The sequence below is a fragment of the Amia ocellicauda genome, chromosome 17, assembly GCF_036373705.1.
Source record: "Amia ocellicauda isolate fAmiCal2 chromosome 17, fAmiCal2.hap1, whole genome shotgun sequence".
Lineage (NCBI taxonomy): Eukaryota > Metazoa > Chordata > Actinopteri > Amiiformes > Amiidae > Amia > Amia ocellicauda.
The window spans coordinates 23,058,721-23,195,778 of NC_089866.1; the positions used below are offsets into that span (position 1 = coordinate 23,058,721).

The following is a 137,058-nucleotide window of genomic DNA, read 5'->3' on the forward strand; positions in this document are numbered from 1 at the left end:
ATTAAATGGGACACGTTTTTGGATTACTTTCGAGAACCACTGTGACCATGTTATAGTGTCATAGGTAAGGAAAAGCAAAAGCTCTATTTAACTCACTTCATAACCATATATAAAGCAGTATTCAGATTATTATTTTTTCATTCTTTGTACGTAAGTAAAACTGTGTGTGTGTGTGTATATATATATATATATATATATATATATATATATATATATATATATATATATATATATAATTTATATACATTTCGAATTTGACTATACATACATTACATATATATATATATTTTTTAATTAAGCAGCCCAACAACTAGCCGTACCAAAATGATGTCGCTGCTGCCATCATGCGGGTACAACTGGGAACACTGTCCCAATTCCCTTCTCAGTCCAATACCTCGATTGGTCACAGTATTTTATGAAACTCCCCCCCACCTACATTTCTAAAAAAAAAAAACGAAAATGTTCTGCCTGACATTGATTGGAAGAACAAGATTGCTACGACATAAATACTTACCAATAAGGTCAGGGAAGTGTCCTTTCATTGTGGAGAGTCGCGCACAATGGACTTCACTTACTGCTCCCGGGTGCGTTGTTTCCAACACGCAAACGCTGCAATTGCGTGGGGCCTCTGATGCCTGGTAGCAGTGTGACATTACAAGCTGTATTCTCACAGGAAAAAAATATTGATTTTCAATGTTGTATTTTTATGTATTTAATGGAGCGGTTCAGAAGCCTCCCAATTTAGTGCATTGGTGGCTCCCTGCACTCCTGTGTGCGAGATCTGGGTCCTGATAGCCTTCTACACAGTGCAGTGCAGTGTGGTCGAGACAGCGGTAGGTGAGGGTCAATTGTCTTGAACTGTATGTGTGCCGGTATAGGGAGCCAGTGGAGGGAGCGGAGCGGAGCAGTGGAAGAAGAGGAAGATGGAGAAAGTGTCGTAGATTGCAAGGAGATTAAGATGGAGAGGTCAGCAGAGGGTGAAGAAGAAGAGGAGGTCAGATTTGAAGAGGTTGAGCTTGAGGTGGTGTGAGTGCATCCAGGCAGAAATAGCAGACAAGCAGGAAGAGATGCGAGAGGGGATGAGGGTGTCGGATGATATGTCCAACAGTGGTGAAGACTCTCTAAATGTAGATGTAATGTTATAATACAATTGTACTAAAGCCCCTTCCTGTTGTCAGAGCTGAGATTGGAGCCGATGCTCTTGTAGTCTGTAGACTGAAGAGCCGCCAGACCCGCAGCGCCACCGCAGTGTCAGACCCGGAGCTCAGAGCCGGGCTGTTCAAGGGGCCATGTGGAATAAAGGCATGAAACAGTCTCCAAAAATGATTATTTTAACACAAGAATATGAAGTACATAATAATGCGAGCTCTCCATATGTTAAAATAAAAAGCTATTAATATTCACCCCACAGAATGTTTCTACTTATAGAATAACCTGAGGCAATATGGATTTTCGGTGGAGTCCCTCTTTAAAGACACTGAATTTAATTCCAATGAAGATCGCTCACCTCCAATCTATCCATTTTCTAAACAGTTCATTGTAATAAACTACACAGGGGTGTTCTGGTAAATTCTAGAATACAGATAATTCACTTCCAGACCCTCAAGGATCCAAGTTCCCTGAAGTGACCTACATAATTCATCCACATCCTTTGAAAATCGGCAACCAGGGTGACCCATTAAAATAAATGGATAGGGACTCTGGAGCACTACTGTTAAGAGACCATTGCACTGAAGAACAGAGGTTCCCAATCCTGGCACCTGCAGACCCCATGTTTCTGCCATTATTATTTTTTTAGCTACTTACCAGAATGAGCTACCAGACACCACTGGGATAAGAACTTCCATTAAGAGAATAAGCAAGATCTCAGTTGGAATGACAAACCGCAGATACAAGGTGTCCTCCCGGGGGTTTGGGAACCACTGCTATACACTACATGAGCAAAAACAAGCCTAACCTTACTAGAAACTGAATGTACCACATGTCAAGTGCTATAGTAAGAATTATTAAACCCCATGGTCACCAACAAGTGGTGAAATACTGCAAGGACCATTACACCAGTCATACAAAAAAATTGCCATATGAGAGAGTCTTAAATTGAAAGCCATTAACTTATGTAGAATGAATTGGAATAGCAAAACTGGAAAAGCACAGATGGCATTGGTTTTTGTTTCAAAAGGAAGTGGCACAATATTTTTCCAACCATGCATCATAATGAATGCAGAAGTTAAGGTCAAAATGTAAAGTATTTCATACATCAAAACAATGCTCACTATGTTGGTCCCAATACATACATTTTGAGTAATTGGCAAGGAGTTGGGGGGGAGGTTAAGTTTTTGATGCTTTGGTTTCATGTCCTTTGTTTAAGACATTTCTGCTGCAAAGAGTGTCAAAGGAATACTCATGGAGGAAAGAATCTATATAAATAAAGGGAGTTAGGCAAATGTTGGGTAATCACCCCCATTTTATTTTGACCGCTTTAAAAGACAGGGACAAACCATGTTAGAAAACAATTATCAAAAATTACATGTCCAGCCTCATCCTCCTATATGAGGACATACACCCTGACATGAAGATCCCCAAGAGCAAAATAAAAACTGTACAATAAGAAAAATCACAAAATGAGTGTTGAAAATCATCGTCTCTTCTGGAAAATATTTCCTCTTCCCATCCCACCACGGCCTCGACCTCGCGCAGCCACTGAAGAAAAGAAATATAAAGTCAGATGAAAGCAGAAAGTACCTTTTAGAGAACTTACTGACTCGGGAAATAGTTTGACAATCTAATTACGAATCAAAAAATATTCAAAACTCTTCAAACGGGATTATCGCTGGACAGCAATGCTCCACTGCTCTGAACAGCTGTACGCTGAAATGGAGCCAGACTTGCGACCTACCTTGGGCTTTGAGAATGGCGGCTTTCCCTCTCCCAGCTCCAGAGCCCTGGTTTTTGTTTTTCATGCTCTTCAACATGGGCGCATTCTTCAACATGTCCGGCAATATAAGGAACCTGATCTTGCTCCCACGGATGTAGACCTGTTCCAGCTGAGCCACACGGCCATCTCTGTAGGTCACCGTGATATTAGACATCTGGAAGAGAAGGGATCCCACAAGTGATGAGTGGTGTAAAAACACAATGGGCATTTCCGTGCTAAAACCGTCTTAAAATACTGCATACATGATCAACTAAGGGTCTCGGAAAAGAAAAGTTTACCTGGCAATTCATGTTGTCCTCTGCCTCTATGAGTTTTCCTCGGTACACTTCTCCGGTGTTGGTTTCACAGGTAACAATGTGACCCTCCGCCTCATGGAGGACTTTAATAGGCACGCCGATGGACATCTTCACTGCAGTTTCTGCAAAATCATCAAGAACATTAGCAACTTGTGTAGAACTGCGACACTTGCACGGCATTATCCATTGACCCAAAAACGAGAAGATGCATCTAAACAAGTCACTGGCTTTTTCACGTTTGCAAAGAAAATGTAACAGTTCAGGTATACACACACAGTAAAGGAAGGCGTACAAACCTTTCGTTGGATAACATGATCGAAATAAACCCAAGCAGACCAGTGCAATACAGTACACACATGCCCGCCCCCAACCTGACCGGATTTAGCGTACAGAGCGTCATAACGCAAATGAACAGGTTTGCGTTGACACGGCCTTTACATCTCGCCCTGTTAAACACCATCGCATAATTAAACACGAAGATTAAGGATTGAACAAGCCCACACGGTTCAATATAACGGATGCTTATTCAAAGAAGTGGAGGGAAAAACGGCAAGTTAGCTGGTTAAATTAATGGCTGAAAACGAGCACACAACCCCATTCATCGCCTACATGCTTTAATCGAATACTTTTATTATCCGAGATTGCGTACTAGTGCTCAAATGGGCACCTGAAACAGTAGTATTTTAATCATTTTAAACACGTACCTTTCCCAACGTAGATATGAATTCTGTGTAATTTATCTCCGGTCCTAGTCCTCCCGGCTTAAACTGAACAACAGCGTGCAGGAAAAGTCCGCCTCGGCAACCGACTTTGTACGTTTCCGACGCCCCACAATGCAACGCGCTACAGGAAGTCACGCAATGGTTCCGGGTTGCACAGCGCGTCGTCATATTGTGATGCATTATGGGAGTTGTTGGTTATTAAACCAAATAAGATCAAGGAGAATCAAAAGACTTTTACACGAACCCGATTAGCCTTCGTTCCACTTGTCGTATCCATACATAGTAAAGCACAACGCAAATCGTTAGTCTGAAAGGATATGGATTGGAAATGCAGGCTACAATATAAGTGACGACAAGATCATATTATTGCCTGTTACTTGCTTTACGTGTGATTTAAAACCATAATCAAAGAACCTGGGTAGGGGGCAGTGTAGGCGAAACGAGTGTTTTTTTTTTTTTAACAAAAATCGAAAGAGGAAGTTGCGCATCTCACCGGGAGCCCGACGGCAGTCGAGAGCAGCCCTAGCAGGCGACCGAAATAAGGTCGTGACTATGGATCTAAACATTGTCGCACAACAGACAGGACGGAGCCCGTAGTAAAACCAGTGTTTCCCCTTAAAGCACGAAGTTTGTAGGAACCTTACAGGATTGATCAGAATTGGAAAAATACAGCACAGAATGACAGGTAAGCTAAAGTATACCGGCTCCACATCTCTCCTGAACTCTGTTGTTAGTGACGTACTTGTCAGCGTTCCTCACTGTGCTGCTGAATGCCACTAGAAATCATCATGTGTAAAGGTTAATAAACAGCAATTATATAACTGGCAATGGCTGCATATTACTAATTTAATTATTTACTACACGCAGTTGTTTCAAATAAAGCAACATTGATTAGTTTGATTCATGTGCACAAGTTGGGCTGTGCTGTGAGACGGAATCGAATAACCTTGTTCGATTCGAATGCTACACCCTAATTGCATCTCGGGAAGGTTCCCTTTAAATGACCGTATTTACCTGTTCTGGGCTCTACAGTGAAACAGGTGACCGAGAACGAATGCTTGTCGGTGGATGGCAAGTTTGTGTGTGTGCACCAGTGTGTGCATCTGCTACTGAAGTTTGAAAAAGAAAAACAAGAAAATCCCTCATGATCAGACAGAAGTTCAGAGGTTCTTGCAAAAATGATATTGACAATGCCACAATTCTGCATTACATTACACACGATTGTAGTCAAATACCACATATTTTTTTCCGTTCTCTCTGTTTTTTTAAATCGTAGATGATGCTGTTCAACTAAAAGTACCTGTCATTCGGCAGCTGTATCACTGGGACTGTGGACTGGCCTGCTCTAGGATGGTTCTCAAGTAAGTGAAACAGTAGCCGTTCACCTGAGGTATACATGTGTGTCCATAGCTTCAACCTATGTGTACTGCACTATACTTAGTGTTAATGTACTGTTTTGTAGTGAGTTGTTCATAAAGAGTAGATTAAAATTTAAAATGAAACTCAGATTCCGTTTTCTACCTGAGCATTTGGCCTCAAGGATGATTTGCATTACTAACAAATTCCTGAGCAAATATCTTGTATCTGCATTGCATGTATGTGAAAACTACACAGCTGCAAAGTCTGTCAATCAAATCAGAGCTTCCAACATTCCCCCTGCTAAACTTTTGATCAGTTTATTTTATTGAAACTGTGCTAGTTAGGATCATGCATGCATGAATTGTAGACCATTTTGTTTATTTAATTATCAAACACGTTTCCAGAAGGACGGTACCCGAAGCAGAAGTTAATAACCGTTCATGTTTCACTTTACAGTAACCTTCACAATATGGGAAAGCTTTCTTGAGTGAAAGTGATGTCCTGTAGTTGATCTGTAAATTAATTCATCACATAGGACAGCAAATAAGGTTACTTTGTTTAGATGGCCCTGATGTCTGTTGGGTAGGTATCTCCATCCAGTGAGTGAAGAGGAGTTTCAGAATGCCTGCTGGGAGCTGAAGCTGACGGAGAGTGTGTGGACTATTGACCTGGCCTACCTCATGAGCCACCTGGGAGTGAGGCACCGATTCTGCACCCAGACCCTTGGAGTGGACAAGGGCTATAGAAACCAGGTAGGCTGACACCCCCTCTGAGCTGATAGTGTGCAGAGCTTGTGTGAGCCTCTGTCAATCCAAGGAGAGCAGGCAAATGGGCTATTTTAGGCATTTCCTCCAAACAAAGTTTAGCCATTTCCCTCATTTTATCAAGGAAGCAGAACAGAGAGTTCTAAACTCGGATTGAAACATATGTTAGAAATCTTAATTCTCCAATTTGTGAACAATATGTCAACTTTAATCTGTGACTGTTTATATATATATATATATATATACATTTTACTGATTTAAGTAGTTTCCTGTTCTTTACCAGCAGCTCTCTGAAGGCATAGATTAACACTTTTGTTTTGTCCATACGAATTAAGGAACTGACATCTTATTTTTTCTCTGCATTCTTAGTCATTTTACAAAAAGCATTTTGATACCGAAGAGGACCGAGTGAACGAGCTTTTTAACAAGGCGGAGAGCAACGGAGTAGTGGTGAATAAATGGTATGACATTCTGAATTATTATTTTTTTCTCCCCATTATATTCTCTTTGGTGGCTTTCAGCAAAACAAACTCAAATTCTCATTAACCTCTTGGCATGCCAATACCCTGTTTCCACTACCACTTTCAAGCAGCACGAGTTCCAACTTAAGTAGCACAATTTAGACAGCATTTATTTTTTTCCCCCTTGAAGTACATAGATTGGCAGCCCAATGCAATCCAGTCTGCTTTTTATGTCAGCCCAGAAATCTATGATGTGGAAATAAGGTACTCCCAATTAGATGAGAGAAAGGTGGGTACTGTTTTGTGTCTGCATGCAGAGTTGAGGAGCACCAAAGAGGACAAATCTCAGGCACATTTTGGAAAGATGATAAAGATTAGGAACAATTAAACAGAAGAATGGGATGGTATCAAAGTCTACAGTCTATAGAAGTGGACAAAATCATATTCTGTCTAGACCAATGAAGCCAATAGTGCATATAATTAAGACATTAAATCAGATGATACCAGCTAAACATCATAATAAGCAAATTCTTTCATCTTGGTAATTCAGTGTCTAACAGAAGTGTGCTTTGATCTTTCTGCAGCTCCGTGACAATGCAGGAGATCCAGAATCATCTGGCTGAAGGCCATGTGGCGATCGTGCTGGTGAACGCAGTGCTCCTGGTCTGTGAACACTGCTCCACCCCGGTTAAGTACTGCTGTTTCCTGCCTGTGGGCCAAAAGTGCTTCTGCAGGAAGCCGGACTACCAGGGCCATTTTGTGGTAGTGTGTGGATTCAGCAACACCACCGACTCCATCTTCTACAACAACCCTGCCTACTCTGACCGTGAGTGTCCTCAGGTTCAACACATTTGAGTAACAAAATTACATTATTGGGAGTTACGTACCAGGGCCAGATTAATCAAGGCGTTATTTGTACTGTACTTTTTCAGAAAGTGCCTGTTTGATTTGACCAATGACAAGCAGAGTTCAATTTGAAAAATCCAGATAGTGTCGGTGTTTGCAGCTTAAAACTAAGGTATGCAATCCTGAGAGGCCAGCAGTTAGCAGCTTGTTTTGAAAGCATAGAGCCCGCCCTCGCTTCAGAGACATCTCCAAAGCCACGCCCCCTCCATCACACATGCGCACACACACAGAGCAGAGTCTCAGCGCCAGGAGGAGAGACGTGTGGGTGGAATCTTTCGTAACAGTTTCAGATTACCGCATGTCTCATTCACAGGTTAGACATTACAATAATAACTAACATAAACATCTTATTTACAGTTATTATGTTTTAAAAAAATAGTAGCTGCGGCTCGCCTTCCATTCTCGCACTCGCTCTGCACAGTCAAGGTTCCCGCGCTGATGACACGTGATTGTCTGCGCGAACAAGTTGCATGGCGGTATGCAAATATAGATTGACAGACAGGAAGGACATCCTATCATTACATTCGGACCGAATGCAATGATTGGTCGATCCTTTTTTAGTCCTGTCCCTTCCACAGAATATATATATATACAGTGAGGGAAAAAAGTATTTGATCCCCTGCTGATTTTGTACGTTTGCCCACAGACAAGGAAATGATCAGTCTATAATTTTAATGGTAGGTGTATTTTAACAGTGAGAGACAGAATAACAACAAAAAAATCCAGAAAAACGCATTTCAAAAAAGTTATAAATTGATTTGCATGTTAATGAGGGAAATAAGTATTTGACCCCTTCGACTTAGTACTTGGTGGCAAAACCTTTGTTGGCAATCACAGAGGTCAGACGTTTCTTGTAGTTGGCCACCAGGTTTGCACACATCTCAGGAGGGATTTTGTCCCACTCCTCTTTGCAGATCCTCTACAAGTCATTAAGGTTTCGAGGCTGACGTTTGGCAACTCGAACCTTCAGCTCCCTCCACAGATTTTCTATGGGATTAAGGTCTGGAGACTGGCTAGGCCACTCCAGGACCTTAATGTGCTTCTTCTTGAGCCACTCCTTTGTTGCCTTGGCTGTGTGTTTTGGGTCATTGTCATGCTGGAATACCCATCCACGACCCATTTTCAATGCCCTGGCTGAGGGAAGGAGGTTCTCACCCAAGACTTGACAGTACATGGCCCCGTCCATCATCCCTTTGATGCGATGCAGTTGTCCTGTCCCCTTAGCAGAAAAACACCCCCAAAGCATAATGTTTCCACCTCCATGTTTGACGGTGGGGATGGTGTTCTTGGGGCGAGTTGAGTTGATGCCAAAGAGCTCGATTTTGGTCTCATCTGACCACAACACTTTCACCCAGTTCTCCTCTGAATCATTCAGATGTTCATTGGCAAACTTCAGACGGGCCTGTACATGTGCTTTCTTGAGCAGGGGGACCTTGCGGGCGCTGCAGGATTTCAGTCCTTCACGGCGTAGTGTGTTACCAATTGTTTTCTTGGTGACTATGGTCCCAGCTGCCTTGAGATCATTAACAAGATCCTCCCGTGTAGTTTTGGGCTGATTCCTCACCGTTCTCATGATCATTGAAACTCCACGAGGTGAGATCTTGCATAGAGCCCCAGACTGAGGGAGACTGACAGTTATTTTGTGTTTCTTCTATTTGCGAATAATCGCACCAACTGTTGTCACCTTCTCACCAAGATGCTTGGCGATGGTCTTGTAGCCCATTCCAGCCTTGTGTAGGTCTACAATCTTGTCCCTGACATCCTTAGACAGCTCTTTGGTCTTGGCCATGGTGGAGAGTTTGGAATCTGATTGATTGATTGCTTCTGTGGACAGGTGTCTTTATACAGGTAACGAGCTGAGATTAGGAGCACTCCCTTTAAGAGAGTGCTCCTAATCTCAGCTCGTTACCTGTATAAAAGACACCTGGGAGCCAGAAATCTTGCTGATTGATAGGGGATCAAATACTTATTTCCCTCTTTAAAATGTGTTTGAAATGTGTTTTTCTGGATTATTTTGTTGTTATTCTGTCTCTCACTGTTAAAATACACCTACCATTAAAATTATAGACTGATAATTTCTTTGTCAATGGGCAAACGTACAAAATCAGCAGGGGATCAAATACTTTTTTCCCTCACTGTATATACATTTAGACCACTTAAATTATTGATTGCTATCAGGATGTGAAGAGACTTTCAACCAGTATAACAAAAAATGTTTCTGGAAAAGATTGCATACCCTACCTTTAATGTTCAATTCCCAATATTTCCTAAGCTTTCCAAACATTGTTTAGATGCATTTATAGATGCATCCCATTTTGAAACTATAGCAGAAGCACCACACTATAATCGCTTATATTGAATGTGTATTTTTTGGAAAACGTGCCTAAGAGGCTTCCTACAATGTGAGGAGAAATGTGATCAGCAAGATACTTTTGGTTGTGAGAGCGAGCGCCATTGAATATCTGCAAAGTTCTGGAATGTGAAAACTGTAACATGATTGTTTTCAGGAATGAAAATGTCTTTCTGTACCCCATAGGAGTGTGTTGCACCAGCATTAGTAATTTCGAGGAGGCGCGGATGAGCTATGGGACAGATGAAGACATTCTTTTTGTCTACAAGGAGAGCTGATAGCGGCAAGTGACCGACACACAAGAGCACTACACACTCACTGTGGCCGCTTTAGTGTTCGTCTGCAGTCCTGGACATCAAGAGATACGTAGCATCCATCTTTACGTTGGTGTAGCATGGTGTCTTCAGACTGTGTTCTCTCCCCCTGTGGACAGATGACTGGTGGCCAGAGAACTCATCACTGTGCGTTTTGTTTCTTCCCCTTTTCTTTTCACACAGCAGAATGTTTCAAAAGCCATGTACTTCAATCCATGTACTGCAGGACAAAATAAGGGATTTTTGTTTGTTTTTGTAAACGGGGGAAAAAAACCCACTAGAATTAGCTTGCCGTCAAATGAGACAGAAGTAGAAAAGGTGGAAGATTTGACGCAAGTTGACGATTTAGTTAGCATCTGTGCAGAATAGAGTAGGACACAGCTGAGTTTAGGAAAATCCCCAAATCTGTGTACAATGCAAGATGTACATACCCTTGCTTTCCATCAGTTTTGGTTAAACCCAAAGGGGTGTGACAAAGCCAGTGTTTAAAGCTAATGTTAGTGATTAAAAGCAGTGTTAACTACAGGCTGCTTCTCTCTCTCTCTCTCTCTAAAAAAAATAAATGTATGTAACTTATATTTTATTCTAGAAATACAAAATTAAACATCCCCTGTGCTATAGTACCAGGCAGTTGTATGAAAATCAGATCAGTGGTCCATGAGAATGGTCTGGAACAGTATTGCTACCAGGACCCGTTTTAAACATTTGTGCACACAGATTATATTCCAAACCCATCAGTTTTTCTAGGCTGAACAGAGTAGTGTTGCTGGGCAGCACAAACAACGTGGTTCTCTTTGTTTTTCTAGAAATTTCCCTCCAAAACATAAAGCAATGTCAGTATTCATAAGCTGGCATTTTCTAATGACAGGCTTCTCCTCACCTCACAGGCCTGTCTACATAATTCAGCTTACAGTTTCCCCCAGTCTTTGGTCTAGTGGAGGAATTTTGGAATCACATGTATATTTGTTATAATTTATAGGAGGTACATCTGCATAGTCTGTCATCGTTGTTATCATTATTAATGAAGTCTTAACTATACCTAGTTATTCAAAAAGGGCTTATTCCTACAGTGATGAATGCTTGATATTATTTATGGGCAAAAGGGTTAGGCCTAGACTAAATCAAAACTTTAAACACATCTGCCAGTTGCAAGTTTCCAGTGCATTGGTAGGTGTCCACTGGGTAGAATAGCATGAGTATTGGGTTTTTACTTTGCAACTGAAGGGTATGTTAAAGGTATGATTTTATCTGGGCCTTATATTATGTTTGTATGCTGCTTTTTTGTTATTGTATTTGTAAAACTCTTCCAAATGTGTGTCTATTATGTATATATGTGTCTTTTACAGGAAGCCCACAGTAGATTGTAGCTTTATGTTGCATTATTGTTCAACTCGGAATTGCTATACCTGTGGAAAAGTAGAGCGTTTCTTTGTGTAATGGCTCGGGTACTGCCCATTTGCTTTTTTATTTAGTCGTTTCTCTAGTTTCTGCTTTGTAACATCATCAAAAAGGGAAAAACTGGTAGCAAAACATATTTCTCCAGATATGTTTACAGTATTTTCACACACACATACACACACACACAATATATATATAGTAAACCACTGCACCATTGAGTAAGAGGCTGACATTCCCATAAATATTCTAAACAGCCTACTAGGATTTACACCACTTCAGCATGGTCAGTATGATGTGCATTAGATTGAATCCTGAATCCAGTTGCTGAATCTTCTAAATGCTTTGGTATTCCAATATTATGTCCATGTCCTTCCTTGTAAACCCTGCTTTCTTTAACCCTCCTCTGTTAATGGTTAGTCTGTATTGCCAAACTGCATTCTCACAATGTTCTAGAACTCCATATGTTTCTCAACATTCAAGTAGATGCAGCTTGGTCTTAGTCCCATACATGAACACATGGATAGTGCACCTCTAATTCACAGCATCACCAGCTGCTATGTAGAGCCTATATATAGCCTGAGCTTCAGCCATTGTTTCCTACAAAATACCTTGCTTTTGTGGTGAATGCAGACAGTACCTCAAACACTATTCTTGCCAGGATGTAGCCTGACCTTGGTCGTATATGTTATATTACATGACTCCTGCAGGGCTTCAGTAGCAGTAAAAGCCTTTGACTGAAATATATACTTTAGTAATAATGGGGGTTTAAAACCAGGTAGGGACAACACTAGGCAAGGCAGGGCAGTAACAAGAAAGACACTTCCAGAAGGTTGAATTTGCGGTTGACAAAACAAACAGACTTGCTTCTGGGTATCTTTGACATTATAAAGTCTCATCAGAGTGGTTTCCTCTTTTGTATAGTCAACTTGAGACTATTTATCTTTAAACAACTGGAAGCCATTATTATTATTATATTACAGAAATGTGGTATTTTTCACATTTTGTGTGGGCTAGATATCTGGGTAAAATACACACTGTAGCCTTACAGGGTGTTAAGAGAGCATTCTATAGGAGGAAAATGTGAATAAATGTTAACTCGCTATTATCATATAGTTAATACCTTGTTTCGTATTTAAAATAGATTTTCGTTAACATAGTAGTTAATTATTCTTTGTACATTATCTGTAAGCTGGTCTTGTTTTATTTATTATGTATTGTGTCTTTGGTAAAGGTATTGCACTATGGTTTTATGACAGCTATAACTCTGTTCACATTTATCAGCGAGATAAATGTATACATTTTATTTTGTGCCGTCGTAATAAAATGACCTTAAAGTTTTTCACAACTCCAGCTTATGTATTTTTGTTATGCACATGGGGGATTTTTTTAATGCTGAGCTTTATTTTTGATGAAATATGATGAAATTACATTTATGTAACAAATAAAGGATTGTACTGTATTAACACTGTTCTCCCTGAGTATTTTTGTACGTAAGGATCCACAACAAGTGTAAATAATACTACAGATGCATATCTAAATTCATACATTTCCCCATTTAATGTCAAAACATTTTCTTCTTTTGAATAATTTTGAATGAAGTTTATCATTAAATAATTTAATGAAATTATTATTTTCCTAAATGGTCCAATGTCATTTCTTGCTTAGTCATAGATACCCAACACACACGAGGTTCTAGCCCAACTGCTTTAGATATCTGATGTTTGCAACTGTGCTATTTAATGTGATCAAAGAGAGAGGGGGGTTAAAAGGGGAAAAACCTCCACTGCAGCCGTCATGTATAACAACAGCAGGATTAAGAGCATCTCTGTCAGCCTTTTCATCTGGCCAGTCAGCAGGCGGTGGGCATCAGCAGGCGCCTGGCCCTCATCACTCTTTGACGATGCTGGGTTTGAAGTCGTGCTGGACAGCCTTGTCGAGCGCCTCTGCGTACATCTCGTATCTGCCTGTCATCTGAAAAACACACAAATGCCATGGTTACACACAGGAACACAACAGCGGAGAGATCAAACGCGGCTGCACAAGGAAAGCTATCCTGGAACGAGGTCCAGCTGGCTCAGAAATCCTCAGCAGCCATTCACACAGGTGATAAGGACAAGATCTATGAAACTACATGTAAGAATTGCACAAATGAGAACACAAACCAAAGCACAACCAAAATCGCAGCAGAACACGTTTATTTATCCCAGATTTATACAGATAAAAAAAACCTGAAACACTTGTGGTGTTTATCTGGTATCCACATGAAAGAAAATGGTCCTTTCACTATTACAATTTTTCTTATCATTAAATTATATTGGAAGGTGTCTGAGGGAAGGGGAGTTTTGAAATATCTTTACCTTGAAACTCCACTGATCGCTGACCTGCCTATTCAAGTTCAGATCCAGCTCGGTCACCAGCAGCCCGTCTCGAGTGCGGGACAGACCCGGCGTCCGACTGCCATTGGGGGCAGCTACATAGCTCGAGCCATAGAAATAGCCAAAATCACAGTGTGCTGAAAAGGACAGATCTGAATAAAAGGACTGACAAGCACAAATAAAACATGACAACACTAATACTGGAGAGCCCAACCTTTAACTGTTATATTGTAATGATTATTACATTCACTTTAGATCAAGGATTATTATTAGGGATAAAAAGGTGGAGTTATTTACCTTTCTTTCCATCACCAGAAGTAAACTCATTCTTAAAATGCTCCTTTACAGAAAAATAAAAAGATGTAATAGTTAATGGCTTCCCTGATATTTCTCTCAAACACAGAAATAAAACCAACAAAGGCCTAGACCAAATCAAATCCTATACTTGTCCACCAATCCCAAATCGGGAGCAATCACAGTTGATATTATTGTAACATACTATTGGTATGTCAATATATATTGCCTACAAGTTTATAATTTGCAGTTAGTAGGGAAGGTCAGAGTTCTGATCTGGGCTGGGCCTAAGAGTGTAACTTGTGTATTCATGTTAAAAAGGGGTTTACTGTAGATGGCAGCACTGGACCATAATATCCAGAAGATATAAAACAGCTTTATTCCTTATGATGCATCAGATCGCATTAAACTCTCAGGCAACATCCTACATAATCACTACTGACATGTCACACCATTCATTTTCATAATCTGATGTCCTTTGCAGGTGCTGTAGTTTTGAATGACTGTGGAGCATTACTCAATATACAGTACCTATACCTACCTACACCCCCTTGAACTGTTTTCACGTTTGGTTGTAGACTTTCTATAGGCACTATATCAATCTATGCTTTGCTTTTTCAGAGCCACTGGCTTTACGTATGATTGGGAGGACTGCAATCTGGGCCTGTTCTTAGCCTTCACAGAAAAAAGTTCACACACATCAAATCTGTGTTTCAGAATATGAATATTAGCCTCAGGATCATCCGAATATAAACCAGAATAAAATATAAAAAGGAATTATCATATTACCACTGGGGATTCATATACCTACCGTTCCTACTCTGTTGATGGCACAGGTAAAGCAATGGTTGGCAATGGCTGCGTTTCGGGCTTCAATGGACCACATGGGCTCACTGTGAACAAGACAGACAAAGCAATGGGGTGCCATCTCCTGTACTGATCATCTTGATTGTAATCAGCAGTGTTTTACCTCAAAGCAGCTCTGAGGTATGTAGCCTTACTTTACTACTAATGTTACAGCACAGTTACAGCTTCATCAATCAGTACCTGAGCTCGCCAACAGTGGCAGAGGGGTTGAAGATGATCTCTGCACCGTTCATGCTGTACATGAACCAGTTGAGAGGATGATGTCGCCCATAGCAGATATTCACTGCAATCCGTCCAAATTGGGTCTGAAACACTTGGTGTCCTGTGTTTCCTTCCATGTAATAAGTAGACTGAAGACGAGAATGAAAAGAAAAAGGACATTAAAAGGTGGACAGGTTCAGTAAATTAATTTTGAGCAAGTTTAGGATGTATGGCACAATCAAGGAATACTCCAGTGGAAGATATGTTTCTGGTCTTCAAAGCCCACACCGGTTTCTTAAACAACCCCAGCAAATGAGCAGGTTCCATGTGTGGCCAAGAATTGCTGGGGGAGTTTGCGCACATATTTGTTTCCGTTTCAGTGCTGTGGTACCAACCAAGATCTTTCTCTCGCAGGAGGCTTGCTATGAATGTGACATGGCATGGTGTCGTTTGCCAACCAAAAGACTTCCTGCTACTAACCTCATTGAAATCCCCAACCCTGGGAATGTGGTTCTTGCGGGTCTTCCCAAGCACAGCCCCCGAGTTGGACACGACGACAGCAGTGTTCCACAGCGTTCCACCGTGGACCTCATCTCGCTCCAGAATCGGGGACACCACCACCATGTTGTACTTCTTGGCCAGCTGGCAATGACACAAAACAGATAACTAAGAGAACCAATGTGTATTGTTAGTTAGACATATCTGTAATGCAGGAATGGAAGCTGGATGATTCAAGCTTTTGTGGAAGTTAAACTGATAGCAGCATGTTTATAATTCCACTTCTTTCATCCAATTCATGCCAGTTGGCTGTATGAATGATTTAATCCAGATATCTAGTGGTGTGGCTGGGCAAGGAGAACAAAGCTCCCCACCACCCAAACACTTCAAGAGCAGAGGATTATAGCGGATTATGTTCCCTCACCTCCTGGCAGAAGCGGGTGGTATAGCCCTCCTCAGCAGACTCGGCGAATTCCGTCCACGGCACCTTCTCCCGGGTACAGAAGGCGAAGGGCATCGCTGCACACAAGAGCACAAACAACATGCAGACCAATCCTGCCCATGTATCTCTCTGACCTTGTGTTTTATAAGCATGCTTCCAATTTATATTGATATAACTTACTCCAGGCTTCCTGAAAGCACATGATATTGACGCCACACATGGACGCCACCTCGACAATCTCTCCTATCCGCTTGTGGAGGGCAGTGATCTGTGCAGAGGAAACACTGGCTGCATTAGATGATACACGATTATTATGGACTCAGCAAACATTGTTGCCTCACATGTTGCTTGCCTGCTTTCTTCAATGCATTCTCTTGAATAATAATACTTAAAAGGTATGATTATATTTGAGCTTTAAACAAAAACATGATCATCGCTCAAAAAGAGGGAAAATGATTATCTGAACTTGTTTAGATTGAAAACAGACTGAGAATAAACAACAAAAGGCATGTCTTCACAATATAATGAATAGGCTGGAGGGATACCGTCACTCTCATGTAGGAGGGTCACACTTGCTCACCTGGTCTATAACTGGGGCATCGGTGGGCAGGACGATGCGGTTTTGAATGAGGCCCACACTGACATTGTGAGGCTGCCTTAACTGCTCCGGCACAGCTTCAAACACATAGCCCTGAAGCTCAAAGTCCCTTTCTGCTGCGGCTGCAATGGCGCTCTGTGGAAAGTCAATTTTCCTGCAACAGAACGAGAGGAGATACAGCAAGAACTCACACCAGAACCAAAAGAACAATATGAAGGAGTGTGCATGATGGTTTTATAAGAGTTTGAGTGTTATTTAAAATATAAAAGCATTAATTTACAGTCCTATGAGGAGGGAGGGAGAAGGGGGGCACTGAGCTCTCTGCTGTCACAGTAGCAGCGATGAGAGGAATTCAACTTTACAAAAGTCCTTTTCCACTTTATAGGAAGACAATTATTTCCTAAACAAACTAATCAAAAAGAAAAAAGTGATTTGCATACATACATAGCCATTGATATTTCAGTAAGAAAGACAACCAGTCTTTTATTAATGCCTAACAATAAATATGGTAATTGGTAGTAGCAGAGGGAGTCTTTATAATGAAAATGCAAAAGATTTGTTCAGAAGAACAGACCATCAAATAATTTAATTGCCCTTTCCCAATGAGTAAAAAAGGCACTATAGAAAAGGGTTTCCAATGAATTGCAAACCACTGCGGTACAGTAATGAGTGACGTCACATGAGAGGACACTAGGTCAAGGTCCACGTCAATGATTGACATGCATCTATAATTATGACCTGATAAGAAAATCCAAACATTTTCTGTCATTTGCCAAGTTTAAAGCCAGCGCTGTATCAATGTGGGGGCGTTTAAAAATAATAACGTGCTGATATTTTTAGACCATTTACAAAATCACTATAAACAGATATGATTGTACACTTCTAATCACTCAATTAACTCTTGTGTCTTACTAAAGTTGTGTCAGTGTCATATAATCAGGTTTGAAGGCAACACACCCGATTTCTATAAACATGTCCCTGAAATCTACCCTTTGCAGAGAGAGTGTTAGAGCACATTTGGTGTTTGGATCACTGCAAACTACTCGTAGCTGCGTAAACGGAGTAACCCGACACATGCGCATGTTAAAGTCACCGTTTTCTTCCTCTTACTTGAGGTCTTTGCCGAAGAGGATCCGCTTGACTTCCTTCAGCTCCTCGGGGGGGATGTGCTGGTCCAGGCTCTTCTCCAGCGATTCAAAATGGGACGCAGACATGTTGAGCGCAATATTTATGAAAGTGCTAAATAAGTGTCTCTCCCGACGCTGGCCGCTCTCCACACTGCGCCTGCAGGCAGCGACCCTTTACCTCCCCTCTTGCCATTGGCTGAACACAAGACTGGATTTGACCCTTCATTCGGTGGGTTTTTGGTGCGTTAAAAGACATATTTGTAAGGGGTAAAGTCACAATTTAGTTGTTTTCGTATTGCATATACGTTATATTTATTATCTTCTTGCTGCTGACGTGTTGCCCTTTCTCCCCTTTATTTCAGAGGCTTAACCTAGAAAGGTGTGTATAGTTGTGAGTACTACACATTCCTTCCTGAATTGTTATAGTTAACACTTTTGAAACATGTTAGGGAAAGGGGTGATTTCTTCCTTTCACTCTTACTGCATAAAACATAGTGTGTTGATTCTGTACAGCTGCTTATTATCAGTATTATATAACTTATTTTATTTTGCATACCAAGTCATGGTTTGTTTTGTGTTTTAAATAATGTACAGCTTACAAAGACAGCTGTAGATTTGGGCATTTAATAACTCTGTACATTGATAATATATATATATATATATATATATATATATATATATATATATATATATATATATATATATATATACAGCTCTGGAAAAAATGAGACCACTCCAAGTTCAGAAATCAATGTTAAGTGGTCTCTTATAATATACAATTTGTTCCTAATACTGTTTACAAAACATATAATTATTGCCACTAAGTGAAATTTATGGATACATCTTCTCTTGTGCATGTTGCAATGTGTATAAGACCACCATCGACTAATACACTGAACAGAATAGGTCACCAGCAGTTTATCTGACAAAGTTAACAGACTGAGATCTGATTGTGTGATTGTTTTAAAAATGATTAAAACAAATCATAATAATGTTAGAAACAGACATGTACAATAATACGATTTTTAAAAAAGATCAGCCTTTATCAAACATTCAGCACCAATGACTTGTCCACAAGATTAGATTCATGCTTTACTGTACAATTTTACATTATTATTATGTATTCAAATGTGCACAAAAATGCATACCATACAGGAACAAGACCAAGCACCACAGCAGTTTCAAAACAACTATATCAAGTTTGAGAACAGCAGCTATTTCATTGTTAAACCATTAAAATGGATGCACATAGGCAGAAATTGGAGAACAGGGCATTGCATATTGTTCAAGGGGGTCTCAAATGACAAAAGATCAAAAGCTCTCGATCTTCAGTTATTTCACTGAGATCTGAGAGAACTGAGGTTCTCCATTGGGGCTAGTCTCTTAATAAAGGATGTCAAGCCAGTCATTATTTCGGCCTCTTCGAGTCGATAATCCTCAGGCAGCGGTTGTATAGTTTCACGGGAATGGCTTTGCTCTTGGCCTGTCTGGCGTTCTGACGCTTTACTTTAAAGGTCCCTCCTGCTTGGTCACCCCTCCCCCGCAGTGCTCGTTCCAGGTGTGTTGCCCGCGAAAGCACAGCCAGACACCTGCAAGTCAGACAAGTTCACATTGTATAGCATCCCACACCTGTGCTGTTAACCCTCCCATCACTTTTGAAGCTGTGCACTTAATTACACACAGTATACAACTCTTTACATTAATAAAGAACCCCAGTTGGGCTTCCCTGTTTTTTATATTAAGGTTTAGAAGACACAATTAACATAATGCATCCATATAATTAAATATGAAAAGCTATTCCTGTGAAAAAATGATTTACAAAAACAGGGAATGATTTATGAGAACACTTTAGCTGAACAGGATAATTTTTCCCAAACTGTGGGATCAACTCACCCTTTGTTTTCATTGCATTTTTCCATCTCTGGTACTTGAAAACAGGACATGGAAATATAGTTAAACAGCAGAGACTGCACGTCGTTCCACTGCCTCAACCTGCGTAATTGTTTGGCCATCCTGAAACAACACCACATTTTTTTAAATAAAAAATGCTTTAAGCAAAACAGGCATTCTGGGTAATTCATAATTAATAAATATTAAAAAATAAATTAAACATGCATCCCCATTTAAGCTGACCTGTGACGATTTCAAAATGTTGCATGTAGGTAACATGAATGCATTTTTGTAGCATGGTGACCAAAACCAATGTAGTCTTGCCTTGACATTACATCGTGTTTTGGCAATATCCCTTGAAGTGAGTATGGCCCTTTTTGGAATTTGTTCAAGCATGCTTTTGGCATTCCTGATTGCTTCCCCGCAGTGTCTAGATGAGGATATCCATTACTCAACATCAGCACATTTATCCTCAGGCATTTTAGGTCAGTTCAAATTCAGGATCTCTTGTGTTGTTATTTCAAATGTATGCAGCACGCTTGCATAATACTTCATATTTGTTTACACTGATATTGGCCCAGTCCTCACACATGCACCAGTCACTCTACATTGAGGACAGGAGTGATTTAATGGCATTACCTGCGAGTGCAGTCACAGTGATACAGTGTCTTGGTCTCGGGATTCTGCAGTCCGAATCTCACCTCCTGGGGGGCAATTTTGAGCGGGCATTGATCGAGATGCTTGTAGCAGCTGCAGCTCTGCCATTTATCTGCAGAGCAATAAAAAAATAAAAAATGATTAGATTATGAGGCACTTCTGGGGAAACAAGGAAATACACTTCCCCCGTGAAGCTCTGGATGCCCAATAACAGGAAATGTTCAATCAACAAGTTACTAGAAACCATCTGAGCAAGATAAACCACATGGCGTCTTTTACGTAGGACCCTTTAATACACATATATACCAAGAGATCAAAAAAGATCCAGAAGATGACGTCATAAAAGATGGGAAGATTAAATAAACTTTGCAGGTGTGACATGGAAAAGAGAAGCTGGGGAGGCCTTCATCCAGCAGTGGATTGATATGGACTGATGGAGATGGTGATGAATTTGCAACTTGAGGATATGCATGGAAAGTGATCAATTTGTATATATTATTGTATTATTGTCAGATACTTTATATGTAAGACTATACAATTAAGCAGTACAGAAAAGTAACTCCTGCATGCTGTCTTACGTTTCTGAGCAGCTGCAGCTGCAGAAATGAATGGTTCATTGGTGAAAGACTTTCTTTTTCTGTGGCCTGTAGGAAAATTCTTCTCTTTGACAGATGAAATAGTTTATTAACGTAGCCTGATCTGACCTGAGGCAAAATTTCAAGTTCTTGCCCAGAAAGTCAAGTGTGTAACTATGGAAATTCAAACAAATAACACAAACCTGCTTGTCCAAATAAAACAAAAAACTGCTTTTTTGTTTCCAATCATTTTACTTTTTGAATATGGTAAAATGTCTATTTGAAACTAATGTCATAGGGTTCTTAAGAGTCTGAATTGTAGTAAGTCTGCAGGTCTGTAAAGAACCTAGTAAACTGAACTGTAACAATTTATCTATTATCTTCTATTGCTCTGTGGAAGCAGTGTAACATTCCTGAAGACTAGAAATCCAAGCAGATCTGGACAGGATTCAAAAGTGAGCAGACACATAGCAGGACATAACCCTGGACATAGAGTTGGAAGATGTACAGCAGATGGAAATGTAGTTCTCATAATCCGTGATGTATTTGTGCCTGAGAATAGGTTGTTCTTGAGCATTTCATTCAGCATAATAGTGTCGTAACCGGTTAGAACGTTTAACTCCAACAACAGAAGACACAATCGGATGTGATGATGGATTGAATGCATAGATCAGCTGATGCAGGTGTGTAAGGGGAGGTATTGAGGTTTTAAAACCTTGTGCCTGAGCAGACACAGTTTTCATCAATGACAGGCAGAGAACAGTTTCTCCTCACCCTGCCCTCCCATCTACTTACGTCTCTCTTTGGAATCTTGCATAGGCGCAGGCCGGTTGAGGGCACTTCCTCCGTTGGTTGGAGGAGTCCAGGGGTTGATCATAGGCAGTGCGTTCTCAAAGCCATGACTCAACAGATCGCTCGTGTTTGAAGGTGCGTCTCCTCTGCCTGTGACTCCAGGGAACACTGGGCCCGGTGAAGTTCTGGTGGCACCCCCTTCTCTCCTACAAACGGAGGAAGGCTGTCCCAGGCAATTGTTTTTTCTCCCCTTGTCTCCCCTTCCTTTGCTAGGAGACGAACTGGAATCTCCCCTCCCTCTGTTTTTCTGTCTGTCCCCTTGCCTGTGTTTGCCTGGCTGGCGTCTCCTGCTTGGTTTACCAGATGTGACGTCCTGCACAGCTGGTGCTGGAGTGCTTGTGTTCGTTGCGAAGACCCTGTTTTTGGTGGTTGCCTGGATATCAGTGTCATTGTCCTCTGGGTTCCAGCCCATGTCAGTCTTCTCTTCTGATGGGTGAGTGGAGTTGTAAGGTGTGGGCGTCTGAAAAAGGGCATGAGGGGCCACCTTCGATATCTTACACCTACAAAGAGAAAAAAAGAGTAATTGGTATTCAGAGGATGAGAATGGACTGCACTCGGTAAATGGAAAATAGACTATAGTGAGCTACAGGTCTCTACAGGGCTCCCAACCATTGCCCTACAGTATGATAAGGGGGTGATAAATGTGATGCTTTGGACAAACAGGAGATATAGAAAGCAGAGGGTAGATCTGTCCACGAACACCATCATTCTATTCTTCAGCGCTGTCTTACTCAGATGAAATGATTACATCAGAAAGAAGAACAACAGGTTTTTTGTCTTTGTGGGTGCTTACCAATAACTTAAAACAGTTCATTTTCTATTTAATAATTGATATGTTGATATGCTGACACTACACTTTATTATACCTCCGCCCATGGGTAAAGTGTTGTGCCAGAAAACGGGGCATTTGTGCTAATTAAAATGTATAAAAAGACAATAACAGCGAGTTCACACCAGTAGAACAGCTGCTGAAAGGTTAATATGCATTTTTTATTTATTTAAACTTTGTACCTCCCTGCTCAGACAGATTGGCCTAAAACGCCTCTCCTCGTTTAGAAGTTAGTCATTTTCAGTGTGACGTTATTACGGTGAGGCTTGAGTCCGCCCAAAGAAGCCAACACACACCTACTATATAAAATGAATCATCCTATTCAGAGAAGAGGGATGGTCTTGAAAGGGTATTTGTGCCTGTCGTCAATGGCAAACATTATAGGGACGGGTGCAGGCTGCCAAAGTCAAATTTCAGACGAGTCAAAGCACGTTGCTGAAACTTGAGATATTCTATATATATTTATGTCATGTTCAGAGCAATTTTTAGGTAAATGCCAGAGGGAGAGGTGAATTGTGACTGTTACAAAATCAAGTGATTTGTTAAAAAAAGAGAAGAGAGAGGGCATTACATTTTTTTTTTTTCCAAAACATACAATTTTCTTTTTCTTTTTTTGTCTTTTTCTAAGGTAAAATACATTTCAGAGAAATACATTTTAAATAAAGATTAGCAATAGGCATTATACTGTGGGATTCCATGTATAAAACAATAGGGCCTCTATTTTTCCTAAAACCCTTTCCACCAACCCCAGATTCAACTGTCAGTTGCAATTGAAAAGCAAATGGAGCAAACTGGATCTATCAGATAACTGTTCAGATCAAGGGAGGCAGGATCAGCATATTTCAGAGTACTGAGAATGTCAGTTTTGTAGGATTTAGTCAAGCTTAGACAACATAGCCCCTTTGAACTCAATTCAGCCTACAGTCTTATCCTACAGAATTAAATACATTCCTCTCTCTGCTCTGTTGAACCAACCAAAAAGTCACCTCTCTCTGACCACTGGGCTTATACAACTTGAAGCTCCAAAATAGTGTATCAATGCTAATTAAAAGTGTTCAAACATACCATTAAATATAAATAACTATAACTGAGCAAACACAAACACTAACAGGCAATGTTTGCAGATACAGAACATTGCAAGGTTAACAAAATCACTATACAAAAATCCACACAGCAGATACAGTCTCTGTATTTTGGGTTAATTGGAAAATGATTATGGTATTAAGAAGTTGCTTAAATGTAACACTATTAATTTAAGGGACTATATAATTTATTTGACTCACTCACATTCACAATATGATTTTATTACAAAGTTACAGGGAATGGCAATACTAATGGGAGCGGTCAGACGAACGCTTTAAACTTAAACCTAATGCAACAACATATTTAGATAAGCACAATCACAGTGCAGCTAGTGGAGTGGAGGATTACCATGATGAACAATGTGCCTGTTAATCTGATCTGTGTGCCAGTGACGACAGTGCTGATGATAACACTTGATAGGGGGCAAGGCAGAGAGGTAGATACCAACACATCAAGTACATCAAATGACAGTCGAATTACAGAACACTGTAACCTGTATCTGTATCAAAACTGTCCGTTCCTTCTACTGTGCTCATTTCAACCGCTGTGATGTTAGATTTTAAATACCTTTGAAAATCACACACTTAAGAATTAGATACAAACATATCTTTACTTTATTTTACTTTCATAAAATATAACAATCAACCCCCCTATTCTTCCTGTCAAAACATGTTTTGGTCCTGGATTTGCTGTCACTGACCCATAGTAGCTGATTTCTGTCGTATTTTCATGTAAATGTAACAAAGCTATTTATTAAAACAAATGCACATCCTGTGAAACTTGCACTACTAGCATTTAAGTATCATGAAACATCATTGCTAACAGAAAAGGTTTTAAATACTGATAATTATCTGCATAATTAATAATTCTATGACATTTACATCAGATAAGACATATAGGAATGTTTGGAAATGCTGCTCTGATTGGCTGGTTTCTTATATGTGATTTTTAATAACAAAAAGAGTTCAAACTCACCTGCCCCACCAGTATAGCTGGACACACTGTTGAGTTGGAGTGAACACAAAGCAAGGAACCTTCAGGATATTGAAGAAGCCGTAGCCAACCAGGTTTGAGACGGTGTCATTAACTCCTAAAAGGCACTGTCTGAAACTGCAAGAGGAGAAGAAATACTGAGTTGGCCTATTGAGTAGAACATATATCAGCTCAGTGGATCAAGAGAAAATTTCTCAAAAAGCAACCCAAAGTATCTCCTTCCTCTGAGAGACAAACGTTTTAAAAAGCCAAGGTGTCAAGTGGCAGCAAAATCATTTTAAACAGAAGCAGGACCATACTTTGAACATCTTTTACTCACAAATTAATGTATTTTTCTTTAACAACAAAAGTGCCAAGCAAACCTTCTGCAACTGCATAGCCATCATCAAGAGTAAGGATCACTATTGGGAATGACTGCCTATTACACCTATATAAGTAGCTCAGGAGAGTTTAAATGAGAAATGATTGTTTCTTTTGTATTTCAAACTGAAGTCTTCCTTTTCTTGTTTGTATCTGTACTGGCAGACATTTTAAAGCAGGGCTGTTTTGCCTGACTGGTTAGCGGAGTAGAAAAACTTGTAACTACCGTCCAAGGTGTAGCTAAGCTCTGCTGGAAATGCCCTCTAGCTATGCTTCAGTCACACGACCAGCTTAGCTACACCTGGAAGAAGGCAGAGGAAGAAGGCTATTACAAGGCTATACATGCACAATCTTCTAGTTATCTGCCCTCCTTAGCCCTTAAGAAACCTAAAAATGAAAAAGAAAACAAGATCCTCTGAAGTCATGAGCTTCACCTTCATTCATTCATTCGTTAGAAGCAACAAGATTCAGCTTAGAAATGACGGGGTAGGAATTTGAAAGATTAGCCACTTACGTAAAGTTCGTATTTGTTTACTTTGTCGTAAAGGCATGAGATAACGGTGTTTTTTTTGTTTTGTTTTGTTAATTAGCTGTTTTGCCACACAACGTTGTGAACCTATCTTTATTCTGAATGTTGATACAATGCTGTCCCAAACGGAAAGACTTGACACTATACACCACTGTATTACACCAATTTGATACATACCACATAATTAACTTTAACGAAAACCAGAAACACCAACCCAAGCCAACACCTGAAGCTAAACACAATCCACAACTATACCTTTACCCTTGCCTAAACAAAATTGTAATCCTTAAACTTAATTCTTGTGCAAAGCACGGTTAAACTGATCAACATATTATAGTATTTTTTTTTGTTTATTAACAGGACATATAGGTTCATACAGATATCTTGCAATAAAGTGAGTTAGAGAATGACACTATATCTCATCACAACAGGATTTGCAGAAAAATGCAAAGGGAGCCATAATGATGTCCCTCGGGGGGAATAATACATATGCCAACTAGATGACAATCTGAATCTTTACCCCACTCCCGCTCTGCCTGTTATCACTTTTTTAAGCCCAGAATAAACCACAAATCATGCCCAGAAAGGTTTAATTGAAAATGATTGAAAGCATTGGCTTTCCTGTTACACAGTACAAAACGCATGCATGGGGGATGCCCAGATAATGTCAAAATTCATTTAAAAAGGAGGAAGTGTGAGAACTGGATTAGGCTTATTCAAACACGTATACTTGCTTACACAGAGACAAAATGAAGGCTTGCAGACAGGGATTGGAGTGTCATTTTTTAACTGTGAGAATTGCCAAAACTGCTGTCAACTATCACAAGATAAGACAGCATCAGCATACCTCCAGAAGTGTTTCTCTTATGGGTGGATTACTTTTGTATTTGATCATTTGAGCTGCCACTGAATTAATTGTGGTCACTCATATTTGCCATTATTATAATAATTATTAGTAGTATAAAGAGACACTACATGATTTCTTACAATTGTGACAGTTTTTTACATACAATTACCAATTTATACAGCTGAGATCTTACTGTAGCAATCTAGGTAAAGTACTTTGCTCAAGGGTACAACAAGTGTCCTCCACCAGGGATTTAACCCATGACCCTCTGCTCCAGCGTCCAGAGCCCTAACCAAAAGATTGCAGCGCTCTTATTTTATGCTGGATTGATGCTCAATTAGGCAATAAACAAAGCCAAGCAATGCCACCTGCAAATCATTGTTATTGCTGTTAAATGTAATATCAGTGTTGTTGTCTGACTACAAATTGAGCAAAATCAAAACCAAATCAGGCAGAAATAGGGACAAACAAACAAAAGCCCACAACCAATAAGAACTAGGATGTGAACTGGAACATTCATTCTGGAAAGGATACGTGCGGCCAGCAAAAAGCAGGTTAGCAAAATCACATTGCGCTGCAGCTGCTGATTCAGTAATGTCATAAAACAAACTCATCCTGTATACATGATTAAATGCCAGTTTGGTTGGTCATCAGTTTCCAATCTTAAGGAACCTATGTTAAATTGATTCCATATTCCTAATTCCTTATTTTTCTAAATAAGTAATGGTTACTTATTTTTTATTTAATGCTTATTTATTTCTTAAGTAATGATTACTTATTTTTTAGAGCCTGGAAACACAAATAAGTAACTTTTTCTTATTTGTGGAGAACCGGGACACAGAAATATGTAACCATTGCTTATTTTTTGGAGAACAAAATGATGTTATATACATAAATTGTTACTTATTTCTGTGTCCCGGTTAAAAATTTAGGAATATTTACTTAAAAAAATAATAATTATAAAATAAGAAATAAGTAACCATTACTTATTTTTTGAAAAATAAGGAATAAGGAACCACTGCTTATTTTAAAAAAGGAATAAGGAATCAGGAATCAGGTTCAGGAATAAGGAATCAGGGATCAATTTCACTGATGGTCTTAAGGATTCTCCTACCTTTGGTCACACTCGCAGTGGGAGACGGTGAAGAGGTTGTGGTTGAAGGCCCCATACTTGAACTGGAATGCTGTCATAGTCGCCTTACAGTGGTCGTGCTCTCGACAACAATTGTCTGTCTGCTCAAAGACCCCTAGAGGTTCATAAAAGACCATATAAAAAAAACTAGAAACAAAAGAAAACTACACTTAAAAAAGCATGCCCATTTTCATATTTCTGGAAATATTTAAATAAACCTTTGGATTACATTAATATAAACACAAAATCCACAAACATTTTGTTTTTGAGATGAACACATTGCATGTTCACCTTGTTTTTCCAAGGCCATTACAAGTTGTGGCTGAAAACTTCAGGGATGTTTTTACAGTTGCCTCATGACCAGGATATTTTATGTATTCAATTTACAGAAAACATTTTATGACTGATTGCCTGTCTCCTTAAACTGGTGATTTGGAATAGTGAATACCAGTGAATAGTCCCGGGTGCACAAAAACCTTATGTTATAATGATAGTGATACATATTTCTCGCAGAGGCCATAAAACGTCTGGAGATTTAGTAAATCAAGTTTAGTCTTGGAACTGCCAAATCATCAATCACTCATTTAAGTGCATTCTTTTAACTTGAATCTACAATGAAGTATGAATTACAGTGTTCAAAATCTTCTCAATCATGCCTATTATAAAAAGTGACACTTTCTCTATGAAGTAGAAGACCACAACATTACACATACAGATACTGTATAAATGAAGGCTGGAATGACAAAAACTAGATGACATACTTTCTCGTTGATATCTCTAGTATAGTAGTTGCAGTCGACTATCAGCATGGAAATAAACTTTGCAAAATGTCCAAATAAACTATACAACTATTCTTTGCAAAAGTTTTGACTATATCTTTCTAAACCTCTACTGGTTTGGAGATCTTGCAACATGCTTTATAAACCATAGTACTGCAGCAATAAAAACGCTCTTATACTGTTAATTGTTTCCTAATCTGGCGGCAACTTCAAACACCAGGTATGATTCAAACTGGAGTAAGACATTTTAAAGGATTTAATGATTTACCCAGATCTGCGTAGTTGGCTGCAGTGCTGCCAGTGCCACACCAAAGGGTCCCGGGAATTATCCACGACCTTTTCTTCCTTTGTAAACTTTTACTCGGCGGGGCAATGTGCCCAGAACTCTGTACAGGAGGGATGTGTCCAAGTTGCGCATCTTCCAGGTCCCTTTTTGCGCGCCCGGCCGTTTCCATTCCCCATTCTGGTAAACTCTTGGTCGCACAGGGACTAGCGGGTCCAGATAGGATGCTAGTGTCTATGCGACTGTCTGTCTGGATATCTGAGAAGTTTCCTCTGCCGTCTTTGCGACACAGGGACAGGTAGGTGTAAATGAGCGCCTGGTCCCCAGTTGCGTCACAATGCTCCAACTGCCCATGCCGGTCCCATGCGCTCTGATAGAGCCAGAAGGGTGTGCCAGCCGCTCCAGCGTCCCGTCTCAAGAAGCTGTAATAAATCCGTCCAGATGTCGAAGAACTTGTCACAGTCAGACGGCAGAAATCAACGCCGTTTTGGATGTCGGAATACATTGCCTTCTCTTCTGCAGGAACGCACCCAAACACTAGGAATATAGCCAAAAACAGCAGGCTTCGCATTTCAGTGCAAGAAGTTGGTATTCTGTGGTTAACTGCTATGAATTTGGAGGACAAGTTCGTGCCAGTCTCTTATAATAAATGACTATATATGATATAATGTAGTTAATACTGAGATGCTACTTGCCTATAGGAATGAAACATGTTGAATGTTTCTCCACTATTTAAAATAATGTGCAGAAGTATAATTCTGTATGCATTCGACTATATTTACAAAGAAGACTTCAACACAAACAAATGCAGGGTTTATAAATATGCAATAAATAAATAAATAAATACATACATACATACATACATAAATAAATCAACAAGAGTTAAATCACAACCCCCCCCTGTCCACACGAGCAACTGTGCATTTTAGGATTGTTTGGTTTTCCAATCGGCTTAAACGCATGAACTGCTGTTGCAAAGTAAATAATTATAATAAAAAAAATCAAGTTCCCAAACACTCAGTGCAATCCTTTCGTAAGCAGTAGTGAATCAAGCAAAAATACTCGAGGATATTTGTGAGACCGCACAGGTTGAGTGGACTGAGGGGCAGCATTTTTGGCGCTGTTAAAAGGAGAAGGTGGGAGTGGCACTTCATTTCCACCCCTTCTTTAGTATGAGGTGATGTGTTACTTTAAACCTGAGTTAAGACCAGCTGCTCCTATTGGATGAGAGAAAACCACACACCCCTGTCCCCAAGCAGCTTCAGTCGGGTGAGTTATGTGTTAAATCAAGGAGCAATCGGTTTGGATTCTGGATTGATTTCAAATATCAATATCAATTACTTGACATATGGATTCAAAGTCTGGTCCTGGAGTACTTTGTAGTCTTTTGATCGTGTTGCATTGAGCTCTTAACATCCATATCTTTTAAATATGATATATGATCCAAAAACATATCAATAAAACTTGAATCAAACATTGTGTGTGTTTGTGTGTGTGTGATATGTAGCAGATGTGTTTTAAGCATGCCAGTGAATTACTGTACACTTCAAACATGTCTAACCAAGCATAAACTATATACTTTAGTCACCAGAGGTTTCAAAAGGTTTTTGATGGGTTGGAAACTGCAAAGAAGGTGTTCACAGCAGATATAAATCACTACCTCCCTTATGTTTTCCATGGGAACCCGTATCCAATCATAACTTTCCAGAAGCTAAACTGTCTTTTATCATTCCTCAGGATTGTAGACCTTATCTCACAATACCAGTACTGTCGGTTTTGACATGCAGTTGTGAATGGCAAGGTGACTTCCCATTACAGTGCTGTAAGCCCTTAATCTGTACAAAACCCGTGGGAAAGTCTGTGAGAACACATGACGACCCTTAGAAGTCGGAATGGTGCCTGTGGAAGCATCCTGGGACTTGTGAAGGGATTTCTATTTCCTCCTCACAATTTTCCAGGTGGTACATTAGTTATACTCTGACTGTAATGAGACGTTTTTGTTTTAGGAATCTTGGCAAGCCCTGGCTCGAAAAACCTGCATTGTCACCATTCCTCTCCCAGAACCTGTTACAAATACCGCAATGTATTCACCTGTTCTCTTCTTTTGTTTCACACGGTTCCACCTTCTTCATCACATCCTCTCGCTGTGATGGTGCGCACCTTCCTCTCCTAGTTAAGATCTTGCTCAACCGGCAGTAACCACATCAAAGCCCATAGACCCTGGGGAGAGAGAATCAAGGCCAAGTAAGGAGTCTTATCCATTTTGATTAAAAATCAAATCTCACACTCTCATTAATCTCTGCACCTGTCAGCCCATTCTGAATAACCCATTGACCCCAGCAACTATATTACACCATTTTATTGTATTGATATTTTGACTGTGCCGCCACTCTTGACAAAGCTGATAAACTAATAACATAACAGCTAAATGATCCCTCATTTAGAGTAATCACAGCTCTTTCACATGCTGTCGAAAAATGTGTGGGTGCGCAGCAGCTTGTTCACATGTTTTTGCGATATTCATATTTTAGACTCGCAGAAGAGCAAACAAGAAAAAACGATTTGCAAGGCCATGATTCACGATTGAAAACAATTTCCTCTATTAAAAAGCCATGACAGGCCTGCTACGGAAGGAGATTTGGAAAAAGGACACCTGAAGTCATAAGCAAATCCCCCTACTTTTTTTTTTAACATAAGTGAAACTGTAACTGATTTAGTACCTAGTACCAGGAAATGGTATTTAAATTTAAAATCACATGTATCCAGTTACCAGTTTACTGTAAATTCTGGAAACCCAACAAAACAGAGTTGTATGTCAAAACTAAGTGCCAAAACATATACTTGTATGGAATAACAATACAGTGTAACAGTAGATTTCCAGAAAGCTTCAGACCCAATTAAATACACAAGGATTAATTCTTACTCTTAATTCAGTGGGGGAAGGAAACATGTCTCTTCAAAGCATTGGCGGCACTAGACCCTATTGAGCCCCCCTAAAAATATGAACATAAAAGAATCGAAGCAACCCCCCAGCTCTGACCTGAGAACCTCCCCCCTGCTCTTACACCGCCACCATCAGCAATACCCCCCCACCCCGCTCTGCCACTGAAAAAAGCCCCACAAAGCCCCCCTAAAACTTGAAGTCTAGAACCGTCCCTGCTTCTAAGTATAAAGCATTTGTGTGTCACTGACTCACTGATTACTGTACATTGTCCAATTGTAACAGTAACAGTCAACACAATGTTCTCAAGAGAGAAACTGTTAATGCTGTATTATCATCCGACAAACCAACTTGCCCTTGCTGGGGAGATTCAAATACGGAGAATCAAAAGATAAAGTTGGGGATATGCGTACATCTCAGACATGATACCATTTGTAGTCCAATTCGGTTGTGTAGATCTCAACGCAAAGAATAGTGGGTGTCTGAGACAAGCCTAACAATTGGGTTAGATTGGACTTTCTAAAAAGCAGAGATTATTAAATGCAGTTAAAATCTTCAATTATCTTCAATTATCAATTAAAATTGATTAATTTCAACTTTTTGATTGGGGTGCAGTTACAGCGGTACTTAGACATGCTGTTAGTGGATATTAGTGTAACCTTTGTAATTAGACTGAAAATGATATTTGTTATAAAGTTTTAAAAGGTTTTACAGGTATTTGTATAGAACAATCAGAAACACCTTCTTGGTCCCTTATCTCTCACATGCATTAGATATAATTGAATAATTGAAAGACTTACTGAACAGTTATCGACACTGACTAGGATGTGTTTAACTACTGGTCTTATCTTACTGATACGATGGTGTGTTGTGTCTTCAGTGAATATGACAACAAGGCAGGTTTCAAACTCCAATGTGCAACTGTTCATGTAAGCATCACGTCTGATTTACCAGAAAAAAAAAAACACAAAAAAAACCCTAAAAACATTTGAGAGTACAGCCTTGTACATGATAACAATGTGAGAACCTAGCTCATATCGTCATTTTCTTGCTTCCAATACAAGTCATTGTATCTCAGTTCTGCTCCTTGTCGAACATTAAGAAACTGTATGTACGTAGTATGATAAAGTTCAATCAGATACAACACTTTAGAGATGTAGATGATGTAACTTTACCAACAATAACGTAGGTTTGAATACATTGTGCAGACTGTTGTTTTAGTTCAAGGAACGTGATAAAGATACCATGTAGCATGACTGTAAAATAGCAGAGACTAATCAACAGACAAGAGACAACCAATCCAGTTACTTCCCACAACATAGCTTTGCTAGGTATAATATAATATTGAGAGACTAGCGGGAGTTGGGAAAAATGGAGGGATGTCATAATGACCGTTGGGAAGAGAAAGCTGATGCTCTGTATTAATACCTGAGCAGAGGATTGTCAATTGCTAGTCGCCATTTTGCTCCCAAACCATTATTGGGAGACTCCAGGAGTGGTTATATGTGTGTCAGAAAAATTAAAAAAGCCCAACACCCGAGTCAATAAATCCTTGTTACATAACACACCCAGGTATTTAAACATTGTTATAATGCAGTGGAAACCCCCTAGGGAATAGCCTCGTTCTCGGGAATCGGATCTCTCTGGCTTTGTTGACTTTTGCAGCGTTGTTTTGGAAATGTACATCTGGTCTGATAGTTCCAAGGTTTTTCATTATGCTTTTTTATGAGAGTTGACGCCAACAACCACCTTCATAAACGAAACAACTGTGAATACGAAATATCTTTTACCTTCAGCTGTAGTTATGCCCCAATACATTTTTCCACACTTCACTGAGATGATTCATGCCTCATGCGTGGAACTTCTGTAAATATTGACAAAGTCTGAAAAGGAGGCCATTTAAATATGCTCCAATCGGGCTTAATATTGGATTATAAAACATAATTTCTCCTTTACTGATCACCCAAGCTTTACAACTCCGTGTGAACATGAAATGCAACACTGTATAAAATACATGTCAAACAATAAAAAAAAACAGAAATTGTGTCTTTTACCTTCGGAATGGTTGAGGCTGGGGGTCAGGCCACATACAGTTAGAGATCGTTTAATTCGTTTTATTGGGCAACCCTTATTGGGAAACCTTTTCAATGTATACTTTTCTCTATGCTGTTATTAATTCATATACATTTTTGTTGATGTTTTTCTTTCTGCAACTGACCAATCAACAGACAAGAGATTTTACACATATTTCATTGATTTACTTCAACTTTGGGCATATTATATATATTATATATATATATTACGTAGTTTAAACCAATCTGATTATTATTAATAATAACACTAGCAATAATAATAACAACAATGATTTCACTATTAACTTCCATCAATTATTTATTTATTTATTAGCGGACACTTTATCCAGGGAGACATACAGGTCCATAAATGTTTGGACAGTGACACAATTACCATCATTTTGGCTCTGTACGCCACCGCAATGGATTTGAAAGGAAACAATCAAGATGTGCTAAGTGTAGACTTTCATCTTTAATAGACATCACCAGATGCTGGGTTTCTTCCCTGGTGATGCTCTGCCACGCCTGCACTGCAGCTGTCTTTAGTTCCTGCTTGTTCTTGGGGCGTTTTCCATCAGTTTTGCCTTAGAAATCAAAACAAACCAATCAGAGAGATAGCAAAAACATTAGGTGAGGCCAAATCAAATATTTGGTAACATTCTTAAAAAGAAAGAATGTACTGGTAAGCTCAGGAACACCAAAAGGCCCAGAAGACCACGGAAAACAACTGTGGTGGATGACAGAAGAATTCTTTCCCTGGTGAAGAAAAACCCCTTCACAACAGTTGGCCAGATCAAGAACACCCTCCAGGAGGTAGGCGTATAAGTCAACAAGCAAGAGAAGACTTCCCCAGAGTAAATCCAGAGGGTTTACCACAAGATGTAAACCATTGGTAAGCCACAAAAACAGGAAGGTCAGATTCGTATTTGCCAAAAAACATCTAAAGAACCCTGTACACTTCTGGAACAACATCCTATGGACAGATGAGACAAAGATCAACTTGTACCAGAATGATGGGAAGAGAAGAGGATGGAGAAGGGAAGGAACTGCTCATGATCTGAATGTTATGGTATGGACATGTATGGCTGCCAAGGGAACTGGTTCCCTTGTATTTATTGATGATGTAACTGCTGACAAAAGCAGCAGGATGAATTCTGAAGTGTTTAGGGCTATATTATCTGCTCAGATTCAGCCAAATGCTTAAAAACTCATTGGACATTTCACAGTGCAGATGGACAATGACCCGAAGCACATTGTGAAAGCAAGCCAATACTTTTTTAGAGCGAAGGAGTGGAATGTTCTGCAATGGCCAAGTCAATCACCTGACCTGAATCCAACTGAGCAGCATTTCACTTGCTGAAGGCAAAACTGAAGGCAAAACGCCCCAAGAACAAGCAGGAACTAAAGACAGCTGCAGTGCAGGCCTTGGCAGAGCATCACCAGGGAAGAAACCCAGCATCTGGTGATGTCTATGGGTTCCAGACTTCAGGCAGTCATTGACTGCAAAGGATTTGAAACCAAGTATTGAAACTCACAATTTAATTCATGATTATGTTAGTTTGTCCAAAAACCTTTGAGCCCCTAAAATTGGGGGGACCACATATAAAAATGGGTGTAATTCCTACCCTGTTCACCCAATTTTGGATGTAACTACCCTCAAATTAAAGATGAAAGTCTACACTTAAAGCACATCTTGATTGTTTCCTTTCAAATCCATTGTGGTGGCATATAGAGCCAAAATGTTGAAAGTGTGTCACTGTCCAAATATTTATGGACCTAACTACATTTGACACAAGACACATTTGAAAGCATTACACAAGTGCAGTAATACAATAAATACAAAATAGAGTTTAAAGCATTACAATGGTGCCATGGTACAATATGTATACAATACAAGATAATAAGCATACATCCTAGTACAATGAGGTAACAAGTGAAAATGTAAGGAGAGATGAGGGTGTGAAGGGAGCTCGGTGCAGCGGCAGGTAAGTGTCAATGTCTTGACCTAGAAGTGAGCCGAGATCGGGAGCCAGTGGAGGGAGCGGAGCAGTGGAGTAGCGTGTGCAGATCGAGGCAGAGAGAACATCAGACGAGCAAACGAGTTCTGGATGAGCTGGTACTGGGGGGTAGCAGATGCAGGCAGGCCAGCTAGGAGGGAGTTGCAGTAATCAAGGCCAATAGGCAGCTGAGTTGAATAGTACACCACTATCCAAAAAATGCCAATACATACCAGTGGCCATGGTGGCTTTCAAAACAATAACTCTATAAAACGTTTGATCTCTAAAAAGAGGGAATTGAACTAGTGTCGAAAAGCTTATCAAACAGACAGAAATAGAACAATTAAAGACTATTAGTAGCCACAACGAAGTCATGAACTTTTACCTGGATAGAAGTCAACACGGAATATTTTTGGGCACGTGTTATCAAAAAGCTGAAAGTTACAAAGTTCGGAGTGCATGATTGCGTGTCTATATTGCAGTCAGAAGGTTTTATTCATACATTGAGACAGCAGTCTTACTCTCCTGACTGTCACAAAGTTTTCTTCCATGTCACCACATAGCAGGGCATATAAGGCCATCCCAGGACTTTACTTAACTCTTTCTCTCCAGGGCAAAAATGACTTCTATAGAAGGCTATTATTTCATGTTCGCCATTTATGTTTATATAGGTATGTATGTTCCTTTGACAGTTTATACCAAATTTGTGCAGTGCTTGTGTGTCTGTCTGCCTTCTCATTTTAATTCATTTTTGCATAATAAATAGGGCCCTGTGCTTACTGTGACTTGATTTTTTCAATTGGACAAACAAGCACACACACCTTCTGTCATGACTGTTGGCTCCAGCTCTGGCAGAAACAAATAATTCTGGTCCTGAAGTCCAGTCACATTCAGCAGTGATAATACTCTACAAATACAGTGTATATTGTGCCTACAAAGGGCAATGCATGGACTCACCAACTGTTGGTTTCACCACCGGCTGCTGGTTTCAAAATGTTGTTATTTGTTCCACCTGTGCATTAGTCATCCATTGAGTCTATATATAATGTGTTTTTTAAAAATACTGATACTAAGCTAGTATTAATTTGTACTCATTCCCTCACTTAATTCTGCTTTACTGGAAGTCTGCAGCTTTGAGGATTTTTTGCATGTAACATACCTTGTCAAAAGCTGTCTGAAATCCGGGTACAAAATCTTGTAAGCCTTTCCTGCATCAAAGCTTTTTAGCGGAAAGGGAAGGAAATTTGTTAAGGAAGATCTGTCAACAGAATCTCTGACTATCCCCCAAAATAACAGTAATGCTTACATGATTCAACCTAGTTTCCAATCTTTGGTTCCATCATTTAAAACGTATACTTCCTAAGCCCATGTGTGTTTATTTTTGCCTCACTGGGATGCCTTATTTTGTAGTATTAATATTAAGCGCTGTGGAATTGATGTCAGGCATATTCTGGTCCCTATAATCCAGTCGTTTTTCAAGAAAGTGGGTTTAGCACCTGCTCAGCCATCTTTCCTCATCCAGTCTGTCAGAGCTTTCATTTTACATATTTGTACTGCTTGGCCTAAATTTCCATCTCTTAGAAAACACACACATAAATCACATTTCATGACTTCAACATGGTTTCGCTCTTCCCTTCGAGAACCCTAGGGTAAATACCATCAGTGCGGAGAATTAATCATTTTAATTGTCATTAGGGAGTTAAATACAACAGTCTCCCATTTATCAAAGTCATCTCATCTTAATGGATAATTATATAGAAATGTAGACATACTTGTGGCATCTTCCCTGCTGAGGTGTGGGGTGAGATGGGAATTTCATAGTGTCTATGATCACATAATTGTATACAAACTCCTCATTAAAATGACCCCCCCTTCCCAAAATCATCCAGTTTCTCACCTGTGATCCAAAAGGAGGCTCAGTGATCCCTCCCTTTTCAATGGTTCTTAAACAGGATAACAGTAATAACAACCCATTACACTATGTTTTCAGGATCAAATCCCATTTCAAGCTTCAGTGACATTTTATAAACCACTATTGATGGTTCACCATTTAAAAAGTGCACAAAAGAAAAAGACACTCATTAAGACTCAAAGTTCTTTCCATTGGCTTTTATTGGTCGGTGTATGTGTAAACCATAGTTTCAATGTAAAATTCTTTACATGCTAATTCAATTGCAAACATTAGGGTATGTTCTTCAGTGCATGCACTACTTATTTACAGAGAAAGCAAAAAAAATGAAGGGCAGAAAATGGAAGAACAGATAACAAACCAACACTATAAGATGGAGTGGATTGTCAAAAAGAAAACAAAAAAGGGAATTGAAGGAAAATATCTCAGGCACTGGTGAATGAATATCCGAGTGCACCAAACTAGCCTTCAATGGCAGGTCTGTCAGAATCAGGCAAAAGCATTTTTTCTTTTTTTTTCGTCAATTCCAAGAACTCTGATTATTACAAAGCACACCTGCACAGCTTTGTTAAAAAAAAGGCGCAAATCACAAGTGCTATCCTATGCATATATTGCCAGTTCAACCAATAACAGTGGATTGTGGAAACAATGAAGCCCAAACACAGCAGGTACATGTAGGTGGCAGAATGAATCATGAGGTGATCAGTCACACCCTGTAGACTCAAATTAAAACAATCTCACTTCATATGAGGCAGATTTCAAATATACTCGCCTTAAAAGAGAATAGGCGATTGATACTGCATTATGGGTTGCTGCTGTTGGCCTCATGGGGCTGAAAGCATTAACCCTGGCTGTCTGATTGGCTGATGGCCCATGCAATGAGTGATCATTTCCAATTCATTCTCATGCTGGTTGATTAGTTAATCAGTCAGCTGCAGAGAGAAGGATCTCAAGACAATTATCTAATTAAGCTGCAGCCACAGTGGTAAATAGGCCAGATCATACTATTCTTTATCTTATGTTTGCTCGTGTCCACATATCATACCAGATTTAGTTTGGTACTGTGGATATTGGGTACTTTTCATTACATATGAAGGAGGATTAATCATTATTTAGTTTTGGGTTTTCTACTATTGAAATTGACCTGTAGAGTCACTATATGAATTTTAATCAAGTGAGAGAATTATCAAAGATGTCATGTTTTGATAGATAGCCGAATTGAGCTCATGTTTCAGTAAAAAATCCTGGTTGAGTTAATTTGATCTGATGAACTTTGTTTTCAGTTTGAAACCTCAAGATGTTGATCACCCATTTTAATTGAATGGCTCAATGTAATAGGTTTTAAAACCAACGCGCCAGCTACTGTTAAATAACAAAATATCCCGAAAATAAATGGTGGGCATTTTACAACTGAGATATATTTATAATAATATCACAAAAGCAAAATGCAAAGACTGAAGCTAACGCCATACTGTCTCTCGTTAATAAATTAATGTTGAAACATAAACAGAGAAGTAAAAGGGGGAGAAAACATTGACATATAGTAATTTTGTCATTCAGCATTTGTGTGTTCAAACATCTCTTAAGAACCAAAATATCATATGTAGATCACAGAACTTAATAAGCATGAGGCATACTGGAGTAAAATCACCCTATTTTCAACTGAAAACTCAGGTTATAAGGATATTGCTTATATTTGTATATTTGAAAATTTGACTAGTATTGCCCATATATGTGCCTATGGTATTTGATGAAGCACATACAGTTTAATTTTAACATTGGGTTTTAATAAAGATATTCACACAGACAAATACTTTTGTCAAATGCAGAATTACTGTATTGGTTTTCTCTCCCCTCCCCTTATTTGTATGTTTGTTAATTTATTTACTTAAGAGAGACAATATTGGCTCTCTAGTCTATTTTTTGTGCTTATGTGATATTACATGTAGGACTGTCATTGTGAAGCTGTAACATTAGACAGTCAACTGCCATGAATCTTATTTATTATTGGGGGATACACTATATACAATGTATGTGTCCAATGTATTGATTATTTAATTCTGTGTTATTATTGTAGTGGCTTGGTTCACATCTTTAGATTTCAGACTTGATCTCAGATTGCTCAGTTGTTAGAATACACATCCTTTTTTGCTCTCTTGCTCATCAGAAATGAACAGAAATGAGTTTGTTTAATAAATGTGGACATAGGTGACAAAGTAAATGTTTGGACAATCAAACAATGTACAGAAGGAAAAGGGTTAAGAAGATTGGTTTTACCCACTCAAAATAATCAGTCCAACCTCCACCGCAAACACATTCTGTAAATAATTTGCTGCTAGCACATCTTGTATTTGTAATAGTTTGGTCCTAATTTTTCTTAAAGCAGCTGCTAACATGCTTTATATAGCCTCTGTCTTCTTTTTTTCATATTATACATGTTCTGGGTCACTTGGTTGTCTTTCCTTACATTATTAAAAAAAAAACCAATACATCTTCTAGCAAAAATAGCTTCCCTCTACCTATAATTGATTGAAAAGGTGTCCTTATTAATACAGTCTGACTTTTTGAAGGGCACCAGGACCAACATATTTTAAAACCACACATCGGTGGTATATTACAGTGAACCACACCACAAAAGTCAGCTTCTTTAACTGGAATTGATACTACAAGGCAGCAGGAATGGTACAGTATTCCTCTTGTCATCTATCAAAAGGATTGCAGCTGACATTCAGCCCAACACACCATCAAATACATAATGAACCGGTGTCAACTGTATTTTGTTGTGCCACAACTCTGTATAATAGTGTGGTGTAGCTTTAGAAGACATTTTCAAAGCTGATGACTTCTACAGGAGAGGCAAACTAGCTGTTTTGTGTGGAAATGTTAGTAAAGATTGAAGCAAAGGCATCTAGGAACAACATATGAGACATAGGCTAAAGGAAAATGAAAGTGGTAAAAAATATTGTTAAATGGCACACATATCAGACAAATATACAAATTACATTCTTATAGGTATGAAGAGCTTATTTTCTTTAACATTGTGGATTTCAATATATAATGATTTAGAAGTGAAAATAATTATTTTATAGTACTGCTTTTGAGGATGACTGCTTTGGGTTACATAATCAACTCAAGGTACAACAGTCCTAGAGCGAAAACAGACATCCCTGAATTACAGGAAATATAAACTCTCTTTACTTTATATTAATTTAACTTGTGTTATAGGGCAACAATAGACAATAGACTTGTAGTCTTATGAAACTGCATAGGAGAGCACAGGGAACTGATTTATGACCACAATAAAAATGTATGCAATGTTGTCTTCTTTGTTTAAAAACACAAATTAAATTCAATACGGTTTTTTTCAATCTTCCCAACAGAACATTGTGCACTTATTTAGAGTCTCTTCACCAGTGTCCAAGGTGGCTCTTACAGAGAATAATAAAAATGGATCCATGGGTTTAGATGGTAGATTCAAGATTCAGAAAGAAGTCAAGAAATACTACACAAGGAACAAAAGACAAGATAAAAGAAGTCATCTACATTATGGTCCACAAGACAAATCATGCATAGGGTTTGTCAAACTTGCAAACTGCAATATAAAGTCTTGAGGTCATTCCATTGTACATGGTGTGCTTTCCTTGAAACACAGTAATTGCCTATAGCAACACGCCAAAAGCTTCTAGATTACGTCAAGAGGAGGACAGGTGAAAGCTTCCATCTTAAGCTGGGCCACCGCATGCCCAATGCATGAACGCACGATGAGGCCGGTGGTCTACAAACAGAATTCATGCAAAATGAGCAGTACATTTATTTATGTATATACCTGTGTGTGTGTGTATTTATTTGTCACTTCTTTACTGATCAGGTTCTGCTGAGCATGGATTTACTCTAGAGTTAAGTAGCCTTTTGTCATTCTGCTGCAGCAACAGGAGACTGATAGATTACAAATCTGGTCATTACAAATAAAATAACTGGCAAAGCAGAGTAAAAACTGGTTTTCCTAATGCTCGCAACTTCTGCAAATTAACACTAAGGTGGTTTAAGAGCCAAACATATCTATGAGCATCTTTGAGGCTAGGGGGATACACATATTAAACATGACGGGAAATTCACAAACTCCTTCACTCAAAGGGTGCTTCACAACATTTCTTTTTAGTTTTTTTGTCTTTTTTTTTTTTTTTTTTTTACAAAAGGAGAAAAGATAACTAATCAATCAATAAATAAATAAACATCTGAATAGTATTTGTCCCTTCAGTACCATTAAAATAAAATAAAATAAAATAAAATAAAATAAAAACACACAGTAACTGAGTAAAAGCTTTCATTAGAATTTGCCCAACTGTACCGATTTCTGTTCCACTCCAAGTCCAGCAAGCTTCAAATTCTGCATTTACATTTCTGCCCACCACATCCACGGTGGTGTGGATTGAACATTAAAATATAAAGTACACTAGCAATAGATGCTCTTATTCTACATTATACCCAGCTGAGGGAAATGGTGGAATGCTCCTTACAAAATTCATACTCTGAACATTGGTGAATCAGCCTTATTTCTGACCATTTCACATCCCATCATGCTTTGCCCCTGTTTATTTTCCAGCTCCTGCATGTTTTCTGTATTATTTGGCCAGCACTATAAATAAGGTATTTGCATACCAACTGCATACAAAACTGTATATCCTAGCCATCCTTTGAGATATACAGATAAACATATTTTAACCACTTGCAATTAGCTGGAGCTGTAGTCCTACTACAGAGTACAGGATACTAAGAAATATCGCTCAGCTGAGATGTCAGGTCAAACTATACTAGGGAATTTGTGTGTTAATAAAACAATAATGTGCATATTAATGGCAAAGGGTAAACCTTTAAAAATCAAACAGAAACCGACAACAGCTGAATGGACAATTGAATGTGTTAAAAGTTATTATTAAATGCAATGCTTCTCCCTCTCTATTTTATTTAAAGATGGAAATAACCTGAAAATAGAAGATAAAATCTGTGGCTATACTTTAGATCGCACAAAAGTAGGGTGAAAGCATTTTTACTCAACCTTTCTTAAAAGTACGAGCCGCAACCTTTCGCGTCACACCACACATCATCCGTACGTGAGCTCTGCCACGCCTGCAGGGGGCAGACTTTTTAAAACACATGGAAGACAAACAGTTTCTCTGGTAGCAACATGAACAGTATAAGTGGTGGTGGTGGTGGTAGAGGTGGTGTTCATCAAGCATGTAGGAAGCCAACAGCAGATGGAAAAGGCCTGAGCAGACAGAAGCGTTAGCCAGCGTGCTGGAAGACAAGAAAACAACACAAAGAATTTGGAGAATGCAAAGAGGAGGCATGCGGGGGCTTCTAGTCACTGGAGACATGGTTCTCATTCAGTAGGGTGTGCCAGCGCTCGATCTTCTTGTCTTTGTTCTTCAGGCATTCGTACCAGTGCTTCAGCCGCTCCCCTTTAGCTGTGATGCCCAACTGGCAGCCGCCTGGGTGGATAAAAAAGGAAATGGGACTTAGGATTGGAAGATAACAGAGAAAATGGCCAAATGGAAACCAGAAGCCCCACCTGCCTTGTTGGTTTGCTGGTGGCTTAAGGACTGACAAATTGGCACAGAGAGGTATTCCAACAATATTCCAGCCTCACAGCTAGTCTTGAATAATTTGTCACTGGTCTTTCAGTTTAGTATTACTTATGTACAAACTGTATTGATTACCTGATTGTATTGAAAAGCATGAATTCGGTTTGTTTATTGTCTTTGCAATGGCACTGTACTGTATGGTGTGTAATCTATATAGGTTGCATGCTTTACTTGCATTCAGTAATTGTTATTACAACTTCCTAGTATCAGTGAGTGTAGATCATTGCTTTTTCAAGGTGAACTGAACAATAATCTTTGTAATGTATGTATGTTTTGTTGTTGTCGTTGTTTCAGATTATGATCGTTGTGGATTGTTTTTCATTATTACCCTTTTCCAGTTAGTCATTAGTTCAGTTTACTGCTCTCACAAGGTTATTGTGGTGCAACTATGTGCAATTTACCTAAGATGTTAGTTTCATATTGTGTTTACCTGGATGAGCATAGACTTGTCTTGCACCCAGGCCCACTGTAAACACATTACATATGGCCAGGATTTAACCTGCTTTTATAGAATTTGTTCATTGGGTTTTTCCTGAACGAATACTATGACATTCTGCCTGATTTCACACAGGACATGTAGTTGCCTATAGGTCCATTCTTCCTGGACTGAAAACCTCCCTAGACAAGAGAGCAGAAATGTAAGTGGTATTGCATGTGGTGTATGTGAAACCTGATGATGTATTTACAGTGCTTTGTACACTTACATCAGATCAATCAAATAAATCCTTGACTTACCAATGTAATCATTAGACTTTCCAATGTCATAATCCCACACTGAGATGTCAAGAGACTTCTTCGCCAGCTCGCTGTGTTTGATTTCATAATAGAATTCCTGAAAGAGAGCAATATTGGTCTATAGGAGCTTGGAGCAATATTAACATCCTGATGTATTTACTGTTGTTCCCACACTAACCATTCGGCCTGTGTTTGTTAATAAAACATATGATAACCAGACCTGTTCCTCTTCAATTTCTCATTACAGTAAAAGTAAACTGTGTCAGGATAAATTCTCATACCTATATATTTATATATTTCTTCCATTGCAGTTTTCTATTATCATATTTTAAGATGCCTGATACATTTCATGGTTTAGGTCAATTTTAGCATCGTGACTGTGAGCTGCTAAGACACACAAGGGTTTATTTTGTTGGAAATATTTCCCAGTAATTGGCTGGAGCTTTTATTTCTGAAGAGCTCTACTATTATAGCCACTTGAATCTATGGAGCTTGCTTTTAAATAGCAGTTGGCCAAGCAGTTTTGAGTAATTCTACCTACAGCAGCATTTCCATATTTGCCTAGACACCTTCCAAATTCAGCACCGTAAAGACAATGATATTTTCCTCTTGAAGTTTTCAAAGTGTCACAGAAGAGAAAGCCAGCTATTTTTAGCTATCTAAAACATTGGCCATTAGACCACACTAATGGTGTGCTTTTTGGATGCACTCTTTAATGATGTGTGTGTTTCATCTACAACAATACAAAGCAGTGTTTTAAACTTGGAAGAAGTTATTCTGCATATGTTGTCTTATTTGAAAAACACTGGGACAAAATAAGATCATGTCTGAAATACAATACAATCTGAACATAATTCTAATGAAATATTGAGAAATCACCTCATTGAATTCAGGATTTAGGGTCTTCTTCTTAATTTGGGTCTTATTTTTGGCTTTCTTCCCCATGTCTGGCTTTAGGCAGCTGGAGAAGAACAAAAACATGTGAAACAAACTCCTCAATACACAATCTTCTGCTGGGTCTTATATGTTAGTCCTTATGTTGTTTTATTTGTACTTCAGAGGAAATCAATATCCAATCTCGTCCCTATCTGTATAGCCGCGTACACAAGGAAATCTATTAGGTCACACAGACACTAATGCCTTTGCTCTCAAGGGTATCATGGAGTGAGATACATGTACACTGTAACAGATAGAGAATAAAGGAGTAGATCATTTGTTTAAAGTCTTCTGATTGGTAAACTGTTATGCTTCCAAATTACAGGCCAACAGAACAGTATGAAATAAGGACATTGGCTGCATCTTTTCTCGTTCGGTTTCCCTCAGCCCCCAAGAATATAGTAAAGCTGCTGCTTAAACCACAGTATCATTTGCCAGTTGGATCCACACACCCACAAGTTTTTAATCTGCTTGTGCTCAATGTTAATATTTATGTCTTCCTCCTTGTCCTCCTCCTAGTTTGGGTGTGAAGTTGACTTTCAGGGCTACATACTTAGCAAGTCCATCTGAATTTGAATGTTATTAAACACCCATCTCCGGCTCTATAAAACCTTCTGAAATTTAGGCCCTGATAATCCTTTTAATCTTCTGATCCTTTACCATTACAGTTCAGTAAGTGGCTTGCTCCAAAAAGAGCCACAACCCCCTTACTCCCTGCCTCTCTCTGCGTCATGTTACACTAAGATGATGCTTTCAGCCTGATTTTCCAAAGATAAGATACTCCTGATTTGTGTAACAGAAGCACGCCGTGTGTGTTTGTTAAAAGTGCAGAATGTGGCTCAATGATATAGCTGATAGAAACTTGGCTTTGCATGAGGGACACCAGGATACGCCCGTGCTCCTCCACGTCTCCACCTTCCTTCGTCTGCACACAGCGAGGGATAGGAAACACTAGACACTTACTTGGAAGTCCCCAAAAAAGCAGCCACCCCAATTGTACTTTAGTTAACTCAGAAGGAAGACCACCCTCAGCCTAAAAAAGTCTACAGTTACTGGGGAATCAAACTCTAACCCTGAGCCCAAACCAGACCTAATCTGTATTCTACTGCAAAATGTTCACAGTATTATTAAAGTAACCAACAGACCATTATGGCTAACAGTGCAAGTAGCACCCAGTGATTCATATTATTTTGCAGGCTGTCTGATTTATAAAAAGAAACTGAAATGTCATTGAGCATCCGGGATTTGTGGAAACTTGTTGATTTATTTTAGTTTCTCTACCTCAAATGTGGATATATACGGTAAATAAGTGTTGCAGAGATTTAAGTCTTCTCCTCCTCCTAGTTTGGGTGTTATGTTGACTTTCAGGGCTATATTGTTTTATCGGGTTTAACAAATTCACTTATTTGAACACGTCTGTAGATGTTATTCCATTCAGTCTGTATTTCTTTATTTAGCATCATTCTATCTGGTATTCAGCACATGAACGCTATCCTGCATACTTAGCAAGTCCATCTGGATTTGAATGTTATTAAATACTAATCTCCAGCTCTATCAAACCTTCAGCAGTTTAGGTCCTGATTAACCTTTTAATCTTCTGACCCTTTACTATTACAGTTCAGTAAGTGGCTTGCTCCAAAAAGAGCTACACCCCCCCTTACTCCCTGCCTCTCACCACGTCATGTTACACTAAGATGTCACTTTCAGCCTGATTTTCCAATGATAAGAAACTGACATTTGTGTGTTTTTTTGTTTTTGTTTTTTTCATTGAACCGCCAGGGGGAGCTGTGGACTTTTCCTCAGACACAGTTTGCATCCTGGTATTGTAGGGCTGTACCAGGTGCTTGTGTGGGCTGCTTCTCTGACAACCCAAGCAGCTGCAAAAGAAACAGTTTCCATCCAACACACGCTGTGCAGCAGCAAAGTACACGAAAACAATCAGTGGAGGAACACACTGCAGTTGGTTGCAATTATAAGGCATGCACCTGCAAGGGATGTGGAGAAAGACTTTAAACATTGAGGGAGAATAAAAGAGAAAACATCAGTTGGGTCATGTGTCATGTAGTGAACCTACATTGGTCTGGATTAAAACAAAACCCTGCCCAGTTGTCGATCATAATATTTTACCATCATAATATATTACCATCACGTGACATGTTTAAAAGTTGATATTGGCTGTTGAGTTAAGGTTTTGATTTGTTCCAGGCCTAACCCCATAATGATGTGCCTAAATTGGTGGTGCCCAACCATGGTCTTGGAGAGACCAATCCACTTATTGTTATAGGTCATTCAAATAAAAACCAAAAAAATCTAGAAACTGGGACTGTTAGTTATGCATTACTGGTTCAATAAAAGGAAATCTTGTACTTGACGGAAAAAGTGTTTGCAGGTGTTTGTTCCAAATTATCCTTCCATTACTTAGCCAACCTAAAACACAAATTGATCAGAATGAAATGATCAATATACAATCCGTGGTACTGGGCCTCTCTAGGACGTGTTTGGAGGTGTCGCCTGCACAGTAAAGAATGAAAGTGAAGCAATCGTGTAACGTACATTTTGACGAAGGGGTCAGAATAGCCGTTGGCGTCCATAGCTGCCAGGTGCACGCAGCGCACGATCCCCACGATCAGCCTGCCCTGCTGGGTGTTGTACATGAGCGACACCAGGATACGCCCACGCTCCTCCACGTCTCCACCCTCCTTCGCCTGCACACAGCGGGGGATAAGAAACACTAGACACTTACTTGGAAGTCCCCAAAAAGGCAGCCAATTTAAACTCAGAAGGAAGATCACCCTCAGCCTAAAAAAAGTCTACGGTTACTGGGGAATCAAACCCTGAGCCCAAACCAGCCCTAATCTGTATTCTACTGCAAAATGTTCACAGTATTATAAAAGTAACCAACAGACCATTCTGACTAACAGTGGAGGTAGCGCTCCGGTGATTCATATTATTTTGCAGGCTGTCTGATTTATAAAAAGAGACTGAAATGTCATTGAGCATCCAGAATTTGTGGAAACTTGTTGATTTATTTTAGTTTCTCTACCTCAAATGTGGTTTCGAATAGTAAGATCAAATTTGACAAGCAAACAAACCAAGGGAAAATGAAAACTTTTAGGCTTAATATATATATATACAATTTTTTTTTTTTACGAGAACATATGTGAAAACAGGAACAAACACTCCATCTGGCCTGTTCTTACGTATCTAGTTTACTAGCTGTAATAAACTATTTTGCTTGAACACAGCATCTTAAAACATGTACCAACATTGGATATATATACGGTAAATGAGTGTTGCAGAGGTTTAAGAGTCTACACTTCAAAGCAGCTACTTTTCCTGACATTAATGTTAATAACCATAGAACATATTATTTAAACCAAGAAATGTCTACGGAAAAAATGCAATCGGATACAAATTTATGCTGAAAATGCTGATATACATTACTTGGAGTAAGATGAATGACTCGAATTAAAATGGTAAATCACTGTTAAGAAAACAAGCAGTTGCGAAAATATGGTTACCTCCTCCTCGTAGAGAGCCATGCCACGCACAGACCCCGCAGTTCCAGCCCGCTTCATCTAAAGATGGACAGAGGGTATCAGTAGGCTGACAATGGTGGTGGTTACCTTACAGCTGCGATACAAAGCGCTTGAAAAGATCTTGATAAAGAATGTAGCCAGCATAAGGTAGTTCCTTCACCTCCAAACATGGCCACCAGTCCCTGGGACCAGATTCACGGCTCCACTCATGTGGTGTAACACAAATGCATCTGTGCTTTAAGACAGCCAATGGCAATAAACATTCCTTTCAAATGTCAAGTTTAGATAAAAACACACACTTTTTGCATTTTTCTGTCGTTAATACACGGATACCGATATTATGTGCTGTCAGCGGTTTAAACACATTTATTTTATAATTAACATACATTTTGCTATGTCTCATTTTTGGCTGCTGAGCCCCATTATGTTCCCAAGTCTTTTTGTAAAGGCAACCGACTGAATGACTATGAGGGTAAACCTTCCAAACCATTTTGCTCCATAGGCAAATATATCAGCATAGAAGTTATAGCAATTATATTTCTCTTGTGTTTCTTAAAATTTAAACAGCACAGAGACTGTAATTGCAAACACATTTTGTTGGCGAACCACCCTTTGATGCTTTGAACTGGAAGGCCTCTCCATCTGGGATGGTTTCCCTGTGTGTATACAAAACAAATACAATTTCACAACAAAGCATCAAAACAACTCACCGGAACAACTCTCTCCAGACACACATTGAAGTTCTTCTTCTGGTTGATCTTCAGTTTCTTAAGGGACACGCGGGTCTCCCCGATGAACTCATTGTGTCCAAATTTATCTTCATCACAGACAGAGATCCTGTGGGCATAACATTGCAAGTGATTCAGTTGGCAATGTCTGCAATTTAAAGTCTGTACACACAGTAAGGCAATACAGGAACAATTCTTCTTCTCTGTGCAGTTTCTTTCCTATGGGACTTCCCAAGCAATGGAGTCACATACTTTAGGGACCCTGTCTGGCCCTTCTGGTTGGCATATGGATTAGTTCTTGGACCAACGTGAGTTTCTGCAGTGTGAATTTGCTTACACACTAAACAATTATTCTGGAAGAACAGGCATCATGTTGCTGGGTGTTGACTTTATCACAGCTTTATCATGGAATTTCCTTATTGGAAAATGTACAGTACATTACAGTAACCATGCCACCAAAACATCCACCAGTGGAAAAGAGGTGAAAAGATCCCATAAAGGGTGGTATGAGTCAGTCTGTGGTTGCACGTGTATCTACAGGTTTGTTGTATTTTATGTTTAGTTTTTATTGTATTGTTTGTTTATTAATATATTTATATGCACAACACAGCATTCTTTTTCAAGTTTATTTCAGGAAAAACAGTAGATTTTCCAGTTCTTCCAGATCCCTCAATCTAACCCTATTTTCCCTGTAAGTTCAATGATTTGACCAATGTGTAACCCTCACCTTGGACAAAGATCTACTGCATATATGTATGTACACAAAATCACAGACAATTACATGGTGCTACGAAAAAAAGAAAAGAAAATCTGAAATCTCTTTAAGTTAAATTGGTGTTAATATACCAGCAAATATAGTTGCAGTTGATTTATATGGAGTGGCAGTTTATACACCCCCTGTATTAACTCTGTTCAGTCAACTGGAATCGTTACAGATTTCCTGAGGCTGAACCACTGTAAAAAATGTAAAGAATCAACGAATAAGATGGTTTGAAACACAGGGTGTAAACGGGTCAATGACGTGACGCATTAATTTTGGTGTCCCAAGCATATTACAAATATTACATGTATTTATTTGTTATTAAAACTGAATAATATGTCTCAACACTCCTATCTTTATTCACTGATAGGAGTATTTTAGGAGCTTTTAATCTCCAATCATCCAAAATGTCATACTGGATAACTGTCCACACCTAAAACGAAAATTCAAAAATGTTACAAAAACTCATAAAAAAAATATAAAACCTTAGATTGAACAGTTGGTCATAACTGTGTGTTTGCATTACTGTATAAAAACTCTTAATTTCATTTCATTTTTACATGAAAAAACCTTTTGTCCCCATATCGGGATTTCTTTCAATGTCATTCCAGACAACAGACATTCAGGAGAATTTTACATCAGAATGCATTTTGCTAGCCATGTGACAGGACATTACATCATTCAGAAGATTATGAAGGACCCCCAGGCTGTGCAGAAAGTTTAGTAAGTCTCTCCTAAAATAGTTTGACCGTTTCGATCACTGGTGCAAAAGGGTACAAAATTCTGTGTCATACTGGACAATACTTAAAAAGCATGTATAATATTGTTTAAAAAAATGTATATTTAATGTGAAAGATGACATTGAATAGTTGTAGGTCAAAGTAATACATTTATATAAATGGTTAAGTAATTGCCTGATTCATAAGTTAAAACTTGTATTTTGTCATCCCAGAAAACAATTTTGTCATACTGGAAATCGATTTTGCCATACCATTAAACGATTTTGTCATACCGGAAAACAATTTTGTCATACCAGAAAACGATCACTTTCTGTTATTCAACAATGTCACTCATTATCTGGAGTGCCTTACTTTTACTTTTTTTACTTTTATTAATTTTATGGTTATTTTTGAGCGTGTAGGCATCACATATCACAATAACATATTTATAACATTATTTCTGTAGTTTTAATGCAATTTTGGTCTGTGTGGATGTCCTTAAATAACAAACGAGATGGCAGATGTTTATGCCATTTGCAAGTTTTAACAGAATATATAAATCCAAATTCAAAAATAGCATAATTCCTATACATTTAAAATGTTATGATATCAAAACTTTCAATATACATTTTAATTCATTGAAATGTTAATGAATTGAATTGAATTGACTTCATGTCATAAATGAGTTACAACATTGTTGTTACGGTTAACTTTTTTTTTAAATGGCGTATGTTTACATGTTTCCTGTATAATCTTAAAAATAGTTAATGTGCTGATATTTAATGTTTTTAAATCTTAAAATGTTTTATTGCTACTGTTTTATCAAAGCCTATGCCTTGAGTGGAATTGTATTGCATCAAAGTGACTGCACACTTACTGTTAATTAAATAAAAAACATACATTTAGTAACTCTCACTCTCTGTTAAATACAGCATGATTTTTAAGTACATCTTTGTTGCTGAGACTATCTTTAGATCTCATCCCATATGAAATCTCACAGTATGTCATTCCAAGTAACAATACCAGTCCGGTAGGACAACACAGATTTTTCTTGTTAAAGTTCATAAGTCAGTGTCCTTGAATTAATGATACAACAATAATCATATTATTTTTACTAGAAAGCATTTTCAGACATTTCTCATCATTGTTCAGTATTCAGCGTTATGTTTTGGGTGACTAACTTCAAAAAATGCGCCGGTGTCTATAGAAAAGCCCAAATTTGTGAGATTAATTGTGTGGGCTGAATATGTTTGTTGAGATCAAACTATGAATACTTATAACCCACTTTATGCTGACAAAAAAAGTAAAATAATTTGCAAATCTATCATTGTTAACCGGTATGACATTTTTGATACTAGAAATCATACGATTTATAATAAAAAAGTATAAATTATTATTTTCAGAAATATATATATTTTTAAATATATGCATAACATTCTGATGAAGGTAGAAAGAGCTTTAATTTGTATTTTAAACAATCTTTCTTTTTTTTTACCATTTTAAAATCCTTATTCGTCACTGACCCAAATACATTCAATTATAACTGTACACTTTGGCAATTTTACTCTGCTTCGAATCTCCTCTTTGAAAAGAAAACTTCAGACGAGGACAACAAAATGTCTGTATTTTGTTTTTATAAATGATAATAAGGAAATTACATTCATATTTTCTATGTCTATTGTCTCAAATGTCTAGTTTTCAAGGCTGATACCTCAGTGTCTTCCTCTGCATGTCCTCGTCGGTAATGCCGTGGTAAACCAGAGTCTCATTCCACGCTGGGTTTCTGGTGTTCCTCAGAGTCTTGGTGCGCAGCTTGTTTGACTATTAAAAATCACATGTGAGAAATCTTGTTTATAAAAGTTAGTATTCAAAAATAATAAAGCTAATTATAACCACAAAATGGAAAATCCTGGTATTACCTTTGATATACCTTTGAAATAATAACACAAATACAAAATAAACGTTGGACTGCCAGTTAATTCATCCCACCACAATTTTATACCCACCACAATTAAGAACACTAAGTTATAACTCAACATGGCAGTACTTCAATGTATCTAATGATAATAAATAACAATACAAATGTTTTTGTTTGTTGTTGTTTCAAATTCTGTCTGAAAGCATCCTGGGAGTACTCCAGCCATCATATTGCAGATAGATCTATGCAGAGTTTAAAGTATCAGGGGACTGCTTAAAGCTCTTCTCGCTCCCTTACTGTGAAGAGGAAAAGTAGAGCAATACTTTGCGTACTGGTGCATTGTTTGCCTGTCACCATCCAAAGTAATTACCCGTTTGTGCCTCAGCTAATTGCAAATTCTAGTGTTTCTCTACTAGTTGCAAATTTGCAGATTAAAATAATTGACCATAAATTCTGTACAAAGTACTAGACTCGAGAGCCATACTGTAACTGTTATCACCCCTCTGCACATTGGAGACGGTCATTACCTTACTGGCTCCAGGCAACAGATGAATCTTGACATATGGATCTGCAAGCCCGTTGGAATCCATTGGCTTCAAACCCTGGAGAGTGGAGTTAAAATTCAACACTTCTTTAGCTTTAGGTCTTCCATTGATATTCTACTGATTTTTAGTCCAATAAGAATGGTCACACCTACATCGTAACAAATTGAACACAAAGCAAAAGTTGCGACTTTTCAAAAACACAACACAGTGTGACCAGTCGCCATGAATCTGTGATTACCCTGAGGGAATCACTGGAGAGTCATTTGAGAGTTTTACCTGTGCTACTAATTGTAAACATAGATTTAGTTGAAGCTGTTTGGCGCATGTGTGTGTACGTGTTTCAGCAGTGTCTTATTAACAATAGAAGGCTGCTGCTTCATTAAGGCTCCAAAACCTTTACACAGGATCAATTTACCTGTTAGTCACCCTTTCAACTGCCAAAATAGATTATGCATGTGACGGCAGCTTAATTTTTGTCAATTGTTTTCAGTTTCAGTTGGATAATCTGAAATTCAGATTCTGCAGAAGTTGCTTACAATTTGTTTGCCTGTAACCTACCTTTGCTCTGATGATGGTACAGTGTAAGGAGCTATTTTCTTGTTCGTATAAAAGGCTGAATTCCAGAGCTCCCAGGGTGGCTGCAATGTGAAGGATAGTCATTATATCACCCAAATACACCTAAAACGTCTTCCTCCTCTCCTCTCCCTTATATCAGCCCATCAACGAATGGGGCATCAAGCTTAAAATATGTCAATATTGGTTGTAAAATGTAAGATTTCTTTAGTATATCATCTCACTGGCTTCGTCGGAGTCATAGCTGTTAGCCTCTTCCTCATCCTCCTCTGGTGGGGGCTGCTGGTGTCGGGCCAGGGGGTTGCTGTAGGCTGCTGGCTGCCTCCTCTCATCCTTGGCTGGGACAGCAGTCCTCTCCTCTCTCTGGGTGGCAGTGGAGTATCCACTGTCCATCTGTCCTGCCGACACAGGCTGTACTCCTGCTTAGACAAAAAGACATCAGGTCACTCTCCTTTGGAGGGATTTTCACAATAGATTCCTAGATTGAATTAAAATGGCCGGTGGGTGAAGGATCGTATGTCGTAGTGGTGCTGCATCTATTTCAATGATCTGACTAACTGGATTAATACAATTTAAGGTTGTGTTCGTGCCAAGATCGGTTGCAAAAGGACTGGTTCCTTTCATCAGACACACAGCTTTGCTATCAGCCACATCAAGCTCATCAGCAAGTTAAGGGGGTTCAGTGGGATCTGAGATCAATTGAGTGCTCTTTCACTTCATCTTACGGACTTAGCTTGCTTGTCTTCACAAATTTCATTTCCATTTTCGTCTAGTTATGGTTTTGGAAGCTACTGTAGGTGCAATGTTCACTTATCGTGGAATTTTTGCTAGTATAAAAAAGGCTTGACAACATCCAGCATTTTACAGTAGCTATTCCCGTGGGCCCTTACCTTGCTTTTGTTCAGGGTATCGCGATGGAGGGTTCTGCGCTGCTCTGCCACCTGCATGAAACAGACATATCGGAAAACTATGAATCACGCTGGCTGTGTATTCTGTGGGGATTTGCTGACAGAGAGAGTTCACTTTACTTTGAAAGTGAATAGATCATGTATTACAAAATGCAAACCCCACCTTGGAAGAGGGTATCTTTAGCACACTTGACCCAATGTTATTGACTCCTTCACGTTCTGAAAATGTTTTAAAGAGTAACAAACTCCTTCCATTGGAAATCCCTCAATAAAGTATGTCTTATGGTGGCTATTTTGGTGGATTTAATTTATTAAGTCCATACTATGTATTTTCCTTCCCAAAAGTGTCAGGAAATGCAGAAGAGGCAGAGGAGCCGTGCACTAAACTGAATTCTCGAAAAGAGGCGTGCCCCTGTATGCCCACTTAATGTGAATGGAACTTTACGTATGCCAATGGAATTCCTATATTGAATTCTGTTGCCTGTCTAATCGCCAACCCCCCCCACCACTCCCCAACGGTCGACGAATCGCCAGCATTGAGTATACCCACTACTTCAGTCACCACTACAGCACTGCTTGACCCCCTCAATAAAGCTGTTTGCTTTTTTAGGTGAAATTTAAATGCAAGTAGTGTCTGGGCTTACCTTGCTGTGCCATCTGTGCAGAGGTCGGAGGGGGTCTGGAAGCCTGGACTGAGTTAGCTCTCTTCACAGCTGGGGAAGGGATAGGCAGTTAGCAATAGAAGGAGAAGGAGCATAATATATAAAACATGTTGCCACTAAAAATATTATTTCCTAGTAGCGAAATGATTTTTCATAGATTTAATATTCACCCCAACCAGAGTAACACTCTGATGATATTTTAAATGTGTCCTTGGGTAAGGGCCTCTGCTAGCTTAATACATAAATGCATAAATCATCAATGCAGTTTTGCAGTTAGGTTTTTCATCTTCTCTGTTCCCTTTCATCAACCCAAGGGCAAAACATTGAAGTTTAAACCAAGGATGGATAGAAGACACCATTGCACAACAGTAGGGTTAACTTCAGGCTTTGCCACCTGTAAGCCCTGGTTCAAATACTATTAAAATCATTACCTTTCCAGCACCTGTCATAGACTCACAAGGGCCTGCAACTCTTAAAACCCACATTGATTCCAACTGTTATGAAATGGAGATTTTAGAGGCAGTAAAGTACATACCACTGCCTTCCACAGTCAAAGCTACAGCCAAACAAAGACACTGGTCAGGAACAGCAGTACTGTAAAGCCTTCATTACGGTCAGCTGTACTAACCTGTTGGGCTCCTGTTGACCTCGCTGTCACCCTCATTGTAGTACTCCCGGCTCTCACTGCTGCTGGGAGCCATTCGCGCTTCGGATGGCTTGCGGCTCACTGGAGGATAGCTCCCTCTGCTGGTGCTTTCTGCCTCTGTAAAGGAGGTAGCAAAATCAGAGTCAGTGCTTTACTTCTCAAGCCTTCATTTATCTCAGAGGCATTGCTACCCTACAGAAACAACCATTAGAAGGTGAAAACCAACAGATGCCTTATAGGTATTGACAGTGATTTCTCTCCAAATGATGACTTAGCATATAAAATCAAATAATCCTGGTCAAGGTGGTTTATATATATACAATTATGGGAACCATCTGGAAAGTCTTACTGGAATCCAACTAAGAAAAGTGATTTAATGCTTACCGGTGACAGCCTGCTCTGTGCTTGGGGCCTGATTCTCTACTTGCCCTACGAAATTGGAGAAAACAGCAACATCAGTTACAATCTTACCACACCATTTATCTGCCATACTGTGGTAATAACTGACAGACAATAATACTGTTTCTAGTTTTGGTCAACACAGTGTAAAATGCACAACCTGGTTAAAATAACAGTCTATCCTTAGCCTGAAACACACAATAATTTGAGGAGTTGTAAAGACTCTTCAAAGGAACTGTGATGAAAGGAAACAAATTAAAATTAAATGTGACTACATTCAGGACAGAGGAAATGAGACGTGGGTGTAAGGAATAAAGCCAATTTACGGGAATCCACCAAAAACATCTTGTATGGAGGTCAGGATGAACTAAACAGGACATGTAGAATGAGGTCCCTCAGATGCAGATACTAATAGACCAATTAAGTATTAATAATAGTAATAATAATAGTAATTAAAATAATAATAATAACAATTGATTTTCATACTAAAAATGCCTTGAAGAACTCATGGTGTCAAAACATTGTTCAAATGTTCACCAAACAAGTGGTTGGCAATGGCACTAACTGTAATAATTATGAAAGTTTCATACAAAATTCAATGGACTCTACTTATTATTATGAATCAGGTTTTTCATCTGATCAAGGAGACTCCAAATTTAGCAGAAGACACATTTGATTGCAGTGATTCACTGGGCTGTGAGGAAAAGGCACCTGAAGTCTCTGTGACTGGCATAAACTGGGCTGTCAAGTGTAGTACATCTCAGCTTTGAGAACGAAGGGAGAAAAGCAAGTAAAAATGACAGCCTAAACTAGCTACTATTGTATAAAAGTAGATAGGAATTATTAATTGGGTAATTTTGTCAAACAATTTCAGAAGCCCTTCATACATCAACACATTAGGCTATAATCATAAAAGCTTTTTATCTCAAGTTAACAATAGATTTTTTTGAAGAGTACAAAAAACACAAAAAAAAAACACACAAAACAACTGAAATTATATATTTTTTATTTTGTACCCTTTGTTGCTTGTTTCTCATCTTTGGCATGAATGTGGGTCTAGGGAGTTCCTGATTTAAAACATTTTGAGATATGTTTATTGTGTCTAATGTGAATTGCACTTTTTTATTGTAGTCAATAATCTCATGAGGATCAAGAGAACAGCCTGTGTTTCAGATTTTGATACAAAACTAAAAAACATCTCTGATAGATAACATTGGCTTTCTTCTTGATTTAAAATAAAAGAACCATCATAGATCTTTATTGAATCATAACATAGGTTAGTCCAGGCCTTTCATTGATTCCTCTTTAAAGATGGTCAATATTATGAATTGCCCCAGAAAAAGCTCTGTAAAGATTTCCCTGAAGGTTGGTCACCCTACAAGTGTTTTAGAAGATCTAAATGGATGAAAAATCCACCTTTCTGCCCTTAAACCCCAGGGTATATTTATCAAACACTGAAGCTGTTATGGGTTGTATGTGTTCCCAGTGTCTGTTTGCACAGATAACAATTTTGAAGGGGATTAAATGTAATTTGATAGATTACAGTTAATTTGTTTTCAATCGAAAACAGCTGATTAAAGATTGTAGCTAAATATGTATAAAGTCTACCAATTTTTTATTGTGATAAAGCTGTCACTGAGTTCAAAGAAGACAACACATTACTGAGGAGCTGTAATTATTTCTAGTTGATAAGGTCAACCTCTAAGACGACAAATGTTGTTAATGTTATTTTCAACAAAACAGGTCAATATTATTAATTAGGCAGAGATGGAGGGTGATGTATGTTCCTGTGGGTTTGGCCTCTTTTCCCACTGGCCTTGAATATGCTCATTACGTCCTGCAGGAAAAAGAGTGACCCCCCCATCTGGAGGACGTGAAGACCAGTAGGAGACTGGGAGAGGTGGGGAGAGATACAGCTTGCACAGTGGAAGATGCCAAGGGGTGTAAGTTATGTCCTTCGTTTACGCTACATTTGATTGACTGATTTGGATGATGGATCAGAAGACATCTAATTGGTCCTGACAACCAAACCGGCAGTGGGTGTTCATCCCTTGCGCCTCTCTCACCTCGGCCCTGTGCTTTCATATAGCTGGTGGCCCGCTGGTCCTGGCTATGAGGCTCCGCAGAGCTGGCCTCCCTCTGGGTGCTGGGCTCTTTGTGCTTGGTGATGGGCATGGGAGAGGGCAAGAACTGCTTTGGCAAGCCCTTGAAGAACCAGGCGCCAGAACGCTTCCAGACCTGCACAGCAAAAGAAGTCAAAGAAAGTGCCTTCAGAAATCACACTGAACACACTGACAGGGCCAATGTGTCTTGCTAATATTTTTTTAACACCCCTCACAATTTGACTCCTTTTGGCAATTCTGAGGCACAATCTGAGATGGGGTCCTCTGTTGTTGTCTGGTAGGGGAGGAAGTCATAGCTCAGTCCTCCTCGCTTAAGTGAGCCTTTTTTTACCGGGCTCATCTTTGTGAGGGGAGGGATGGGGTGTGTGAGAGTTCAGAGGTGATTTATTCTACTCGAACACACACAGGACTGCCTCGGGGTATTTGAAGCTCTCTCCTACAAGATACTAGATGTTAAGCCGTCGAAAAATATATAAATAATACCAAGCACAGTGTTCAGGTCAACACAACATTTTCAGCAATGGATGTCCAAGTTGGCTGTGGAGTGAGAATAGCTCACCTCTCTCTGCTCACTGCAGATCTTGCAGAGCCACACTGAACGGGGTCGGCTGTTGCTCTCAACGCCGCATTTTGTGCACACATGCTGAAATGACATGGAAGCACACCTGAGCAAATGTATTAACAGTAACAGCTTGACTTTCAATACTGTCTTAAGACTTTAAAAGGAATAAGAACCTTTCATTGACCTTGATTAACCAAACCACACAGCTAACTTCTATTTCTTTCCTGGTGCTAAGAAATGCACACATCTCTGATTTCTGAAGGCATAATTAATTGCATTTCACAGAAGTCAGTTTCTGCTTCAGTATACTCTATTAAATAAGTGATGAATCAGGCATGGTAAAATACAAACTAAGGGTAATATATAATGAATCACTGGCTTACTGGAGTCAAAATATTTTATTACTTTGGTCATATGTGAAACAAGACAAGTCCTATTACTGTGTAGGATAAAAAATATCTTTATATACCAGTGTATCAGTATGTATCAGTATGTACTACATGCAGGGATAACAAAGCTATTAATTGCAAGGCCATAGTTGTGTGAATCAGTCTGCAATGATCTAACAGAGGGATCTCCGTACCTTCTTACAATCCTCACACACCACCGAGGCAGCTGCCAGCATGCCCAACTGTTCTCCGCAAAGCACGCAGCGAGACACACCATCGCCACATGCGGTCTTACGCATGTCGTCCAAGCGGTTCACCAGTCTCCTGGAAATGGGAGAAAAGAAGGGAAGTGACATTTGTCTCACCACCTCAGTTGTCTCAGCTTCTGAAAGCCATTGCCAGCAATCAGACTGAGTTGGATACTCACTCCACAAGAAAACAGGAAGCTCCATGGTCATAGTACGTACAGTGGGGTGTTATTTTTTTTCTCTCATACAGAACAATTCACACTTTTAAATCATAACTGCAGAACTGCTTACTCCTGCGCTCCATACCGAGAGCAAAACCAAAACTGTTGTCTTTTATTTCGGCTCACCCAATGCGCTCTTGCTCCAAGGCCTCCATCTTTTCGGCCCTGGCGATCACTCTGTTGATAATCTCTTTCTCCTCATCGGTCAGATCTTCTTTCTTCTGGTGCGTCTCCGTCTGGTTTGAATGCACTGACCAGCCAGTACCAATTCTGCCATCAGCAAACACAAGAATCCATCAGTGCCCCAGACATCCAACACAAAAGTACATAGTTACCATCCTAAGCTGGGAACAAATTAAAAAAGGAGTCAAATGTTTATTCAGTGTATATGTCACATACATAGCTACATAGCTTGGCTTGGTGAAGTAAAGGAACCATGGTATTTGTTATGGACAGTACCTTGCTGCATAAATAAGCCAGATATCTTATATCCAACAACGAAAAAAAGCTGAAGCATATGAAGGTATTTAGTTCTTGAAACATTCTTAAATACTGTTACCAGCTGTTAGTCTACAATGTATTATTAAGGAATGATAAGAAATGACAGAGATCAAAAGCTGGAGTGCTTAACAAATCAGAAACGACATAGAAAAACAGATAGAAGGCAAGAAGTTACAATGAAAATAAAATTCAAGATACATGATACAGTGACTAAAACAGAAGATGTAAATATGTACAGGATTGGTCTGTGATACAGTTGGCTCCCTCCCTTGGCCTAAAAAAACTATCAGTTTGACAAAGTAGGGGTTTATCTCAGACTCCTACCTAATCAGCCCATTGTCAATCAAACTGATTCCACAGCTGATATTTGGGTCTAATTTAACGTTGGAAAAGATACACTTATATAAAAGACGTTCCCCGGAGCCCAGTTTTTTCTACTAAGGAAATAATAGAAAAATAATACATCAGATTTTCTGACGGATGACCATTGTAATTGCTTTGGAGGGCTGATACACATCAATTATCTTTTTCTGTTTTTCTTGTCCTATGGAGTTTAATATACTGTAGCTGGCTGAGGGGAGAGAGGAGGGTGATTCATAGGAAAGAGAGAGAGAGAGAGAGAAAAGGCTCCTGTGCAGATTAGTGCAAGCAAATGGCCGTGCCACTGCATTGCTCCATCAATAAAACATAGCTCCTGACACAGGCCTGCTGATTAAATGCAGAAAACATTTCTGAAGTCTCCAAAGGCGGTGGGGGGGGACAGCAATCTGCTGAAACACTACATTAAAAAATAATGAGTAAGCTGCTCAGAGGACTCACTGGGATTCTTTACTGGCAGCTAGTGACTGCAAGCTAAACCTGCTGCATATACCATACACAGAGAAGTGAAGTCATGACACACTTTCAGTCAGGCATGCTCTGTGAGGCCCAACAAACATGGTAAGGATCCGCATATAACTACATATCTACCCTTCTGCCTGGCTGTGATGCTCAGCCTCATTCTGGCTTGTGACTCCACAATGTGTGTCTACCTGGCTACTTTCTGCCATCATGTTGGATTTGGCAAAACTGAAAAGAATTGGCAGCAAAATCCCATTGCGCCATCATATAGGAAGCCCAATCTGCTGAAGCAAAATGTCTGGCTCGGTTGCATGGCCTTGTTTTAGTGCACTATATCACAAACTGAAGAAAGCTTGGTGAGAGGTGTATGTGTATATATAACTAGCAACCTCATGTCCTACCTTCTGTTTTTCGGTTAAACATTTTTTTAAATGCCTGTTTTTCAGAAAATGATACATGGCTGACATCTTCTCAGGAAAATCGGTGGAAAGATACTGACTGCTGAGAAAGATGCCATTTATCTTTTGTGCCTGGTTTGTGGTATTTCAGTCTCAGCACGGCATAGAGAAGACACTTGTTTTTGCTGTTTGAAGACTAACCTTGGTGTGATGTGGGATCAAACCCATATACAAATAGATACATTTCAGAATGTCTTTTAACAAGGTACTTGGAAATCATGCTAACAGTATATATCAATTATGAATTATAATCATTACTATTGACTTTGTCCAGTGTTACTTACTTTGTCTGGCACTGACATTCAAATAACATTTATACTAAAGGCCAGATAAACAAAATAGATTAAACAAAGAATCTATACAATAACACAACAATGTATAGAATATAGCAATTTAGTTCTTAATATAACTGTATATTAGCACCTGCTAATTAGTACAAGACACCAGTCTTAGACACCAGTATGAATGCTTTAGACTGTATAGATCCTAATATTGTAGATAGATGTTTAATTGACCTGGAAAATGACAAGAAACAAAAGCACATTGATAGATATTGCTAAATCATACCCTGAGCTGTCAACATAAACCATATGATCATAATGATGGATGGATCTCTTATTTGTTTCATCTTCAGTGTCAAAGCCCCCAGCATCCTTCATTAAGACCACTGAGGCCCAGACACGGCTTTTCTAGTGCTGAAGTATGGCAGACGGACAAATGGAAAGACATGAAAGATGGCAGAAATTAGACATCATTTTTTGTACTTACTGTTCTTTTTCACTGAGGAGCGGAAGCAAAGGAGGAAGGAAACAGAGAGAGGGCAAGGATCAGCATCAAAGAGAGAGCTGACAGCAAATGTAATAACCAAGGAAGACGCAGATCTTCAGTCCCTTTGAGTCACCGTACTTCAAAGGCATACTTGTGCACCACTAGTTGACATCAGCATGAAATACATTAACACTCAAAGAAGAAGATGCCCAAGAACAGTGCGCCTTTGACGGACAAGTTAAGAATACAGACTACATTGTTGTCTGTGGTAATGTTTGCCCTGATTATTTATTTGGGGCATATTAAACGCTTTTCCAATATGCTGGTTTCTAAGAACAAACTAATATTCCCTCTTGGAAATGAATGCGTGAACAGTCTGTATCTTCAATGCAGAAATATGAGAACAAAAATGTAATGGGCAATGGAATCGGTTCTGTAACACTTGGAAGAATACTGTTGGGCAATAAAAAAATACATTGAGGGCAAAACGGAGTGCAAACATCCCACCATTTGTTCGACAATGGCTATAAACATTTTTGAAGGATGGGACAGTTTACCTTTTATATTTTTCATTTTTTTATTCTACCCTGACAATCAGTTCAGCTCATTGAGACAACAATCTTAGTAAAGTTGATGAGATGTAGGCAGTGTACAGCAGGGCTACAGTTTTACTGAGTGGACTAATATAGCTCCCACTGACACACTGATCCATACTTAGTGACACCAAGTAAGCCACAGGACTTGCAAGACAACTGAAGCCTACCCAACCCTACCTCTGCTTGGCCAGTGGCTTCACTTTTGCCACTGACAAGGCATAGTTGCGAACCAGTTATACCTGTACTTGAGAATTGGACCTGTGCCTGAGTGGAGGACTCAAGCACCCAAGCAACTTGGGTGCCTTGAAACTTCAAGTTTCATCACAAACGTTTGACAAGAAAATAACTTTTCTTCTTTGATTTTAGAATTTGAAGAAACATGATAAGGAGTAGGAGGACTGGGCAACTACAGGGCTGTTTTGTTGGCTGGATATCTGCTTTCCAAAGCCTCCCTGGTGTTGTTATTTTTGTATTTGCTTTGGCAGTCGAGAAGTGTTATTTTAAGTCACGGTTGCTTTTCCAGGTTCAGTAAGACCCATTTGATATTCATCATGTGCACTCGTGATTTAAAGGCCACGAGTTATGAAGATTAAAAGAAATGAGACTCCACGGCCTAAGCAGTCAACATTTGAGGAGGGATCTGATTGAAGACTTGAAAGTTGAAGGCTAGGGATTCCTTCAGAGGTAACTCGCTAAATAGAACACATAGGCATAGAGTGGAAAAGAAAGGGGAAAAATAAAAAATCTGTGAGGTTTCTGTTTGAGTTGGAATTGGATTTTAAAATATATAGAACACGTTATTTTATTTTTTATTATGAAATACAAATTACTTTACTTCTTACAATTTTTTTTCAGAACTAGCAACCACAAGGAGGACTGTATAGTGCACCTCTAACTGCAAAAACACAGCATACAAATAGTTATTACGCCAATTCAGCAGCAAGCCAAGAGAAAAAGAGAAAAGCATTTGTTACACAATGCAAGGAGTTGTTCACCGAAAGCCTCAAAAGTGATTAGGAATCCCAAAAGAGATGCAGGGCAAAACATACAAAATGATTCCAAAACATCTCCAAAGAAAGGTCGGACTTGGGAGGCATCCGTGAAAATAATGGGATCATCACCAAAGATGAAAAAGACATGGCTAATGTATTTAACGAGTACTTTATGAAGTTGGTCAAAAAGCAGATGCTAATAACTTGCCCCACAAAATAGATTCGCCAAAATAAAATGGCATAACATTAATCTAAAGATACATGCGTTCCAGTTGAGAGCTGTGAGGTTTAGAGTAACACAGAACAGAGCAGTACACACAGCATTGCAGTTTTCATTTTTTTAAATCTCGAGATATCTCTGATATCACGTCTTGTCGCTTATGTACCACTTCCACTTCTAAACTGCAAACTGACACAGCAATGAACACATCTGCCGGTGCAGTTAATTGTAAATGACACAATGCTCACGAGGATTCACCCACATACTGTGCACAAGCAGGCCTCCGCAATGCCAGCAAAGCTGTAACAGATCCTCCACAAAGGCCCAGATCAATACCCAATCATTCTCATTCGGACTGGCAGGTGTTTAGAGTCAAGGCTGCTCTTACTTGGAGCGGAGCGTCAGCTGCCTGTCATTGGGACAGACCCACCGTTCAGAGCTGCTCCCGAACACGGTGTCCGTCATGGCTGGGCCTGCTGATCAGCTGGAAGAAAAATACAAAGAGTCAATGGGATTGGGATCCAATGTGCCTTCTTCACAACCACTCTGTTGTGGCACAGTTTAGCACAGAGGACTGTATTGTTAAACAACCAGGACCAAAGAGCATAAGTCAAATGAAAGTGCAATGGGTTAAAAACAAGGGGTGTGAGGAGCAATCCACCTAAATAAGCGGAAGACCACCAGAATTCCTCAAGAAAGAGCTGCATGAGATGAAATCATTAGAAGTTAGTCATAGCAGACATGGACTAGGACTACAGGACTAGTCCTCCTCTCTCAAGCTTTCATTGTGTGCTTAGGATCACAACTCAACACAAGAGCCATGCCCTGTACTGTTCCCACCTTGAGATACACCAATGAAATCAATGTTAGGATTAGAGTGAGAGTGATCATCTCAAATTATGGTTTATTTCTGTTAACTTTTTTCCCCACCTATAGCATAGGCAATGTTTAAATTCAGTAAAATTTGTTTCTTTCAATCTAACTATTGAAACAGTTAAAAAGCATTACCAGAGCACTGCTACTACTGTTAAGTACTTCAGCATATTATGTATTATTATACAATCATGGCATGCCGTTGCTTCTCTTCAGTTCTGATCTTTCTAAATACCTAACTCAATTGGTTCGCTCGAATAATAAGAGGCAGTTGTGATGTTCCAGAAATGTGAATGAAACAAGCGATTGGCAATACAGACTTGTAAATATGAACTCCACCACTATGCATTTAATTATTACAAGTGTGTAAAAGATATCATACAAATATCTGAAATAATTATATGGTTTATTGTTAACTTGAAAAAATCCAACATGAAATATATATATATATATATATGTGTATATAAAACAAACAACACAAACTCAGTCAGCTTTTATAATACACAGTCTGCCACAATGACACCTTCTACTGCAGTGCTCCACTTAACGGATAATCGTTGCGCTCAATTAACCTGGTCTCTAACTACCAAACAACCTAAACCCATGCCTCCACACCTGGCTCATTGACAGCAGCAAATCAGTTTGTGCTTTTGATCTGCAGAGCTCTCCACAACAGTCACCTTGATTGCTTCTCTGAACTCCTGAATGCTGGCAGCTTGATTCCTGGTCCATGGTTAGCACTGTTCTTGTACCTAAAATCAGACTAGTGCCAATCTGGGTCTGTGAATCTGCCCATTTATGCTTCAACGTGGCAAACAAGGGTCTCTAAATCTGTCTTGTGTTTAACTTCCTTTGCCAGCGGTAATTGGATGCTCCATCATCTGTATTGTGTCCCCACTGTGGATCTCCCTGTCAGTTACACTAACAGAGGCCCCTACCCTCTTGTTTAAATGTAATGTGAAAGCAGCATCTGTTCTCTGTAGCCTTCCCTTAACCTGTTGCTTGTATTACATTTATCATAACTAGCTCCTACATATCTCTCCCAATGGTAAGTTACAAAAGTTTCTTCAGTAAGGGCTTTCTGGCCTGCAGCCAACACGACCGCAGAGAGAAAAACTATATATAAAAGGCTGGACAAAGTGTCTGTGTGTTGTCTTCGTATGACTCAGGATGGTGATGGTGATTGGTTATGCCAAAGTGGTCGCTGTAAGATGGAATGAATCAGAGCAATTCAATTATTTTTTGTATGCATCAACATCAATCAAGATTTGCATACCATTTTCCACAATTGCTCCTGAAATCTCAAGCTGTTTTGTAGCCTACAGGTCTGCAGACTGCAGTGGCTTTTTCCTGTTCATCCACTGTATATGTATGCTATGTGTTAAAAACATATCCAAGTGAAACCACATTAATGACTGGAATGATATGGCAGGAAAAAACTACTTTTGCTTATTGAATCCAGTCACAGAGTATATTTTTAATTGGTAAACTACTACAAAGCTATAGCATAAGCTAGTCAATGTCCATCAATTGAGAATACATTATTTTTTCCTTGATTTTTTTTGTTTCAATAAGCCCTTTGACACTTGGAAAATTACTGTGGTATGTGCACAGCAAGATAATTTAGATATGCTATGATCACAGACAAAAAAGTAATGACATTCTACAAATACAAGAGTTTTTGTATTTATCTTATTGCTGTGTTTTTTTTTTTTCTTTCTGAAAGGTAAATGTGTTAATAATTATTGTAAACATGCAGTCTCAGAACCAGGGCTTGAATTGGCTCAATGCCTTGATGTTCTGATATTAGTTTTGAATTGGGAGCTTAGGTGTGTTGTGCCTCCAGAATGTTTAATACCTTTCCTGCGATACAGCATTCAACAATGTCGCCTTTTCTGGTTGAAAGAAAGAAGGCTACTAGAATCCATCCAATAAAGAGCAAAAGTGGTGGAGAGAGCACACCATACATCCCACAAAACATCTGGAAGGTCTGCATAGAGAGTTAAGAGCCTCCTTAAAACCAACAGGTACACACATCAATAATATCTATGTGTATACTATGCCATATATGTGTATATATATATATAAACATACACATGTGTGAGAGAGTTTCACCACATCTCATACAGAAGTGTTGAAACTGTTCCACTACCCGTGCAAAGTCAATCCTATAGAGCACCTCTGGGAAGAACTGGAGCAGCAAACCAGGAAGAGACCACACACGTCACATTCTTCCGTGGCACTGCTGGAGTATTGCAAAGGTATTCTTCAGAGTATCTATCTAAGCTTGTGGCAGTCAATAAGGTCAGTGGGGGGCTTCACCTTACTAAGAACACCGTGAACCCCTGGCATTTGGCATTTGTCAGTAGGAACAATACTTTTTTTCAAATAGTAAAACACTCAGTTTAGTCTTCAATCGATACTCGAAAACATATCTGAAATGTGAAGACTTTAAAGGAGCATCCAGAGGAAGAGGAGAACGAAGGACTCCATTATGCAAGACGTAAAGGAAGAGAACAATGGGGGTGAAGAGGGGACAAATGAGAGTAGACGCGTTCATTAATGTAACCAGGGCGGGCATTTCGGCAGGGGAATATCTTTGCTGCACCACAAGGTGCCAACAAAATCATTGGTATTGAGAAACACTTAAATGAGGAAGCCAAGCAGGGACAATCTGATTTTCCATTGTTTCAGGCTTTGAAATTTTATTAAGTGTATATTGCTATAATATAGAAAACAAAACCAAGAGAAGGGAATCTGAGAAAGACAGTTTCCACATTAGGAAACCCCAGATCCTCAAAGCAATCACCTTAATACATTTTTACATTATGGAAGACTATGCATCAGCCAGAACAGGCTAATTGCTTTCAATAGGAACTACTCCAAGACATATTGCTGCCATAACCCCCTGCAGTGGGATATCAGGGGGCCGAAGTTGAAGAGACACAGAAAATACATACAGATGCATTGAAGTAAATGTATTGCTGTTTGCATTGCCAACAACTCTGTGTTCAGTAGCACATGTCTATTTTAGTTTTGTAAGAAGGGGGTAGGGATTGCTCCAAGGTGCACTAAAACATTCCAATTTTATTTCATGAATTATGCATTAGTGTAACAGATGTAAAGGTTCTGTGTGTGGGGGGGTGCGAAAATAAAGTGGATTTGCCTAATCATGCAGACGCAAGCCTGGGTGAGCAGGCAGACAACAAGATGCCACAGAGATCGCTCAGGTTGAGCCCCCTATTCTACTGGACTCCAGACTTTAGCAATCTCCAAAGCTGGCAAGGAAGAAGGCGTTTCATTGATAGAGTGAATCGAGGCTCCTCGAGAATGCTCAAATTGCAGCTGATAACAGATCTTGGAGGAGGAACAGCACAAAGATATGGTTGGCAATAGAACAGATCCCATAACAGCAGCAGTTAAAATGCGGAGTCTTACCTGATGAAGATGAGTTTTGGTGAGCGGAGCTGTTCACGGGGCCGGCGCGAAGGAGCGAACTACTTCTGGACCGAGCCGAGAAAACCCTAGCCGCATGTAATTCCTTTGCAGGTAGACGTTGGCGGAGCTCCCTGTAGCAGCCAGGAGACACAATACAAAACCAATTTCAGATTGCCCCTGACAAGCCAGTGGGGATATAATCTGGCTTCTCCCTCCAAGAGTAGCTCTTTATCTCTGGCTCTCCCTTCGTGTTTTATCAGTCAGCAGCACAGTAGTACAACAAGACTGGAGGAGGAGGGGGGAAGGGAAGGGAGAGAGAGAGAGAGAAGGAAAAAAAAAAAAAAATCAATAAACCTCATCTGTCTCTGTTTGCTGCAAGCTATCGCACATCTACCAGCACTGCAGATTTCAGCTGAGTAGCTTGAAAGAGTAGGGGGAGGGGGGTGATTGTGTGACGTTGGGGGGGGGGTACATTTTGCTTCATTATAGCAACGTTCGGCTGGTCTCTTCTGGATACCTCCAGGACCTCGACAGATCCTCAGCCACTCTCACATACATCCTTTGCTTCTACCATCGCCATCAACCTTCCAGAGATAGACTGACAGACAAGGGTACAAAGAGGAGGCCAGAGTTTTTCTGTGATTTCTTTTCCCTTCTCTCCACTGTAGCGTTATCAACAGGGTTCCCTTGCACCACATTACAAAGAACACCTAATTATTATATTGTAGTTATTAAGAAAACATTCTTATAAAGCTGTGCCTTTCTCAGCCTCATTTCATGTGGTAAATGATTTTGCTGTTGACAAAACGTGACACAAATGGGCTGCCATGACGACATCAAGACGACTGTTGGGGGCCTCTTTTCTTTTTGCGTTTAGTTTTTTTGTTAAAAATCGCAAAAATATATTTTCCCTTTTTAGCCGAGCGGTCTGAAATAGGCAATTATTATGCAAACTGACTCACCGCTACAAACCCCTGTACAAGCCCAGGAGAAATGAATCTAGCTAGCTAACGTGCACACAGACACACACGCATACACACACAGACAAACACAAGCACACACATATCCTCCCAAAATGGGCATGTCATCAAACTGTTTGTTCCTTTTTGCACCATTAGCAAGAAACGCAAACACCTGGAACTCCATGCCTGAAGAAGATCGGACACGGTCACTAATCTTTACCAAGCATCCACGGACACCCGGTCACGGCTAGCTGCCGTGTGATAAGCTGACGAAGCCCGAGCCCACTCATGCCAATTATGGGCATCCCTCTGGGAACTGTCAACCACAATCATTTGGCGGAATACCCTGAACCTCTGGGTTATAGGGCCCATCTTGTGCTTTCAGAGGCTGCTTTATAAGAACTATAATCGCAATAATTATGCCAATTAGTCAATGAGCAGACACTTCTTGCAGCCGCAGTGACTTGCCAGAACTAGAGTGCCAGGGACAAGGGGGTGAGACATGCATCAACCATTTCTGTTGCTGTTATTTACTTATTACAACACACGTACGTGCAGGGCCTAAACCCAGACAATCCCTGTAACAACCCCATCTCCTTATCCATTAGACTACATAGCAGCCAAATCCCTTTTTATTTCTCTTTTTTTGTGACAATGTGCTTCTTGCCACACCGCCTACACCTAGTGTTTTGAATCCATCGTGTCTTCTGGTTTTTGTTCCACCTCAGTTCTCAGCTACTAAATGGAGCCATTGATTTGCAAAATGTAATCAATTAAGAATCGTTCCCTGATTATAAGCATCCAGAGATGTAAAGAGACCTACCCCTACACAACAAGTTTAGAGATTTGAAAAAATAAATAACTGAAAATTAATGGTTAGCTACACAGTAAAGTTATTTTATATATTGCCTTCAAAATTCAAAGGAAAATGCAATCCTTCAATGCCTTCAAACTTCAATCAATAAAACAAACAAAACTGTCTGAACAATATCAAATGCAAACAAACAAGTGGCACAAAACCCTTGACTAGAAGACAGGCATTTTGTATACACAATCATGTTTGCACTGTGCTGTTATCCTGTGGTATTTCTATCCACAAACCATGACGGAAATGCCTCTCTGTGGCACAATTGCTTTTTTTTTCTTCTTAAGGAAACAGACCTGGACTAAAACATCAAAGAGCTCCACACTTGGATATAAATTATTCATCGAGACAGGAACTGGGAGAATGTTCTGGAAGCTGAGTGTGGACTGAGTGGCACAAAGGAATCAGTTGGTGCTGTAATGTGGAAACTCAGTGTATTTTCCCTCCTGAAAATGGGGTCACTGAACTGTGAAATGGCAAATACAGGCTTTTCTTTATTCAAATATCCTTGAAATATTTTCACACAATACACATAATATCAGACTCGAAAAAAACGCATATACATATACACATATTTCTAGATAAATGTTTCTTTCTTGGTTTACTTACAAGCATATTTTGGTAATGTGTAGATACCAGCAGGGCCCAGAAATTGTTACTTTGCTGCAAACACTAATGTTTATTCTTTATTTAAATCTCATTCCCATGTTATGCCCTGTAAAGTGTTTCCTTCTTGTTGAAACATCCTGATTAATTACACTGCCCACAGTTATTACTTCTTCATTTTCATTCTAATAAAATGAATGCGTCCTGCACAGAGAGCAACCTGTCCTTGAAATCTGACCAACCATTACAGTCCCACACCCCTTCTCTCACCCCAGTCATCACTGTCATATATAACAACACTTTAGATAAGTGGCAGGCAATTCTAGTCACTGAGGGCTGAAGGGGTTTCAGATATTCATTCCACCTCCGGTCTTAATTACATAATTGAAGCAATTATTAGGCTAAGAAGTCAAATAACCTGCTTCTTCCAGGTCTTAATCAGTTGCTAATTGAGATCTACCCATAAAACCTGCAGGAACCCAGCTACCAAGGTCTGGAAGTGGCCGCCCACTGTTTTAGATCATCAGTGTCCAATCATAACCCTGGAGGGTCTCAATCCACCAGATTTCATAGCTCACTCTTGATCAGCTGTTTATGATCCAGTAATTTATGGATCCTTTGAAACAAACACCTGCATAACCTTTAGCCCTTAAAGATCAGCATTCCCTTAACTGATGAGAAATCTTCCTAATTAATCAATAACTATCGTGTGTTCACAGTTTTTATAGTTTGATTCGGACCTATAAAACTAACTGCATTGGGGATCTCCAGGGGCCTGGACAACTCTGCTTTAGTCGTCACCTGTGAAGATGCAAAATAAAGTTCAAATTATATCATGTTGTGATCTCTGGTACCCAGATGTGCTCCCTTTTTCTTTCGTCTTTCTTGATTGTTAGACATTACACAACCAAGATCAGGATCAACTGCTCCTATGGCACTAAAAAGTGTCTAGTCTTAGCTTAAACCCAGTAAACCTGGTCTATTGTCAGACTTTGTGACAAGATGGTTGCAAAAAGCCACACTAAACCTTTCACTCTTAAATAAGACTACCCTTATTGTGCTGTTGCTAAGCAACAAAGAGCAGTCTTAGTTTCTAGAGCCGGTTATAAAAAGTTTTTTTTTTTTTTGTGGCTAAGATTAAAAATATTTACAGGGAGAAATTAAAATAAAATACATATTTTGAATAGCATCTAGGCTAGGCATCGCCTAATTTTAGGGGGGACATTTAGTTAATGTCAGTCGATGTAGGTGTTAATTAGCGGAACCAAAAATCTGATTTAAGCTTTAAAAATAGAAAACTAATTTTGAGAGAAGAAAACACCGCACATGGCACCTCTGGAATTCTGTCTCGTCTGATTAGTTAATGAAAATTAGGATGGACATTCCTGATAACAACAGCCCTATAACTGCACAAAGCCAGCAATATCCTGTTTGAGTAGGACTCCTCTGCACCATACTAATTCTGGTATACAATAACGTGTATCTTTATTAACCAAACTGCTACAATACATACATTACTGGCTAATGCATTCTTAATATAAACACTCTTTAATGCAATTTTCGAAATAATTTGTATTTATTTGTCTTGTCCTTGTGCATTATATGTAATGCAACTGCTTATTGTAACATAATTGTGTCAAAAGTACCAATTAACCTGTTTCAATGTATCACTGTACCTCATTTTGCTATTTTTGCTATTTTGACATACTCAAAGTTTACTTTTACCCTTCCCAAACCCAGCATTATCATACAAATAAAAGTATTTTAGCTTTGCATTAAATACAGGCAACTTCAGTGAACAAAACCTAAAGAGGGACCTATGCTTTAAAATTAAAAAACAATCCAGAACAGATCAATGAAAAAATCCATAATCCTGTCCTGATCCATTGTAATATATTTTTCCCTTCCCCCCCATTCTGTTCGTACTGAATATATTTTATTTGATTTCACACAAACAAATCATAAAGAATACTGTTATTGCCATCTCTGAAACTGAGTAATATTTTGCATTGCATCGACGACTCAAACACACGCATAGCAAGCAAAGCACTGTTGCATTGTGGAAGTGAAATGAGAACACAGAGAAGAAAACCAAGAAATACCAACTTATTATTTTATGCAAGTTCATACATTTGCATTATCCCAATTATTGTAATATGCAGCAAAAGACTATGAATAGGTAAAGACATATTTTCCCAAAGGGGCAGAGCCTAATCGTTAGCTGCATAACATTACCATTAACTGCACTGTAGATGTATAGGAATTATACTGAACCAGCTGACAGATGAAACGAATGGCATGTTCTCAGAGTAATTTATCCTTATTCAATCTTATTGAAAACTGAGTTGCAAAATTAAAGCCAACTGCAGCTGCATGAGAAATGACCTTTTGGTATACAGGTTAGATTTTTTATTGTGCAGAAAACAAATTAATGCGATTTCATTGGGAATGATTCATAATGCATTAGTATTCCAATTGAGTTTTTGTTATGTTTTTTAAATACATGTTTGATTTCACAAGAGACATAAACAAATAACCCCTGGAAGGATTACAGAGCTTGCACACTCCTTGCAGAACAACTGAATGTTTGAATGCACAGTAAAACATCAAAGGAAAAATAAAAAGGTTTAATCCTAATCAAGGAGGTATTGCTAAAACTATTCCTCTCGACTATGGTACTACTTTCAATATTGTGTCAAATTTCAGTTACCAATTAACAAAAAAATTATAAATGCCACACAGCATGGTTTAAAAAGAGACTTGCAAAGCCCAGCCAAATACAAATTCAAAACAGAACAAAAATAGAAAATGACAATCAAGTGCAAGAATGTGTCAGGCATAAGAAAGTTGATTCTCAAAAATTCCTCAAGAGAAGCACAGTTTAATGAGTTTCCAGAATCAATAAACCACTAGCACCGGTCGGTATTGTTCACATTTTCTTCTTTAAAGGTGAATGGCAAGGAATTCAGAATTGTTCTTAAATGTTGGCCAGCTGGTGCAAACAAAATTAAACCATTATATAGAGTACTGAACAAAGATCATTAAGATTTGTTTCAAGAAATGTTCCAAATTCTTTGCCAATTTCAAAGTTTTGGCAGAAAACAAAAACACAGCGTTAGTCAGCAATCAGCTAGAAGTATAATAAAGCATAAGACAGTGACAGTCCCATCATGAGGGAAGCATAACACATTAAACCAACAAAACAAGAAAACACTTCTAAGCTTATAATAGTTAAATAATAGCCTCTACCACACATCTCTTAACTGTATTAAATACATAAATAGACACATCCCCTTCCTCTAAAATACTGCTATGTAGCCCGGTTTTCACAAAGTGCTAGTTTTGCTCATTAGCATGTTGGATATATCTATACAAATAGATAGATAGATAGATAAGTGTGTTTGTTTGCATTTTGGATAACCCCCCTTTCGCTTTCCACATTTGATCCTAACAACATGCCTTTGAGAATTGATGTTATTCCCTAACTCTGACAAATATAGCATACAGAAAAACCTGCTGAAGCAGATAACTGCCCTACTGATGCCCTTTTTAACCTAAGTGATGCATTTCCTGTCAACAGAATACTAATTCAGAATGAGATCTTTGGTTTTTGAAGATAATAGATTATTCTGTTTTTTTTCTTTACTCTTTAAGAATTCAGTCCTAAAGGATTAAACAATGAGCTGCATGTTCATTTCTAGGTAGAAACCTTAGAAAAAGGACCCTCAGTGAATGGCAAGGCCAGCTTATTTAAACTCACCTAAAACAGTGTCCCCAGCCTCCAGCTACAATGCCCCCTGCCAACAGCCTGACATTGTACCAGTGAATGTGAGGCCAAAGTCAAATGTCAATGTAAAATAACTGTAACACATTGCCAATAAACGTTACGTTATCGCACCTACTTCTACAGGGGGTTGTCAGAACTGCTGACCAATCATAAAACCAATATTTTTTCATATCAAAACTACAGCATTGAATGAAAATTACCCTTGCACTTGGTTGTAAATTGCTAGAGTAAATGCATTGAGTACATGACATTAAGGACACTGAATGTGAAAGAGGAACAAGAGAATAGAAGCCAGTGCATGGAATTATGGATTGGCATCGTTCACTTCCCTGTGGTTTGCATTAATGCATTTAAATGAATAGGTTTATTTCTTTATTTATTTGCTAGTCGCTTCATTCACATCACATGTGCATTGGCCCTAAAGGAAAAAGTGCACAGAATGAAACCTCAACTCAAACTGTTTCCAGGATATATTAAGCAACAAAAATTCATTGTTATGCATTCTGTTCAATTTTATGCATCAGGATCAAAATTATGCTTATTTTTTTCCTCCATCTTTTTCTAATGTAATCGCATAATTGGATACTCCTGGAGGTTCTGTGGAAGTAAGTCCCCTGCAATCGACACAAAAGACCAGAAAATTATTCAGCGAAACTGCGCCAGCTTCAGAAAGGCAATTAACAAAAATGTTGGGCAAATTCTGTAATGGTTTTGGACAATTTGGACAATTGTTTCAGTCAAGTGTCTTCGATTATTGATTGGTCCTAGTTTGGTACTGTATTTAGCCAACAATAATTACTCAAATTAACATACTCTCCCTAGGTAAAAAGTCAAATCTTTCACATTAGAATTGTCATTATGAACACTAGCTGGGATTAAAACTGTTTCCATCAACTTCTGCACATTTTTGACTCAGAGAAGACAAAGGGTAAGAAATTCCAGGAGGAACACAAACACTAATCCTTACCTGTACAGTGTTTACAAACTACCTTTGTCCTGTGGTGCATGAACATCTTTAAAAACACAGTTTTACACTACTTTTCAGAGAGCGTTCATGATAGCCTCTGAGGGTTATATTTTTATTCAATACAAGCCTTCAGTAGTAGGGGTAGCTCTGATGTTTTCCTGACCTGAATTTCCAACAGGGCTGTGATGCTTTTCAGTTACAATTTCAAAGTTAAAAATCAGAAGAGGACCAATGCAATTTGACAAATGTATGGCTTATAATGTCCAGAAGCCCTGTTTCGACTGACGGCACAAGGCTTACAGGACGATGCAAATGGCACATGCACTTGATCACAAATGACTCCGGGATTGTCAGCACCATAAAGCAATTCAGATGTTATGATGTGTGCTTTCATTATGGGTCAGCACATCTGCCATGTTTAGGTCATATCAGCAAATTCAGGACTACATCTTGAATCATGGCAGTGACACATATGCCACCGTCTGCTCTGACAACATCTGCTCTGCGGGTTTCACTCTGGATGAACATTACTCCCATTAGCGAGATACTATTTCGAATAACCAACATGGCTAATTTGAGAAATGAAGTATGGCACTGCAGGTAATGGTTCACAGTTTCCATTTTCTCTTTATTAGTGGTAAAGAGGGCAGACTGTGGCTCGGCCCAGGGTACAACAGGGTTTAATAGCACTGTCGAGTAAACAGACATTTCAGATGGTTAACTTTGAAAAACCTTTATCTTCTCTACAGTCTCATGGACAGCAGTATGTTGTAGCGTTTAGGGCTCTGGATTCCTGAGTGGAGGGTTGTGGGTTCAATCACTCATGGGACACTGCTGTTGTATCCTTAAGCAAGGTACTTTACCTACATGGCTCCAGTTAAAACCCAGCTGTTATTGTAAGTAAAAAGAATGTGATATATTGTAATAATTGCAATTTACCCTGGACAAGGGTGTCTGCTAAGAAATAGAATAAAATAATAATGTTTGCCCTACCAACATAATCTCGTTTTCTACCATAAGGCACTGCGGAGTGTGAAGGAAAGTAACTGCTGTCATCGGCATATTTTTCATGGCTCTTAATATCGTCAAGATTTCAGTCATGTTTTGTCCTCACCGTTGTATGCTGAAGTGAAGCAGATTTATGAGGTGTTTGTTTATTTTCTTGGCAGACACCTTCATCCAAAACGATGTACAAAAATATGTCTTCTGATTTGAAGTGATGATCCATTATCAAAACCCCTGCGCTTCAGCCCATCTCTGCTTCCTATGAACCAATCTCTACACTTTACAACTATATCACTTTTACAACCTGATGACGAGAACCAGAGGCCTTACAGTAAAGTTTCATTATCATCTCTGTAGACCTGTTTCCTTCATATTAATATGCAAGCACTCAACTTGTGTATCATTTTTTTCCAAAGTGCCAATCCTGATAATGATGAATTTCGCATAAGCAAATGTGTACTTTTCAATTGTGATCCGTGCCACACATTTTTATGAGTCGAACCCATGTTTTATTCATAATTGGCAATTTCCTGAATTTCAGGTATGCTGTATTTACGGAGCTCTATACGGGTAGTTGGATTTCCATATTAGCCATTAATAGGACATGTGCTGCAGTCCAATTTGTATATTCAGCAATGTGTTTACTTTTTTATGATCACATTCAGGCAGTACAAACAGGTATGGCCAATGTGGTTTAAAAAAAAGAAAATAAATGTTAACACTAATGTTCCTCAAAATATTCAAGTGACTTTGGCATTGTTAAATCCATGGTTAATAGTTTTAAACCCATGTGTGTTCAGTTTCTGGGCCATTACTCTTCCCTTCTGTTATTATCTCTCTTATCTAATTTTTTTAAAATCTTCCATGGACAGGCAGAAAAACATTCATGGTGTGCTTATACAGTTTTGAACTCTGAGGTAATATCCAGTTTTACATTTTTAAAGTCCTCCTCTCTTGGGAGTTCATCCCTTCCCTGATATTCCTGAGTGCTGTCAAACAGATTAACCACAACAAGTTCAGCATGCAATGAATACCTGAGTAATTGCTTTATCAAGGCTCACACTATATCCTTTACATCCTTTGTAATGGGATGTAATTTGAAATAAATGTACAGCTACATATATATATATATATATATACACTCACCTAAAGGATTATTAGGAACACCATACTAATACTGTGTTTGACCCCCTTTCGCCTTCAGAACTGCCTTAATTCTACGTGGCATTGATTCAACAAGGTGCTGAAAGCATTCTTTAGAAATGTTGGCCCATATTGATAGGATAGCATCTTGCAGTTGATGGAGATTTGTGGGATGCACATCCAGGGCACGAAGCTCCCGTTCCACCACATCCCAAAGATGCTCTATTGGGTTGAGATCTGGAGACTGTGGGGGCCAGTTTAGTACAGTGAACTCATTGTCATGTTCAAGAAACCAATTTGAAATGATTCGACCTTTGTGACATGGTGCATTATCCTGCTGGAAGTAGCCATCAGAGGATGGGTACATGGTGGTCATAAAGGGATGGACATGGTCAGAAACAATGCTCAGGTAGGCCGTGGCATTTAAACGATGCCCAATTGGCACTAAGGGGCCTAAAGTGTGCCAAGAAAACATCCCCCACACCATTACACCACCACCACCAGCCTGCACAGTGGTAACAAGGCATGATGGATCCATGTTCTCATTCTGTTTACGCCAAATTCTGACTCTACCATCTGAATGTCTCAACAGAAATCGAGACTCATCAGACCAGGCAACATTTTTCCAGTCTTCAACTGTCCAGTTTTGGTGAGCTTGTGCAAATTGTAGCCTCTTTTTCCTATTTGTAGTGGAGATGAGTGGTACCCGGTGGGGTCTTCTGCTGTTGTAGCCCATCCGCCTCAAGGTTGTACGTGTTGTGGCTTCACAAATGCTTTGCTGCATACCTCGGTTGTAACGAGTGGTTATTTCAGTCAAAGTTGCTCTTCTATCAGCTTGAATCAGTCGGCCCATTCTCCTCTGACCTCTAGCATCAACAAGGCATTTTCACCCACAGGACTGCCGCATACTGGATGTTTTTCCCTTTTCACACCATTCTTTGTAAACCCTAGAAATGGTTGTGCGTGAAAATCCCAGTAACTGAGCAGATTGTGAAATACTCAGACCGGCCCGTCTGGCACCAACAACCATGCCACGCTCAAAATTGCTTAAATCACCTTTCTTTCCCATTCAGACATTCAGTTTGGAGTTCAGGAGATTGTCTTGACCAGGACCACACCCCTAAATGCATTGAAGCAACTGCCATGTGATTGGTTGGTTAGATAATTGCATTAATGAGAAATTGAACAGGTGTTCCTAATAATCCTTTAGGTGAGTGTATATATATATATATATATTGTAGCGATCTTGAGCCTGGGCATGGGTGGCGCAAAACCCTATTTAGGGGCGCTTTAGCCCCCGTGTATTATTTCTCAGCCGCCCTAAAAATAATAAGGATATGAAGTAACAGCTCGCCCAAATAGTCCTTTAAAGCACCATCTGCCGCCCCTTGTATCTTCACTTAGCCCACTTACAAATATTACAATAGAATTGAAAATGAAGAAGTAACTCCGCAAAACACTGTCAGCAACCAACCCCACCCCCACCCCCGGTCTAGTCTAGAACTTTTGCAAACCTCAGCCTGGCTCTTCTTTGCTTCTCATTGATGAAGGGCTTTTTTCTAGCTTTGCATGACTTCAGCCCTGCACCTAGGAGCCTGTTTCGAACCGTCCTCGCCGTGCACTTCACCCCAGCTGCCGTTCGCCATTCTTTCTGTAGGTCATCCTAGGGTTGTTGAGTGACATTCGAATGAGTTGGCGGTCATCCCGGTCTGTACCTTTGTTGTCCCCAATGTCTGCTGCTTGACCTTATACTTATGAAACACCGTCTTTGAAATTTTAAGGATGGAAGCAACCTGATGCTCACTGTATCCCTCTGCCAGTAAAGCCAGAATTAAACCCTTCTTTTCCTCACTCACAACTTTCCTTTTCAACTCTTTTGAGATGGTCAATAGTTATTTTTTGATTCCAATTACTTTTAAAGTACTACTAGTACTGTTTTTGCCATCCAGCTGGTCCTATTGTAAGAGGATAGTGATGACCACAGCAGTGGTTTTTATACTTTTCTTCGTTAAATAAGATTTGATTCAGGTGATTACCTAATCAGTACCTCATTCTGTAGAATGAGGTGTGCCTGTGTTGGAATTCAATAGACACTGGAATGGAATGGCTGCCATACATGTAGAGAAAAAAAAATCCAGAGCTATATACAGTGAGGGAAAAAAGTATTTGATCCCCTGTTGATTTTGTACGTTTGCCCACTGACAAAGAAATGATCAGTCTATAATTTTAATGGTAGGTGTATTTTAACAGTGAGAGAAAGAATAACAACTAAAATATCCAGAAAAACGCATTTCAAAAAAGTTATAAATTGATTTGCATGTTAATGAGGGAAATAAGTATTTGACCACTTCGACTTTGTACTTGGTGGCAAAACCCTTGTTGGCAATCACAGAGGTCAGACGTTTCTTGTAGTTGGCCACCAGGTTTGCACACATCTCAGGAGGGATTTTGTCCCACTCCTCTTTGCAGATCCTCTCCAAGTCATTAAGGTTTCGAAGCTGACGTTTGGCAACTCGAACCTTCAGTTCCCTCCACAGATTTTCTATGGGATTAAGGTCTGGAGACTGGCTAGGCCACTCCAGGACCTTAATGTGCTTCTTCTTGAGCCACTCCTTTGTTGCCTTGGTAGTGTGTTTTGGGTCATTGTCATGCTGGAATACCCATCCACGACCCATTTTCAATGCCCTGGCTGAGGGAAGGAGGTTCTCACCCAAGATTTGACGGTACATGGCCCCGTCCATCGTCCCATTGATGCGGTGCAGTTGTCCTGTCCCCTTAGCAGAAAAACACCCCCAAAGCATAAAGTTTCCACCTCCATGTTTGACGGTGGGGATGGTGTTCTTGGGGTCATTCCTCCTCCTCCAAACACGGCGAGTTGAGTTGATGCCAAAGAGCTTGATTTTGGTCTCATCTGACCACAACACTTTCACCCAGTTCTCCTCTGAATCATTCAGATGTTCATTGGCAAACTTCAGATGGGCCTGTACATGTGCAGTTGTGTTTCTTCCATTTGCGAATAATCGCACCAACTGTTGTCACCTTCTCACCAAGCTGCTTGGCGATGGTCTTGTAGCCCATTCCAGCCTTGTGTAGGTCTACAATCTTGTCCCTGACATCCTTGGACAGCTCTTTGGTCTTTGCCATGGTGGAGAGTTTGGAATCTGATTGATTGATTGCTTCTGTGGACAGGTGTCTTTTATACAGGTAACGAGCTGAGATTAGGAGCACTCCCTTTAAGAGAGTGCCCCTAATCTCAGCTCGTTACCTGTATAAAAGACACCTGGGAGCCAGAAATCTTGCTGATTGATAGGGGATCAAATACTTATTTCCCTCATTAACATGCAAATCAATTTATAACTTTTTTGAAATGCGTTATTCTGGATTTTTTTGTTGTTATTCTGTCTCTCACTGTTAAAATACACCTACCATTAAAATTATAGACTGATCATTTCCTTGTCTGTGGGCAAACTTACAAAATCAGCAGGGGATCAAATACTTTTTTCCCTCAATGTAGCTGTCAAGGGTTTGGGTTACAAAATAAGTAAATCAGTCACAGAGAATTAAAAAATAATTATAACACCAAAAAACTCAATATCAATGAAGCTATACTGATTTGCACCTTTCTATTGTTATGCATTTCAGTCTAATTACTAATCGGTCAGTTCATTTTAGTCCAACTCACCTAACTTTTCTAGCTGTATTTTTACCAGAGCTGTTGGCTACTGCTTCCACTATATTTGATCATTTGTAGGAAACATTTTTAAATAGCCCAATGAACCTTCTTTGCTCTTTGGCTCAGATTAGGAAGAATGGTAAGAATTATTGGGGATGTATAGGGCTAAATGTCAGCTTTGTTCATTTCTGGATATTTTTGGGCAACAGAACAGTGCGGCTGACCCCTATTAACCCCATCAAATTATGATTATTATGAATAATGTAATATAAAAGTTCTGCTTTCTTTCCAGAGGGTTCAACCAGTTCTTGAATTGATGTGAAAAGACATGAGGACAACCCAAATGTTAAACTCCCTTCAAAAGAGCAAAGTCCCAGCTTAATGTAATTTTAATGGAGAGGTTATAGCTATCCTTGGGGTGAGGCTGTGTCAAAACACTAATTTCAGCACCACTCAGTTCCTGGCTTGTGTCTTGTTTCCATATTTTCAAAACCCTGAAGCTTTTCTCCAGAAGAATCAAGGTATGCGCACATACAAAGCTTTGAGATCTGATTTTCTCATCATACCCGTTTCTCAAAGATATCTAGTTTCCTCAATGAGGAAATTAAACACTGGTTAAAAAACGATTTGTCTATAGCAATTTGCAAACGGTCACTCTTCTTTTCTTCTGTATTTCTCCACTTTCTGCCTGTTTACAAACCAGTTTTTCTTGAGTTTTTGACTGTAGTCTATACTCACCTCAGATGACTTCTCCTGTTGGTTCCCCTCTCAGAATATCCTTCTCTGTGAAGCATTATTACAAATACATGATGATCATCTTTGATCTTGGAGCCACTGTAACTAGTGAACCATGCCTCTCCTCTGTTCTAGGCTTCAAGTTTAAAAGACAGTGCACCTGGATTGGACAGCCCATCAGCTACTGTCTTGTCTCACATTTTCACATCTTCTCTTGTCTCAATTAGTTCTGACAGCTGTCTTCAGCCTTCTGAATGGCAAATGTACACTCCATTACACAGGGTAAGAGTTTCACAGCGGTAACCAAGGACAAAAGCTAAAATAATGCATGTGCTATACTATTCTCTTTTCTGATGGATGCTAAACATAAGCCAGAGGTATAAGTATGTCATTTTTGTCATCATATAAGGATTCATCACATTTCCAGGTGACCCACAATTTACACCATCAATGAGAATATATAGAAAACAACAATATGCCCCTGATTGCTAGATGACATCTCTTGTTGCTCATACTTCAAATGTCAAAGAGACAGATTATATAATGTGTACAGAAATTGGAAGGCACTGACCTGACAAGAGTAATGAGGGAGAGAGCTGTGAAAGGATATCATGCTGTGAAGTAGACAGAGGGAGAGGGAAGGAAAGCCGAGGCTATAATGAGGCTGAGGATGAGTAATGGATTGGCTCCCAGTGACTTGGGGTATTTATTCATAGTTAAACAAAAACTACCAAAAGAGGACGTTTGCTGACTGACATGAGATGAGCTTCATTCAATTGAACAAGATCTTCGGCCTGAACGAACCAGTTTGTACCACTAAACTCAGCAACAGCAGCATAAATGTTGACTGAAGTTGCATCGTGCACACTGAATAGACCTCATTTAGGAGTCAAATTATAAAATGACAGGGTTGCAATGTGTTTTTGTATGTCAACGTTTCTAAATCGTGGTTGTCAGCATCTACCATGTTTCCTAGTCTCTTGGTCCCAACTCAACTTTGTATTGCTTTGCTTTACTGAGCACTTAATTGAAGTGTTCTTATTTTACTGTAGTCTTTGGTTGGCAAAAAAGAAAGAACCCTGCTTTAGGCATAGTGTTTCCAATAAATTAACAAACACAAGTGTTCAGTATATCCTCAACTTGCTTAACAATGTGAAGCTCCACATGAGTTGTCAACCCAACACCCTACCTCTATCCTAATTTGCATTAGTACTGTCAATGCTACCTGGATCAAAGTTTAAATTGCAGACAGTAAGTATTGACAGACTACACCAAAATGAAAGGTACATACTGGGTTGTGTCTAATTTCCTACCCTGTTGCAAATTAGGTTGAAAATTGAGAATTGAAGAGCAGGGGGAGACAAACAGAATATCTTGTATGTTGTTGGTTTCTTCAGCAAGAAGTGGTTCTGCATTTTATTTCTTTAAAAGTCCCTACTTGTTTTCTCCACTTCATTTCCACATGTCCTTGCAAATATCTCTGCCGTTTTGAGTCTTTCTCCATAATACCTTGATCCTGACAGTGATTTATCCACTTTATAATGCATACATCTTTTTCCCGCTGGGCACGTCCCAGTTTTGTGTCACACATTTTATAGTCCTAACCATAGACAGTGCTGCTCCCCTTGTATCGCGTCTCACACAGACACCAGAGAGCATTGTCATCCAGCATTCATAAATAACCTGTGATTCAGTGTTCCCAAAAATGTGGGGACAACACTCTACTACGGTCCCCCTGCAAGAGTACAATTAAAGATTTGAGTCTTCTCATCGAAGCTTAGGAGCAGCAGTAGTCTCCAAAAACCAGCTGTATAAATGGGTAATTGTGTGCATAAAATAATGTGATATATTGTAATAATTGTAAGTTGCTCTGGATAATAAGAATAAGAGAGGTTCCTTGAATTATGAGCTTGTTCCATAAGTCCCCATGCAGCAGTCACTGTGATGTGAGTGAAATTTATCAACCCTGGTATTTTTTTTTTTTTTTTTCACTTCTTTAATCCAGGGGGCATGCATACCCATTTTGCACTCACTGCCTGTCCCAAGTCAAGAAGAGTTTTTCTGCGGGGTCAGATATTAAACAAACAAGAGGATCCCTTCATCCAGAGAGCTGGGATATCTCGATGTTACGTCTTTATTCCAATGAAGAGACATGTAACAGAAACACGTAAGACCCAGTATATAAATGTGTTTGCTGCTCAGTGCCAAGCTACAAAAAAACAATTTAAAAGATTAATATTTAATCTCAAAAACAGTACACGAATCAGCTATTCACTCGTTCAAGGAGAGAAAACTATTGTTATAAAACAGTGCACCGAGCTATCCATATATCCCTCGAATTAAACTTCAAAAGCAGTCACGCATTCAGCCATTTACAAGCTATCATTTGAAAATATATTATGTTCCCCCATCCAACAAAAGGCCTGAAAATACTTTCAAAGAAAACTATTTTGTGACTCATGACAGGTACATTTCTTTATTCTGTAAAAAACTGAGTAATTTAGGAAGCAAAGGTGATTTGAATTATAATTATTTCATTCACGAGCAGTTTAAATAAAAAATTAAATTGCTATTTCTGCAGTACAGACAGAAAATTATTTTACTTCTATATGAACCGAATAGGTTTAAACAGCCTAGAGACCAACTTTAATAGCGTTTGTCTGTGTGTGTATGCTGGTGAAATGGGAGATAAAAAAAAGTATTGTGCACAATTTGTGTAAAGCTATCTTCTATTAAAATTAAATAATAATAAGACTTCACATATTTAAATTTAACTTAGAGTGTAATTGGGAGTTTTACACAAAATCCTTATAGTTCTCCAAATGTGAGGTGTGCAAATCCTTACTTTTCCCACTACTGCTCTGAGAGTAGTTTGAAAGATTAAAATGTAATTCTAATTTGAAAGCAGCAATTGTTTATTGCTGTTTCTATACAATTGGGGAGATGTAACCTGTTCTAATGGTATTCATGTTTGATATTATAAACTAGATTGAATGGGAAATTGTCTATTGACATGCCTCATGCACTTGTTTTTACAAAGTTTTAATTTAAGTGTTACAAGATTAAAATTACAGTTTGAAAAGGCTTTGGTAGTGTTCATTCTATAATAAAAAAACACCTATAAAAGTATAAGATTTTCCACATGAACTGGGTCAATATTTCATAAAACAGAGACGTGCAATCACAGTGCTTTTTGTTGCCTGTTTTAAAATGTTTTGACCTCTCCACTCTTTTTCTCACTGACAAGAAATAGTGAGCTTTGTAGAATAGCAGAGTTTTGATAGAAAGAATGATAGATAGCTAAAAATATGGATAGATAAATTTTCTACCGTGTCTCTGCTTCAGATAAACATTTCTATCAAAACTTTCAATTAAAATGTAATGATATATCAGATTATCAACAATAACAGCACCACCACCAACAAACAGAACCAATTGCAAAAACATAATTAACCAAATGCAGCAATGCTTATTAAATATGAGATTGCCATGTGTACTTTCATTAGTAATGCTTCTTTACCCCTTTCACAAATCTGTGCTGGTATACTGATTGATTGCTAATATGTAGTTGATGATTGTGATGCTCAAATAATGTCAGATAAATAAAACAAGTGCCAGCATGAATTATAAAAACATCACTGAATTAAATATGTTTTATGATTATATCAAATAATTATGAGGACTGGTCTAACCTACTAATATGGTCTCCAGTACAGGTTTTGCTGTGCACTTTAGTACAAGGAATGAAAGAGATTGCTTGTTTGTTTTTAAATTTTCTAATGTTCTTATGTCCTTTTTTATTCAGATGTGAAAGGAAGAGAAGAATGAACAGCCTCGTCTAGAAGGATGTGGGGGGTGTGGGGTGGGGGGGATGATGAAAGAAATTCTGTTCATTTTACGATGTCTGCTATATTTCCAACATGATGAGAAAGCTTCAGGGCAGACAGAAGCTGACAACTTGCTGAAACAATCTCAACACTCAACCATCATCTCAGGATATGGGCATAAACGGCTCCCTTTACGAAAAGCAAAACATAGGCAGAAAGGTAATTTAATTAATGTTTAAAATACGACAGCAGCTTGCACTTAAGAGGCTGTAATGTTAATTAGAAAGTCTAAAGTCCAGTGTCATCACATTACTTTGATCAATAGGGCTGCCTGTTTTTTTGTTTTTTATGATGCCTATCAATATCCCACTGAACAATTTAATTAGATTCTCAAATGTTTAATTAATATTGAGGTAACATGTATTTTTAATCTCAGAAATTATCAACCTTCATATATATATATATATATATATATATATATATATATATATATATACACAACCAAACACACACACACATCTGTAATGCTGTGCAATGCTCTTATGACTACACAAATTACACCTTGGTGTAATGCTTTATATCTGCCCAAGCCATCCAAGTCTTTCACTTCTCATCTTTCTCATATTCATATATAATCAGTCCACATAAATAACCCAACAGTGTCCAGACAAGTTATGAATCAAAGCTTGTGAAGGTACATGAGAAAATACAGGAAATGGAGCACATAAAGCAGTCCAAAATGTCATAGAGATTTCTAGACACTGATGAGTAAAACAAACAGAAATGTTTCCAAAACTGGGATCGAAGAGACGCCAACCATGAAAATCCACAATTAATCCTCCCTCTAACATGACACCTATACCAATCGAGACCGGGCTTTTCATTTGCTATTAAGCGACCGGATATTTAAAAACATGGACATTTTTCCTGCTGACAACCAGGTCAGCACTGTGTGTGTGATGAACTACTTGCTCAAAATCCATGCACCTGCCTGAAGCACTTTTTACTTATTTCATTTACTTCCACAAAACGTTTTTCAGGCACAGAGCCGTTACTTCCACAGACCACACCGAAAAACGTTATGTTCACAAAACCAACAAATCACTAACACAACAATCACATGCAAATCACTGTTAACAATAACTGCATGCTTATCTTTCTTGTTTTAATGTGATGGGTGATATTTTAAAGAAGGGTTAGAGTTAATATTCTAAACTGGTGATGATAGCACAGTAGAGACAGGGTAATGGTACAGTTCTGCATCAATGAATGTCATGTGTCATTTGTAATATGGTATAATCTACCAATATAAAGAAAAGAGAGTTAAGCCCCTTCTAGCAAGAGGTGGTCTAGGAGGTTTTATCATGCGACATAAGGGTTAAAGAACTGATCAAATCTGAAACTCTATTTCCAGGGTCTATGTAAACAGCTAAATTAAGTGGTTTATTTGTAATTTGTTATTTTCTGATAGTCTTTAAACTTTTCCCAACCCCATACAAATCAGCAGTTAACAAAAGGATAACAATTCATTAGCCTAACAATGATGTTCAAACTCATTATTCTGCACTGTGATACTGCAATGCAGTGCCAAAAGAAAAGACTTACAGTAACGCTATAAACCACTGAATTACATCATTAAGATACTTACCTATCACTGACCCTAAAAAAAAGCCACAATCATTATCAGCCCTAACTATAGCTAACACATACACTCACCTAAAGGATTATTAGGAACACCATACTAATACTGTGTTTGACCCCCTTTCGCCTTCAGAACTGCCTTAATTCTACGTGGCATTGATTCAACAAGGTGCTGAAAGCATTCTTTAGAAATGTTGGCCCATATTGATAGGATAGCATCTTGCAGTTGATGGAGATTTGTGGGATGCACATCCAGGGCACGAAGCTCCCGTTCCACCACATCCCAAAGATGCTCTATTGGGTTGAGATCTGGTGACTGTGGGGGCCAGTTTAGTACAGTGAACTCATTGTCATGTTCAAGAAACCAATTTGAAATGATTCGACCTTTGTGACATGGTGCATTATCCTGCTGGAAGTAGCCATCAGAGGATGGGTACATGGTGGTCATAAAGGGATGGACATGGTCAGAAACAATGCTCAGGTAGGCCGTGGCATTTAAACGATGCCCAATTGGCACTAAGGGGCCTAAAGTGTGCCAAGAAAACATCCCCCACACCATTACACCACCACTACCAGCCTGCACAGTGGTAACAAGGCATGATGGATCCATGTTCTCATTCTGTTTACGCCAAATTCTGACTCTACCATCTGAATGTCTCAACAGAAATCGAGACTCATCAGACCAGGCAACATTTTTCCAGTCTTCAACTGTCCAATTTTGGTGAGCTTGTGCAAATTGTAGCCTCTTTTTCCTATTTGTAGTGGAGATTAGTGGTACCCGGTGGGGTCTTCTGCTGTTGTAGCCCATCCGCAAAAAGGTTGTACGTGTTGTGGCTTCACAAATGCTTTGCTGCATACCTCGGTTGTAACGAGTGGTTATTTCAGTCAAAGTTGCTCTTCTATCAGCTTGAATCAGTCGGCCCATTCTCCTCTGACCTCTAGCATCAACAAGGCATTTTCGCCCACAGGACTGCCGCATACTGGATGTTTTTCCCTTTTCACACCATTCTTTGTAAACCCTAGAAATGGTTGTGCGTGAAAATCCCAGTAACTGAGCAGATTGTGAAATACTCAGACCGGCCCGTCTGGCACCAACAACCATGCCACGCTCAAAATTGCTTAAATCACCTTTCTTTCCCATTCAGACATTCAGTTTGGAGTTCAGGAGATTGTCTTGACCAGGACCACACCCCTAAATGCATTGAAGCAACTGCCATGTGATTGGTTGGTTAGATAATTGCATTAATGAGAAATTGAACAGGTGTTCCTAATAATCCTTTAGGTGAGTGTATGTCTGAAGCTACACACAATTCTAATCTATGTATTAGTAGAATCATAGCCTTTGCTGTTTGCAGAAGTTAAGGTTAACTAAGGAATCGAACCCTTAGCCCATAGCAAAATCCCTAGTCTTTTTTGGGTGCTTTGTATAAGGATTTCTTTAAACCATTTAGATCATTGTTTGCTAGATGAGTGAAGAGAGAAAAGTATGCAAAACAACATTGTGCTCTCTCTCAGGTGACATTTTTTTTAAAACTTACGCCCTATCTCTTTTCTTTCTCACACACACATTCTTCTTTGATGCCATTCTCTTCAGATCTGCCTGGCTTGCTCAAGTTGAGGTTTTTGAGCATATAAAACCAAGTGGATGTTCTTAACTGGCTAATTAATATGTGGATCTCTCATGTATATTTGGGAACATGTCAGAAATAGTACTTAAAAATATTTTCTGGAAACATGGAAATTCTTGCAGTAGATATTTAGCAGTTCAGCATGATGTATCACTAGAATAGCACTTGGCACCTATTCTAATCCTGCACTAAAATAAAAAAACTAAAGCAGAACCACTGATCTCAGACTGCCTTCCCTGCTGAGACAGACTTCTGTTTAGCAGCATGATTTTCTAAAGTGCACATTTGACATAACCTGCTCAACTACACTACAGAAAAAAAGAGGGGAAGATAAAGTAAGGAAACATAGCAGTTAGGAACATAATAACATCATTCCCCCGCTTTTCAATTTTCACCGTAGTGACAATAAATACCATCCGTTGCCAGGAACTCGCTCAGGTTGAACATTTTAAAAGAATTCAAAATCTTTTTAATCAGCACAAATGAAGAGCTAATAAAGATAATTCCACAGCAAGGAGCCGGACAGAATCTAAACTGACCATAAGAAGAAAGAAAAAAACTGCCAAGGGCTGCAATCAATGCTGGCAGAAAGCCTACCTTAGTCAGCACACACAGTAATGTATTTCTTTTTTAAGAGGGGGAAAAAAGGCACCCTTTCTTCAGGGTTTTTTACAGCTGATTTATCTGGTCCGAATCAGGGCAGTCAAACAGCGGCAGAGGGGTGTGGTAGTGTGAGATGCAGCTCCAGTCTGGGAACTAAGCAAGGGGCTGAATAAATAAAAGGCAGGAGCAGGAGGCAAATTTGACGAGTGCAGCAGTACTGCGCTAATGCCTCTACTGCAGGCGAGTAGCTGTGTATTTCTTAATAATTTACACTCCCTATGGAACTTCCCCTGTCGCCACTTGCTTTTAGTTGCACATTTCTTTTTCTTTTCATTTTTGTGTGTGTGCATTTTTCTTTATTGTGGAATCTATCAACAGTAAACCTAAAAGTTCCTTATATACAGACAAATCAGTTCTTTATATAGATCCTTTTACAGACAAATCTGCTCAGAATACATATTTAGTGTAATGGTAACAGGAGTTTGTATTTCATTTTATAATTCAGAAGTTTAATACATTTTCATATAAATCAATAGTGCATGCTAGTTCCTTTCTTGGTCGTATTTCAGTAAGATACTTTCGACAGCTAGGCATACGCTGTTGTGTGTGTGTATGTAAGCTTGAAAGATATATACTCTGAATATCCAGAAGAGATAGACAAGTACATTACAGGTGCTTCTAGCTGTGTATATCTTCTTTTCTGAATGACAAACTGAAAACATCAGTTTTAGAGTTGAGCGTTCAGACTCATGCCGTTAACATGCATGCACTCCGGCAGAAAACGGGTTTCAGCACTCAAGTCCATGTGTGCACTCAAACACTTCCCTCAATGTGTTTAAAAACAGCGACATGAAATTAATTACAAGCCATCTGTCCATCCATCTGTGAGAAAGCAGGCAGGCAGTGTGAGGCTTTCTGAGGAGGCATCACTGAAAACAACATCAATGGCAGTTTGTCCACAGCCCACCAGTCGAACTGCACAATCCGTCCCTTTTCTGAGGGCATTAATGTAACTTTGCCAGCCACGGTGGGGAATAAGCTAATAAACCTGCACCGATACAAAACTGTCAAATGAGAGGAGACGGCTGCCCACTAAGGGACCATTTGACTTATGGCCTCAAGTTGTAGTGTTGTCACTGTCATTAGTGCAGTCATAACTCTTCCGGCTTTAGTATGAAATGGACGGATTTTCAGGCAGACATTTTTGCGGTTGTCCCGCTTTTTACACTTCTGTGGTGAGCTACCTACTCCAGACATTCCCACCTCCAGGATAAAAGCAATTTCAAGGATTGAATAATAAGATTTTTAAAATACAGATAAGATGCAGGAAAACGTGACAGTTGACATAATGCATTATATCATCTAAATTTAACAAGCACTTCAGAGAAGTAGGATCCCCCACTGACAGGACAGAAACATGTGAAATATATCAAGAGTTTGTTTTTATTATAGAGGAGGTTGGCATAATAAAATGTAAGAATTCACAAATGACAGTGACATATTTCATGGCAAATAAAGTAGTTCAATAAAAAGGGTAAATTGGCCCAAACACATTGCACAGCAATCAAAATTGCAACTCTGTTGCTATGGCAACGATAACCATAAAAATTGAACTAAACCTATATCATCAGATTATGACCAATGACAGCAATCATAGAAAAAATTGAAAACAAATATATATCCTAGTTTATGAGTCAAGAGGAATATAAAGATGATGTTGCAAAAGCAGTGAATATAAAATGTTAAAATGGTTCACATTTTTGTTAACGTGCTGAACTGGGCAAAAATGTAATACGTTAAATCATAATACATCTAAGCTTTCATTTGGAAATAGTTTGTGCATTTGTCCTGAAATGCACGCACAAAGGAAATTGCAAATGCCGTTGCTATAGCAAAATTAATTACAGAAATATAACCAAACCTCTGCAATAATATTTTGCCTAACATCAGTAATCTAACTAGATGAAGGGGAAAAAAGCTTTCACATTTTGAGTTATTATAAATAAACAGATCATGCAGAGAACCTGGTGGACATGGGGTCAGACCCAAAAACTATAGCCTACACCTACTATACTATATATATTGCAAGACCATAAAACTAATAAATAATTCAGTTAAGAAAACAATTAGGAGCAATTTCACCAGATGAACTACAGTGAAGAAGACAAATATGAAAGCACAGACAGCTGACAGCCAAAGCTATAAAGCTATAACATGAAAAACTGTATAGGACCAAAGTATAAAACAAGATAAATAAATTATGTGAAACTGATCTTCAGTTAAACATAACCTGCACTACCAACAAATCTTCAAAAACAACACATTTCAGGTTTTTATGTCATTTTAACTTGCAGTGTAAAAAAGGAGGTAATTTTCCAGGTTTTTTTCTTATGTATTTTGACAAAAGTGCTGAAGACTTCACTTGCTACTAAACTCAAATTAAATGGATTGGAAACAATTGTGTCTCTCATGGATTTCCCAATTCCAAAATCATGCATACAACCAAAGTAATAACATAGTTTAAGGCCCATTACAACAGGCAAACAGAGAAATTATAAATTGAAAGTACAGTCATATCATTGCCTGCTTTATTTACACGCCTGGATAAAATATGAAATATTAACTATTTAATAGCTAAGGAATCTACCTGTTTACAGAGTAGCTTGTAAATAGGGTGTGATTTCATGTGCATTGCAACATTCATAATCAAAGACTCAGTTTTCAGTTCTCCTTAAAGAAATCAATGTATGTTTTGAGAAATCAATTATCTAAATTACAACTGAAGAACTTATTGGGAAAAAAAAGATTAATTTATGCCTCTGAAGAAGTGTCTTATAAAATCAACCAAGTCTTGCTTTTCATTTATAAGATGAACATAGATACTGCATGCTCACACAAGAGCACCACATTTTAATGACTAATTTAACAGTAATTTAAAATTAAGTGTAATGCTGAACAAACCTGATATAAAAAGCTATGTATAAACGGTATTCACATTAAAATGCAATTAGCTTTCATGCAGCAAACATTTTAAAACTATTTGTAAAGCCGTTGCACATTTTGGCCATATTGGGGGGACTGGTATTCTCTCAGTTGTATTAATGGTCATAATAGACCGATGAAGTATGCATTTCTGACCTACAAATGCTAAAACCAGATTCGCATGATGAGAAATATTGAACATATATTGAAATATATGAAACTTCTTGAACTGTTGTATAATAACAAATATACACATAAATAGCTCTTCATAAACCCAAACAATTGTGAAGTTTAAGGACTTTGAATAAGGAAAACTGGATATGTTTTTGTTGGCATATTTATCCAACAGTTTTTTTTCTTTTAATGCATTGATGACAAACCCCTCATTAAAATCTTGCAGGAGAAACATGTCAGGAATATTCCACAAACTGCAAATGTATTTCCCAACCGCAAATAATGGCAATAAAACTGAGCAAGTTAACCACAGACTAATCAGTATTACTTCTTTAACATGCTGAAGATGTAGAAACATTAGCAAGATAAAATGGAAGGTAATCTACACATATCTTAACAATAGTGGATAGTCAGCATGGATTTATGCAGAAGTTCTTAAATCAATGTAGATTCAGGTATGGTTAGTAAAACATGTTCAATTTGCAAGTGCTACAAGGTACCAAACATTGTAGCAGCAACAGCAAAGGAATTGTTTTTATCCAGATTGGCCCAACACCTGTCAAATGTTGATAAATGCAAAATAGTGTATGCAGGTGGCAGCACTATACATTATACATATCAGGCGGGTTTTATTGAACCACAAGAAGCATCTTTTGAAACGGAGGTAAATGCTTATGTTGATGTCATTCCCCTCATCTAGACAATGTGTTGGAAATGGAGTGCCACTTTCTGCCAATACCATCAATTAATTACCTTGTCAGTTCATCAATTCATCTGTTAATCCATGCAGTAATTAATTCATTCATTCCAGTATTCATCCAGTAATGTAATTAATCTAGTCTTCAGAGGATTCTTCTCAGCAAGCCATATATTTCTCCACAATAACATCAATTCATTCATGCAGCTATTTAAAAATGTGTCTATATGTGATTCGATTGCTCAGTGACTGACCTGCCACTTGACAAACACAAAGAGGAATGGCCAGCTGTGACATAAGCACTGCTAGCAAATTTGAAGCAGGTTCTACAATCGAAGCCAATCAAAATCTAGTCATGTTACTCAGAATAATGTGATTGTCTGCAAGTTAACTACTGTACTTTAGAGTTGATCCTCTCTCCTGAAAACTATTGCAGTGCCCTTTAATTTACAAATGCTCTGCACTTAATTAAAAGCAATTACAACTACGTATAATATACTGAAACAGTGCACACACTAAAGGAGATGGGGTGCATTTGTGGAGCTGGTCAGTATACTTGATGAGGCATTACAGTCAGATGATTACTACATTAATGTTTTGTTGATTTTTTTCATTATAAAAGCCTCTGGGAGTGAATATAATAGAACTATCATTTGGGGACTTGTGTATAATTTCAAGTGTGGTTTAGGGAAAAGACTCCCCCCTCCCCCTCAACCATCCAACCTGATTAAAAAATTCTATTTCACACAAGCTTAGTAAACTAGTCTTTCCGGGGAAAGGGGGGGAGGGGGGGGGGCGGGACTCCTATAGATTCTCAGCAATCTGGCAACAATTACTTGGCTGCAATCTGATACTCCCAGGCTGAGTGTGTAAACACTCTCCCTACAATCCTCCTGTGTGTTTTCAATTGATTTCTGTTTGCAAACAATAAACCTCTTCTCCGCCATACTCTCTACTGATTTCAGGACAAATTATATCTGTGTTCACAGACTTAAGTGATTGTAACCAGCATGCCTTGTGCTAAGCATCCACATTATTTGCATTTCCCTTCTTTTGAACATAAGAACATAAGAAAGTATACAAATGAGAGGAGGCCGGTCGACCCATCGTGCTCGTTTGGTGTTCATTAATAACTAAGTGATCCAAGGATCCTATCCAGTCTATTTTTAAATGTTCCCAAATTTTCAGCTTCAACCACATCGCTGGGGAGTTTGTTCCAGATTGTGACAACTCTCTGTGTGAATAAGTGTCTCCTGTTTCCGTCTTGAATGCCTTGAAGCCCAATTTCCATTTGTGTCCCGGGGGCTTGTGTCTCTGCTGATCTGGAAAAGCTCCTCTGGTTTGATGTGGTCGATGCCTTTCATGATTTTGAAGACTTGAATCAAATCCCCATGTAGTCTCCTCTGTTCCAGGGTGAAAAGGTTCAGTTCCCTCAGTCTCTCAGTAGGACATTCCCTTCAGACCTGGAATAAGTCTGGTTGCTCTGCTCTGAACTGCCTCTAGAGCAGCGATATCTTTCTTGAAGTGTGGAGCCCAGAACTGCACACAGTATCCAGATGAGCTCTAACTAGTGCATTGTACAGTCTGAACATTACTGCCCTTGTTCTCAATTCTACACTTTTGACAATATACCCTAGCATTCTGTTTGCCTTTTGTATTGCTTCCCCACATTGTTTGGATGGAGAAAGTGAGGAGTCCACATAGACTCCTAGATCTTTCTCATGCGTTACTTCTTCTAGTTCTATTCCTCCCATGACAATTCTTCTCCGCGACAATTCGTCCTTGCAATAATTGGTCCCCAGCACAGTTCGTCCTCGCGTCAATTCGCCCCTATAACAATTCATCCCCAACAACAATTCGCCCCCACGTCAATTCGCCCCCATCATTATACGTTCTCCACTTGAGCATTTGTAACCACTTATTGTAGAGCCATAGAACACACATATGTGTATATATAGTAGGCAGGCTATATAAATAAATACATAAATAAATATATATATATATATATATATATATACACACACACACACACACACACACAACTATTTTGTATTATTTATTATAATGTATGTTTTTAATTGATACATTCATTTGAGACTATAACCCCAGTTATTAAGTTTTATACAATTAGTCACAACAGCTGGCAGCGATGGCTGAAGGCTACTTAAAATAGGTTTCATGTTAAAATTGTATATCAGTTGGTGCAGTGGTTAGGGAACAGCACTGCAAACCTGGTGATCAGGGTCTGATTCCTGATCAGTAGTTGTTATTTTCTTATGTGTACATAATCGACACCCTCTGTTTCCTAGACATCAACCAGTTCATAATCCATCTACTTACATTACCCTGAATGCCTACAGCTTCCAATTTGAAGATCAGTCTTTGGTATGGAAACTTATCAAAAGCTCTTTGAAAATCTAAGTATATCATATCATACGCTTTCACATGATCTACAGCTGCAGTTGCATGTTCAAAAAACTCCAATAAATTAGTAAGACATGATCTGCCTCGTCTAAACCAATGCTGGCTATCTCCAAGAATATGGTTTTCATTAAGATGCTCCTTTATTTAATCATTTTTTCCAACATTTTACAAGTAATGCAGCTGAGACTGATTGGTCTATAATTTCCTGGCTCAGTTTTGTCCCCTTTTTTGTGGATTTGTATGACATTTGCTGTCTTCCAGTCAGTTGGCACATCCCCTGTTCTTAGTGTCATTTGGAATATTTGAGTTAGCGGCCTATAAATAATTTCCCTCATTTTTTAAAATACTGTTGGAAATATACCATCTGGCCCAGGTGATTTGTTTGTTTTTAATTCTGCTGGTCCCTTTAGTACCTCCTCCTCATTTATCCTGATCTCTCTTAGGGTTTGACTGGACTGGTTGTTAACCTGTGGCATGTTATCCCTTTTTTCTTTTGTAAAAACCTCTGTTAAATACTAATTTAGAACATTTGCCACATCTTGTTTGTTTTCCAAGATACTTCCATTTTTGCCCTTTATCTGTTTCACTTCCTCCTTTATTGACCTCTTGCTGTTGTAGTATTGAAAAGAGCTCTTTGCATTAGTTTTAGCTCCAAGAGCTATGTTTCTTTCCATTTCTTGCTTTGCTTTCCTGATCCCGTTCTTAAGATCTCTTAGCAGTTCAACAGATTCTTTGTATTTTGTATAATCTCTATCCCTTTTGTATCCACTATATAACATTTTCTTTCTCTTGATATATTTTTACATACTTCTATTAAACCGTTTTGGCCAATGGTTTTTTTGTCCTCAATTTGCTTAGTTTTGGTACAAGTAGTATATTCTTAAAATACAACCATCAATATTTCGGCTGAATCTGTATCCAGTGCGCTCCAGTCTAACTCTTCTAAGTGCCGCCTCATACCTTCAAGGTTTGCTTTTCTAAAATTGTAGATCATCTTTCAACTTGCAGTCATCCACATCATTTTCTGTAAGCCATGTTTCTGTCACTCCTACAACATCATAGTCACACGCCAGCACTGTGGCTTCTAGGTCTAACATCTTGTTCCTTATACACCTGGCATTGAGGTACAAACATTTCAGGACTTTCCTACTAGCAGTTTCCCTTTGTTTTGTTTCCTTAGTGGAACATCTCCCATTGTCAGAGCTCCCTGTCCCCCTGGTCCCTAGTTTAAATGATTCTCAATTTCTCTGCACATACGCTCTCCCAATACATTAGCCCCCTTCTGTTTAGGTGTAGACTGTCCAGTTTGTACAGGTCCCATCTATCCCAGAAGAAAGACCAATGCTCCATAAATCTAAAATCCTCTTCCCTCCACCAAGATTTAAACCACGTGTTAAACTTTCTAATCTCTGCCTGTCTCCCTGGCCATGCACGTGGTACCGGAAGTATTTAGGAGAAAACTACTGTGGAGGTTCTGCTCTTTAGTTTCTTTCCTAACTCTTTAAATTCGTCTTGCAGAACCTCTGCCCTTCCTTTTCCTATGTCATTGGTTCCAATGTGGACCATGACCAGGGGATTCCCCCCGGCTTTGGCCAGTAGCCCGTCTACTAGTTTAGAGAGATCTGCAACCTAAGCACCAGGCAGGCAAGATACCATGCAGGTCTCCTTATCACTAGAACACATTGCGTGATCTACACCTCTAAGGATCGAGTCTCCTACTATAACTACCTCCCTGTTCTGGGGGGAGTGGACACCATGGTGCTCTGGTGCTCAGCTGCCCTACCGTCACCCTCTGAGCTATCAGTGTCCAACTTGGTGTCCAGCAGTTGGAACCTGTTGGGCATTTCTAGCTCTTGGGATGTCTCTAAGGGTTGTGCCCACCCTTTTCTGTTGTAATGACCTACTGTAACCCAGCGGTTCTGTACACAAGGTCTCAACTCTCCTAGGTTTTAATCCAGTGGACAACACAAAAAGAAAACAATTGGCAAATCAGTGCTGTTAAAGAGGATTTAGAATATAATATCGCTATTCAAACTGGCAAGAGAAAACCCCTACAAATATTTACATTAAAAAGAAAAGTGAGCAAAGAAGTCTAAGAGGTAATAACAGATTAATTACAAAAGACTACATTTTTAATTTTCGGCCTCCAGTCAAAATAGTAGTGGCTAAAATACTGCCATGGCAACGAATGTCTAAATAAACTTCAAAAATGTCAATTACACATTATCTATTGTCCTTTTAAACCTACATTTCTTTATCTAGATTTCCATTTGTAGCCCACTTCATCTCGAGCAGGGAAGATTAATGCAGCAACAATTAAAAGGCTTGGTTGTACAACCAGAAGGGGACTTTATTAGTCATGACACACTTTCTCGCTGGCAGAAGAAGCCAATGAAGAGGCTATGAATTTCCAATCATCTTCAGAAGCTCATCACTTGCTGTCACTCCTTCCCCTCTCGAGCGGTGGGAGGAAGGCTGAATTCTCAGTCCCACAGGGCGTTTTCCGCGCGATTGCATTCCCACCTTCGATCCCCCCTGACTCCAGTGACCGGCAGCCAAAGAACATGAGTTTCCCTGACACTGCAGCAAGGGGGATCTCTGGAAGCAGTATTACCTCACGACGAAGTAATAGGCCCGGATTAACAGAAGCAATCAAAGCCAGCCAGGAAATAATCCGGGAACAGTTAATGCCGCGGTAATCAAGCAGAGCATATGAGTGACAAAGACGAAACAACGCTTCAGACAGTGATCGGTGGCTTCATTCTTTTTACACAAGGTTTTCTGAACAAAGATCTTTCTCCTACCTCAGATTTGGCTGCTCAGAAGCTGATTTGAAGATTCTTATCCTCTTCGTGCAATCAGAACAGTCTGCGCTCTTTTCCGATACAAGACTCAATCATGTGTAAGCATCTAGATGTACATTAGGTATATCCCTGCTATGCACAGAGGTTTCAGTATTTAATTATGCCTCCCACTCCTACCCGTGAAGCCTTCAAGAAGATAAATCAACTCTGCCAAGCTCCTGCGGCAAAGAACCCCCTAAAGTGCCCGTTGCAGAGGATCCGTTTTGCCATGTCATGGTGTCGACAATTAGTTCAATTATCTTTAAAGCAAACTTTGGAGACAAATGAACCTGGAAATTAGGGAGTATTTGCTGACGACAATAAAAGATAGTCTAATACTGCACCCCCCCCCCTCAAGGGATTATGAATCATGCTCAGGAAGGGGGAAAAAAGAAAAACTCCCTGGAGGGATTTGTGTACATTTTGCAGGCTTTCTCTGTGCTCCGCGGCAGAACATAAAACAGCTTGAAAATAAGGGAAAGTCACTTTACTCAGCTTGGATTTTATTCTCTATGCACTATAAATGGATCATCTGGAGATCTCTGTGTCATAAAAGGGCATATCTTAAGGCAATGATGTAATCTGACTAACCAGGGTCTGAAACCAGTTCTATTCTTGTAATACAGTGTGGTCTATATTTCACACACACACACACACACACACACACAATATTTTGTAATAATCCATTGTAGTTGGAAGCCATCTTTTCAACATTTAAGTTCACTTTGTTTAATCAACTGGAATGTTTACTCCTTCTCAATCAGTGTTCAACAAATTCTGAAAATATGTACCTAGTTTTAGTTTACGAAACAATCTTTAATCAACTAAATGAACATTGTTTCAAATCAAATTCAAGCTGCATATTCTGTGCATGCATATTGTTGAGTTTAAAAAGCACCCCCACAATCTCCACACTTATATTATGGGTAGGCATGTTTCTCTCCATATGTATGAAAACTACACCTACAGAGGCATTGTTTTGACATGATCTTGGCATCTAGTTGAAACTTGGATTAAACCAAAAGTAATTGCTAATTGGAAACCAAGTACTTGATGATGGGTTAAAGAAAGTCTGCTCTGGGGGAGAAAATGGGAAAAGAGCTGCTATCGAGCACAGGATTTGAAAAGTACAATCGGCAGGGAGTCCTTTTTGTGTTTGCACTGCTCTGTACTGCATTATTTCAGAGTATTTGTAGAGCAGAGCAGAAGGCTGGCACACAAAAATGAAAAAAGCCACAGAGTAAACACCACATGTCAATACATTTTAGCAAGCTGGACGTTGGACGTTCATGTGAAAACCCAGCTGACACATTTCGTGTGCAAGGTTGCGGTTTGGTTGTGACAAAAATGAGACGAGAGAAAGGTTTGACCCTGACCACACAATGATATTATATGAATGTTACACCGTGATGTTGTTTGTACATTTCATAAGTGCCTACCCTGTTGCTACATCTATATATTGTCATGTTTTCACTTTATTGCAATGTTGCCTCATTCTAAGTTGGCTAGCTGGCTTCATGTTTGAATTCTGGTGAGTAGAATAGCCAAACGTACCATCCCAATTATAATTTTTTAACTACTCCCTTGAGACAGCCCTTCTTTTGTATGTTTGTTTAAAATGGCTACATCTCACTTATCAGCCATCATAATACAGTGAAATACAATAACATATTAGTAAGACTAATATTATCAAGTATTTTACTAATATATTTTAGGCGTAAGAACAAATCAAAAGTATGACCTATCCAATAATCACAAAGTATAAACCTTTACCCTATTGTGCACTAAGTTCAAATGAGTTAGGGTACAGGATTGCATTTTGTGACAGAAAATGTGATACCTGTGAATCATCTGACTTAGACAAAAAACATAATTAATGCATCAATGATAGAGGTTTCAATGGACTGTGCTTTTGGTCAAAATTTGCACTGAGACATGCAGTTAAAAAAATACCTTACCTGTTGTGTCTGAAAGAGATCCAACTCGTGGGACTGAACTGTAAAACAAAAACACACAAAAAACAGTCACAAGCTGTAAAACAATGTCTCTAAACAACCTACTTGCAGTTCCCCTATTAGGTTTTCGATGTTGTTTATGAGACTCTGCTGCTTAATTTGACTGATATTTTCACTTTACAATAATGGCTGCAAATTCATAATAAATTAAAGTATGAACGCCTGGAGGGACAGCTGAGTATCTCATGCACTCTCTCTGAGCTCTCATGCCGATCACATGCCTCAATCCACACGCTCCTCTATACACCCATCCTAACTCCTGACTCTAAGCCTAACATTGACTGTTACAAACGTGATCAAAACCAGAGCCTACATGGGGTATCCCTGCAGTATTCTTGTGGTATTCGTATTGGACGTAGTGGCCATTATTGTAAAACGTGACTTTTACTTGATTGATTTTCAAATGGAAGGACGTTTGAAATGGATTTGGAGGATTACCTGCAGATGTTCTTTTTTCTGGCGTTTACAAACATGCATCTGCTGTTCAGGATTCCTGTTTTTTCTTTTTTTTCGTCTCAAGTTGTAGTTATAGAGGTCTTACAGTCCGGCTTCCTCTTTGTTTGTGTGATTAATTAAATACAAATCTGTAGAGCTGTAGAATTCGATTTGCTTACCTTTGTCTGGACCTTGCTAAGAAAATCTCATAGACCAGACTCCCACAATATAATAAAATCATTTTACGTAAGTCATAAATATATCAGAATATTCTTTTATGTACCATGATATTACATGGTTTTATTACTATATCATTACTATATACAATTATCATTATTTGTATTATTATTTCGGTACTCAGTGCCAAGAGAGAATTGATGTTAGCTATCAAAACATTAAAATATATACATTTAATATGCAGTATTGGTGCCAACAGTAGTGCTGAAGGGAGAAAACAAATTGTAATGGTGACAACAACCACAAAAAGAAAAACAACTCTTGATGTCATAAGGTGTGTTCAATCTAGCAGGGTTAAGCCAGGGTAAAATCACAATTCAAAAGAATAATTCAGTAAGCAACACATCATCTACTGACTAATTATAGAATATCTTGTATTTATTATTCTACAATTGACACATTTATTGAGCTGTGACAATCGATGAAATTACAGCAAGTCTAACTGCCAGGTCTTCATGAGTAGTTGCAGAGTTTTGGCAGTCTATGTTAAAAGGGCATTTAGGAGAAAGGCAAGGAGCTTGTTTTGCAGGAATTGTGATTTCACATTTTTAAATATAGATGCAAAGTCCCTAGCCTTTGTAATATCATCCTGAACAGTCTATACTACAAGACAGCCTAAATTAAGACTGTCCCCTGATTGAACACAAATGATCTTATCAGTACAAATTTAGTCCAATAAAAAAACATGTACCAAAAAATGCTAACTTGAGCAATAAACTGTGAAGTCATTATTCTTCAATTTCATTTCAGAGACTCTTGAGCCGTGGCCAGTATAAAACAAGCACTACGAACGTGAAAAAGCTTCATAATACAAATTACATAAACTACATTTCTCTTACAGGATGTAAACATAAGCACATCACTGCTTACTAGCAAGTACGGTGTCCCAGCTCTGCATCATACAGCGCCTTATGCTACTGACTGGTCAACACATTTCTTAGGTCAACTCCTTTTACGTGACAAGGGTACTAAGGAATAAGCGCTACTTTGTTGTTCGAGGAAATGAAGGAGGCTCAGAATGAGAACATTTTAATCATTTGTACAAGTAAACCAAGTATGACAGGTCAATGTCATTACAACAGATTTTGAGGGGGTGATCTGAAATTTTGTTACATAGAAAAATTGCTATTACTATTGGGCTATAGATTGAGTTAGACCAATTTAGCTTTGGAATCATCTAGACGGCAGCAACTGTTACTTTGGGTTCAGTACAATTGCGAACATTATTATTAGGGAGATTTCAGCAGCCAAATTTGTTGCAGTTGGTTAATAGTTAGTGTTCTAGTTTAGTACAGAGCTCCTGATCAACCACCACCCCCAGTTAGTATGCAGCTTTCAGTACATTTCAACTGACCTTGAGCTCAGATCAGCTCAACTCTTAAATTCAGTTTTGAAAGACTGGGAACGACTGGTGTTAGTTATTGATTAATCAAGCAATGAATTTGACTTCCTGAAGAAAACCTGGCCTTTGAGGGATGAGGTGTACCCAGGTGTTTGTGTTTGAAACTAATGTTGGGCTGTGGGCATGAAAGCTGCTCTATAATTAAATACTTTTAGTAGTAATTTTAACACCCACTGAGGGGTTCCATGTGCACCAGTTGTCACCGGAGTGCATTGTCCTTTGACCATAAACAAGCTCTTTTGTGCATCTGACAAGCTACCAGAAGCAAACTCAGCTTTTCAGCGAGAAACTCTGAAACTAGAATTCTCAATTGTGACGTGCTAGTTGCCTTAATTACGAGGAGTGTGGGAGGTTTAATCATTCTAATCCTTTTAATCTTTTCCTCCTTCTCAGGTTTCTATCCCTCTTTCCCTGTCCCACACATTGTGCTGCTGTCCCACTGCATGAAGCCAGTAACTGAAAGACGTAGCCTAGCCAGAATGTTTTTATCAGTATTATGAAATCATGATTAATGAATTGCTTCTCATGGCCAGATCTGGTTGTAAAATTGAACCTTAATCAAGCAGTATACAGGAAGATACTTATCAGTTTGTACCACATGGTCCGAACTGTTTCTGAATCAACTTACCAATTACTAGAACTACTGCTATTTCATCTAGATCAGTTAAGAGAAATCTCATTTTCTGAGAGCAGAAGGATACTCTAACCAAAACACCTGCTTTATAGATCACAATGAATAAGTCTTTATAAAAAAACATATGTTCTGCACTACACAAGAACATGTATAACATTTGTAGGAGCGAGGAAATAAAGTGTACAATCCACTTTCAAACACGTTCTTGCTCACATAAGCATTTTGTGGTTTTGTTATCAGGGGTGTAGGAGAGATCAGGTTACATTTTATCCTCCCTTCTGGATCACGTACAGAGAAGGCTACTCCAGTGGCAGTGATACAAAAAAAAAAACTCTGCGGTATGTAAAGGCACTATGATACTTCCTGATCTCTCAGCAGCAGCTCAATGCAGCAGGACCAGCACTTCCCATTCACCGCAGTTCTATCTGTAGCTCTTTCATCATCGTGACACCGTTGAGTTTCAGAAAGTCCAATAATGAGAATCTTACAAGAGGGGTGATTAATGAACACAGGGTTTATGTCTTCGGAAAGATGCCGTAGCCAGGGAAAGGCATATCCAGGAGTCTATTTTTCGATTAGGAGTCTTATGCAGCTTGTGAAGATGCCCCTGATTTGAGCGTAGAGCGTAAATCAGAATTAATGGAGCAGTCCTCTTGTTTCACGGGACGTTGGTGACAGCAGGGAGAGGGAGAGTGGGCCAAACTGCACCACAGAAAGTTAAACATCAAACTATAAAGGAGGTCTGTGAAAGGGTTGGAATTTTAAATGAAGAAAAAGTAACTGCATCTTTTTTTATACAAGTTGATGCAGACATTATGTCACCTTTGCTGCTGTCTGTTGTCACACTCTGTTGTTCAACATTGTGACTCAAATCTCATCCCTGTTTACGTGTACTGAACAGACCACATTTTTGTGGTTCAACGTTGCAATAAATGTATTTCACATTTTGTAGTTCAACATAACTCCAATTAAACATCGACTGTCAACACATGGTGGAGTGACTCCTGGGTCTTGGGTATACAAGGTGAAATGTGTATGAGCATTAGACATGGATCAAAGCCACTTAACCTACTGGTGAATTCGGAAAGTCTGCACCTCAGAGCTGCTCTTTCAATCTTGTAAATATTCAATAGAATCTGCACTTGATTAACATGGGATTGTGGTGTCTCGGGGGGGGGGTTGTTAGTGGAGTCGAGTCATTCTGTGAAATTCAAAGGAGAATTACAATTTGGCACGTAATGAAGGAATCAGCCAAAACGCAGCTAAAACCTTCCCTGTTTGGGTTTTTTCTAAGATGACGGTACTCGGATTTACTCATTGCAGACATCAACATTTCACACCGATTGCTGACAGAAGCATTCAGGGTTTAATCCTCTGGAACACCGTATTAGAGTCAAAGGAAGTCTTAGTTCATAGGTTCATAGGTTCATAGGTTCTTAAGCAATGAGAAATTTACCCTGCTAAAGGTTAATATTATAAAATATCCCAAGACACACTAAGTTGTCCCTTTTAAGAAACAATGATGCAGAGGGGGGAAAGCATCCCAAAGGAAGCGGAAACAGAGCCCTCTAGACAGAGATTTAAGGTTCTGTAGTACAGTCAGCCTCTCCATAAAAGAGGCTTTTCAAGAAACAGAAGTGACTGTGGGGGGGGTGCTCTGCTCTCCGCTCGGTGGATGGCGACGGCAGCTGCGCTAGAGGAGGCCAGCTCACCGCAGCTCTGCAGCACCGTACGAGCCAGCCAGCATGCTAACCAATCCCCAAGCAGGCTGAATATTCATGAGGAACAACTTGACAGAAAGGCAATTAATTTTCCGCAGCTCAGGAGAGGAGCTCGCAGGCCGGCGGTGTCACAGATGGCTGGACCCAGGCTTGTGAAACTCCTTCATATTATTCTGCCTGTTCACCGTGACACATGTATGTGGGAATATGTGCGTGTGGGAGTGCACACAGTCACACACCTATATATATATACATGTACACTGTATTTTTATGCATGAAGTTAGAATATATCCATGTAAATGTAGAGTTAACATGAAAATTGTACTGCAATGTACATAAATGAAGAAGAGACATTTCTGGCTATACATATAGATGTATACATAAACAAAAACAAACATATTTATATACATCTTCACATATAAATATGTATCCACACGCTTCATTGCACACGTACTTCATACCACTCCATATATTGGACATTTTTCTGCATTATGAAATGTCCTGTGGTATAAAATGTAAATGACTAGACTTTGAAACTTATTGCACTTCTGTGACTTTATTATTATCTATGACTTTATTATTTTCCTATAATTCTCCCATTTTCTTATTCTAAAAAGAAATACTGATATTATAGTGGCATGGCTGCTAAAAGAAGTCTATATATGCATAGTTGCTCACCTTTTGATAAGGCCAAGGTCTCAAACTCTCTGACAAAACCTATTTATTTAATTTAATTCATTTTCATTGTGAAAATACATTTATTGTTGTTTCACTTCTTCCGACACTCACAGCCACGGGCATGGCTTCCATCCAGCAATGGGCAACAGTCTCCCTCACTATTTTAGTCGGTGTGATAAACAAACAGCATGAAGGAAATTAGTTTATGATGATTATAACCACTACACATATCACTAAAAGGCCATTACTTCTGAAAAAAACAAATCACTTCAACACACTGTATTTGTTACATTTGAAGTCAGGATATTCTGGCTACTGTATATATATATATTATTAAACTAAGAAAGAAAGGGTTGATTTTTCTCTTTAAGGCTTCTCTGCTGGCTTGGTGTGTGTTCGTGCTATTACTATCACTTCCCCTGCATATTTGGCACACATTCTAACAGTGTTTATATAGTATTGTTTACATTCTTCACCTGAAACGTTATATCGGTAGATTGCTCATTGAGGGCAGCAGAACGTTATTTGTGAATTATGATGCACTGGCTGTTAAAATGAAGGATCACTTTGGGGGAGAAAATATATTTAAATAAATGCTGGAATTGTTTTTACTGATACCCCCTGATATTATGGTAAATGGCCTGTTCTGATGTTTATTTGTAATAAAAGTATTTTGTCATGACTTATCTTGCAAAATTATGCACATGCTTTGAGCTGAGCTGAAAGGAAACTGCATTTGAGGAATGAATTATAATGCCTAATGCTAAATATATATAAAGGAAGGAGACAAGATAGGAATCAGGATCGTGGCTTTTGGGGGGAGAGTGAAGTAGGATTTGTGTTTGGAGGAGAAAACAACTTAAAATTCATTGTGCTGTTGTTCATTGTCACAGATCTGATGCGTTTTTCCATGGATGGCTCCTGCAGCAGTCATTGTTTCACAGCTGGTGGTCTGAGGCTGCATGAGTTTTCATCTGCTCGTGTTCCCTTGCAGACAGGGTGCCTTCTCGTGCCTGTCTGTATTGGTTTCCAGTAGCTCCACAAGCTAGATTACTTGAGGCTTCCTGTGATGTACACAATTTCCCCTTCTCTCCGAGCTTGATTTGCCTAGAAGTGGCACTGAAACAGCTCTGATACAACGATTTGTACTGCAAGCTTAATCTCGGCTCCTTTGGGAATCACTGTGGAGAGGTAATTACCTCCCACTGCTTCAGCACCGTACCAAAAAAATTGTCAAAGTCTGGCTAGGGAAGACTTTAAGAGAGCAAATATAGTGCATTTGAGTGCAGTTGCACAGATCTGGTTTTGGAGGTTTCTAGCAATCCAGCAGGTGTTTGAAGTCCCTCTGAATCATCAGACCCTAAATAACGAGGACATATTCTCACATTGTGCCACTGAAGCAGTTCAGTTGAAGTGGGTCACCAAGAAGTCTAAAGATGAAGTACTGTTTTCAAGATTTGTACACACTTGGGAGGTTTGTCATAGTTTGGAAATGAGTCCTGGAGCCACTCTGTCTTTCCTGCTGTTTGAATTCCTGCTGAATTATTAATTCGAACCGATAAATACAATCTGAAATGCCCTTGCTTACTTGTCAAGTGATTGAATATGTTTCCATTTTTATCAAAAACATGCATACTAGAGAGGCATTTTAAATTATATTTAGATGTAAATGTGTACCTGTAATTTTGGAGGACCTTCTTGGAAGTATGAAAACCAAACAAAAAATAAGATTTTCTTCTTCTTCTGCCTTTAGTTTTTGGTTTCATAAATACTTCAGTGTGGGCGTGTTGTTGACAAGACATGGCACAAGCACAATTCTATCCAGTCTGCCCTCAGCTTGTTTCATATTTTTTTGTTTACTGAAACCAGTCTTAACAACTCTTAATGGATTATCCAATTAATGATGCACAGAGACAGCTGGTAATTACACTTCATCAAACACCCCCATGATGAGCTCAAATGGACAGACAGCTGCTCATTTAAACAGCTTACCAAGACAGGACTTCTAAAACCACAGCACTTCGTACAGGGCTAGCATGTCCTAATGTTACATTATCTTATTAGGAGATGAAAATAGTTGTAATAAAATCTGAAATTGTTCAATTAAAGGGTGATCTAAGTGATCAAGAACTCAGGCAGCATGAAGACCAGAAGACACAGTAGTCACCACATGACCAGGCTTGAGAACCAATGGTTAATATGAAGCCTTAAATTACATTTTCTGCAATCAAACCTTAAGTTTCAACCATACCACTATGCAGGTGCATAGCTGTCAAGGAACTGAGGAAACCAATCCTGCAGGTTCGTTAACCCAATTAACAGATTGCTGCGCTCCCATAGCTGTCTAAACAGCTAGCAGGTGACCAATTATGGTTGCACAGACAAAGGTGCAAATTACACTGTAATCAAAGACTCTCGTGATAAGCATCAATTGTCTTTTTGTGGGCACAATTGCTTAACTCCTAAACACCTGGCCAACAAAACAATCTAACTTCAAAGATAGGAGTTCTGAAAATCCAGGTGACTAATCCAGATCATTTGAAGAACGTATCCAAAACAGCTGAATGTACTTTTTTTCTTAGCAGACACCCTTATTCAGGGTGACTAACATTCTTTTTACATGCAATTAACCAGTTATACAGCTGGGTTCATACTAGAGCAATCTAGACCAGAGCCCTAACTGCTACTCCACACTGCAGATACAGGAGGATGTGTTGGTTAGACTTCCCGTCTTCCTAATTGATATCCTCCTCTGCCGCCTCAGTTGTCAATTAGCAAGATAGGAAGTCTAACTAATGCATCCCCCTCGAACCAGGGGATTTACCTGTATTTAATCAAGAGCTCAAGGGAACCAATGAATAAATAAATAAATGTTTAGGGGGTGTATATCTGTAAGAATGTTCTGTAGCTCAGTAGCAAGTATGTGTAGGAAGTCCTAAGGCACATTTGCTATTAATAAATAACCACAGCAAATTTCATAGCCATTTCATAATTGGACATGAATGAAGGTAAGCTGATAGCTGTTTGGCAATGTGGCTTTATAATAACAGCTTTCTGTTCATTTTCGCCCTATTATGTCATTACTCCCACATGATTTACACATCACAGAAGGGCCGCAGTTTTATGACGGCATTTCATTTTGAGCACACCATGTAATATGTGAATAATTCAAACCTCATAAAGCGCTTGAAACAGCATAAAAAAAACTGCAAATGACTTACTTATCTGAATGACTGTACAAAGCCATTCTGGTCTTCGGTAGGGTAGTGGTTCTGAAACATGTGTTAACATTAACAAAACTATATTTTACCCTCAGGAAGGTTGACATGTTGCAGGACTCGATTATGATGAATAAGTAATAATGTGATTAATGTTAATTCCAAAGGAGAATGCTCATTACACTACATGAATTCTTAATACTGAGCTTTTTTAATAAAGAAGCAAGCAGAGTCAGAATCCCAGTGTAGATCTTTAACAACAGTAACTATTTATTAATTTTATTCAGTTCTTATTAGATGTATGTATTAGTATGAGAGATTTAATGCAAAGACACAAGAGTCTGTAATAGCCTAAAAAAACATTTAAGTAATATAATGTGGTGATCAGAAATGAACCACTGAAAGTCACGCCAAGTATTAAAAAAATACTGCATAACAACTATGGCTGCAACCCAATCACAGACTTCCTATTCCAATACTGGTTGGCAGCTTTTGGTTAGATAAAAGATCCTTCCTTCATTATAATACAAAACCACTATTTAGTGTGCTTTTAATCTGTGATTGGCAGGTGACTATACATTATGATTTGGGCCAACACTATATGCATCCTACTGCTATTTAGAAATATGGTCAACTTTATCTCCTGCACCCTTCTGTACTATTAGCAAAAATAGCCAAAATATCAGCAGATTGTGAATTAAAAAAATGAACCAAACAATTATACTTGTATTTGACTTCCATTTCCCTATTGAAAAAGTAAATACAATTTCTAATATAGAAAATATTGTAGTAAATTCATGTTTTATGTCTATTATTTCTTAATATCACACAATAAATATAGGGAGGCATAGAACTATCAGACGGAAAGCTCTACCAATTTCATTCATGTGTTTCAAATATATTAAATTAATTAAACTGAATTGTTGATATTAGACACGGAAGATTAGATATTAAATAGCTTGCCATACAGGCATAGGAAATAATATTTTAATCCCGGTACAGTAATTTTTCATTATATATTGTAGCTATTATATTGATGTTCTGTTGTTGATACAAAATACATCAGACATTATTGGGTCCACCTGATAAGATAGTTTGCACTTTGTTTAGTATAAAAAAAGTATTGCTTTTTTAATTATTTTGCCTTAATACCAAGTGATATAAAACACAGAACATCCCAACTGGCACACAACAAACCCAGTGGAGCAGAAGAGAGCAATCAAAGAATATCTGCAGCACTATAGGAAATGCTTGGAATCCCCCTTCCATATTGTGTATCATCATTGTCTAATAATTCCATACTAACGTTTACATGGCGACCTTATAATACACTTTCAGGGCAGCGAAAACCCCGTGCACCATGTGACCTGCACATATGGAATTCAGAAATGTACCCTCAGGCAATTTACTTTTATTCTGAATCAATTACAACAAATGCCATCCTCCATAGGCATGCTGATATAGAAACCTGAACAAGAGGATTATGTTCCAATCTATAAAGTGGTTGAAGTTAATCTACCTCTAGTATATCTCTCTCTCTCACTCCTCCTCTCTCTCCAAATATTGTGTGTTTTAAAACTAGCATTACTGAACCTTGCAGGGTAACAGATCATATTACACAGCTTCTTTAAGGAAAGAATAATTGTGTCCCAGACTAAGAAGTTGATATTTGAAGAGACCCCTAAAAAAGCTTTTAATTACAGAACATATGTTGACTCAAAGTCCACTGGTTTGCATGGAGTATACCATTATTTGACACCATTCTATTTGTATAATTTTTTTTCAGGATTTCAAACATTCCTACATGTTCCTCTGTCAAATGTGATGCGTTCTGAATTACAATAATGACACCACTGTTAGTTACATGGGAGGAAACATTTAGCAATTCCAGTCTGACTGCATTTAACAAACAATGACACCTCGATCAGAGATCAATAATCGAAGTTGATGATGCCAGAATTCAAATAAATTTGAATGGCTTATTACAAGCTCTAAGATAAGGACACACCTAAACATGTGAATTTTTGCAGTCAGTTCTGTGCTGCATTAACATGAGTACCTTATGCCTTCGATTTCTGCTATTAAAAAACATAAATAATAATAATAATAATAATCATCATATCAACATTTGTTTGAACAAGTTATGCAAGTTATGTATTTTCTTGGTTATTATTATGGTTATTAAGAATAACTGTAATCTATTATATTAATATATTATTTGTTATATACATGTTTTATATATTGTATATCATTCATATATTAATAAGTGTAGATGTGTGTTCAATGTGTTGTAGTATAAATCCACTTACAATTCCATTTTTCATAATTATTACAGTTATATTCAGTTATTCAGTTTTCAGCTTGAATTTAAATTCAGCTAATTTAAGTATCACTTAAAAAAGATAATACTGACTTAAATGCCCGAATTATTGGCTTCTAATTTTAGATGATTTGTTCCGAGTTCTTAACACACACTCTTCTGTTTTGTAACAACACATTGTGCATGTTTAGCTGAAACTCATTCAAAAACCTCAGTCTGTTTTTTGGCAAGCTATTATTACTATTATTACTTCATACAGAGCTGCCTTGTCCGGACTAATGGCTAGTTTTCCATAATTTTTGTATTGTTAGTAGTACAGGAATTCAATTAAACCCTATATAGCCAGTGCCTACATTAAACACATTGTGTAAAAGCAACATAATTTGCAACTATGTAATATACAGAGCTAATAATTGTGTCCCAGACTCCCAGGTTGACATTAGTCCCCCTAAAGTTGACTCAAAGTCCACTGTCTTGCATGGAGCAGATCAGGGGTCTATAGGTATGACTTTGGAGATGTGCCAAGATTCATTGTAAGTGTAATGGTTGAATTTAGGTGCAATTACAATTGATACTGTAATTATACCACACCGTATACAACTTTTACAGCTGTAGCACGAACATCCAGTTTCAATTCTGCATGTCAATTTAAGCAAATGTAGTCAAAATAAGTAAAGGACCAGAATGAAACATGCAGCACCTGCTGTTGGTCTGTATATCAGCTAGTTTGAAAAAACCCTGTGGCAAATGCTGCTATGCAAAACGTGTCTTATTTCCAACCTTGCCTTTTTTACAGTTGTATCCCACGTGGAGTTTATTTTCGTGTAACAACTCCAGCATAATATGAGAAAGCTAAACCTACATAAGTAACAATCTACCTTTTCTAGTTTGACTAAAAAACCCTCCAGCTCCTAGTAGCCTCAGTACCCCTATGCCCTGTTTGTTGTTTCAATTCAGTTCAGCACCATTGCCTGCTTTATCCCCATGTCCCCAACCTGTGAACACCCAGCTAACACACACAACCTTATGTAGCAACCTAATATTGTTAGCTGGGAATATATTTACCCGGATTTATATATATTGTTCTCAGAGTCTGTTGGGTTAGAGTTGACTGGAGGTTTACTGCACAAACACAGCCCACATCACTTCTGTATTATTCTGTGTATGTTTTAAAACAGATTAAATCTAACTAGTTATACACGTCCAAAATATAGAAGAAGAGTGTGATAAACAAGTACATATTATATGCATTTTAACTGACAGGCAGAAGAAGGCGAACGGTTTGAAAATTGGAAGCACAGCTGTACTGGGGTGTACTAAAACAACTAGACAATAAATGCAAACAACCAATCAATCAATTAACCAATAGCTCTCCTCTTGTCTACTGCCAGTTTTAGAAAGCCTTGCACGTCATGGCAATGTTGTTGTGGTGGCTGGTTAACTGAATACACATTATTAAATTATTTAGCCGACGTCTTTGACATACACGTGAAAGAAGTGAAAATCCCATTCGCAACGTTAATAAGTTTAGGGTAATTTAGTGACGTGGAAGAATTTGCATTTTGGGGATTTCTGGGACAATACCTAAACAATCAAAAAGGTTAATTCAATAATTAAGATCAGCCATGCCAATATATTCAATTCAACACTTTTCTTTACAATAAATAAATATCTATCTATTTGTAGGGTATATTTGTATATATGAACTGTATAATTGAAAAAAAAATATATATATATATATATGCATGTTATATATTAATTAAAATATATATATAACCTTTTCAAAGATCCACCAAAACATGCATATGCAATCCCATTTAACAAGTCCGTGTATTCCTCTGAAATAGAGTACATAATTTCAGTACAATCCTGGTCATTTTAATCAAAATCAGCCCACCAGACCTGTTTGCCCGATAAGGAGGGAATGCAATCTTATTCCCACCGAGCGCCTTTTCTCTCCCGATTCTCGGTCTCTTCAGCGCAGATCATGTTTTAATCGCACTTATCGCTGCATCCTCATTCACGCCATGCATTGTTATTCATTATTGGTAAGCTGTAATCATCAACCTACCCGTGTCCCTCTCTGCGCTCCGGGAAAAGCAGTGCTAATGTGGCACAGCGGAGTGGGGAGGAGAGGCGTGCGCCGCGCTATTCTGCATGGGTTAACAGCTCGACTGCGCTGTGCGGCAGCTCCTGTCCTCCGAGCAGCTCTGCTGGAGATGCCGGGCGCCCTGGGTTGGCTCTCGGAGGATGACAAGCCCTTGGTACCCGGGGCTGGAAACCCCCTGTCACTTCCATCAGGGGGCGAAGCCGTCATGGGGGTCTGTCTTCATTCATCTTAGACTGGACGATCTTCCTTGAGAGGCGTTCTTAGGCATTCTGTGTTTGTGGCCATAAGGAAGAATAAACACACACACACACACACACACACACACAGATGACGGTGCAGCTCATGTATGTATATATGTGAAGAGCGACGGGTTTTGTTACATTGTAGGGATAATGGTGAGAAATGAATGCTTAGGTTTTTAATTGTACTCATTGGACCATGTCCTAGAATACAGCAAGCTTTTGTTTTATACCTTTTGTAGATATACTGCATTTGTGTATATGAATAGCAACGAGATTGGGGATACTCATGAGAACACAATTACAGTAATTTCTTTTTTTTATTTTTTATTATTTTTTTCCTTTCATATTGAGGCGTGTCTTACCCACTCAACTTTGTTCCCCCTGTACATTTCCTCTTTCACTTTCCATTCCTGTGTGAATGACTCCATACTTTTGTAGAACTCGGTTATGTAGGTCTTGCAAAGCTGCTGCTCTCATCAAATCAATTCCACCATGAAAACCCTAGAAGTAGCAACAATGATATGAAGGAAAGAAACCAGAATAGAATTGTACACACAAGCCCTCCTTGAACGGTTCTCTGATTTCGTTCTAGAGCTTTACATGTTTTATTTATTCTAAGATTAAAGCCAGAGAACGCCATTTATCCCTTCTAGAACTTGGAATTATACATGAAACAAAAGGTTAACCAGCCATGCACATTCTGAGAATAAAGAACTCCACGCATCACACACTGGTATAAAATTGTTTTTTTTAATCCTATGTTTAGTATTCATACATTTCACCAATACACTTTTGAACGCTTCCATCAATTAGTCAAATGACAGATATCAGAGCAAATCAAGCTTACACCCATTTTCATCGGTTTTGTATCACATACATATACTGTGTGCATATATATATATATATATATATATATATATATATATATAGTATGGTGGTAATACAGTTACCTCATTAAATCCATGCTTCTAACTCCCAAACCAAAGCAACACTATCTCAACATGTCACATGCATTCCTGTAGCTCCGATACACTCTTATATAACAATATTATGAAAATGTAAAAATAATTTTGTACTGAATTTTACTGCCGTCAAGAGTTCTAAGCTTCTGAACAAACGAAGTGACTTGATAGACACACCATGTATATTCTATATATGTACACACACCCACGCCTGTGTGTGCATGTGTGTATCTTTTTTGTATGTACACACACACACACAAACATACATATACAACACAATCACAGTATTATAGTTCATGTAATGTGAATATACTTTGTGATGCATATTGACAAGGCGGAAATACATTGTAAAGGTGTGAGCTTTTTTATTATTGTAGACAGTCAAGTAACAGAATGTCATATGGTAACCTGCAATGATACACTTTGCATACATTTAAATAAACCTTAATAATCAATGCACTAAAAGGCTCAATTTCTCCCAAAGACTTGCAACAAAAATATATTACTAAAAACCTGGTGGAAAACAAAATTGCCTGATTAAACATGGTATATTTTATTAAGGTTTAGGCATTTTTTAGTGAGTATATTCTCCTCTACAAGATATTCATATACAATATATAAGAGTTTAAAAAATATAGTCTTTGCATTGAGTTCAACATTTTCCCATTTTTATTTATATATCTAGGATGATAAAATTCACATTTAGTGTAATCCATTTGTTTTCATTGGTGGTTCTAGAAAGAGAGCCCAAGTAACATAAAAAAACAAAACAATATACATACATGTTCATCAGCTGATGTGAATCATTTATAAGACATTTTAGATTAAAATTAACAAAACAAAACAAAACATCTCATTTGAAGGAGCTGCGGCATAAGTTCTGTGTTACTCAAGAAAGAAACAGACCATATCTGGGGGCAAGACGGCAGTCTTCACAGGACCTACTCAGATGAGTGGCGATTGTTCAGACTGTCTCTCCTATCATATACCCTGCTGTCCATAACAGCATAGGTGTATAACTTTCACGGTTTAGCAATCCAGAATGGAAAACAATTGTGCATCAGTCATTTCAGAAAAAAAATAAAAAAATCGACTTTTGGACCATGGCCACAACAGTACCAATGGCAGAATTTTTTTTTTTTTAAATAAGGTAAAAGTGTGCATGGCACCACAGCAATGAAGCAATGAGATAGAGACGAACGGAAAACACACATTTCAATTCAACCCTGACCCCACATACAGCTGAAGAGTTGTAAAGATAACCAATTCACCCATTTCCAACATTTTGACAAATCACTGCAAGTACCACCACCAGAGACCAACAACGACCAACAACACTCAACGTTTTTGTGACTTAAGGAAGAGGCCGTCTGATCCTCCCTGCCTTCAAAAGTACATGCAACAGAAACACAGATGATGGATTCAAAGGTGCCCCGTAGTCTCAGAACTATTAGAGGTTCAGGCAAAACATCAAATATGGCATCACTGTTAATACAACAACGAAAAGTAACTTAAACTGCCTCGTTGAAGGGTTCCTCCGCAATTACCAAAGACTCGATTGCGTAACCGCTGCCATTAGCTTCTTAAGTCCATGGAAATCATTTCAGATTTCGCATTCGATTATGTCACCGATGATTCGCAGAGTGAGCGCCCCAGTACACTAGTTTCTTCAGAAAGGGACAGACAGTAGAAAGCAGAGGGATAGTTTGGGTTATATACCACAGCCCATCGATATCTTATACCTACAAACGGCAACATCTGCCATCAGCGCCGGGAAGCAAAACCTTTTCAAGCGAGAACCAGAAGGTCAATGTTAACAGCCTGGGCTTTGAAACTAGAAATTATCTTGAGGCCCCTACAGTGTGTTGTTTCTATTGTATCAGCCAGAAGATGACAGATGTAAGAGAGAGACAGAGAGAGAGAGAAAAAACAAACTTGGAGACCAAGCTCAATGACACTCTGACTTGAAAGCAAGCTGATAGATCAGTGGAGGCATCAGGCATGGACTACTCATGGTGCTAATGGTGTTATTAGTCATATTCTCAGTTGCTACAAATAAATACTGACTCTGAAGGACACAGACATCAAAGCCAGATGTCACAGCAAATACTTGAATGTATGAATACATGATTTGCAAAAAAAAAAAAAAAAAAGGAAAAAAAGTCAGAAAAATTTCTGCTGATGAGATGAACCAGTTTCCATCCATCCAATTCTTACACGGTAAAATCCGGGCGTCTAAACTTCCCCATGTTGTGAAGTATTTTCCGATTCTATTGCCATTGAAGCAAGAATAAGAAAAGGAGCACAGTGGTAAACACTAACCTATTGAATAATTGAGTGTAATATTCATAAAGGGCATTTAATACTTCTCATGTATGTTAGTATTTTTTGTGTATGTACATAAATTCCCTCCAAGAGAACTCATTCACTTTAAAGTACAGATCTAGTTCTACAGTAAAATATAGGCATTGCAAAAATTGGCTAAATCTCTGTAAACATTAAGTACTCTTTGCAGATATATTTTCATTCGGGTACAGCCAAGGCGTATGGTATATCTATGTCAAGATTTCACAGTCGGGCATTTCGTTCTGTCTTGGTTCCTGCCATGTGTGTCATTAAACCAATACTGACATCAGAAAGCTGCTTACTGAGAAAGCTAAATATAGGAACCTCCAGAATTAAGAATACCATTGTGAATCTCCAAGTGTTAGATGTAAATGTAACAGACCCTGGTTTGCAAGCTCAGTGTACAACTTATTCCTTTGAAACTTGGCTTTAGGCTGTTAAAATAACATAAGCCCATAAGTACAGTGATGCTTTGCTAAACTAGACATGACAGAAGACAGACAATCTGAAATAATGAGCATTACAAAAAAAAAAAAAAAAAAGTTTCAGGATGGCCTTAAAGTTCCAATTTGCTACCCATTAAGTGTATCAGTTTAAGGACACAATTTGTACACTAGGACAGGAACATTACATTATGTCATTGCTCAAAGAATAAATATTCTTTGTTTTCAGACTATGGCTGATTTAAGGCACCATTTCCACAAAAAGAGGAGGAAAAGAAAATCTATTTATCAAAACAAAACAGCACCACGTTTTACAAATCAACTTATTCACTGAAATTTTGAAAGCAATGCATATATATTAAAAAAAAAAAAAAAAAAAACCTGCAGTATTAATAACCAAATGACAACTACAATACACTGTTTTAGTTGCAGGACTACAAAGCCCTTAATCACCTAAAACCTTTTTTTATTTTTCTTGAATTTTCCCAAAAAAACACAGCGATCTTATTGATGCACTTAGCTGCACATTACCACTAGATGGGACTATATAACCCAATCATATCCCATATATATATATATATATATATATATATATATATATATATATATAACCCCATCGTCTGCTTATTTTCTCCCAGACACTAAAGCGATGCCAGAAAGTAACCGGATATGGACACACTTAAGAGACAAAGCAGATGTTTTGTTCATTTCACTGGTGGTGCTATGTGTGCATTTCTGAGCTCGTGCCTTAAAAATGTATTGAACAAACATCTTAATGAGCCACTGTATATGCAACTGTATTTAGACTTTTGTTAAGATCTTAAACACAACAGACCCACAATTGCCTTAGAGCTATTAGTGACCAGCTTTGCGGCCCCCATTCTGTATAATGTACAACGTCAATAACTGCAAGACTGAGAGCAGATCTAACCAAGCATGAACTGCAATGTGGGCTCTTGCAGTTCCAAGACTACACACAAAAAGGTTCAAAATGGCACTGACAAAGCAAACAGAGGATGCGTTAGCAAAGAAAACAGCAGGTCATTCCTCTCCTATTCAGACGCCACAGTACATTTGTAGAAATTGTGTTGAAATAATGTAGAAACTATAATAAGATGTTCTCGTGTATTTATTATGATTGCATTTTTGACTGATTTTACAGGGCATAATAGGAGCATGCATGGAAAAAAGTAATGTATGATAACTAAATCTGGGGTAATAATGTATTCTTTAAATGGGGGGGGGGACCTATACAGAAAAACACATTGATTGAAACAGACTATCATTATAATAGGTTATACTGACTAGTAGTGGGGTCAGTAATTGCACTATTATGGTCACTTGCATGATTGATGAATGCAGGAATGGGCAACTCCACTCCCAGAGTGTCGCAGTGTCCTCTGGGTCTCAGGTTTTCCTTCCACCCCAAAATGATTACATCACAATTTGATCAAATCAAAAGTTCACCATATGCTTCACATGAAAAAACAAACCTGTATTCCTTGGCGGCTTACTTTTATTGAGAAATGCTTCTGTGTTCTACTACAAAATATAACCATTCAGATCCGCAGTTTGCTGTTAGTGGGCAGGCCAAAGTTTTGTTCTAATCCAGCCCTTAATTTATCTAATAAGTGAAATCACAATATTTACAGGCACTGAGTGGTCGGTAACTGAAAGGTACAGGCAGAAGTTATAGAATTCTGCCCATCGATGACTGGATTTGCCCATCCCTGCTTTACTGCATAAGTACAGTAATAATTATAATGGTCCTGAACTGAAGAAAGACAACAGTTAAAAGACACTAATGTATGCATGGAAAACCATTTGTTTTGCTTTGGCTTTCAATGGAAACGCACTTATGTAAGCTTGGACTCTAATGATATCTGTAACGTCAGAGTTTGTCCTTAATCATTTACAATCCCCAGATTCAGAGATGGAAAAACAAAACCGCAGCCTCGGTATACTGATTGACATTGAAATGGAAAAGCTACAAAAGGGAATATATTAATACTACTAATAAGAACAGCAACAACAATCCGTTGCTCACACATCTAAGCGTTGCAAACGTTGCTGTCCATCAACGGAAGCAGAGAGTATTGCATGAAAACAAAACTGGTCACCAACAACAAACAAAACAAAAAATGCAAGCACCAAATTACAATGCAAAGTAAGACATTCACCATAATTGGAAATAAATGCAATCTGTCAGTCTATCTAAACTCATTTCTCGAGTCATACTTGAATTATTCTATATACTAAAGTACTGTAAAGTTGCAATTTGCAAAGCTTAATTATAAGGTTAAAAATACCTTAACCACAAGTCCATTTAAGGCATGAATGTAAACACCATTTTACTATCTTTTTGCAAATGTGCAGAAACGCAACTTGATTCATTGTTGAACGATTCTGGAGGCACGGTGTCTTCCTGCTGACAGTAAGCACAAGTAGACTAAACGGAGATTAAACCACTAGCATCCACATAAAGCACAAAACACACAATAGTTAACTAACAACTTTGTATTTCATATTATGCACAATGTTTTCTCCATGGTTTGGGTTACAGAATGCATTACAGAGAAAAAATAAGACCAGGGTACATTATATAAACACACACACATAACAGACTTGTAAAAATTAATTGTGAATTTATTGATTTATTTCCACAGAATGCTGTGACGCAGCAGAATACTGCTACGTAAGGAGCTGCGGCTCCCCGAAGCCATAAATATTCTCTAACTGACGTTCTTGAATTGCCACGTCTACAACAATCAGAAGTCTGTTCAGGTGATGACAGGGGGGACGATTCCAACCATGATCAGCATGTCAAAACCTGAAGATGTGTACAAATTGAATGCTTCCAACTGGTAGCACAAAGCACAGAAGACAAAAGTACTGACAGCACAGATGGAGCCCCCAGATAAGTGCTATGAGGCAAAACGGCTAAACAATAAAACTGCATAAAACCTCGTTTTCCAAATTCTTGGACGTAGCAAAGCTGTGAAGCGTCACCGATATACTCTTTGCATTTGTTCACAGCCGTTTTGTTTTTTTCTTTACTTGTTCGCTCACAGTTTAACTAATTGGTCACAGTTCCTAAATGTATTCGGACAGGTTACCAACTAGCTCTTACACTTTACTAAATAGTTCGCATAGTTTAAGATTATGTAGGCACAGGTTCCCAACAAGAGTTTTGCTAGTTCAGCGCAGTGCAGGTTGGCATAAACATGGAGTGTTTTCTGTAGCAGAATTGTTTAAAATTAGGAAGAAGGATAATAATATTATTATTATTATTATTATTATTATTATTATTATTAATAATAATAATAATGGAAATCCACTATAACGTGCATTATGGGTCCTAATATTATTAGAAAACATAATAATAAATGGTTAAAACTGAAAAGACTTTATTTTAGTATTTTATCCAGGCTGTGCCCTGTAAAACATAATACTGTTTCTCCTCAAATCATCCATTTACACAACTTACGGTAACTTGCCAAAAAATGTGCATCCTCCACATTCAAAACAACAACCCTTTCCCCTACAAAATACAGTCCCATTTCTATTCAGCCTGAAAGCTCGTCTGGGTTGAAAGAAGGAGCCACAATGTCACCAAAGGTTTTCATCAAAAGCAAGGATTCTGCAACAAGATACATACTTGAAATAGCATGTGCCAATGAAATTTAAAGTGCATTTATGTTATACTTGCATTACAGTTTCTTCAGTCATCTTTGGTGTGAGCAGAAGGTGAATGCCAGAATTATAATTCCTAAACTTTTATTTCCCTTTGTACGGAGTCTGATTTACTTTGATTGGTTCAGAAAAGAAATTAAGTAAATAACTTTTAAAACAGCAGATTCTCTGTGATTATACAAGAAATCTGAAAATTCTAACTCTGTAGCTCAGTGATAGTGGCATTATTAACTGGGACACTTGATATACAAACTAATACTTGTTAGACAATAATTATGTCCCCTTGAGGATTTCCAATATCACTACATATGCTTTAACGTATCTATAACCAACTTTGAATTTTAAGTAAACAAACATAGGAAAATCAAATCAGATGCCAACAATACTATACGTTTGAAATGCACAGGAGGGGTACAAAGTAAATCTTTATACTAGTTTTATATTGTGGGAAATATATATTGAAAATATCATATTCAGTACTTAGTGTTATTGATAGAAGAGATATAAGGCGTATACAATAGGTAGCAGATGGAGAATTTAAACTAAATTCAGATTACGGACATGTAGTGTTAAACATTTACCTTAATGACTGACAATGTGGCAGTACACACCATTTATATTTGTGTACAAAGTAGGCATTTCTGCAATCTTGACCACTTCTGCAATACTTATGCAGTCATCATACCAACGGATGCCCTTTCATAAGAAAATAAACCAAGTTTGTTTTTTTGTTTCTTTTTATATAAATGCACACAATGCATTGACTGGAATCACAAAACCGCAACAGAACATCAAATCAACATCTCTAAAGCACCCTGCCACATTAAAGTAAGTATGCCTCCAAAATCTGGAACAATTCAATTCTCCACCAGCATCCAAAGTATAAATATCGTGCCCTTCTGACTCGCTGTACGATTCACTAGGCCAAGATACCAGCTACACCATGTGCTTCCACTGGCTTTATTGCTCTGTTGCAGATGTACTCTCTCCACCAAGGCTGCTCCCTACAATACAGCACAGCTCTGTATAAAAAGGACTTCAACAGAACATTTTTGTTTTTATGATCAGTTCACTGGACAAACTGATCTGATCGCTGTTCCCATGCTGGAAAAACATAGTAATCCACATTGTTCCGCTACGATATGGACACAGACAGGAATAGCACTGCATTCTGAGGAAAATGCATGATACAGGAGTCATCAGCAAGTAGGCAATTAGACATTGTGTAGCACTGGGGTTTACAGTTCTGTACTGTACAGCCATGGAAATTATCAATTTATGCTCTAGGTACGTAAAGATTGACAATTTTGTGTTTTTTGCATGATGTTTTTTCTTTTTCTTTTGGTAACTACAGAGGTTGATTTGATTGATGAAGAAAGAAATTAATGTTTAAAAGTTTTAGTAAAGCAGCGGATATGTGGCAGCAAAGAGAGCAACAACTGACTAAAATTGTGTCTTCTACGCAATGAAAAGTAAAATATGCCGACACATCAATCTATCAATATATGTATACTGGTGGTCAAGATAATGCGGCCAAAATGGAAACTTTATTAATGTACTACTGAAGAAAAAAACAACAACACAATTATAAACCACTGAGCCGTGTGCAAATTCATCAAAATCACCAAAACCGCCAACACATCCCCTCTTGGTTTCAATCCTGGCAGCACTTACTCCAAGCAACTTTTACCCCACTTAAGCAATGGATCACTCCCGATTTGTCTCCATTCAGTTAAAATCATCTCTCATAGAATACATGTGCAACCTCAAGCTCAGTTTCAATTGGTTTAAGGCATGGCAATTAAATCAGTAATTTAATACAGATTATCACGTTGAAAAAACAAACCTAAAAATGACACAGCTGCTTCAGAAACCTTTGCATTTTTACTTGTTATTTTGGGCAACCTTATGTTACCCCATTCGTGTTTTAAATCAAGGCCCATTACCACAACAATTGAAGTCACTAACACACATTTGAATTGCAACATACATGGCCACCACCAAAACCATCCTGCAAGGACAATAGCTGGAGATAACGGAAGGACAAACTGCTAGTAAAAAATATCTATCTTCATATTCTCCTTTGACATTGACAATAAAGCAATTGTTTATGTATAGTGTTGAGATTCTATTTCAGTAGGATTTCTACTGCACATCATTGTTTTGACCACCATGAAAATCTACCGGATCTCTGATACTTGCTTTAATATAATGCTTTCCAATCTAAAATGTTGCTTACTGAAACTGTCAATCCAAAACACTACTTAAACACAATCCAAGCACAATCTGAAAATATATCTCATGAGAAAGTATATGGAATTTCAATAGCGTATGGCTTTGCGTAGATTTAATTTTACATTTGCATACATTCACCACTTTTGCAATATAAAAACTCCATCCTGATAATGCTTAAGCTTTCCCTTGGCCCAATAATGCAGTGAAACTTATTAAGTTTTGTAAGCCACAGAGTCTCTAAATCTTTGCAGAAACAATCTCATCCCTTCTCTGTTCTTTTGTGGAGGGGGGTGGGAGTAATCGCACTTTATCCTCTGATGGCTTGGAGGTGGCAATTCATTGAATCCATGAGATTTTTCACAAATGTTTAAAAAAAAAAAAAAAAAACATTACTTCCCACACTAAGATACATTTAATTACACATGGCGGATTGAGAAAACAGAATGCCAATACATCACAGAAATTCAACAACAACTCAAATCCCACCTTCCTGCCTATGCAGATAAACAGTGGTCAAGATGTATGCAGTAATCAGAAGTCCCTGTGCTTTCTGCAGTAGATTAAAATAGACACTTAACTCATTTCTAATAGTGTCCTGTGGCTGTCTTGCAACCTCCACGGAGAGGCAAGCAAGGTAATGCTAACTGTGCTGATTGTGGTGGCAACTCAGGAGCTCAATTGGCTGATTTCCACAAAAATGATGATGAGATGAATGGTGACAGGAGGCCCTGTGCACTCCAGACATTATAGTTACAAGAAAATCTTCAGGTCCCAATAAAACCGCACACGAGCACATTCTGAAGGCATACGGAGTTTAAGAATGTAAATGGGAGACACTTCATTATACAATGCACCAAACTCAACCACGGACGCCGAATTGCTGAGCTCCTAAAGCAGCTTGATGGCGCTGTGGATCAATGAGCTGCTAGCGAACAAATGAAACTGTTACATTTCAAAACATTTGCCGAACGTTTGCTCTGAAACGGACTACACACAAGCTTGGCGAACACACCAAAGAGGTTTAAGAAGCTCCACGTTCACCATCTCTGTCGGGATCCAAAGGCAGCACCATGCCAACCTTAACGTCCCTTCAGCCAGGGACAGCACTTCCACCTGTGCCCGACTCAACTGTGCAGCAGCAAAGCACCCTGGGAAGCGGCTCTGCACACCAGATTGAGAACACAAGGGGTGAGGACACCAGGAAGCTGAAACTCTCGAGTGGAAGAGAGAGCTGCGGTGAATTTGTCATTCTATATTTTGGGGGAGGGTTTGCTAAAGTAGGACACCTCTGGAAGAAAAAGAAAACACTTGGCAAAACGTCTCTGAATTGCCTTTTTTTTTTTTTAAACAAATGTTTAAAAACCCATTAAGGAACAAAATATATAAAAAGCATTACAATATGCTTCAAAAGTGTCCGCACATCAGGTAACCCATCATTACAGTAGAAGGATGATACACTGGTGTGTTTACAATCCTCACTCTTTCAGTAACAACCACTTTCACCCCATTGATTTTGGTGTTACAATACAATATTGTAGGAATGCTTTGTTCTAACCCTGAAAATATCCCTTTTTGTTTGTTCAAAAGGATCCCTTCACATCTTAAAGAAATGCACATGGTTTTCAAAAAGGCTAAAATGGAAAGTGAAATAAAAAGGCATAAACTGCTCCGATAAATTGGTTAACCGTCAGATTTTGGCACAAGCCTGTTCCTTCCTCTGAAATCTATTAATGCTCTGTGAAACCTTTACATATCTTCCTTTAAAAAAAAAAAAAAAAAAAAAAAAAATGAAAGGAAAAAACAGGAAGAGACAGCTATGGCAAAAACCTTCCATAAAACAAGAAAATATGTTAATTGCGGCCAGCCCAGAAACCTTTGTTAAAAAATATATATATATTCAGACATATACTCAGACATGACAAAAAAACTAGAAAAACAATGACAAATTAAAAAAAAAAAAAAAAACCAATTTAGATTTTCTTTAGGATAAGGCTCCACAAAGGTCACAACGGTTTTCACATGGGGGGTTAAAAAAAAAAAAAAAAAAAAAATTATATATATATACATATATATACATATATATATATACATATATATATATATATATATATATATATATATATACATACACACACACACACACATATATATATAAAAAAAAATACTGTACATGAACAATAACAGGATTAACATCGTGTACAGATGTCTCTAAGCCTTCGGAATTCAGTCTTCATTTTCTGCTCTTTTTCACAATCACTTCTCAGGCATTCTGGCGCAGTTTTGCAACAAACTAAAACAGGTTCCTATAAAAAATAAAAAATAAAAATGAAAATAAAAAGAAAGAAAACAGCTGTGCAAACTCAACAAGCAGCATTGAAGAGATGTACGGTTTATGTGACTTACATGCAATGCAATGCCACCTAAAAAATCATGAACTAGTATGCAAGATCTAGATTTTCCAGGATTTCAATACAGGGAGAAGGCTACAAAAATTCTGGCTGTTAACATGTTAATTGGTGAATTTGAGGGTCAAATTTTACCCAGTTATGATGAATATAGATTAATAAAGGCAATTAAGTGTACATCACGGCAAAGTGTGAAGATCCACAGATAATACAGATCAAACCTTCAGTGGAGTAGGCGAAGCAACACTGAATGACTACAAACTGAGTACCAGTGATTAATAACTGAATATATATTCTCTGATGTTACCCATGCTTCCCCCGTTGTGTTTTGCATCTGAAATGTACTATTTATGAATCTCTTACGCCTTCACTGGATATCTATTTTAAAGCCAAAATGTGACTAATCAGGCAGATTATTGCATGTTCATGATTCTTAGGGAAACCACAATCCTGAGTTCAACGAGCAGATTGCATGACAACGGATTCACAGGGACGGATTTACTTGGCTTTAGAAGCGTGGCGGAAACATGTTGAACAGTGGCATCTAGTGTGTGGAAAACTGATTGCAGAGGATCATTTCAGACTATGTAATTACTGCAATCATGCAAAGATACGCGTAGGAAGCAGAATTTCTGTTACGCACATAATCCGTAAAGGGCTGAATTATATGGGCCACTTTGTTTTGACATTTCATTTTCAGATCAATTTCACAGTTTATTTATTTCAAACAGCTTTGTTTTGCATTTTATGTCTTAACATACATACATATATACATACATATATATATATATATATATATATATATATATACACACACTATATAATACCAGTGCTGATAAAACAAGGAACTGCAAAAACCTTGTCTTATGCAGCCCTAGTAGAATACAGAAGTGTATGCATGTATGTGTGTGTCCCTTTTGTTTCAGTTTAAGTGTTTAGTGTAGAACATAAAATCAATTTCTAAATATTGTAGTGGTAAAACATCTCCAAAAATTGAAGTCCACAATCTTCTGGGATTCATATAACTATCAGAATAGCGTAAGGCTGCTCAGGAAAATAATACCTGCATAAGAACATGTATATTTGGGATTAATGTTTTCAAATATGAAAGGCACAAAGTCACACACACATGTTGACCCCTGTAATGGTTACCTCTTTAACTAGAACACCAAGTTGGCTCACTCTCATCTGAAACTCTTCTGCTGTTGCATTAAACCCACATTTTCATAGACCCTCGAGCTGTCGTCTCTCATGCTGCGGAGGGAAATCAGAAATGAATGAACCTCACAGCTCCTGCTCCGACGGCAGGAGTTACAAATTGTCTGAAGGCGTCAGCCAAACACAACCCTCACAATAACAGAGCTAAACACACTGGGTTGTCACAGCCCTAGTTCAGAAAGGCAAGGGTTTTCAATAAATCGGAAGGCTTTTAGCATAATTAATGTATTCCAGATGTGCCGATGTCCTGTGCCAAAGGGCATGACACCCATAAAGCTGAGAAACACAGTGCCAGTTTTAAATTTCCTTGCCTGCTAAATAATATAAACCAGCAACCAAGAGGACTAATGGAGAGGACTTCTATTTCAGGGAACACAGAGTGGTGCCGAGAGTTTCATGTTCGAGTGGCATGCAACGTTCTCCATCGCCAAACTCAAACAAAAATCTGACTTTTCAAGTAAATGGCCACCTTCTATAACCTATGAAATGGATCCATTAGTATCTGCACACTAACAGCATGAGTTTCAAAATGGTGAAAAGTAATCAAATAAGCGGTTTGGAAAGGAATTTCTAAAACCTCATTCAGGTCACTTACTAAATTCCTTTCAAAGGTTTCATAGAAAATGTTATAATGTATCCACTTACTGCAAAAACAAAACGTACAAAAACAGATTTGGTTACATCAATGAAGCTTCAAAAATAACTGTGACCAACTCCTTTTGAAAAAAATAGTTTGTTTTTGAATAAAGACTTAAAGTGAGATGTGTGAGACACAATCTCCTATAGTGCGCCTCTTGTTGGCACTTCTTCTTTAGGGCAAAAGTAGGGCACAGGTGGGTTTGTATACTCACTCGGCACAGGTTGGCGTGGGGGTGCAGGGCGGTAACGGGCTCTGGTCTCCCCCTGTCAGGTCTGAGAGCGAATACTTTATGTTGGTGTACTCCCGCCCTTTAATTTTGCTCTTCTGTAAACGGAAGCACAAGTGTAGCCGGATAAGACAAAATGGTTGGAACTGCAATTACTTTCAACTGACAACTATTTATTAAGTGCTATAGTGAGATTCCAGCACATGTAAATTACAAATATAGTGGGAGGTGGGGAGGAGAGTCACCGAAACGACAAATTATTTGTGTCTGAAGATGCTTTTTCTGCACGATTCTGTGCACAGTACTGTGGAAAAAGTCAAACTAACCATTGCAAAGCCTCCAAAGCATAGCACTTCTTCTCATCCTAATGCACCATTAACAAAAGCTTTGACCACCCCTTCCATCAAACATGTACTTCCACTTTACGCCAAACTTCCATAAAGGGATACTAGGCTTGTAAAATGTATGGAAGAAGTGACTTAAAACCACACTAGAAAGCATAACAGTTACTCGTCTATATCAAACACCAGATTCAGAAACAATGAATACATTTTCTTTAAAAAAAAAAAATCTTGAAGATGGTGATACGTAACTTAAAAAAATTACTTGTTATCCGTGTTAAGAATCCGTACACGATATTATTGCTCTGATCCTGTGGCTAGAAGTTGTAAGTCTATTACATTAAAGTGCTACTCTTTCTGGGGTGTCCGATAGCAACAGCAAAAACAACAAAATTCTGGAAGACTGGTCCATTTAATAATAGCATCTTTAGCATTTCAGCCAACATTGATCTTCCAGTCTGAGTGGATTGAGAGATACTGACAAGGAAGCTGGCAAAGTAAGGAACACATGCATCTGAGAAGAACAGGGTGTGAAAACCTCACCTGCTCCTCTTCGATCCTGCGTTGCAGAGTCTCAATATAGTGCTGCACAGCCATGTAAATAAACCTGTACTGGGCCTCCGTCTGCACCATTCCTGACCGCTGCGATCGCACCAACTGGATGGTTTTGGGAACGTCGATGTCACAGTCTACCCCTGCAAACCAAACACCAGTTAACATCTTCTCCTTGTGTTTGAGAGTCTATCCTCCACTCATATCCTCTTTAATTAAGCATTTTCTGGAATCTTGAGGTCCAGACTGACTTTTTGTTTTCTACTTGTTATTTGTGGGCTAATTATATGTATTTGGTGCTTTTATTAACTAAAAGACACCTAATTGTCACATGAGAGAATACTTGGAAACGTACCTTTTTCTCTGATTATATCAATCAGAATGTCTATTACAATAAATGTTCCTGTTCGTCCAATCCCAGCACTGCAAAAGTTAAAAATAAAGAAATATTACTTTAAATATAAAAGAAAAAAGAAGAAATCACCCCAGAAGGAACTTGATAGCTGCTTCTAATCTACATAAATGATCTAAACTCCTTGAACAGTATTAATGTACGTAAAAAAAAAAATGACTTGACAAGATTTTCAGATCGTTAATCTGAAAGCAATTAAACAATAGAGGCTGAATGAGCTCTTCTCATCTGAAACTTTAATTGAGTTTTTATGATCAAACAACATGAGGACTGGGAAGGGTGTGAAGTCATTATGAGCTGAACGGGTTACGGCCTTGTTAAGTAGCTCCCTGTCCTTGCGAGAAGTTTGTGCAAGGAGATCGGCCTTACCTGCAGTGCACCACGATGGGCCCGGCCTCCAGGATGCTCTCCTGTTTGAGATTGACCTCCTCCAGGAAGTCTAGCACACCACCCGGGTCACCAGGAACACCATGGTCTGGCCAGGCTCGGAAGTGGTACTGCCACACGGTCCGCTCGGTGTTGCCCTGACGCAAAAACACAGATCTCACTATGACAGCCGGCTAGGAAAGACACCCAACTCCTACGGCCATATGAGCTGATCTAGGAGTTGATTGATTGAAGGGTTTTCTTTAAACAAAACTATATGTTACTGGAAATATTTTGGTTTGTGTGTAATTTTCATGCATGTCTAATGTTTAAAATACTCATGTCGCTGGGCACGGATTTCAGGCTCTGAAACCACCATCAGCATATGCAGCGTTCAGGGTTTTCATGATGGTAGCAGGAGTCAAACTCCAAGCACCAAGCAGCAAGCTCCACAGCCCACGTCCAATCATCAGTCCGCAGCAGATGTATATATCCGACTGACACCTTTCTTGCTCTTGCCTGTGAACAGCTCAATTCTGTGCCCGTCGGACGGATACCCACCTGCCCAACCTTCGATAGCTTCAGCTCTCTGAGGTTGTAGTCGTGCGCCGAGGTCTCTTTGACGTTGCGGACGCGCATCGCTCCGTACTCCTTCAGCGCGGACACGTCCGGCCAGTACTTCACACATTTACTCTGCGGAGAGAGGACGAAACAAACTTCAAGGCGAAGCTCTGAGGTTTACGGGACTGGTGTACAACCTCCAGAAGAGAAATCAAATCCAATACAGTGGGTTTTGTAAAATACCTTTCCTCTCTCCACTTCCTTGGTGGTCATGACAATCACACGAGAGTTCTCCTGGAACACCATTCTCCAGAAGTCACTAATAGTGTTTTGCAGGCAGCCTTGTGTGGCAATATAGTTCTTCTTGGACTTGGTGTTGTTACACTTTGTCTCAAACTCAGGCTGAAAAGAAGCAACATTTTACACTTTTTTTTTAAATGAACTATGAAAGACTTGCCTTTTGTCCATCCTTTTCAAGATCCCTAAATTGAAGGAATGCATACCAAGCCTAATACATTTGCAATAACATACATCACAAAACATCAAATAAGAATGACTTAAGCATATACTGAAGGAACTTCCTTAATTAGCACCGCTAGGTTATGACTGCGCTGAACACCATAGCCTGAATGATCATAGTGATTCAGTTTGAAAGCAACTTTCACAATATAGTTACATTTTGTGGTATTTGTTATGAGTTAAAACCATCAGTAACAAATGATTCCAAATGAATACACTTATTATAAAGGTTGCTGAATGACCCATCAATACATATTACAATTATTTAAGTATACCAACAAAAAGTGCAAGAAGTAGGGCCGATCTTGGGGAAAATAGTCTGAGAATGAACGTTAGAACACCTCAATTGCCGAGGTGCTAAGTGCTGTGGGTAGATTTCATTATAAATTCCTCATGGTCCTCAGTGTGAGCCAGGCACTTACCATTATGATGTTAGCGTTGATATAATCTGAGCCCGGCTCATTCATGTCCCCGTCATTTAGCACTACCCTCGTATGATCAACTAGAACACAGGAAGGAACATGTTAGCAGAGGGGGATCTTGCTAGGGTGCCACACTGTACAAATAGACACTTTTGAAGGACACACAGATCCACAAAATGTTGGATGCTGACTGACGCATCTTATATAAGCCTCTGACAGGTGGAAGCGGGGGGGCACTCACAGGGCAGGATGTTCTTGTATCGGTTCTTGTTTTTATTCTCGGCTCTCTGTCCTTCTTTGCGGCTGTACAGCAGCTTGCACTCCTGCTGCTGCAGAGTCTGCAAAAAAGAAAGCGCTCGTCTGTAAGAAATGCATTTGAACAGTCACATCATTGTTCCTTTAATTGCTTCTCTGTGCACAAAGTGCGATGGACACACTTTGAAAGAGCAACTTATTTCACGGGACGCACCCTCTCTTGCTGCAGTTTTGCCAGAGGGTGTAATTACCGATATTTGTAAATGAAAGTCAGTCTGCTTATCAGGCACAACTGCTCTGAATACACAATACTGTAAAAAAAACTATTATCTGAATGCTGTATAAACACGCATGAGAAATGATCGTCAATTTCAAGGTACACCGATTTATTTATTTGAGCAAACGGACAAAGATTACATTTCTTACACTTGTACTGTTCTAACAGCCTGGCAGTGAGTTTGATAAAGAAATTACTTGTGGTTTAATGTAGGTAGTTAATGGTGATAAGAAAATGCAATAAGATGACAAATTATTTTTCCAGTGTACTTTTTTTTTTTTTGTAAAGACACTTGATTGAAATGAAGACACCTACACATTCTTTGCACATGCAGCTTGTGCAATATTTGGTGAGGCAAAAAAAACAGGCCCAAGACAGGGTGGGTGAAGGGACCCCTTACCTCAAACTCCTCCCAGAAGCCCTGCTTAACCTTGTCCGTAGCTTCAGCCAACTTGCTCAGCTCCCGAACTCGGCTCTCGATCTCGGCTGCGTTGATCCGCGTTGTGTTCAGAGGCTAAATAGCACCGTCAGAAATGCAATCAAACATCAATGAATCAACCTCTTGCTCACAAAATCATAAAAGAGATCTTAAAACTTATAAATGTTGTTTTTTTTTTTTTTTTGGTGTGTTTTAATATAATGATTACAGAATTAGGTACCTTACTATACATGTGCCTTCAATGTTTATAGTAGATGGTAGCTTTCAACATCAGCCTAGAACTTGATTTTCTCCAACACAATTTACAAGATATGAATATATTGTGAAATAAGTGGGTTTGAATTCCCAGTGGGGATACCTGTTTGAGCTGGAGCACAGTGCCCAACGTTTCCACCATCGGATTCTTCTTATAATGTTCCACCAAGTCAGTCAGGGAGTCAAACTTCTCACCTCCGCCCACATCGTACTTGAGGTCATGCTGTACATGAGAAACACCCCAATCCTTCTCAGAGACATATTTCTGTACATTTGTTTTAAATGTCTAATGACCAGCAGCACTGTCGGTTATTATAGCTCTTCGAATTAACATTTTAAATTACAATTTAAACTAAGCAGACAAACAATATGGTATGCCACTGTTAAACCACAGAAGGATTTCCTGATACTTGTGGCAAATATTGGGGAAATAGACCAATCAGATATTACAGAAAATAACCAGCCACCTTCTCCTTTACTGGGGATTTTACCTGGCAGCGGATCATGACATGCGTGACCTTAGGCTTGCCATCGCTGCTCTCCCCCTTGTCATCTCCCGTCCTTACAGACAGCACAAAGTCCCCGGGGTGGCTCTGGCTCTCTCGCACCAGGAAACTGCCGTTCTTCCCTTTCTCCGTGAGCAGCTTCTCAGCCTCTCTGCCTGACAGGTGCCCGTGGAACCATCTGCAAAGACAACAAAGCCATTTTAGACACAGACACACACACACACACACACACACACACACACACGAACCATTCAACATCATTCTTATTAACCAACAAGATGATGGCAGATGTGATGCGACCTCACCTCTCAGACGTGGGATCGGCACAGTTCAGTGGGTACTTCAGCTCGATGACATCTCCGTTCTTCTCTTTCAGCTGCCCGTGGTGCTCCATGTAATATTGTACTAATTCAGCCAGCGTGGCAAACTTCTCCCCCCCGTACAGGTCATAGTAGTCCCCCGTGTTCTGGATCTTGATGTGGGTGACGGCTCCATTTCGTCTGCCCGCCAAAACACAGCAGAAGAGTTATGTTTTTGTAAAATGTATTTACTGGAAACAGAACAAATAAACTATATTTTGAACACAAAGTCTGAAAATTTGTATTCTACAGGACAGGTACCACTGTAGGGTTGTAGTCCTCATCTCCTGGTTTAGAATATAGCTTAGAAATACTGATAGTCACCTTTTCAACATCCTGTATTTGCACCCCTGTATTTGTGTTTGTGTTTGTGTGTGCACAATACACAGTAAATCATATTACATTTTATTACACCTGTACACTTGTTCTGGTTTCAGCCCATTGGACCTCACCTCACTGACAGAGTGAAATCCCCGGGGTTACTCTTGCTAGGCCGGGCCAAAAAACTCCCATCCACACCTCGAGTCAGCAGCAGGTTTTCCGCCTCCACACCGGTGATATTTGGGTGAAACCATCTGCATAAATCAAAGCAGCCATTTGCAGACATTACATCAAACCAAATTCCCTTCGGTTTTAAACAGAGATGCCCTGATTTTCTCCTGTTTTCCCACTCATGTGTTCATACTGAGTACCAATATCAGCATTTGGGAGACCAAAGTATGGCAATTTACTATTCACCTGGACAATGTCCCAAAGATCTACTAATGTTTTATTGAGACACAATCTGTTTTAGGCCAAGTATAATATAAATGTGTTCCAAGATATATTGTACAATGATTTATATTAGCTACATGTTTATTCCTGAAAGTCCAACTGGAACTATACAGATACATTTTATTAAACTGTCTTTAATTGATATAAAATAGTCTCCTAAGTGAGCCTACTTTCCCAGTATAACAGAGTATTCCTTTTTTTAACAATATGCTGTAAAAAGCATTTGTTCAACTACACCAATCCACATACATGCATTTTGTAGTTTATAATATGTTCCCTTGCTCAGTATGTTGGAATCCCATGTTGGGCAGGTAAAAACAGAATTCTGCGTTTCCACAATTTATCCAAAGCTATACAAGCCTGAATAACACTGATAACTGTGACATCTTCTGTAAGAGCATCTAGACTTGAGAGATCATTGATGCCCAACAGCAAGACTGAATAAAAACAAATAAAAGTCACAAATGTAAAACAAAAAGTTTGCCTATTAAGCACAAGAGCAGGGATTTAAGTACTGAGTACAGCATCCTGTCACTGAAAGTTATTCCTAACAGTAAGACCTGTGTTGATGTCATGCGCTCTGAGTAATACACCACACATTTTGACAAGGGATGCATGACTGATCTTGAAATTACAGGTTGAATGATATTTCAGAATTGATTAAAGTGTCCAAAAATAAGAAGGTATCCATCAGTACAGGAAATCTATAGGTCAGTTCTCCTAAAAGTATCTATATTTCACAAAGCAAAAGATTGCATTCTTTCAGGTAAAACATAAGTACAAATTGCTATTATAAATGCAATCTCTGGATAGACATTAAAGTATCCTTTATTGATTCAGTCTTTTTCTTTTAACAACAAATGTCAATTGGGTTGAAATAAGCAAGTTGCTGAAGGGCTCAGGAACACTAGTTTTGTTTAGTCTATAGTATTCGGGCAGAATGTAAGATAAGGAACCGCCTCTTAATGTAATTGTATACCTGCACATTTCATATTATTTTAATTGATCAATATATAGATCAATTATAGAAGATGTTGCACAACATCTGATGCATCAATGAACTTGGTGCTTGCTTTCCTATAGGATTTTAAATTATTACAGAGAGACAACTGCATGATTCTGACATGCACTTTCGTAGAAATCGTTTCAAGCAATTATCATTGATTAAACATGTCTTTTTTATTTTATATTAGTTTTCACAGAGGCACAAAAAAAAGAGTGCAATTCATTTGAAAGCACTTTCTATGCTCACTCTCTCGTTTGTGCCTTAATATAGAAGAAAACGTGACCCCATCAGCCATGGTCAAAAATACTGACTTATTGTGAAAACAAAACAGATACAATTGTAAATATCTTCCGAAGACTCATCTCCAATCAGCACTTCAGTGACACTATATAACTGATTGTGGGACACGACCGATTAACATCAAATAAGATGGTAAAGGTGGTCCGAATAATGTCCCTAAATTATCTTTCTGTGTCTGGCTGTTTGATCGATGATGAAGTTTTTAAAATCAGTCCTTACCTCCTTGATGTCATTTTTTTCTTTTTTTACTTCTTGAAGTCTTGGTTCCTCAATTGTGTTTCCTTGTAGGCACCACCGATCTGATCTGCTTTTCCACCGATTCAGAGCAGCCCACTACAAGTCGTGCTCCCCCTCTAATCGGTACAGTAATAAGGTGTTCGTTTCGAGTTGGCAAAGATAAAGATTTATTGCAAAATACAAACTGCAAATCCCTAGGCCTCAGCTCCGAGACCCAAGCTACGGTAGGACTCGGAGATACGACGTCATCAGACAGGCGACGCAACGCTGCTGTCTTCCTGGACATGCTCAGTACAACTTCAGCGGGTACCTCCGCCATCTTTACTAGGGGCACAAAAGTTTTCTTCGACCCCAATGGGAGAGATGGCTATTTAATTCAAATTATACATTTGACAAACAAAGAATCACAACTATTTCCTGGAAACTGTATTCTGTCATTCTCTGTTAATTATGTGGTGCTCTAACAATTATCATGTATCCACCTAAATGTGTTTTAATAATGTGGATCTACAATATGAAGTTACATATTATTTATCATTAACATTTAAAAATCATGTTTCATCTTGATCATATTTTGTTCAACTGCATACAATTTTATTTAGTATTTTCTACATTCTCTCCACTGTATCTTTGTTACTCTCTAAATCAGTGTTGCCTTGGACAGTAAAGTGATCTTTCAAATTAGACTCATGTGCTTTATACAGTTCCTTATTGAGGATGGTCATAGGGGGGAAAGATTCTCTGCCACATCTCAGATAATAAAAACAATCAACTTCTGTGTACACACACACACACACCAAACTTAATCAAAGTAAAAACCTGCAGTGGTTATTAAACACAAAACACTTTGTGAAAACTTCTGAGCAGCAGTGTAGGTGCTGTGTTTGTGAAGTGTATTGGCATTTTTATGGTATATAAATTATAAACCACATGTACATATATACAGAGGGGTGACAAATTAAAGGAAAAACATGAAGTGTCTCAGTAAGGTGTTGGGCACCACGAGCCGCCAAAACAGCTTCAATGCTCTTGGCACAGATTCTCTGAGTCTCTGAACTCTACTGGAGGGATGAACATCATTCTTCCAAAAGACATTCCCTCATTTGGTGTTTTGATGATGGTGGTGGAGAGCGCTGTCTAACACGTTGGTGCAAAATCTCC

General features: G+C 38.7%; 6 protein-coding genes across 7 annotated transcripts; 1 reads left to right on the top strand and 5 right to left on the bottom strand.

The window, feature by feature from the left end:
- Nucleotides 1–2,446: 2,446 nt before the first annotated feature.
- On the bottom strand, nucleotides 2,447–4,084 carry LOC136713200 (small nuclear ribonucleoprotein Sm D3). The gene is made up of 4 exons (XM_066690240.1): nucleotides 3,936–4,084; nucleotides 3,214–3,353; nucleotides 2,897–3,089; nucleotides 2,447–2,700 (listed from the first exon to the last, which is right to left on the bottom strand). Exons 2-4 carry the CDS (start codon nucleotides 3,337–3,339, stop codon nucleotides 2,636–2,638), a joined length of 384 nt encoding a protein of 127 aa, XP_066546337.1. The 5' UTR covers nucleotides 3,340–3,353; nucleotides 3,936–4,084; the 3' UTR covers nucleotides 2,447–2,635.
- Nucleotides 4,085–4,175: 91 nt separating this feature from the next.
- gucd1 (guanylyl cyclase domain containing 1) lies at nucleotides 4,176–12,968 on the top strand. The gene is made up of 6 exons (XM_066690239.1): nucleotides 4,176–4,638; nucleotides 5,230–5,314; nucleotides 5,899–6,064; nucleotides 6,446–6,537; nucleotides 7,122–7,363; nucleotides 9,980–12,968. The coding sequence occupies exons 1-6, from the start codon at nucleotides 4,632–4,634 to the stop codon at nucleotides 10,069–10,071; spliced, it is 684 nt and encodes a 227-aa protein (XP_066546336.1). The 5' UTR covers nucleotides 4,176–4,631; the 3' UTR covers nucleotides 10,072–12,968.
- A 71-nt stretch (nucleotides 12,969–13,039) lies between these two features.
- Nucleotides 13,040–18,092, bottom strand: upb1 (ureidopropionase, beta). Its single transcript, XM_066690238.1, has 10 exons — nucleotides 17,891–18,092; nucleotides 16,763–16,934; nucleotides 16,363–16,450; nucleotides 16,165–16,259; nucleotides 15,723–15,884; nucleotides 15,222–15,391; nucleotides 14,986–15,067; nucleotides 14,178–14,220; nucleotides 13,863–14,017; nucleotides 13,040–13,476 (listed from the first exon to the last, which is right to left on the bottom strand). The coding sequence occupies exons 1-10, from the start codon at nucleotides 17,992–17,994 to the stop codon at nucleotides 13,393–13,395; spliced, it is 1,155 nt and encodes a 384-aa protein (XP_066546335.1). The 5' UTR covers nucleotides 17,995–18,092; the 3' UTR covers nucleotides 13,040–13,392.
- An 834-nt stretch (nucleotides 18,093–18,926) lies between these two features.
- On the bottom strand, nucleotides 18,927–29,834 carry pla2g3 (phospholipase A2 group III). The gene is made up of 7 exons (XM_066690237.1): nucleotides 28,702–29,834; nucleotides 27,637–27,769; nucleotides 24,769–24,903; nucleotides 21,825–22,381; nucleotides 20,437–20,566; nucleotides 19,801–19,920; nucleotides 18,927–19,496 (listed from the first exon to the last, which is right to left on the bottom strand). Exons 1-7 carry the CDS (start codon nucleotides 29,285–29,287, stop codon nucleotides 19,316–19,318), a joined length of 1,842 nt encoding a protein of 613 aa, XP_066546334.1. The 5' UTR covers nucleotides 29,288–29,834; the 3' UTR covers nucleotides 18,927–19,315.
- Nucleotides 29,835–37,820: 7,986 nt separating this feature from the next.
- Nucleotides 37,821–114,174, bottom strand: rph3aa (rabphilin 3A homolog (mouse), a). 2 transcript variants are annotated; one of them, XM_066689446.1, is made up of 22 exons: nucleotides 113,868–114,174; nucleotides 101,095–101,132; nucleotides 68,575–68,705; nucleotides 64,652–64,747; nucleotides 60,015–60,158; nucleotides 59,614–59,743; nucleotides 59,028–59,111; nucleotides 58,412–58,583; nucleotides 56,331–56,375; nucleotides 55,929–56,063; nucleotides 55,283–55,351; nucleotides 54,621–54,671; nucleotides 53,955–54,149; nucleotides 53,716–53,795; nucleotides 53,140–53,214; nucleotides 52,406–52,515; nucleotides 49,198–49,324; nucleotides 48,470–48,526; nucleotides 47,502–47,653; nucleotides 44,892–44,973; nucleotides 44,013–44,109; nucleotides 37,821–43,124 (listed from the first exon to the last, which is right to left on the bottom strand). In XM_066689446.1, the coding sequence occupies exons 4-22, from the start codon at nucleotides 64,726–64,728 to the stop codon at nucleotides 42,994–42,996; spliced, it is 2,013 nt and encodes a 670-aa protein (XP_066545543.1). In that variant the 5' UTR covers nucleotides 64,729–64,747; nucleotides 68,575–68,705; nucleotides 101,095–101,132; nucleotides 113,868–114,174; the 3' UTR covers nucleotides 37,821–42,993. The 2 variants fall into 2 exon arrangements, with proteins under 2 accessions (XP_066545543.1, XP_066545544.1); XM_066689447.1 differs by lacking the exons at nucleotides 101,095–101,132; nucleotides 113,868–114,174 and having other exon boundaries at nucleotides 68,575–68,949.
- An 11,762-nt stretch (nucleotides 114,175–125,936) lies between these two features.
- Nucleotides 125,937–136,126, bottom strand: ptpn11a (protein tyrosine phosphatase non-receptor type 11a). The gene is made up of 16 exons (XM_066689681.1): nucleotides 135,880–136,126; nucleotides 134,033–134,155; nucleotides 133,527–133,721; nucleotides 133,207–133,399; nucleotides 132,819–132,938; nucleotides 132,422–132,535; nucleotides 131,731–131,827; nucleotides 131,490–131,569; nucleotides 130,792–130,950; nucleotides 130,549–130,680; nucleotides 129,991–130,145; nucleotides 129,565–129,632; nucleotides 129,201–129,352; nucleotides 128,302–128,414; nucleotides 127,385–127,486; nucleotides 125,937–126,130 (listed from the first exon to the last, which is right to left on the bottom strand). Exons 1-15 carry the CDS (start codon nucleotides 135,891–135,893, stop codon nucleotides 127,417–127,419), a joined length of 1,785 nt encoding a protein of 594 aa, XP_066545778.1. The 5' UTR covers nucleotides 135,894–136,126; the 3' UTR covers nucleotides 125,937–126,130; nucleotides 127,385–127,416.
- Nucleotides 136,127–137,058: the final 932 nt, after the last annotated feature.

Excerpts from the sequence above, each read along its gene's own strand:
- LOC136713200 (XM_066690240.1), bottom strand. The coding sequence starts at position 3,339 with ATGTCCATCGGCGTGCCTATTAAAGTCCTCCATGAGGCGGAGGGTCAC. Across the intron at positions 3,090-3,213 it reads AGGACAACATGAATTGCCAG|ATGTCTAATATCACGGTGAC; the intron begins GTAAACTTTTCT and ends CTTCTCTTCCAG. Across the intron at positions 2,701-2,896 it reads CGCCATTCTCAAAGCCCAAG|TGGCTGCGCGAGGTCGAGGC; the intron begins GTAGGTCGCAAG and ends TCTTTTCTTCAG.
- rph3aa (XM_066689446.1), bottom strand. The coding sequence starts at position 64,728 with ATGACGGACACCGTGTTCGGGAGCAGCTCTGAACGGTGGGTCTGTCCC. Across the intron at positions 54,150-54,620 it reads ATACCCTGAACAAAAGCAAG|GAGTACAGCCTGTGTCGGCA; the intron begins GTAAGGGCCCAC and ends TTGTCTAAGCAG. Across the intron at positions 48,527-49,197 it reads GTCTGGAGAGAGTTGTTCCG|ATGAAGCGGGCTGGAACTGC; the intron begins GTGAGTTGTTTT and ends GTCCATCTTTAG.
- upb1 (XM_066690238.1), bottom strand. The coding sequence starts at position 17,994 with ATGTCTGCGTCCCATTTTGAATCGCTGGAGAAGAGCCTGGACCAGCAC. Across the intron at positions 16,451-16,762 it reads ATGCCCCAGTTATAGACCAG|ATCACTGCCCTCCACAAGCG; the intron begins GTGAGCAAGTGT and ends TCCTCTGCACAG. Across the intron at positions 14,018-14,177 it reads TTCTGGTGATGGAAAGAAAG|CACACTGTGATTTTGGCTAT; the intron begins GTAAATAACTCC and ends TGTCCTTTTCAG.
- ptpn11a (XM_066689681.1), bottom strand. Across the intron at positions 132,536-132,818 it reads CTGTGCTCCAGCTCAAACAG|CCTCTGAACACAACGCGGAT; the intron begins GTATCCCCACTG and ends GGTGCTATTTAG. Across the intron at positions 128,415-129,200 it reads GCAGGATCGAAGAGGAGCAG|AAGAGCAAAATTAAAGGGCG; the intron begins GTGAGGTTTTCA and ends TTCCGTTTACAG.
- pla2g3 (XM_066690237.1), bottom strand. The coding sequence starts at position 29,287 with ATGCGAAGCCTGCTGTTTTTGGCTATATTCCTAGTGTTTGGGTGCGTT. Across the intron at positions 22,382-24,768 it reads CAGCTATACTGGTGGGGCAG|GTGTAAGATATCGAAGGTGG; the intron begins GTGAGTTTGAAC and ends TTCTCTTTGTAG. Across the intron at positions 19,921-20,436 it reads CACTGTGACTGCACTCGCAG|GATGGCCAAACAATTACGCA; the intron begins GTAATGCCATTA and ends GTGTTGTTTCAG.
- gucd1 (XM_066690239.1), top strand. Across the intron at positions 6,065-6,445 it reads ACAAGGGCTATAGAAACCAG|TCATTTTACAAAAAGCATTT; the intron begins GTAGGCTGACAC and ends CTGCATTCTTAG. Across the intron at positions 7,364-9,979 it reads CAACCCTGCCTACTCTGACC|GAGTGTGTTGCACCAGCATT; the intron begins GTGAGTGTCCTC and ends TGTACCCCATAG.